Genomic DNA, 139420 nt, shown 5'->3' with positions numbered 1-139420 from the left:
GGCCAGGCCAGGCCCCGCGGACCTGCTCACTCGGAGGAGAGGGCACAGGGGGCTGCCCTCCTGCGTGGGATTGGGCCCCTCGGGGCTGTCAGCGTTTTCTGCCGGTCTCCAAACCGTCCATCCATAACAGTCCCCACCAGCATCGCGGGGAGGTAAACCCCACAGGACCTGAGGCAGTGACATGCCCCCTTCACAGGCCCGTCGGCTAGGCCCGTGGTCGGCAAACTGGGGCTCTCAAGCCACATGTGGCTCTTTGGCCCCTTGAGTGTGGCTCCTCCTCAAAATACCACGGCCTGGGCCAGTCTATTTTGAAGAAGTGGCGTTAGAAGAAGTTTTAAAAATGTGGCTCTCAAAAGAAGCTTCAGTCGTTGTCCTGTTGATATTTGGCTCGGTGGACCGATGAGTTTGCCGACCACTGGGCCAGAGAACTGCCACGCGACCCGAGCAGTCGGGAACACTGTGCGCATCCACAGACACAGAGTCATCGCAGGAAGGCCCGCAGCCTGGCACACCGGGGGCCCCACCGGCCCCGCAGCCGCGCACAGCACAGGCCCTGCCTGGCGCTCACCGGACGGGAACCCAGCACAACGTGGGCGCCTGCGGCCTGGAGCTGGGCCGTGAGCTCCCGGCTCTGCACCCCCCACCAGGAGGCTCCAGCAGCTCACCCCCTCCCGGGTGGGAGTGGGGGACCCTGTTCCTCTGCAAATTCAGGGGCTGGCCTGCACCCCGGCAGCCCTCCCAGCCCCAAAGGTGAGCTCCTCCTGCTGGGACGCGGGCACCGGAAACCTCGGCTGAACCACCACCCTTCTCCTTGCCCCCGTGCCCAGGAAGGCGCCGGGGGACCGAGTTCTGGCTCCAGGGCTGCTTCTCCGCCTCTGGCTCTCATCTGATCCGTGAAAGCAGCGCCCACCAGCCCGCCCCCCTCGACAGGGCTGGGACGGGGACTCTGAACCGATTGGGGGGCTCTGCACACTGAGGAGCTTCGGGCTGTGACGCCTCTTACCCTCTGCCCGCTGCCGTTTCCAGTCGCTGAGATGAGGATGGACCGATGTGAGAGAATGACGGGACAGGCGGGACTGGGCATAGTGGCCCGGCCTCGGGCTCACACAACCACCGCCGGGCCCGGGCCACCCGACCTGACCCGCGGCAGCAGGCCCGCCAGAGGGGGGGGCGGGCCGGAGGGCAGCCTGAGAGTGAATTGCCTTCAGGTGGCAGGTGAGGCGAATGGAAGACACGGGGGAGCCAGCGAGAGTTTTCCTTCTGGGCTGGCCCTGCGCGGGCTCAAAGGGAAGCCTCAGGGAGCTGACCCCAAAATGACAATCCTTCGTTAGACCCTGGACCGGAGCACCCATGTACCAGCCACTGGGACCAGCTGCTGAGTTTCCTCTGTACCCACCCCCTGCCCTTCCAGAGCCCCCAGCATGAAGGACTGTCAGCCTCTCTGGGACAGCACAGGAGAGGGACTCCAGGGCCAGACTGGGAAGCTGGGGAGCCCACGCCCCGGCTGGCACAGGCGGCCTCTGAGCAGGGCCTGGCTCACTCCTCACCAGGAAGAGCAGTGGTCACAGGAGAGCCCAGCAGCCCCACTGGCCGCGGGCACAGCCCGAGTCAGGGCGCCTGGCAGGTGTGGGCCATGGCCCCGCGGTGATGGCCTCCTGCCTCAGCCTCCTCCTCCACAGGCCTCCCCCCGGCCTGACCCCGGTCCTCGGGTGCAGTCTGTCCCCTGGTCCTGCCCAGGTGCCTGCTGGCCGGGGCAGGTCTCCCCTCGCCTTAGCCGCTCCGCGACCTCGCTCACCCCCCGCACTAACATGTCCTTCCCGGGGTGTGTCCCCAGCTCAGGGGGCCAGCGGCTCCGTGACCATGTGTTCCTCAGCCTGCTGCTGGTTTCCCTCATGGCACACGCCATGTCAGCAGCGGCTGGAGTGTTCCAGGGAGTCCTCCGGGCCGGGCCTGCGGGGAAACCCAGAAGTGCGAGGCGAGGCCTGCCCTTGGGAGTACAATCGGTCACTGAAACCGGAGCATCGCGTGCGGGTGCGGGAAGGCGGATACGTGTGATCGCCCGGCAGTGGGGAGAGGCCATGCCCGGGCAGCTCAGGTTCTGGCGAGAGGCAGCACTGAGCCGGCCTGGAAGGGTGATGGGATGTGAGGGAAGAGGGCAGAAGGCATTCCGGGGAGGGCAGCCATATCTGTTTGGGCTCAGTGGACAGAGTGTCAGCCTGCTCATGCCCGGGTTGTGGGCTCGATTCCCATTAGGGGGTGTGCAGGCGGCAGCCAATCAATGATTCTCTCTCATCACTGATGTTCCTATCCCTCTCCCTCTCCTTTCCTCTCTGAAATCAATGGGGGGGGGGGGGGGTAAGAGAGAGAGAGAGAGTAGAAGGCATCCCATGGATGGCATGGCCAAAGTGTCATGCATTTTTTAAAAATATATTTTATTACTTTTTACAGAGAAGAAGGGAGAGGGATAGAGAATTAGAAACATCGATGCAAGAGAAACATCAATCAGCTGCCTCCTGCATACCTCTTACTGGGAATGTGCCCTTGACTAGAATTGAACCTGGGACCTTTCAGTCTGCAGGCCAACGCTCTATCCACTGAGCCAAACCGGTCAGGGCAGTGTCACGCATTTTGTATTGATCACTGTCACTGTGGCCCAGCAGGAGGTGATCGCTTAGTCAGGTGGTGGCCACAGAACTGACAGCACACATTCCTTTGCTGCTCCCTCGGGGAATAAATGCCGTCAGCATCACCTACACAACCGAAGTGTGAAGTGCAATCAGCTCCCACAGGTGATGGGTGAGGCAGGAATCCCCTAAACTAACACATTTCCACTGCCCCAGGGGAAGGGACATAAATCAGGCTTTTATTGGGAAATAATGTGAAGTGTGCTTCCTGCATGCAGTGTGGTCACTCAGACTGGTGACCAGGCACCTATATTTTTATGATCCCCGCAGGCAACTGTCAGAGAGATTAAGTGAGAGACTGCCTGGCCGGAGAGGGAGCTGTTGTGGGGGCTGGGGGGTGAGATGTAGGGGAGTAGGAGGGTCAGAGGGACTCGGGGAGAGATGGAGGTGGCCCTGGCAGGTGAGCGGCTCACTCAGACAGAAACAGAGCTGGGGCTGGGAGGCTGATGTTCAGAAGACAGGGAGGGAGGCACTGCAGGAAAGAAGCCCCTGGCGGGAGTGGCGTGGGTGTGGGGTTCAGCCTATTTTGAGTGAGGGAGGCAGGCTGCCAGCACAGGGCAAGGCTTTGAACTCCAGGCTAAGAGCCAGGACCAGATCCTGAAGCTTCCAAAAGCAGGGAAGCCCTGGCTGGTTTGGCTCAGTGGCTAGAGCGTAGGCCTGCGTGCTGAAGGGTCCCGGGTTCAATTCCAGTCAAGGGCACATTCCCCAGGTTGTGGGCTCGATCCCCAATAGGGGGCGTGCAGGAGGCAGCTGATCAATGATTCTCTCTCATCATTGATGTTTCTATCTTTCTGCTCCCTTCCTCTCTGAAACCAATTTAAAAAAATAGATTAAGAAAACAAACAAACAAACAAAAACAAAAGCAGGGAAGGCTGTGAGCCGAAGAGGGAGACCCTTTCCAGCACCAGGAGCAAACGTAGCTGCTTCTCCATCCACTCAGGGCCCTCGGGTCTCGGAGGTGAGCCAGGCCTGTGGTCAGAGGCAGCCCACGCCACCTTCTGCCTCAGCTCACACTGCCCGCACAGCTCGCCCTGACTTCTATTCCTGACTTCAAGTCCTTGGTATGTACAAAATTCTTACTTCTCTGCCTGCCCTGCCCGCCCCTCTGGCCACAGTCTTGAGTTCTGTACCCTGATTCTACCCTCTGATGTTTGCTTTTCTTAGGCCTTCAGCACAATCTGTCAAGATTAACTTGACACCAAACTGGCTCTCTCTAGAACATGCCTAGAAACCGGCTTCCTCTAGACTAGGGGTGTCGAACTCAATCAGAGAAGGGGCCAAAATCTAAAATCCAGCCTAAATCGCGGGCCGAATGGTTTACTGAACAGTCATAAACTGACAATGTCATAAACTGACAGCGGAGTGCAGTGATGACAGCGCGGTGCGGGCCACATTGCAAGGCCTGGCGGGCTGGATTTGGCCCCCGGGCCTTGTGTTTGACACATGTGCTCTAGACACAAGAGCAAGATTCGCGCAGGGAGAACAGCGCCTTCCTAGGGCAGTCCTGGGGGTAGAGTCCTCTGTCTCCAGGGACAACTCACTGGAGAGAGAAGCCATTCCTTTTATTTAAAAAAAAAAAAAATATATATATATATATATATATATATATATATATATATATATATATATTTTACTGATTTCACAGAGAAGATGGGAGAGGGAGAGCTAGAAACATCAATGATGAGAGCATATCATTGACTGGCTGCCTCCAGTATGCCCTCTAGTGGGATCGAGCCCACAGCCAGGGCATGTGCCTACGGGGATTGAACCTTGATCTCCTGGTTCATAGGTCAACACTCAACCACTGAGCCACACCAGCCAGGCGAAGAAGCCATTTCTTGAAGCTCAGTTGATAGAAGTAACTTGCTGTGATTCTGGCCCATGGAATCCAGCACTCACGTGGTCTTCCCTGCTCTGCTCTGAAAGGGATACCTTCCTATAACCATGATAGGGCCCACACCACCTCCAGAGCTGACCGCGCCATGTGCCTCTGCCTTACTCAGAAAATATCCTTCGCTTACTTCTGGGGCTAGGTGAGAGAGTGGCAATTGAGCCCAATTATCACATGGACTTTTATTCTCTTGTAGGAGCCTCTTTGGGGAGGGAGGATGAGTTTCTGACACCTTCCTCCCTTGGGACAAAATGCACTACTTCCTGCTCTTCATTTACATCTGCAGTTGATCTTGGAATTGGTCACAGTACTCTGTGTGGCCAGTACATTGAGTGCAATTTCAGGCTCAAGAATGAAACAATAGGTTGCTCTGTTTTCCCAAAATTCTTGGAGTCCCCACCACATCCTCCCAGAGCATCTTCTTCCTCAGCAGCTACTAACCCTGTGCCAGCCCACAGCGCCTCACGTTGTTGTTTTTGTTTTGATTTTTATTTATTTTATTCTTCTATGTTTTTATTGATTTTTAGAGAGAGAGGAAGGGAGAGGGAATGGAGAGACAGAAACGTCGATGCGTTTCATGGGCTGCCTCCTATTCGCCCCCTACTGGGGATCTGCAACCTGGGCATGTGTCCTGACCCAAAATCAAACCAGTGACCTCTTGGTTCTTGGGTCAACACTCAACCACTGAGCCACGCCGGCTAGGCTACTTATTGATTTCAGAGAGAAAGAGAAGCTCGTTGCTCGGCTTGTATATGCATTCATTGGTTGATTCTTATATGTCCCCTGACCAGCGATCGAACCCGAAACCTTGGCATACGGGATGTTGCCCCAACTAACTGGCCACCCAGCCAGGGCCAGCACCTCACATTCTGGTCCAGGAGCCCCAAGGCACCAAGAGCCTGCCAAGCCGGGACGACGTTACAGAACTTGGTCCTGCTGGCGTCTCTGCTGCCAGATTTCTTAGTCAGAAAGACAGGTTCTGCCCCAAGAGCAACATCACTTTCCCCCCGCCCCTGGCACCGAGGCCAGGCCTGCTGTGAGAACACACGAACGTACTTGGTCACCGGTGCCTCCCTGCTGAGACTTGCTGGGCTCCGAGAGGGCGTCTGAGACCGCAAAGAATTCTGGGCATCGGACCGGGCGGCTTTCAGTCCTCACACGACGCTGAGTCTTGATTTATGTGGCGTGTGAGCTAAAAATAAATTTGAACAGCATTGTTAATCATAACACTGGCTTATTTTTCTATACGACTCTACATTTTTCACACACATGCTATCATTTTTAGTGTGTGTGTGTGTGTGTGTGTGTGTGTGTGTGTTTTACAATAGCCTAGGAAGTAGATAAGCTGGGTCTGGCTGTCACTTTTTAAGATCCTGAGGATTAGGTTGAGTGGAGGCTTGTGTCAGAGGGACGAGTCCTGGCTGGTTGCTCCTCATTCCCAGGGATGGGTACCATTTTATTAAATCTGTTACATCTGTTATGTCAAGACTATAACAGGAAACATATCGTTAGAGGAATCTTCCTGACATAGCAGACAGTGAATGTACCCAAACATTCCGGATGCCTGATCCAGAAGCTCTCGTTCACGGCCATGTTTTCCAAACCCACACGTAAGAGGCTGTGCACCTGGGTTCAAGCCACTTAACATAGTTGTCAGCGTGCTGAGGATTTGGCAAACTTAATGGCTGCCAAGGTTATGCCCAATCAATTCATTCAATTCCACAAACATTTATTGAGCACTTCCTGTTTTGAGAATGCCAATGGTCAGACGCATGGCTCAGGGCAAAGTCTACCCCCAAGGAACCTAGGACCTGCTGAGAGGCACCAGTAGGTTGACATTTGGAAATTAAGTCAAGAAGAATTCTGGCTTTGGGGGTTTCTGACCAAATGAGATCGGAACATCCCTCCACGTCTTGGTCCTCATCTTGCCAGATGGGTCAGATCCTGTTTTTTCATCATTTCATCAGCCTAGAGCCGGCTCAGCCATGAGGGGGCGAAACAACCACCAGAGCCCTAACTGGTGTGGCTCAGTGGATAGAGCGTCGGCCTGCGGACTGAAGAGTCCCAGGTTTGATTCCGGTCAAGGGCATGTACCTTGGTTGCAGGCACTTCCCCAGTAGGGCGTGTGCAGGAGGCAGTTGATCAATGCTTCTCTCTCATCGAAGTTTCTAACTCTCTATTCCTTTCCCTTCCTCTCTGTAAAAAATCAATTATATATATAGATATATAGATATATAGAAAGAAAGAAAGAAAGAAAGAAAGAAAGAAAGAAAGAAAGAAAGAAAGGAAGAAAGAAAGAACGAACCACCAGAAAGTGCTGGAACGTGGCCAGAGCAGAGGCAGTGCTCACCATTTCTCACTTGTGGGCTAATCCCTCACACTCTTATTAAATGCCTACTATGCGCAAGGTGAGGTGATGAACAGAAGGTAAGCATGGCCAGGTGGTCCCCACCCTCTGGGTTCCCGGTAGAGAACAGATCACAGCAGGCTGCTCTCCTAACTGCTGGAGGGTGAACTCTGGGCCACGGCAACGCCAAATGGCCAGGAGAACCACTCGGGGAAAGAACAGTGTGGAACAATGCGACGGGACACTGGGAATCAGGGGCTGGAGGCCGGCCTGGTGTGTGGCAATTGGGAATAGAGTGGCTCTCCTGGGACAAAGGGGTTGAGCAAACTGTGATTCCAAGAGGCCGGAAGGCAAACACCAGGCTTTCTGAAAATGGTTGCCATGACCACAGACCCAAAACAGACAGTCCTACATCAATTTCTGGCCCCACCTGGACCCACTGGTGTTAGCATCCGTATTTTCTTGGGGTCTGAACAATGCCTGACAGGAAACATTAGTTTACGATGTTATTTAATTCAACACAAATACAACCTCCTTTGTTGTCACTGGCCAACTAGCAGAGAGAAAAGTAAATAAACGAACTCAGCTAAATTTCTCAAAAATTTCACTTGCATACAATCTACACATTAGTAGCTTCTAATTGTGAGATTTGGGGCAGATTACCGAATTTCTCGTTAGGTCTTTGATTCCAGATCTGTTACGATGAGGGCTGTACACAGAGTAAGTGCTGTCCTATGTTAACCATACCTTATTATTGTTGTTAAATCACTCTGCTAAGCTCAAAGTCAGACACATGCTCCGTCTTTTCCTGCTCTTTATCCTTTATCGGTCCTATCCCTAAAGATGCTTTTGGGTGAACATCTACTTCTTACAGAGTCTTTTATGAAGTGCCTTTTTTGATCTTTGAGGCAGTATCCACAAGTTTTCCTGGTACTCCCCAGGTTGCTGAGGCATCGCAAATTCTTTTCTTTATACCGTGTTTTCGGACCACCATGTCAGCAGCGGTGACAGCTGTATTAAGCCTCCTGAGCTCTTTGGTCCGCAGCCACTACTTAATGGAAAGGGCTATTTCTGACCTTCGGTGCGGGGCAGCTACAAATGTCAAAGGCAGGCCTTTCCCATCCTCCCAGGCTCCTCCCGTCCCGCTCCGCTGTCTCCAGCCCACCTTCCTGCCCTCGCCTCCTTGAAGATGAGTGAATGCTGACGGGGTGTGACTGGGGAGCACTGACCTAACATACCTTCCTGGCCCCTGTGGCTGGCCGTTTTCATAGTCTGCTTTGAACTCTGAGGTCTGAGCAAAGGGGCTTCCCGCTCCAAGCCCGAGACTATAAATATGCCTCTGGGGGAGGACTGTCACCAGCAGCCCCAGATAAACCACCCTCCTGGGAGCAGAACGTTAACCTGTTCTTTCCCCGGGCTCTTTAGGACACAGGACCAAAACATCATCATTGGTGTGTCTGTCACTCTCTCTCTTCCTTCCTCTCTGAAATCAATAAAAATATATTTAAAAAAATTTTTTTTTAAGTCAACCAATGAAAGCATACATAGTGGAATAACAAATCTCTCTCTCAAATTAATTAAAAAGAAAATACTTTTTTAGTAGACCCAAGAGGCACAATGGCTCAGGAGTAAGTGGCAAATAAACATTTTTAAGTGATAGTGACGATACTTACCTGGCAGGGGAGATACATTGATCGCCAAGGTGGTTTTCTCAGGGCGAGGCTTATCCATTACTCTCCACATGTGCTGACCCCGAGATTTCCCCAAATGTGGGACACGCCACAGCATAATGTGTGTGTGTGTGTGGGGGGGGGCTGCGCTCATTTGCTCCCCTAAAAATAAATAAATAAATAAATAAATAAATAAATAAATAAATAAATAGTAGTGACCATTTATCACCTATTCTCTATCAGCCATTTTATACATTATTTGTTTAAATAAATAATTTAAAATAAAATATTAAACAAATATATTATTTATTTTTAAATATAACACAGGTAACCCTTGCGGTTAAAAATTCAAAAACATACCGTTTTAAAAGTGAAAACCTGTTGTTTTTTTTTCCCCTCCCCACCCCTGCACCCCATCATCTCATGTGTCGCTGCATTTAGTTCTGACTTTGGGGTGCATTATTCCGGATGTGCATGGCTGCAGTGTGTCCTACACATCAGAGCAGCCCCGTTGCACAGATGGGGACACTGCAGCCCACAGTGACTGGAGTCTCCACCGGAGACCCTAAGCACAGGAGCTGGGATTAACATCCAGATCAAATCAGCGTTCCTCCCGCAGAGCCCGAGAGGAGACTTTTATGGGCGAAGAGACCGCGGCTCACAGAGCCCCTGAGCCCTCGGAACGGGAACGGCGTGGGGCGACCAGCCAGCACGGGGCTGGGGGAGCGGGGCCACCGCCCGGGGTGCACAGCCCACCTGGGCCCACGCTGCTCGGGGACCGGCCGCCCCGCTCCTCGGCGCCGGCTCGCAGCGCCCCCCGGAGCGGCCGGAGGCCGGGGTCCTGCAGCGCCCAGTCCCGGCGCCCCGCGCAGGGCCCCGGGTCAGCGCCGGGGGCCCCCAAACCGGCCGGGACCACCCGCGTTCCAGCCCCGGAGCCGCGGGCGCGCCGCCCCGAGTGGGTGGCCTCGGCGCCGGGGGCCGCCCCACGCGGGGCGCGGAGGGGCGCGTGGCGGGCGGGGCGGGGCGGGGCGGGGCGGGGGCGGGGCCGCGGCGGCGGCGGAGGCCGGAGCGGGGCGCAGGGGCCGCCGTGGCCGCCGCGGAGCCGGGCCGCCTCCAGGGAGCGCCCGGGCGCAGAGGGGCTAACGGGCCGCCGGGGCCGCCAGAGCAGGTACAGAGCTCCCCTGGGACCCCGGCCCGGCGCCCCGGCCCGTCCCCGGCCCCGTTAGGCCGCCTGCCCCGCGCCTCGCGCCCCGCGCCCCGCGGTGCCTTCCCGCCAGGACCCTGACCCCAGCCCTCGCCGCCCCGCCAGCTCCCCCAGTCCCCGAGGTCGGATTCCGGGGGAGGGGGCTCTGACCCCGGGGGCCTCTGTCCGGAGGAGAAGCAGCCAGAATTCCTGCGAAGTCACAGAGTAAATTGGAAAACATGCCCAGGACGTCCTCGCACGCGCCAGCGCCTCCCGCCCTCCCCTGGAGGATGGTGTGCGCCCCATCCAGTCGCGCCTAGATTGGGGGGCAGGGGCGCCGGGAGGGATGCAGGTGGGCTCCTGAGGTCCAGCCCAGCCTGATGCTGGGAGGAGACACCTGCTGGGGCGCTCCTCCGGGACCCAGGAATGGAGGGCACCCTGAGGACCCAGGAGCTCTGCCAGGGTCTGGGCTCCGTGCCAGCCTGACTGTGCTGCCCAGTCTTCTCCTCCAAGCACCCAGAGGTGGGTGCCTCTGGGGGTAAAAGGGTCAGTTGGCCCTGCCCAGGTCTCTCTGCTCTTTGGTCTTCACTGGCCGGTGTGGAGGTGTGGCCAGGAGGAGCCCAGGTTTATCCAGAGCAGTGTCCAGCCTGGCACCGAGTGCCACTTCTGACCTCTCCCTTCCTCACCCCGGGCAGTGAGAGACCCACGGGATGGGGGACACGGAGAGGGATAAAGAGCACATGTGTCCTGTCTGCACTGGAGGGGCCGTGGGCCCCCTGCCCGGCTGTGCAGGGGGGCTGGGTGGGGCTTTTCCAGAGAGGGAGCCAGGCCTGGCGAGGGCCCCAGGAGCTCACGTCACCCCCACCCTCCACCCCTCACTTCTCCAGGGAACTGCCAGAGCCAAGCCCAGCTCAGGACAGGATTGTGTGTGCTGGGCAGATCCACGGGAGAGACGACAAGACGCAGAGCTGGGGTAGCAGAGAGAAGCAGAGTCAGAGGAGGAGAGGAAAGGGGACCCCGAAGCAGAGGAGGGACGGACGGTGACCATCACCCCTCTGCTCTCCTTCCCCGTCAACCTCAAGTCGCTGCGTCAGGCAGCGTGGAAGGTTTGGGTGGAACTTTGGCCCTTCTCTGGAACCGCCACCTCCCGCCCCCTCCATCGGGGTGGAGTCCCTGACCTCAGTGGTCAGCCCAGCCAGCAGCAACCCCCTCCCCAGCCCCAGGCAGCTGGGGTGACCCTGCAGGTCAGGCTCAACCGGGTGATCCTGCCCTCAAATTCCCGAGCCCTGGGGTCTGGGGGAGGGGGAGGGCTGGATGGCACTAACCCCAAGCACATTCCTGCCCTTCCCGCTGTCATCCCCGGGCCCCGAGCTGGCCCACCTCGGCACTGGCTCCTTGGACTCCTTTCCCGGGTGCCTTTCAGATCCAACAGAAACATTTTTTTTTCCTGGAAAGCATAACTAAGGGAGAGATGAAGAGGGGGGGTGGGAAGGGCTGGTACTGAACAGGGAGGGGTTGGAGGGCCATGGGGGAGCCATAGGAAAGTCCGGGGAGGGTTGCAAACGCCACTTTCCGGATTGATCAGAGCTCGACTTCGGGATGTACTCCGGGGCTTCGGAACGGCAGGCCTGTGACTGCGGAGTGACGGCAGCTATGGCTGCATCTTTCCTTCCCAGGTTCCCCCAGCCCATCACTGTCACCCCCACAACAAGCTCTCATTGAACCAGAGCTGGACGCTGGCCCCTGAAGGGAGGTTACATGGAAATGGGAAAATCGCCTGCTTCTCGAGAGATTAAGCCATCAGCCCTCTTAGTTGATCCCACTTAGTTTAAGGCGGGCAGACATGTGCCCGAGTGTTTCAGAAGCAGCTTAGCTGAGAAGGGAAAAGACTGGGAGGCGGGTTGGAAGCAGAAAGCCCAAGGTTTTTTGTGTTTTGTTTTGTTTTGTGCACTCCTCTAGGGGGCATCTGGCAGGTCCTCATCAGAGCCCCTCCCCCACCACAGGGCCTCCAGGAGGCAGGGGTGGGGGCCAAAGGAAGGCCCTCCTAAGAAAGATGCTGGGCCTGAGCTGGCCTGGGCGCAGCTCCTGGCCGGGGCGGGGAGGAGCCAGGACGGTCCTGCGGGGCTGGGGGCGGAGGCTGTGGCTGAGCCCTCCACCCTCTGGCCTCAGCGGCTGGACCCGGGCGCACGCCTTCTCACGCTCACCCTGAGGATCACGCCTCCCCCCACCCACATCCTCACTTCGAGATGACCTTCTGCGGAGTCATCCCTCTCAACCCCAGGCTTTCTGGAGTAACCACCAGGCTTCTGTCCCTGCAGAGAGCACCCCCTCTGCGTCCAGATGACTGAGTAGAGTGTTTACTTCCGGCCCCCTCCTCCTTCGCCCGTCCAGGAGGAGTGATGGAGAAGTGGGCAGGCAGGTAAGAAGGGGTGGGGGGAGGGCTCGGAGGAACGGCTGGGTCCCTGGAAGGGAGGGAAAGGAGAAGACTGGGAGGGGCGGGGATGGGGGGGGGGAAGGGATGAGTAACTTCTGCTTTCTGAGAAATCTGCTTCAGGATGTGGGGAGCCTGCTGGGGGAGAGGGGCAGTGTCGCAAGACCAGCGCTGGCTCCATGTCCCCATGTCCCCATGTCCCCGCTCCGCCTTTGGTTTGCAGGCCCCCGTTTGGTCTGATGCTGCTTCTGAGCCTCCCTCAGCTCTGCCTGGATCAGGAGGTGAGCCAGGGACCGGAGGCTGCGATGCTTGTCTCTGCCCTGACCTCCCACCCCCACTGCTCCAGGTCACGCCTCCATTTTCCAAAGCCTCTGAAGAACCCGGTCCGTTCTCCGCCCCCCAAACCTCCCTCCCCGCCCCCCACCGTCTCCCGAGCTCCCAGCTCCTTTCCAATTAACACCTGCGCTACTGAATGCAACTCTGGGTGGTAACAGCTCCCTGAGCCTGAGCATAGGACTAGCGCCTCTCTGTATGGCTCCCTCTCCCTCTAAAATCATTCTAATTTTGTTCGGCCTTTTTGTCTACACAGGTGTTGTCTGGACACGCTCTTCAAGCACCCCCCGAGGAAGGCCAGGGCCCCGAGGGCGTCTGGGGTCCTTGGCACCAGTGGGCCCCTTGCTCCCAGCCATGTGGGGTCGGGGTGCAACACAGGAGGCGGACCTGTCAGCTCCCTACGGCCCAACTCCACCAGGGCCCCCCCTTCCCATCCCGGCCCCCAAGGAACCCAGAAATCCTGCTCCCCCGAAGCCAGGGCCCCAGACCCCCCACCCCCCAAGAAACTCTCCCCCTGTACAGGCCGCAGCCTCGGGGAAGAGGCGGCCCACGAGGTCCTGCTTCCCAGTCAGGGAGAGAGGAGGCCCAGGAGGTGCCAGGGGCCAGGAGGTGAGGGCGGGGCATTGAGGGAGGGTGGGCCTTCGGGAGGGCTGGGGCTTAGAATAAAGGAACGGGGAGGAAGGACTAAGGGCTGGAGCAGGGCTTATCTCTGGTGCCAGGAAGTAGAGGGGACAGGGGAGGCAGGGTAACCGACGACCAGAGCCGTGACCCTATGTCTGCTACACCTTCTCAGGTCCCGGGTCCGAGACCCCATTAAGCCAGGAATGTTTGGCTACGGCAGAGTGCCCTTTGCTCTGCCACTCCATCGGAACCGCAGGCACCACCGCCAGAGACCTCGCAGATCTGAGCTCTCGCAGGCCTCAGCGCCTCTCCCACCCCTCACTCCAGGAGCAGAGCCGTCCTCCGCAAACCACACCCCCCCCACTCATTCCTCTCCTGGGCAACCCTCTGCCCACACCCCGCCCTCCCCTGCGGACTCCCCAGGCCCCGAGGCCGCCTGGACGGAGGTGCCTTCGAGAGCCAGGCCCCCTCCCAGGGCTCAGGCCTCTGGCCAAGAGCCCCCCTCGCTCACCCCCTCCCCACGAGAAAGTGGCGCCTTCCACGTGTCCCCAAAGCCAAGAATGCCCAGCTCCCGGGGCCGGGCCAGTCCCCAGGTGGCAGAGAGACACCCTAATCCTTTCCTCTCTGTCCCTCGGGGCTGGGGCCGAGGCCAGCAGAGCCGGGAGCACTGGAGAGCTGGGGGGACTCGCCACAGGCCCCCCGCAGAGTCTGCCCCTCGCTACCAGGATGGCTGGTTGCCTCTGCTGAGGGATGGCCCCCCCTCCAGCTCCCAGTGGAGCCTCTTCGCTCCCAGTAGCCCCGACCCAAGATGTGCTGGGGAGAGTGAGCAGCTGAGAGCCTGCAGCAAAGCGGTGAGTTCTTCCTTAGACCCCCCCCCCCCTCCATTTCTGCTTCCCTGACCCTGCGGCTGGGTCCTCAGCTTGTCAGACCTGGACCTGAGGGAGAGGGGCCTTCCATTTGACCTCTCAGGGTAAGGGCCTTGGAGCCCCTCCATAGACCCGTCTTCCTCCCTCCTGCCCCCGTTTTCCTCCCCAGCTTTGACTCCTCTGTATCCCCCCCCCTCAGCCCTGCCCCCCTGAGCATCCAGACCCCCGGGCCCTGCAGTGTGCAGCCTTTGACTCCCAGGAGTTCATGGGCCAGCTGTACCAGTGGGAGCCCTTCATGGAAGGTGAGGTTCCCAGCCCATCCCCGGACAGGGAGGAGGGGGAGAGGGGGGACAGGAGGGGCTTCAGAATGGGGGCTGATGGGGCAAGTGACACCTAACCCCTCTTTTTCTCCTCTCTGGGCCCTCGTGTTTCTACTTTGTCCCGTTTTCTTCCTGTTGCCCAGGGCTGAGGTGAAGGAACAGCTGGGGCCGGGAAAGGGGGAGGGTCTCAGACGGGGTCAGGTTGAGGGGTGGTCGGTAGAGGGGTCAGGCGGGGAGAGGATGTGTCAGGGGGTGCCCGCTGGCTGGTTTCCTCTGGGAGTAGACACAGTGGGCGGGACCCTGTCCGGGAGGGACCGCGGGGTGGCCGTGTGCCAGCATCCTGGGTGGGGCTGTATCACTAGCTCCCAAGTCGCCATCCGCTCGGTGTGGGGGCCTGTCGGCGTGACACCGAGATAGCCCCTCAGGAGCTCTGAGCTCACGCGATCGAGGGTTTCCAGTATCTCTCCCCTTTCCCCACCCTGCTCTCAGTCTCGGTGACCTAAGTTGACCCGACGCAACTTCTAAGCGACCCTCACACGACCTTTCCGGAGCACAGAACTGTCATTGTTCCCTTCATCCACGGTGTCCTAGGCGACCTCCAGATGTCCAGTAGCTAACAGAAGCCAAGCTTCTGTCAGGACCCCTGGCCCTTCCCCAGCCAGCCTCCCGCGGGGGGCGCCAGCCAACCACCCACCCACCCTGTCTCTCAGTCCAGGGATCCCAGCGCTGCGAGCTCAACTGCCGTCCCCGCGGCTTCCGCTTCTATGTCCGTCACACCGAGAAGGTCCAGGACGGGACCCTGTGCCAGCCAGGCGCCCTAGACATGTGTGTGGCGGGGCGCTGCCTGGTGAGGAAGGATGGGGCCCTGTGCACACACACAGGCCTCCTCGTTTATCATCGCCGCCGCCACACGGCAGGCTGGGGTGCAGGAGGGCACTCTCACCTGCCACGCTGGGCCCGCAGAGCCAGGAGGTGGGCCGAGACGGCTCCCCTCAGGCACCCCGGGCTTCCTGAGGCTGGTGGGGCTGAGAGAGAAACATTCTCACTCGGTGCCAAGATCCGGTGCAGGGAGGGCGGGCTGGGCCGGGAGCACCGGGCTGGGGGTGAGGTGGTGGCCGGTGTCTCACTCCCCTTCCCTCAGAGCCCCGGCTGTGACGGGATCCTCGGCTCCGGCAGGCGTCCGGACGGCTGTGGGGTCTGTGGGGGTGACGACTCTACCTGTCACCTCGTCTCGGGGAACCTCACCGACCGCGGGGGCCCTCTGGGTTACCAGAAGATCCTGCGCATTCCGGCCGGAGCCTCCCGGCTCCAGATCGCCCAGCTCCGGCCCAGCTCCAACTACCTGGGTGAGCGCCCCGGCTCCCGGCTCCTGGCTCTGCCCTCCACACCCCCGTGCGGCCTAGCAAGCCAGCCCCGCGGGGAGGAGGGAGGAAGCCGGGGGAGCAGGGGACCGGAGGACAGCGGGCTCACCTCCTGCGTCCTGGCCGCCCCTGCAGCACTTCGAGGCCCTGGCGGCCGGTCCATCATCAACGGGAACTGGGCCGTGGACCCCCCCGGGTCCTACGTGGCCGGGGGAACCGTCTTCCAGTACAACCGTCCTCCCCGGGAGGAGGGCGCAGGCGAGAGCCTGTCCGCCGCGGGCCCCACCACCGAGCCCGTGGACGTCTACGTGAGCGGGGCCTGGGGAGGCAGCGCTGGGGCGGAGGTGGGGGGAAGGCGGGTGGTATGGGACCCTTGCCGCCCCCAACATTCACTGTCCTCTCGTTTTCTCCCAGATGATCTTCCAGGAGGAAAACCCGGGTGTTTTTTATCAGTATGTCATCTCCTCTCCTCCTCCGAGCCTGGAGAGCCCCGCTGCAGAGTCCCGTGTCCCCCAGCTGCAGCCTGGGGAGAGGCTGGTCCCCCAGCTCCAGCCTGGGGAGAGGCTGGTCCCCCAGCTGCAGCCTGGGGAGAGGCTGGTCCCCCAGCTCCAGCCTGGGGAGAGGCTGGTCCCCCAGCTCCAGCCTGAGGAGAGGCTGGTCCCCCAGCTCCAGCCTGGGGAGAGGCTGGTCCCCCAGCTCCAGCCTGGTGAGAGGCTGGTCCCGAGACCTGGAGGGAGGAGGAGGGGAGAGGGAGCTCCCGGCAGTGGGAGCACCTGCTTAGCCTACTCCGCTCTCCCTGCAGAGATTTTAATGATTGAGCCCCCACATGCTTCCGCGCCCCGCCCCACCCGGACCCCCGGCACCCTCCAGCGTCAGGTGCGGATTCCCCAGATGCCTGCCCCGCCCCACCCCAGGACACCCCTGGGGTCTCCAACCGGGTTCTGGAAGCGAGTGGGACACTCCGAGTGCTCAGCATCCTGTGGGAAAGGTGAGGTCACACACCAGCCTGTACTCCTGGCTCCCCCAGCCCAGGTCCCCACCTTGGCGCTCCTGATTGCAGACCCTAGGTCCCTGGCCTGGGGCCACACCTCGCCGACCCCGTGCCAAACCCAGGACCCCACTGACACTGGAGCCGTCCCACCCCCCTGGCTTCCCTCTCACCCCTCCAGGCGTGTGGAGCCCCGTCTTCCTCTGCGTTTCTCGAGAGTCCGGAGAGGAACTGGATGAGCGCAGCTGTGCTGTGGGCACCAGACCCCCAGTCTCCTCGGAGCCCTGCCATGGGCCCCCGTGCCCCCCATAGTGAGTATGACCCACAGGGGGGCTCACATCCGGGGAGCACCACAGCTGCTCCGGGCAGACACATCCTCGCCCCCCAGGCCTTACCTGGACCCTGCGGGCGGAGGAACCTCCCGGCCACAGAGACAGTGTCCGGTTAGCAAGGCTGGCATCCCACAGGCAGCCAGGAGAACCCAGACTCCAACGCTAAGCATGCCCACTCCCCTCTGCGGGCCCCCCCGCTAGCCCCACATGGCAGCCCCCACACCTCTATCTTCTCTTTTGCCACCCGTGGCTCGCCTCTTCCCGCCCCGCGCACGACCACAGCTGGGAGGCCGGAGAGTGGACGTCCTGCAGCCGCTCCTGCGGGCCTGGCACCCAGCACCGCCAGCTGCGCTGCCGGCAGGAGTTTGGGGGGGGTGGCTCCTCGGTGCCTCCCGAGCGCTGTGGGCACCTCCCCCGGCCCAACATCACCCAGCCCTGCCAGCTGCGCCTCTGTGGCCACTGGGAGGTCCGCTCCCCCTGGAGCCAGGTGAGTGGGACCGAGGGGGAGGGTCCTATGGGCGCGGGCCCCCCGTGAGCGGGAGCCGTGGTTTTCCGACTTACTTTTAACCAGCAGAAACGTTTTACAAACAAGGTCTCTCACGGAACCCCAATCTGTTAAGTCAGATGAGAGGCCGAGTCTGGGGTTGGGCCCAGCGTCCCAGGCTCAGCCCATAAAGCCATGTACCGGCTGAGCCAGGAGTCAGAGGCAGAGCCTTGTTCGAAAGCCACAGAGCTGCATATGTAATACTTTCAACAATAAAGAATGTAATTTAAAAAAAAAAAAAAAGCCCCAGAGCGGAGGCCGGTGAGGAAGCCAGGCCCAGCCCTCGGACCCCCTCGCCCCCGCAGTGTTCCGTGCGCTGCGGGCGCGGCCAGAGGAGCCGGCAGGTGCGCTGCGTGGGGAACAACGGCGACGAAGTGAGCGACCGGGAGTGCGCGTCCGGCCCCCCGCGGCCCCCCAGCAGAGAGGCCTGTAACATGGGGCCCTGCACGATGGCCTGGTTCCACAGCTCCTGGAGCTCCAAGGTGGGCCCCACGCCCAGCACAGCCTCTCAGAGACTACCCCGCACAGCTCAACGAGCATTCACTGCCTGGCCAGCGCGGCTCAGCGGTTGAGCTTCCACCTATGCACCAAGGAGGTTATGATTCAGTTCCCAGTCAGGGCGCATGCCTGGGTTGGGGGCTCAGTCCCCAGTAGGGGGTGTGCAGGAGGCAGCCAATCAATGATTATCATCATTGATGCTTCTCTTTCTCCCTCTTCCTTCCTCTCTGGAATCAATTTATATGTAAACATTTACTGAGCAAGCACCTACCTAGCGTGTGCCAGACACTGCTGACGCTGGGAACATGGGGATAAGTGAGAAACATTTCCACTGTGAACAAAACTTCCAGCAAAGGTTCCCCTTTCCTGGCTGGTACCCTTGGGACATTCCCTAACTCCCAGGATCTGGGTCCAGAACACACCAGTCCTCTCAGCCCCTACCTCTTCCCCTCTTCATCCCTAGCACCCCCCTCACACAGCCCCCTCTGCTCTGCTTCTCCAGTGCTCGGCCGAGTGTGGGACTGGCATCCAGCGGCGCTCGGTGGTCTGCCTCGGGAGTGGGGAGGCCCGTGGGGCAGGCCAGGAGGAAGCCGGCGTGGGAACCAGTGAGCAGAGCTGTGCCCCGGGGAGCCGCCCCCCGGACATGCGTGCCTGCAGCCTGGGCCCCTGTGAGAGCACGTGGCGCTGGTACACGGGGCCCTGGGCTGAGGTGAGCTGGAAGCCTGGGGGTGGGGGGTGCCCGTCGGCGGGTTCCCTGTGGGCAGTTGGGAGTGAGTCCTGTTCTCCCTTCCCCTTGTACGCCCAACGCTCCCTCTCCATCAGTGCTCCTCAGACTGTGGCTCGGGCACACAGCGTCGCGATGTCATCTGTGTGTCCAAACTGGGGACCGAGTTCAACGTGACTCCTCCTAGCAACTGCTCCCACCTGCCCAGGCCCCCTGCCCTGCAGCCCTGTCAGGGGCAGGACTGCCAGGACCGGTGGTTCTCTACACCCTGGAGTCCGGTGAGTGCCGGGCTCCCTCCCGTGCCCCGCTCAGCCTGGAAGGGGAGGCTCCTCTCACTGAACCCGGCATCCGGGCCCAGGACAAGGCCCGCTGCAGTTTAACGCTGTCCTACCTCCTGGGCACCTGAAAAGCAGGCGGGCCCTCCCCATGCGGGACGCCATCATGTTCCAGGACAGCCTGGCTCACACCCTCCTTTCCGAGGAAGAGGGGGGCGGGGAGGAGGAGGAGGGGGGGAGGAGGAGGGGGGGAGGAGGGAGGGAGGAGGAGGAGGAGGAGGAGGAGGAGGAGGAGGAGGTTTGGGTTCAGGAGGAGCCTGGGGCAAAGGCTTGACGAGGTAGCTGGGGGCTCCCCAGTGTTCTCGCTCCTGCCAGGGTGGTGTGCAGACAAGGGAGGTCCAGTGCCTGACTGCCAACCAGACGCTCAGCGTGCGCTGCCCGGCTCATCTGCGGCCCTCCCGGAAACGGCCCTGCAACAGCCAGCCCTGCAGCCAGCGCCCTGGTGATTACCCCCCCCCCCCTCAGGAGGATGGAGTGAGCGGAGGTGTGGGTGGGAATGAGGACCAGCGAAGAGGGCAACACTCCTCCAGAGGGATGGACCTTGTGCCCACTGGCCTCCTCTTTCCCCAGATGACCAGTGCAAGGACAGCTCTCCACATTGCCCCCTGGTGGTCCAGGCCCGGCTCTGCGTCTATCCCTACTACACAGCCACCTGCTGCCGCTCTTGTGCCCATGCCCTGGAGCGGTCCCCCCGGAGCGGTCCCCCCCGGAGCCCGCCTGAAACGGGTCCGGGAGAACCGCTCCTCATGGTTTCTCGTGCCACCATCGGTCACCCACCAATCGGCTCGCTTTGCACCCTCTGGCTCCCCACTTTGTCCTAGTCTCACCAGGGAGGCCCCCCCGGGTGGCTGAAGGAGGCAAGAAGACCGACAGTGACTATCAGACGTGTGGTTGGGTCTGTGTGGTGGTGGGGATGGTGTGTGTGCACACATGTCCCCAAATGTGTATCTGGACCTGCATGGGCGTGTGCACACTCACAAGTGTGTGTCACTTCTCACAAAGAAGTTAGACTGTGAAGGAAGGGGGAGAGGATGATGGCAGATTCCCTGAGACTTTTCTAGGCTGAGAGGAAAGCCAAGTGTGCAGCTCCTTAGTAATCGGAGCTGCTTAATGACTGCCCGCCCGCCCACACTCAATTCCAACGCGGTGCCCTAACCTTCAGTTCTCATGGTCAGGCCTCACTCTCCTAAACCACCCTTTTGTGCTCAGACCCCTTCTCCCCTTACCTAGCCTCTCTCCCCCACCCCTCACAATTAATTGTGAGGGGTGGGGGCCAGCCACTGCCAAGCTTGTCTTACCCCAGGAAACGTGACTACCGTCCCAGAACCGGGACCAGCGGGGCAGAGGATGGAAAGAGAAAGGTTAGAAAGAGGCAGCCTAGCCCCTGCTCCTGTTTCCCACCTCCTGAAATGGTCCCCACCCCAGAACTAATTTATTTTTTATTAAAGAAGATTATGACAAGTGAGAAACAGGCTCTTTATTGTCTTCATGGAAACCCAGCCATACTGGCCACCTACACAGGCAGTGTCCGGCCAGAATGGAGGGTGAGAAGAGGAAGCAGCCCTCAGCCGTGTGTGGGGGACCGGAAGAGCCCAGGTGGAGAGAATCTGGGCCCAGAAAGGCTCAGGTGTGAGCCCCAATCACCTGAGATCAGAAGCCCGGGTCCCGGGGCTAAAATCCTGGCCAGCACAGCCCCTGCAGATTGGTCATTGGCCACTAGAGGTCATCACTTCTCCCAGTTTAGGTTTGGAGTTGGGAGCTCGGGTCTGCGGTGAGTTTCTGGGTAGGCTGGGTCTTGCTGTAAAGTCTCTTGGACTCTAATAGCACTCCTTTCAATTTGGGGCTGAGCTGAAATAGCAGCCAGCTTTTCAAGGGTCTTTTTCCTGTTCTGCTCGACCCTGTCTTCCAGCCTCCCCCATCCTTTCTGTTATTACCCATTTCCTATGAAGCCGTTGGTTTATTGCTTTTCATAGGGTGTGTATGTGTGTGTGTGTGTGTGTGGGGGGTGATTTCCGTGGGCCCCTCTCCCCCCTTCCCTCAGCAGAAATAAATGGCTGGAGGAGGTGGAGCCTGGCCTGGCTCTAGGCAGAACTGGATGTCCTGCCAGAGACACATTCTTCAGAGATGTCTCACCCTAGTCTCCGCCCTCCCGCCTCCCCCTCTCTTTTAATCTCTCAAGGTAAATACAATAGCTTGCTGGAGGTGGTGTGAGAGCAGGCAGCCTTACCCCTGACCCCAACCAATCCGAGGGCAGAGTCCAGATCTCCACTTCTGGAAGCATCCATCCCTCCCCACCCAGCCACCCTGCTCTGCAGCTCCGCAGTCTGGCGGAGGACCGCTGATAAAGGCCTGCAGAGACGGCTGAGCTCGGTGCACACCCACACGCACATCACAGTTGCCTTGGGACTTGGGCTCTCCCTGGGCTGGAAGTGGCCGAGAAGGAAGACTCTGGACTCTCCCTGGCGCGTGGGTGAGGAAGGAGGCAAAAGGGCGAGGAGGAAAAGGGAAACAAAACTGAGTGTAGCCCTGGACAAGGGATGAGGGAGGGAAGGGGGTCGGAGGAAACGCCAGCCGGGAAGGCTCTGCTCGGCCTCCACGGGAACACCAAAGGGATTTGTTCCTCTCTGGTGAACCTGTAAGGGGATCAAAGATCTGCGGGACCAGGGAAGCGAGAGAACCGACCCGCCCAGCAGATACGGAAGGTGGAGCCCTTAGATTAGGGAGGGGTGGTGGTGAGCAGCTTGGGGCCCTCCCAGCGATTCCTGGAAGCCAGCTGGGCGGTGGCCCCAGCTCAGCTGACTTCCCCGAAGATCTCCCGCTCTGGTTGGTAGGGCCGCTCAGGCTGTTGCTGGGCAGGATTGGCCTGAGCGAACCAATCACAGGTGGGAAAGCAGCCACATCCCCTCCTCGGCTCCCGCAGCTTCAGTACTCCTCTGAGCAGCTTCCTCTGGGCCTGCTGCCCCTGACTTCTCAGGAGTGGGGCTTTCCTCTGGGGTCGCCCCTTCCCCCCCTCATTTTAAAGCTAGGATTCTTTGAGGTCCCGAAGGATTCTTTCCCTCTGGTGACTGAGGTCAGTACAGGGTCAGTATGGAAGTTTTCAGGAAGGGGAACCTGACCCCAAGCAACTCCTTTTCCTGGCTCCATCGAGGGGAGCAGTGTGGCCAGATACCTTGTTTTTAAAATGTTTTTGTTGATTTGGGAGAGAGAGAGAAGAGGGATAGAGAGAGAAACATGGGCTGCCTCTAGCATGCTCTCTGTTGGGGATTGAGCCCACAACCTGGGCTTGCGACCTTACCAGAATGGAACCTGTAACTTCTGGGTTCATACATCAAAACTCAACCACTGAGCAACACTAGCCAGGCCAGACACGTCGTTGTTGACCTCTGACGCCCTCTGGAAGGACGTGGGGGAGAGGAAGCTGTAACCTAAAGCCAGGAAGGTGTGGAGGGGGCTGATGTCTGGTGTACCGAGGGGAATTTAGGGAAGGACTCAGAGGAAGTGCACCCGTGAGAACTAAGGTGAGGTGGGTGTGTGTGTGTGTGTATGTGTGTGTGTGTGTGTGATAGGAACAACCCCTTGATATGCACGAGAGAGATGAAGCATGGAGAAGGCCAGCAAATGCTGAGGACTGCTCATTTCTGAGGGTTTGCAAGGGAACTGTGGTTCTACGTCAGTGTACTTAGGGGTGAACTTGTGAGGTCTTAGTTCAGCTGGGTCAGTATTCTCCCCTCCCCCTCCCAGCTTCCCCAGGGTAATTACCCACCCAATTAAGCTGTGGCCTTCAGACTAAATTTAGCTCCTAGACTCCCCAACCCCAGTGGGCCTCCCTGCCAGCCTGTGCTCACAGCTGCCCTGCCATCAGGTGCACTCACAGCTGCAAGGCTGGACCTGTGGAGGCTTTTTTGGGGTCCCTGTCACCTCCGCGGTCCAGATCCAACCTCTCTGGGAACTAGAAGTGAAGAAGAGCACAGGAACTCAGTTGCTGACCTAGGCATGAATGTCTCAGCTGGAAGTCACCTCTCTCAGGAGCTTGGTTGGAGCATCTAGAATCTAGATAGACCTTGAGGGGAGTGGGAAGGCAGAGAGAGAACCAAACACAAGCAGAAGCAACCCTTCAGATTCTCTCTAACCAGATCCTCTTTCATTTCTTGCTTTCCTCTTCTCCCCAGTTTTAACAAATAGAGAACTTCATTTTAATTTAACAACCTCCCCCACTGAAGTAAATGAACCAGGAAGCCCTACCCTCTCTTGAACCATGGAGAGTCATGCTAGACTAGAGAGTTGGAGTTTGGGACTGTGTGTGGTGAGGGTGGGGATTCCCACCCCCTCTCCTGAAAACATGCCTCAATCCCACCACCCCTAGCGCTGGGAATCAGTTGGGTGGTGGGGGGCGGGGGTAGTGAAAAAGGGGCTTATCTGTCACAGGTGATAAAGAGGTGTCAGCTTTAAAGGGCCAGAAGCACCTTTACAGGAAGTAAAAGGCCTCAGGAAAGTACCTAAATCTAAGTTTGTCAACAAGAGTAGTTTTGTGTTAACCTTAAACTAGCCAGCACACATCATGATGTGAATTTGGGGCTGCCTGACCCAGGAAACAACTCTAGAGGAGGGTGTTCCAGGGCTGAGGTCTGAAGACAGAAAGGATTTGAGAGAGGAATGTCCAAATAAAGTATGCATGAGCCATGGCCACCAGATTTTAGGGGACCCATCAGCCACAGCTGGAGGGGGAAGTGCAGTGGGCAGAACAGAGCCTTTTCTCAGGGAGCGCTGGAGAACTGTGAGCGGCCTGGGAAAGCACCTCCGAGGGAGGGGTTAGAATACGTGTGTTGTACCCTCCGAGCCATGAGTGAATCTCTTGATGACACAGCGTCACAGAACTTTGAGTGGAGGAAAATAAACTGGGGAAAGGGTGTGGGGGTTACTCATAAAAAAAGAGCAAACTGTCTCTGGGACCCCTAAGCTAAAAGGCAAGGTGGCAAGGGCCCTGCCCTTGACAGGAGGGGAAGTTTATCTGCCCTTGAAACCAGAGTATCTCTTACATCCCCCCCCCCCCCCCCCACACACACACACACTATTGATTCATCACATTGTAAGGCTCTTTTTTAGCTCCCTTAGAGGAGTGGGCAACCATTTTCTTAAAGGACCAGTGAGTAAAGGCCTTTGTAGGCCACAGGATCTGTGCTATTACAGCGCCAAAGCAGCCCAGGACCACATGTAAACAAATGGGCCTGGTGGCCGTGTTCCCATCAACTTTTTGACACTGAAATTTTAGTTTTATATAATTTTAACCAATCACAAAATATTAATTTTTTCAATTATTTTATATGCAAAAAAAAAAAAAAAACCCCAACACCTTTCTTAGCTTTCAGGCTGGACAAAAATGGGTGCTAAGGCCAATGTGGCAGACTGGTAGTATACGGACCCCTGGGACTTTTTTCTATTTGTCTGATCTGCTCTGTCCAGGAAGTCCTGTTTGTGTCCCCTCTGGGCTTCCAAATACAGCTGCAGGACCTTTTGCTCAGCCCACCTACTGATGTCTGCTGCTTAGTGGCTTCTCTCAGGGCAGTGGTCAGCAAACACATTAGTCAACAGAGCCAAATATCAACAGTACAATGATTGAAATTTCTTTTGAGAGCCGAAAACCGACTTCAGGGCATGGGCCTTGAAGTTTCAGTCACACTGTATGTGTGCGCCCGCATGTGGTGTTTTGTGGAAGAGCCACACGCAAGGGGCCAAAGAGCCGCGTGTGGCTTGCAAGCTATGGTTTTCTGACCACTGCCTTAGGTCTTCTGGCTGGTTAATTCAAATGACATACAGCAGATTAACAAGAGAACATCAAATGTTAATAATGTGTTGCATGGGGAATTCACATAAGCATGAATAGTCTAAAGACAGTAAGGCAAAATAAGGTATATATGTCATTTTGGACTAAGGCGGGGGTGACCAGTTTTGCCACCCCAGAATATGGCTTTTGGGATATTGATTTTAAACTGGTTTTTAAGAAATAAGACTGTAAGAAATATCGATGTGAGAGAGACACATCCATAGGTTGCCTCTGCTCCAACCAGGATGAGGATTAAACCCTACAACCCAGATATACATACATATAAGCACGGCCAATGGACCCAAGACACTGGGGGAGTGGGATGAGGGCAGGTGATAGGGGACGCTGGGGGAAGGTCAATGGGGAAAAGAAAGGAGATATATGTACTACTATATGTAATACTTTAAACAATAAAAAATGTAAAAAATAAAATAAAAAAGATATGGCAACAGTGTTACAAAAAATCCTGCCAATAAATTAAAAAAAAAAAAAAAAGACTGTAGAAAAACCTTTGAACTTCCCCCAAATTTTGGGTATTATGTCCATCTGTAATAAAGTTTGGACATTTTCTCCTGCTAATCTGTATCTTGTTAATTGGATTATTAGACTAACCAGAAGAATTTAGAAAGATGGAAGGAAAATCATTTTTCGCTTCCCCACGTAGACAATTCACAGGTAGATGAGAAAAGGGCAAACATTTGGTAAACAAATCCTTGCAGGTCACCCAGAATAACAGGACACAAAGGGGAATCTAAGGAACAGATTTTTGCTGGGATCCTCCCGGTCTGCCACTTAATTCATAATTCATCTGTGCTAAGGCTCCCTTCCGGAAGCGGTTTTTTAATCTGAATCTCTTTAGGCAGGTAAAAACAACAACAACAGAAAACCTCTTCCTGAGTTTGTTAAGGCTTTGTTTTCAGCTCAAAAGAATGCGCATGTGAGTTTGGCATATTCTGGGGAGACTTGCTGCAGACCTTCATAAAATCCTCCCTCATTCCTTTATTCTCCTCCTCAGCTAGAGCAAGCACCCTTTATCAAAACACTCAGTAATTCCGGCCACAGTGATCCAGATCTTGAATGGCTTTAAGCGTTTTTGTTGTTTTCAAATGTCTTTTATGACTTCTCAGCATTTTAGGAAAAATAATACTATCTAAATTTTTATTTTTCAACCCAAAGTTGCAAGGGATTAAAAATCATTTCAAAAGTATTCAGTGTTTGGGTCCAAGGGAGTAATAAAACAAATATACTTGGTCTAGCACAGTTAGTTAGAGCATTGTCCCTGCCCACCAAGTTGTGGGTTAGATCCCCACTCAGGACACATAAAAGAACCAACCAATGAAGGCATAAATAATTGGACTAGATGTTTCTTTCCCCCCCCCCCTAAAATAAATGTAAAAATAACCTATACCAGGGATTGCTTCCAAATCCTTATTGCTATTAGGAGTTTTTCTTTCATTCACTAAAATTTAATTTATCTTTCATGGTTCACAATTGGGAATCCTATCCTGGTTCAGACCTAAAACTTGGAGGTGGGGGAAGGGGCAAGCAAGTAGGTAAACCACCCCTCTTCCCCACCATTACTAAGCTCTGAAAACAAGACCTCATTTCAAAACAAAACTCATTTTCCTCTTTCTGTTTCTTCACTTGCCTCAAGAGGGATTTCTGAGAAATGAGAACTGTTACCTCCCACAACCCCGGTCTAGTTTTTTTTTTTTTTTTTTTAAACACTGAAAAGGAGACGGTTGGTGGAAAGGAACTGCTTAACCAGTTCTTATAGTGCTAATCCAAAACTTAAAGAGAAATGCCCTATCAGTGGATGGTCCCACCTTGCCTTAGATCTGAGCTTTGAGAGGCTAAGGAAATAAACAAGCTATCCTCCCAGGAAATTTCAGTAACAAGCACTGAAACCCAACAGCTGCTCCTTGCAGGAGCCCAGCTGTCTCTCCTCTGCCCAACCCCCTCCCCCTTTGCCACCAAGGACAGGAGATGGGTGGTAACTGCTCCAGGCAACCTCTAGAATGGAGGTGTGAGCTGAGAATGGAATGCATGAGAGAACTGAGTATAGAGATTGCAGAATATAACACGTATGAAAGCAATGTTTCCAAATCCCTATCTCCCCCCGCAAAAAATAAAAAAATTTGGACACCTGAGAGTCATACCAGCCTGGTAAGGGAGACAATGAAATCAATGTCTAGCAAAACTTTCAAGACCATCTCCTTCTACTAGACAATTAACTTTCTTTAGAAGCAGAGTTTAAACATTTCTTAATCAAAATAAAGTGGAAAACTAATCTTTCAATGCCAGGATGAAGCCCAACAGTTAAACATTCTTTCCTTGGCTCCCTTTCCCAGCACACCTTGTCCCCAGGCTAACTTGAATAAACATACACATGTGACCACAGGAGGGCGGGAAGAAAACCAAGTGGGAGTGGTGAAATTCTGAATGGAATGCAGCTCCAGCTAGTTAGGGGCCTCGGCTGAGACCTCTGGCACAGGCTGTGGATTTATACAGGCAGAGAAGCCAAAACAATGAGCTCATAGGCAAGAATGCAGCCGGTGGGAAAGTCTGGGCAGTCAGAGCAAACTGGTTTTTTGAACCAGGATGGCAATCGCTGTAAGTCTCCCACGGGAACAAGATCAGGGAGAGTAGAGCCACCATTCAGTATCTGGAGGATCAGCTAAATAACTATGGGGGAGGGGAAGTGGTTCCTTATTAAAATTCTGTTCTGCAGAGAGCATAGATAGCACTCAGTCCTACATTCCACGGTTATATAAACCCGGGTGGGGGAAGATGACACAAAGCTGGTGAGATGTGTGAGCTTTGAGGACTTTATTCAAAGCAGGCCTGCCAGTGCCAACACCTGCACTCACAATCCTAAAATTGTGCTCAGGGTCACAATTTTAACATGATAGTTAACCATGAAGACTACCTTTACTTCTCAAGTAAATACAATGCACCGTCATTTACACCAAATTCAGACCTCTAAGACAAAAAATACATCTTTTTTTCTACACGTTTCCCAATATCCTATATAATAAAAGCCTAATATGCAAATTGTTCCCTCAACTGGGAACTCGACAGCTTGCTATGACATGGGCTGACCACTGGGGGGTGGCGAGAAACATGGTGGGTGTCGGCAACACGGTGCTGGCAGTGGAGGCACTGCCGGGTGTGACAGGAGCAGGATTGCGGCGAGATGGTGGAGTAGGTGAGCGGGCAGTGCCAGGCCAAGGCAGGTGTGAGCTGGGCCTGATTGTCCCACTGATCGCCCCAGCGGCAGTAGTGGGGGGCGGGGTCACTGCCCAGCTCCCAGGTGCTGAGGGTGACCGCAGGGCCCGATGACTCAGGTGGAAGAGGTCATGCCGGGGTCCAAGTGCTGCCCAGGGCTCAAAGGTCAGCTGGGACCCGCCCTTCCATATCAGACACTCATGCTTCAATCACTGGCCAGGCCCAGGAACCACACCCGTGCATGAATTTCATGCATCAGACCTCTAGTTTTTATATAAGGCCCCAAATAGCAAAAACTGAAGAGATAACACATATTCACTGGTCATGTATGACAAAGGGGAAGGAAGGCAGGGAGGAAAGATGAAATGATAAGAATAATCTATAAAACTCTCCCTCCTGGGTATGTATGGGGGGGCAATGTTAAAATATGTACACAGATAATAATTTAATTAAAAAAACAACAACAAAAAACTCTCCCTCCTACAACTGTAGAAGTTCTTTCTCAACTCTGTGCATGTTGTTTCCACTCATTCTTTAAGGTCCAACCTCAAACGTTTTGAGGTTGACTACCCTCAAGCCTTCTTGACCACCCTCAAGTTGTCCCCTTGCTGTGTCCCACATTATTCTTATACTACTTTACCACAGCAGTTTTATGCAGTGTTCTACTTATTTTTGTCACCCTACTCAATTGTGAGCTTTAATATTCTGCCACATTTGCTTTCTCATTCTAGTTATGCAAATTTTTCAGAATATATCTCCTAAAAAATACATTCTTTTACATCACAATACAATACACTCTTAAAATTTAACGCTGACACAGTATATCTAACAAATTGCCCATATTAAAATTTCCCCAATTGTCTCCATGTCCTTTATACTTGATTCATTCAGGATCCAGAGATTACCTTGCATTTAGTTGTCATTTCTTTTGACTGTTCCCTGTCTTTCCTGACTTTCTTAAAGCATTACTCCCTTTATAATTCACACACCCAATAGTGCATAGTACACAATAAGCAGTCCACTGCAACGTAATGGGATTGAGACTCAACATTTGGTTGCCTACAGCTCATTCAATGTTCCAGCTCATTGCAGTGTTAAAGAATCTATACAAATAAAAGGCCTGCGGCCAAAACGCCTAACACCCAAAGATCGGCATGGGTGGGTGGGGTACATGCTGAGGACTCTAGTTTTTAATAAACTAAGGTAATCCCTGAACAGGGAGTGAGAGAAGGCAAAGTAAGAATACAGAAACCAATGGCAGAAACATGCTATGAAAATGGTTATTTGCAAGGGGTAAAACAACACACTTCGCAACAGCCAGGAACTACTTCTAACCAGGTAAGGAAAGGAACCCTTAAGAGACACCAGGTACAGTGTGGGAACCAAGGTTTGCCACTCATATATGTGTCTATTTTTTACTTCACAAGAATCTTTAGTAAAAAAACACTGAATTCTCAGAAAGGTCATCTACTTCTGCCTGGAGGCAGATTCCCAACCCTCATCTTTCCACATGCTTCACATAACTAAGCGAACACTGTAACTTTAAAACAAAAGAGGGACAAAGTTTTCAAATCTTGAATCCCAGCACCCTTGGAACACTGTGGGACGGTTCAAGAAGACAAAGTTCTGTAATCACTGAACAAGTGGAGCCAACTGAAAACTAGGATAAATTAAGACTCAATGGATCATCTTGAAACCCAGGAATTAATGGCCTATGTTCTGGGAATCTGGCTGGAACCAGTTATTCCACTTTAATTTTTGTAAAATTTCCCACTTGCCAATATCTTTAAAGAAAACTTTCTGAAACAGTGTGAAAGGCAGGCTCTAGTCACAAAACAGGAACTGAAAAGTCTGGTTGTGTCAGATGAAGGGAAGTGATTATTTTGACTTGCTCAGTGACTCATGGTACCTGGTTACCCAAGTTTTTGGGGTGTTCCACTAAGGAATATTGCCACAGACACGGCTTCACGTCAGAACATATAACTGGAAATGTAGTACTTCTTAGACTCAGGCCAAGCAAGATTTGGGCCCTTGTGTCCTAATACCCTCCCCCTCCACCCCGCTCCTTGGGTATGCACTTGTACAAAAACTCCTTTCTTTGCAATAAAATGTGTCAGTTATGGGGGAAAGCAGAATCCTGCTCACACATTAGCATTTTGTGCTCAGGACTTGAAACCAATATGCAAACCTCGTATTTGCACATTTCCATGGTGACTCTAAGCTAGCAGAAAATACAGGACAGCATTTCTAAAACTTACTTGCTTATTCTCACCTCTTTTGGCAGAGGAAAGGGTAAAAGTACTGAAACATTAGCACCAAGAATCTTACTAAAACCCTTAACTTTGGGTGTTAATTCTTCTAGAAATGGGGAGACTGAACCCTCTGACTTCAAAATTATACCAGCAGTTGATGCCTAGAAGAAAATCTGAACAGAAAACTATGATTTTTGCATTAAAATGAACAGGAACTACTCCAAAATACAATAGCAATGCATTTAGTTAAAATTCCAACATCTCTAATTTGAATGAAAGTTAACTATTTTGAAGGGAATTGTCCTTTGCTCTAAGGCAAATTAGCTTTAAAATTAGCTTTATGGGGCTGCTTTTGTTTGTTAATTCACCTTTACTTATTTGCTCAGCTGACTTTCCTGAAATGCTTGCCTAAAACGGGGAAGACAGGCAGATTAGAAAACACCCATACCACACCTTGCATTTGAATAAAGATTTATTATTTTCTTCTCAGGAAAAAAAACAGGAAGTTAGGGAAACACACTAAATTTTACAGCCCACATTTAATTTGTAGTTGGTCCTAACCCCAATGGTACAGCTGTTAACAATAGCAGCTGTTTCACCAGAACCAAGGTGTCCACCCCTACAGAATGTTGTTACACTAGAGGACTGAAGGTTTTTCCCTGAGAGAAGCATAAGACAGAAGTTGCTGAGACAGCCATCTTTCCAAGCATTCCCTCCTTTCCCATTTGGGAGGCTTTGCCTGAAGTATGTAGCTAGTCAGCACTTAGAACAAGTGCCTCCTCTCCCTATAAAACCATCCACCCTTTCCAAAGTACTTGGGCTCCCTAAGCCTTCACAAACAATATAACTAAGATCCTCATTTCAGCATTCATTTCCACAACTGGATATGGGGAGACAGGCCTTTCAGTCACCTTAGCCAGATCTTAAGTTTAATTAAAAACTACATAAAGTGCTTTTAGGTCCTTAGAGACAGACATGATATAAATAAGTGGTTTATGATCAAGAATGATAAATACATAGGTAAAAATAGCTCTAGCTAGATGACTTTATGGCTCGGAGATGGGCAGGCAGGGCATTCTTCCCTATTACATTCTTAGTCATTTTATTCATGCCTATTTTTATCTGGAGTCCAGACTAAAGATCACATTCTGAGGCTGATGTGTTCAAATGACCCTAGTTCCAACATTGCTTTCTTCAGCTTGACTCTAGCCTTTATAGCACTCAGTACCTAGTTCTACAATTTTCAACGATCATATTCAAAGGAATCTAGAGAAAGTCATGTAATATATTCTCTCCTCTAAAAATTTTTAAGGGGACTGCCGAAACCGGTTTGGCTCAATGGATAGAGCGTCGGCTTGGGGACTGAAGGGACCAGGGTTCGATTCCGGTCAAGGGCATGTACCTTGGTTGTGGGCATATCCTCAGTGGGGGGTGTGCAGGAGGCAGCTGATCGATGACTCTCATCCATGTTTCTGGCTCTGTATCTCTCTCCCTTCCTCTCTGTACAAAAATCAATAAAATATATATTTTAAAAAAAGAATTTTTAAGGGGACTTTTGAAATTTCCTCCTCTCCCCCCAAAAAGGTAGGAAAAGGGACTCCTCCCGCCTCACAGAACCATGTACTACTACCAAGGATAAAATTCATGAAGGATAAAGGTCTGTGGCTGCCTACAGGGGTGGTTACTTAGGTTCCTAGTGCCCAAAACTAAATAGGCTAGAGTTCAGGGATGACAGGGTAGAAATTTATGTAGAAATTTATCTAAATATCTGTAGAGGGAGCAGAACAAGCAGCAAGTAATTCAAAGAAAAAATAGGAAACGAATGGTAAGTTCAATAGAACAAGTTCTGAAATCCGAAGGGATGCCAATGCAGAAATTTAAAACTAAGTTTGGGAATCATTAATAGAAATGAAACAATTAAGTATTTGCTTTATTTTTATATTAGGCTTAGACCCGTGTTTAACAAGCCAGCCTAAAATAGCACCATGGTTAGACTATGGCCTGCTTTCAAAGCCATAATTTTACAACTTATGCAAAGGGATCAAACATCTCTCATCCACCTGATGAGATCTTTTTATACACATACTGCTGGTAAATCCCATTTGGAACAGCTGAAAACCTTTTTAAAAGCTTTGCAGATGAACTCATGAACACAAATTTCACCAGTTAAGCTAGGTTGAACAGAAGGAACGCAAAACAAATTGTTGCCCAATCAGAGCTCATTAGTTCACCAGTTAAGCTAGGTTGAAACAGAAAGAACTCAAAAAACAAGTTGTTGCCCAATCAGAGCTCATTATTTGTAAATCAATGGCCTGCTCCCCATCTCCCACCCCCCTTAAAACCACCTGACTCAATCATTGAAAATCTACATGTAATGTATTGAAAGAATTTCCATTACCCAATTTCTCAACCCAGATTAAAAAAAAAAAAAAAAAGCCCTATAAGGAATACTTACCAAAATCTGATAGGAAAATTAAAGCCTGCATAGTTATGAATCAGAATTGTTCCATCACAACCAGGTTGCATACAATTACATCAACTGGTTCTGTATACAATCTAGAATTGACCAGGACAAAGTTTAGGATAGAAAAGCTGTAAGAAATTAGGTTCCTAACTATAGAAATTGTAAATTTCAAAATGGTATGAAAAAACTAATGGAAATTCTACTCTTGTGCCTTTACATTTCAAAGAAATAGACTTTCTGTAAAAATATATACAATTTTTACAGACAAACACATTTACAAGTTGTTATCTTAAAAATTGAGGACAATCCACATTTGTAACTACAATTATTGAGCCTTTAAGTCAAGTATTCGTGGCCATTACAAGGCTAACAAACTAAACCACTCAAACCAAGTCAAAGTAGAACAGGTATAAAGTCCTGAGCACTTGGACTTTGTATTCTTCAAGAAGCATACTTGGGAAAGCCAATTATACAGAGGAAAAAGCTTCCCTTCACACTCTGTTGTACAGTACTGAGGCTTCTAGTCATATTTCTGTTGTAGCTTAAATTCACTTTACAGTTCACTGGCATTGTTAGTGCTTGTCTTTTAACACTATAGAAATTAATGGGCATATGTAATGAACTCTGCATGACTAGCCTGGCTACTGGCCACTCTCCTGTTCTAGGCAAGGATAGCAAGTCTCTCCACCCTACCATCTTCACTAAATCTAAAAGTCCTCCTTCAGGGCCTCCCAAAGTTTGCAGGTTGCTGAAACTTAACTTTGCTTCTTTTAGAGACAGTGACTCTCCAATGGGGACTACTTTTTCCATGACATTTATTCTTGTTAGCCATAATCCTCTTGCCACTCGTTTTTCTCGTTGCGTGGAGGTTACAGCATGGATAGCTTTGAAGTCCAACTTCATAAATACACTGTTTTTCACAGCAGATGGTTGTGGTTGTGGTGCCTGGAGTTGGTTAAGAGTCAGTTCTTTCACTTAAAAGGCTATCTTATTAGATATGCCAAACCAGCTCCTAGTCCAGCAACACCTGCAAAAGCCAGCAGCACATTTCTGATGCCACCTTCTAGGTCTTCTACATGGAAGAATTCCACAAACCCATCCTAGAAAACAAAAAGAAAAGCACATTTTTAAGTATGGGGTTTTCCCACTGACTTACAAATAAAAGGCAAATTGAAACACCTAAACCCCGTCTCCATTACACTATGAACCATTGTTTATCCCCCAGCTTGCAAAAGAGACATTCCCTTAAAACGAGGGTGGGTGTGCAGCAAGGAATGTATTTTACTATCACCAGGTGATTAAGTTGCCAGGTTACACTGCTTCATAATTTGAATCCACTGGTGTTATGAGTATGCAACTGAATTACAACAAAACAACAAAAGCAAGACTCAGGTACCCAGCAAAATAGCCTACAGGAAACCAGGATTTTTGCTGCAAAAATTTAAAGACAGTCACACCACCACCTCTATGGACTCTCTTATTCACATCAAGCACCCGGAGGTCCACCAGTCAAGAGCGTGGAAAATTTGAGTTGTGCATCGGACAAACCCTTTAGCTATATCCCCACCTTCTCTATAAAACCCCTCCCCGTTCCAATTCCACCCCCACCCCAACCCCTTCTAGAACCTTCGAGAACAAACTTACCCAGCCTCTTTGTTTCACTAGCCAGTCTCGTTTCGTCCTCACGAGAAAGTCTGTGATGCTTTCTGCTAAGGGGTCAATGCAGCTTTCTTGGTTGATGCTCTTCAAGTGTTTGGCCACAAAGGCACCAAAAGAAATGAGAGTCACAATCCTGCCCCAGTTTGTTATCCCGTCGCTGAACACGTGGTCCATCACGCGAGACAAAGACTTGACGTCGTCCTGGTTCTTGATGTCCAGCTTGCGGAGCATACCTGGGAGGAGGGAAGCACGCGGGGTCTCACGGCCGCCTTTGTCTGGGCGGCGCGGCCCGCGGCCCACCCACGGAGGAGGAGGGGGGGGAGCCGGCGCCCCCGGGCCCCGCAGCGCCCCGGCGAACACTGACATCCCACCCTTTCCGGCCTTTGAGCGGAGCCGTTCCCAGAGAATCGAGTGGGTGGGCGGAAACAATGACTCATGGCCAGAATATTCTGGTTTCGGAAATAGGATGAGAGCCACCGTCTCCACACTGACTAAAAATAAAATAAAATAAAAAAGAGAGAGCGCAGCCTCCGTGACGATAGCCCTCTTACCTTGGAAGGCCATCTCGTGGTTGCGCTGCACGCCGTCCCCGACCCGCCGGAGGGTCTCTAATGCCTTCCGGCTGGAGGCCGCAGACCTGCCCAGCGGCTTCGTGTCCTTGGCGCCGGTCGCCTGCTCCCTAAGGTACCGAGAGATAATCTCCAGCGACTGCCGGAACAGCTCGTCGTCCTCCTCCTCCTCCGCTGGGGGCGGCGTGGAGGGCAGCGAGCCGCCCGCGCCGGGGCCGCGGCTGGCCTCCCCGACCAGCAAGGGCAGGACGGCCGGCCGCTTCCCGAGAGGCTCCGGCTCGTACCCGTCCAGCTCCTCTTCCGGCGACATGATGGCGGCGGCGGCCGCGGCGGCTTCCATCTTCTCAGGCGGCGCCGCGCGGCCGACGAGCGCGAACAGCCGCCGCGCGGGGGTCGCGGTGACGTCGGGGCCCTCGGCGCCAATGGGCGAGGGCCGCGCGACCCTCCGGGCGTCCGGCGCCAGGGCGGCCGGGGGGCTCGCGCCGGCGCTCCCGCCAATCACCGGCGCCGCCTCCCCTCCCCCGGCCTCTCGCCGCGCCGCGGCGGCCTCCTTCCCGGCCGGCAGGAGCCCTTTTCCCGAAGGCGACGCGGCATCGCCGCCGCCGCCGGCCCCCAGCTTGGCGCCCCCACAGTAGAGGTTGAGTCCGATGACTGCGTTTCTCTTGAAGCCAAACATCTCAAGCCTACGCCGCTGTCGCCTGGCTGAGGAAAAAAAGGGGAAGGCACCGACTCCTTACTTGAAGGAAGCGGAAGTAAGGAGTGAGAGAGCCGTTCCCTTCGACACGGTTCTAGAGCCGGTGTGACGCTGGGGCGTCCAGTAAAGAGGAAAAGAGAAAAAAAAACTTCCCATAAAAGGCGAAGGGGCGGGAGCTTCCGGAGAGCTGCGCCCCAACGAACCGGTCAGGCCGGAGGGGCGGGGCCTTCCGGCTCGCGGAACGCCCCGCCCCTCCCCCACCGGTTACGTAACGGCGGCCCCGGCGCGTCGGTCGGGGGTCTCGTGCTTCCTCTCCGCGTGGACCTGACGTGCTCAAGAGGGCTGCCCTGCCCGCGCCTTTGTGCGGGAGGTTTTTTTTTTTTTTTTCTGCACCAGGATCTTAGCCGGATTGAGGAGAGGACGAGGCAGTTCTGCCTTGGATGGGGCACCACAGCCTTGGATCATATGGGCAAATGAGGGCATGGGGGGCACCTGTAGTTATTTTGCATATCGGCAAATGAGCTCCATTAGTTGTGTGTGTGTTTTTAAAATATATATATTTGTATGTTTCAGAAAGAGAGAGATAGAAACGTCTATAATGAGAGAGTATCATTGATCGATCAGCTGCCTCCTGCCCACCCCTAACTGGGGATGGAGCCTGCAACCCAGGCATGTGTCCTTGACCGGAATCGAACCTGGGACCCTTCAGTCTGCAGGCTGACGCTCTATCCACTGAGCAAAACCAACTAGGGCGCTCCATTAGTTTTTTAAAGAGCAGGTTTTTAAAAAACCATAGTTTGTTGACTTTTAGAGAGAGGAACCGAGAGAGAGAAAAACATTGAAGTGAAAGCATCGCCTCCATCAGCTGCCTCCAGCGCTCCTCCCTCTTACAGGAGTGAGGGCCTCAACCCAGGCAAGTGCTCTGGACCTGGCATCCAAATGGTAATCGCTTGGTGCACAGGATGACGCCCAACCGAGCCACACTGGCCAGGGCTGCCTTCTCACTGTTGAAGGCTGTAAGACTTCTGGGTGTTAATCAAACAAAATTAGATTCCCCAAGATAATCTGGCGACCCTGAGGCTGACTTTACTTGAAAATGCTCTAGCATGGCATTAAAAGATCATGTCGCCCTAGCTCACTTGGCTCAGTGGACAGAGCGTCGGCCTGTGGACTGAAGGGTCCCAGGTTCGATTCTGGCCAAAGGCACATGCCTGGGTTTGGGCTCCATCCCCAGTACAGGATAGTTCTGGAGGCAGCTGATCAATGATTCTCATCATTGATATTTCTCTCTCCTTTCCTCTCAAGTCAATAAAGAAATATATATTTTTTCAAAAAAGGTCATGTCATCTTTTTGCCTTGTTTCTAAAATGTGCATAACTTTTTCTAAACCACTCTCCCTGTGACTACAAATAATCTCTAAATATTATTCGTTTTTTTTTAAAAAAAAGATTATTCTTTTAAAATATATAGTTTATTGATTTCAGAGAGGAAGGGAGAGAGAGAGAAACATCAATGATGAGAGAGAATCTTTAATCCACTGAGCCAAATCAGCTAGGACTTTTAAAGATTATTCTTGATGACACACTGAAAAGGTTGATTTCATGTTTTTGTGTCAAAATCATTAATTGAACTTCTTGCAGTTTCATTTTTTATACTTCTTACTGTCTCCTATATTCTCTCATACTATGTCTCAGTATCAGTATCTTCCTCTTTGGCCCCTAGAGTGTGGCTCTTCCACAAAATACCACGTGCGGGTGTGCACGTACCGTGTGACTGAAACTTCCTGGCCCATGTACAGAGGTCGGTTTTCGGCTCTCAAAAGAAATTTCAATCGTTGTACTGTTGATATTTGGCTCTGTTGACTGATGAGTTTGCCGACCACTGGGCCAGAAGACACAGCAAAGTAATTTTGCTTCATGGTGTCACACCATCACACACTTCAAAACCAGTTAAAGACACATTAAAAGATCTTGCCTGGGTAGTATTAACTTGCTCCTTCAGATTACCACTTGTTCTGATCGATGGCACATGCACTTTCTGAACAGCACTTCAAAACGTATAAAGAAGTGGAAAATTGTGTCTCTGAATACTTTGCGTTAAAACAAGCAAAGTTCTATTGGGAAGGTATCCACAAATCACCTGAAAGATGGGGGAATGTGTAGCTAGCGATGGACATTAGTTTGAATAAAGCACATGATGTTTCTCTTGAAACTATTGTGTTTTCTTTGATTACAAAATCTGCCATTATTAACCAATACACGTAGTATAAATAGAATATTTTGTGACCTCAGGGTATTAAAGAGTTATTAATATATGAAAAGCAACAACCATAGAGGAAAAAAATTGACAAATATGATATTAAAATGAAAAACAACGGATTTGGTGCCAAATTTAGACTAATGAGCAAAACACATAAGCACACAGAGGAGGGAGCAATTGACTTTACCTCAGGAGAAAGCAATTTTGAGGTGGGTGTGAGCTGTGTGTGAGTGTTCACCAGGGCAAAACATTCTAAGCAGAGAGAAGAGCATCTGCAAAGGTACAGAGCCAAAACAGTGTGGTGCAGGGGGCAAAGGGAGAAAATGGGAGACATGTAATACTGTCAACAACAACAAAAAGAAACGAACAAGCAAAACAGTGTGGTATTTATTCAAGGAAGCACCCGTGAGCTGAGTGAACCAATATTTCCCAAGTGACCAATGCATGATCACACTTGGGAAGAGGATCCATTCAAATCGCAAAAGAGACCAATGGGTTTCATTGTAATACAATAGAACAGGAGAGAAGGGCTGCGTGAGGACACAGGCTTTAAAATCGAATCACTCAGCCGTCCCTCTTCCAGTTCTGTGACCTCGGGCATATGATTTGGTTTCTGAGTAGCAGGTATGCTTGCTCACCTGTGAAGAGAGTATTCCTACCTCAGGAAATTGTAAGATCTAAGGATCTAAGACAGCCATTTTCTTTTCTTTTTTTAAAAATATATTTACAGAGAAGGAGAGGGATAGAGAGCTAGAAACATCGATGAAGGAGAATCATTGATCAGCTGCCTCTTGCACACCCCTGGAGATGTGCCTGCAACCCAGGCACATGCTCTTGATCGGAATGGAACCCGGGACCTTTCAGTCCACAGGCCGACGGTCTATCCACTGAGCCAAACCGGTTTCCGCTAAGACAGCCATTTTCTAAGTGGGATACACAGACTCTCAGACCTTTACGGGGTCCGTGAGATCAAAAGTATTTTCACAATACTAGATATTATTTGCCTTTTTCACCAATCATGCAAAAGCAATGGGGGTAAAACTGCTGATACCTTAGCATATATCAAGGCAATGGACTAGTTGTCATTGTATTCTTTACTGCCACACACTTGCAATGAAAAAAAGGGTCAGTTTCACTTCAGAATGCCAGTGAAGAAGCAGCAAAAATGGTTAATTTTATTAATCTTCAATTATTGAGTGCATGGCATTTACTATTCTGTTTGACAACATGAGCCCAGGCCGTGTGGCTCAGTAGTTGAGCGTTGACCTATGAACCAGGAGGTCACAGTTTGATTCCCAGTCAAGGCACATGCCTGGGTTGCAGGCTCGACCCCCAGAAAGGGGTGTGCAGAAGGCAGCTGATCGGTGTTATCCTCTCACATCATGTTTCTCTCTTTCTCTCTCCCTTTTCCTTCCTCATTCTCTAAAAATCAAAACACATTAAAAAAAAAAATGAACAGTGAATCTGAGACTTAAAGGAAAACAACTTATAATATTTGTTGCCAATGATAAAATTTGAGAATTCAAATGAAAATTATACTTTTGGAAAACCTGTATCTATTCAGTGAACTTTGCAATTTCCCAACACTTAAAGATTTTGCTGATGGGACTGGCTGTAATTTGAATGAATGTGATTATTTTTTATATTGAATAATGAAATATATCAACATTTGGAATATCTGCATAACTGAGTGAACCAATATTTTCCAAATGACCAATGCATGATCACGCTTGGGAAGAAGATCCATTCAAATCACAAACTAGACCAGTGGGTTTCATTGTAATACAAAAAGTTCACTGATGTGGTTTCAAATTCCACATTATAATTATCCTCAAAGAAACTACCACTTATGGTTTGGTGTACTATCAAAGGAGAATAGCCAACATAATTTGAAAAGGGTATTAAAATACCTCTCCCTCCTTTTTTCAATTATCTGTATGAGGACAGGTTTTCTCCAAATACTTCAGCCAAAACAGATTAAAATGCATAAACATATAAGAATACCAAGCTATTTTTATGTTAATATATATATATATATATATATATATATATATATATATATTTTATTTAAAAAATTTTTAAATATATATATTTATTTTTTACAGAGAGGAAGAGAGAGGGATAGTTAGAAACATAGTTGACCAGCTGCCTCTTGCACACCCCCCACTGGGGATGTGCCCGCAACCAAGGTACATGCCCTTGATCAGAATCGAACCTGGGACCTTTCAGTCTGCAGGCCGATGCTCTATCCACTGAGCCAAACCGGTCTCAGTATTAAAATATATATATTTTTTATTTTTAGGGGCAAAGGAAGGGAGAGGGAGAAACATCGATGTGAGAGTGAAACATCGATGTGAGAGTGAAACATCGATTGGATGCCCCGTCCTGATGGGGAATCAAACTGTTAAGAGTAAGAAATTAGAAAGCTATAAGCGGGGAGGGGCAGTTGAAGCTTGGAAGAAATGAGTGTGAGACGTGGCAAACTGAAAGTAAATAAAGGAGGTGGCAGGCCCCTATGTGAGCAGGAAGATTCAGAGCTCTCTAGGATGTGGTCTAACCAGTGGAATAACTAACACCTAGATGAGGCAGCCTTATAACTTAAATAGACTTTTTTTTTTTTTTTTGAAACAAGGGAGGGGAGACTTATTGAGACCTACTCCAGCCTATGGATATAAATTTCCCGAATCCTAACGAAGAGGGGCACTTGGTTCGATCCCAGACAGCTGACCTGCCCACTCAGGGCACTCAGTTTGGATTCACCCAGCGGCACCGCCTACTCGGGTCCTTTTTGAGTGTATTGCTTTCCTTCAAATAAACCCCTGCCTCCTTTGCTGTTATTGTCTCGTTTGAATTTATTCCTACAAGACAAGAACTGGGGGCTCAGAGTAGTGTCTCTGGCCAGAGGCTGTCTCCAGCCAGAGACCCTCGTGTCCACTGCTGACAGAATCAGCAACCGCTTGGTACACGGGATGACACCCAGCCAACTGAACCACACCGGCCAGGGCTCAAGTCACTTTTAATTAAGTCAAGTATTAAGAGACTTATAAAAGTGTAAAACAAAACTTTTCTATTTTTTTGAAAATATGTCACTTATATTAACCTGCAATTGGTTTATTATTATTTTTTTAATCCTCACCCAAGGATATGTTTTTTACTTTTTTTCTAGAGAGAGGAATGGGTTGAGAGAGAAACATCTATCAGTTGCTCCACTGATCCCCTACATGCGTCCCGACCAGGAATCGAACCCACAACCCAGATATGTACCCTGACTAGAAATCAAACCCCCAACCTTTTTGGTGTAGGGGATGATGCTCCAACCAACTGAATCACTCGGCCAGGATTTTTTTTTTTTTTTAAAGAAATTTTAAAAAAATATATTTTTATTGATTTCAGAGAGGGAGAGCGAGAGAAACATCAATGATGAGAATTATTGATTGGCTCCCTTCTGCAACCTCCGACTGGGGATCAAGACTGCCACCCGGGCCTGTGCCCTTGTTTGGAATTGAACCCGGGACCCTCAGTCTGCAGGCCTGATGCTCTATCCACTGAGCCAAACCAGATGGCTAAAGAGAATTTTTAAGAGACAAAGGAGAGAATGTTCAAGCATGTCAGTTAACTGCTGAACCTTGTGTTAACATCACAGGAAATTGTACTGTGAAATTTTTGTGTGTGTGGGTTTTTTTGTTTTGTTTTGTTTTTTTTTTTTGCTTTTTGCTTTGGGGTGTGTGTGTGTCTAGAATGCATTAATTCAATTTACACATGATTTCTAATGGAATTAAATGATTTGGTTTTGGAACAAATCACTTCTGGAACAGCCTTCCGGAATGAATTAAGTTCGAGAGCTGAGGTTCCACTGCACAATTATCCAGGTGTGGAGCTTTACCAACAGTCAGAGTGGGTCAGGCCTGTGTCACTGCGTGCTTGGGTGCTAGGGGTGGGGACCTGGTGAGCAGCAGCTCTGCTGACGGCTCTCTCTGCGGCTGGCGGCTGGCGGAAGCGGTGCAGCTCCAGCTGTGGTTTCTCTGCGGGCGGCTGCACTGTGAGAGCCACCGGCGGCAGAGGCAGCGGCAGGAGGGAGGCCGGGGGAAGCGGAGGTGGAGGCCACATCCAGAGACAGTGGCTCACGCAGCCGCAGGGATGGAGGTGGAAGAGGCCAGCCGCTGGGTTGCAAGCTATGCCCTAACACACACACACACACACACCATTAGCAGCAGGTTGCAAGCTATGCCATAAGACACACACACACACACACACACACACACACACACACCCCGTTAGCAGCAGGTTGCAAGCTATGCCATAAGACATACACACACACACACACACACACATACACACCCGTTAGCAGCAGGTTGCAAGCTATGCCATAAGACAGACACACACACACACACACACACACACACACGCACAGCCGTAGGGATGGAGGTGGAAGAGGCCAGCTGCTGGGTTGCGAGCTATGCCCTAAGATACACACACACACACACCCTGTTAGCAGCATGTGACCGCTGGCTGCGCCTTGGACAGAGCAAACTGGGGTAGGGGCGGGGAGGAGCGAAAGGGGGATGGAACCTGTGTGCCCAGGCTCCGGGCAGCTCGGCTGGCACCGCCGCTGAGAAGGCACCCGTTATGTGAGCTGGGCGCGCAGAGCTGTGAGTGGGGACAGGCATCTGGCCTGCGCCCCGGCCCCCTGCAGTGTGCTTCCCTGGCACCATTTACCCTCTGCCCTGCGGGACCTCCAGCGCTGGCGCCCATCTGCGCTCAGGCCAGGGGTACCCAGCCTGGGGTGGGGGGTGAAGGACGCAGAGAAGCTAGGACTGGAGAAGCGCTGGCAGGAGTCGCTGAGGGGCGGGGAGAGAAGAGGAAAGCTAAGATTGAGTAGTCTTCTTCCCACCAGCCACGGCCCCTTCCTCTCCTGCTAACTTGCCAAATGCTGAGCCGAACTGATCTTTACCTTAAGGAAGAATCTCTGGACATGGTCTCCATTTAGGACCCCGATTTCCCCTGATGATATGAACAGAGATGGGACACGGAGGAACTCCCTTAATTTTGCTTCCCAAATAAACCCTCCTCTCCTCTGGATCCTTGGAAATGCTTTTCCTTGCGACACTGCAAGAATCCCACATCCACCGGCAAAGAAAGTGGCGCCCAACATAATTTTATCTCTCTATCCATTTTACAATGAAATGATGAAATGTCTACCTGTAAAAAAAAAAAAAAAAAAAAGCATAGCCTGAGCCGGTCGCTCAGTGGTTAGAGCACCGGCCCAAGGACTGAGGCGTTGCAGGTTCCATTCTCCTCAAGGGCAAGTACCTCTGGGTTGCAGACTCCACCCTGCATGAGGGAGGCAACCAGTCCATGTGTTTCTCACAGCAATGTTTCTCTCTCTGCCTTTCTCCTCTCCCTTCCACTCTCTAAAAATCAATGGAAAAAATATCCTCGGGTGAGGATTATGAACAACAAAAATAGGATAGTAACGTCTACGCTGTGACATAGAGCAGAGGTGGAAGTGCACGGGGCATGTTTTCGCCATGTCCTCAGTGGCTGGGAGGAGTCGAGGCCTCCAGCAGGAACATCGCCTACAGTGAAGCCAGGCTGAGGAAGAGAAATCTCACCTGCCTCCAGGGGTGGAACTACCTGTCCTACTGTCTAGTATTTGAAAAGACCGCGTTTCTAGTTTATTTTTCCCCAAAAAATAATTCAACAGGCGCCATGCACAGAATCTCTAGCAGGAACAAGCCCCAGCCTGTTCCACGGACACAGTCAAAGGCCCAGACAGCATTCCGCCTCCTCTGTACTCTTTCATTTCAGCTGGCTAAGGGTGGCTTTGTCTTGTCCTTTCTTCCTGCGCCTTTCATTTCAGATTGCAGATAGAGAGATCAGATGCTCAGATTTGTTTCTCCGAAACAGCTGAGTACAACAAAGACAAAAAGCAAAACAACCACCCTTCCCCCACAATTCTGCTCTTCGGTCACTCCATTTGTATTATAATTATCCTATGACAGGTGAATGGGCTAAAAGACACTAAGTAATTCTAGTCTTAAAATTGTGACTTCTTGAGGCAAAGGAGCTGTTCAAGAACAGTGGGGCCCTGGCCGGTTTGGCTCAGTGGCTAGAGCCTGCAGACCAAAGGGTCCCAGGGTTCAATACCGGTCAAGGGCACGGATCTAGGTTGCAGGCTTCTCCGCTGCCTAGGCCGTGACATTGATGCTTTTCTCTTTCCTTCTCTATTCCACTCCTTAAAAATCAATGGAAAAATACCCTCGGGTGAGGGGTTAGTGGGAAGTGGCATCTGGTAGCAGAAATGAGAAGCAAAATGTGGAAGGATAGCAGAGGAAAGGTAACAGGAAATTAAGAAAAACACAGGTCCCAGCAAGAACTGCTGTTCACCCCTACCACTCAGCTGGAGCCATGCTCTGGGGCGTGTTTAAACCAATCTCCATAGCAACATCTGGTTTCTGTCTATGACAACACAAGCTTTTGGTTCTAAATATGGGCACTAGAGAGAACTACTGAGGGTTGGGAGGGGGTGGGGAGGTAGACTGTGCAGAAACACAAGATTTCTTTGGAATGCCTTCAATTACCCCTCCCAGTTCACCCTCCAGGTAGGAAAGGGGCTTAAGGTCTTTTCTTGATTCACAACAGTCACAATTAAGAACGGAGCCCCGCATACCTTTGGATTCTTTTAACCAATTATGTAAATTCCTTTCCTGTCAGGGGATCCCCCTGGGGCAGGAGGGGGAGAGAGAAACCTTTGCTTCCCATTTTCACTGCAGATGCCACTTTCGGGCAGAGAGAGAGACCCGAGGATCCCCTCCAATGACGGTGTGGTGGCCCCTGAGGGAAAGAAGCCGGGGACAAGGGAGTGTGAGTGAGGAAAGGCACTGCTGAGCTTACATGGGCCCAGGCCAGAGTAATGAGAGCCCCTTCCTCAAGGCAGCACCGTGACTCTCACCCAGGGGACCCCAAGGGACCTTTGGTAATGTGTGGGGACTTTTTTTTTTTTTTTTAATTTTGTTGTTGTTAATCCTCGCCTGAGGACATCCTTTCGTTGATTTTTTAAAAATATTTTATTGATTTTTTACAGGGAGATAGGGAGAGAGAGCTAAAAACGTCGATGAGAGAGATACATTGACCAGCTGCCTCTTGCACACACCCTACTGGGGATGTGCCCGCAACCAACATACATGCCCCTGACCGGAATCGAACATGGGGCCTTTCAGTCCGCAGACCAATGATCTACCACTGAACCAAACCAGTTTCGGCTGTGTGGGGACTTTTTGATAGTCCTGACTGAGCCTCTGGTGGGTAGAGGAAGGAGATGCTGTTAATATTTATCCTAAAACACGCAGGACCAAAACCAAAACCAAAACCCACACAGTACAGACCTCACAACAAAGAAGTATCTGGTCCAAAATGTCAGCAGCCCCAGGGCTGAAAGCCTGAGCTGGAAGATGCAGGTCCTGCAGGAGTCCTCTCCCTGCTCAGGGCCCAGTGATAGGTCCTTGGGCCCTGAGTTCCTCCCAAACTTTCAACCCAAGTATTTATTTACTTAGTTTACTTCTAACAATAATAAATCTAACCCAAGTCCCACATCTGCTGTGAAATTCGCTTCTCCTAAGGAAGGCGGTGGGTATAGGAAAGGCGCCTGACAGGGGTGGTGGCCTCAGTGTCACCATTTGTAAACGAGAACATTGAACAAAACGATCTCTAATGGCCCTTCAGTCCCAAAACCCTGTACGTGAGGACTTTTCAGTCTTAGCTGTACCCAGTTAGGGTCACTGGAAAAGGAAATGACTCAGAAATGCAATGGGGGGAAGTCTGAGGGGTGACTCAGGCGTTCCTAGTCATAAAAGACGCTTCAGACATGCACCAGAGCAGAACTCATGACCCTGAAAGATGCCAGGACTTTCCTCCGTCTATTCCAGGAGGTGATTTCCATATTAGGTGATTTTAGCAACAGTAAGTGGCCTCTACAAAAAAGAAAAAATAATTTAAAAAATCCCTCCGAGGTCTGAATGTTTGAATTTCTACCATGAGAGGTTTTTTTTTTGTTTGTTTGTTTTTTAAATATATTTTATTGATTTTGTTCAGAGAAGAAGGGAGAGAGATAGTTAGAAACATCGATGAGAGAGTCATCGATCAGCTGCCTCTTGCACACCCCCTACTGGGGATATGCCCGCAACCAAGGTACATGCCCTTGACCGGAATCGAACCTGGGACCCTTCAGTCCCCAAGCCGACGCTCTATCTATTGAGCCAAACCGGTCTCGGCTACCGTGAGAGTTTCATCTCCAAATGAAAAATAGAAATATTCTAGCATAGGTACAAGTTTGGTGTTACTGAGTTTGGGACTCTGAAGTAAGTAGCTGGCACTAAATCAAGAATGATGCTTGTTGGTGCGTATGTAGACCTAGCTAATATAATTTGAGAAAAGTTCGTGTACTGTGTAAATTCTATTCAGTCTTTTAATCGAAATATATATTATTGATGTAGCACTCCTTTTTTGTTATTTTCTAAACTTTAGTTTTCCTTTTATACAAAAAGCACTGTTGGATTTAACAAGCAGTAATAGAACAAAACCCCAAATACATGAGCCACCTACTTTCAAAGCTGGATGTAGGAACTTGCTTAGTTCTTTCCTTAACACTCCAGTGACCTTCACCTTTACCCCACTTCTAAGTGTCTTATCATTAAATGGGAGAGTTCTATCTTATCTCTAACATCATTTTGACTACTACTGTGTCCTGAGCTTCCGGCTTAATCATCTGCTCTTTGACCTTATCAAAATTTCTCTTTTGACCAGAGTTTACCATACTTTAAATATATATATATATATATATATATATATATATATATATATATAGCCGAAACCGGTTTGGCTCAGCGGTAGAGCATTGGTCTGCGGACTGAAAGGTCCCAGGTTCGATTCTGGTCAAGGGCATGTACCTTGGTTGCGGGCACATCCCCAGTAGGGGGTGTGCAAGAGGCAGCTGGTTGATGTTTCTCTCTCATCGACATTTCTAGCTCTCTAGCTCTCTCCCTTCCTCTCTGTAAAAAAATCAATAAAATATATATTAAAAAAAAAAAATATATATATATATATATATATATATATATATATATATACTCTTATTGATTTTTAGAGAGAAAGGGAGAGGGATAGAGAAATAGAAATATCAATGATGAGCATCATTAATTGGCTGCCTCTTGCATGGCTCCCACTGGGGATCAAGCCCACAACCTGGACATGTGCCCTGACCAAGAATCAAACCAATGACCTCTTGGTTCCTGGGTCGATGCTCAACCACTGACCCACACCAGCCAGGCTACCATACTTTTCTTAGCCAGTCTGAACCAGCTGGCATCCTTGAATTGTCTTTTACCAGCACCTTTCGTCTCTTTGCTCCCCTGTCAGTCCACTTCACATCACAAATCATGATCCAGGATCTACACAGTAACAGATCTCCTCTGCTCCTGATTATATAGGGTGCTCCAAAAATGTATACACACTTTTCAGCTGATAGCTCAATTGATGCTTCTTTCTTTTCAGATTTAACCCATTGGAATTAATAATTATTCAAAGTGTGAATACATTTTTGGGGGACACCCTGTATATATATTCTCTAACAATACCCAGTTGCCTGGGTATGGGTGTGTATGTATGTGCATCCAATGTCTCACTCATCTGGCTTCCTGACTAAATAACCCCATGACCTCGCCTTGTACAGTGGCTGGCACTTAAGTGCTCAACAAACGTTTGTTGAACTGTTGTTTTAATTAACCATGTCCAGCTGAGCTCCAGTATCAACCGCTCCTCTGCAGAAGGACCCTTTTCGGTTACTGTCCTTTTCTATGGAGCTTCAGCTTTTACTTGCTCCTTTCACCCAGTCAATAAATGTGCTTAAGTCATTCCTATCCTAAAACAACGACAAAACCTTCTCACACCACTCAGTTCTGTAAGCAAGATTTTACCTCTACCAACCCAATGAAACTTGTCTCAAAAAGGTGACTAATTGCCAAATCATTTGGACACCCTTCAGTCCATTTTAAAAAACAGTGATTTTAATGTTTTTGAAATTTAAATGATCTCTGCCAACATCTTGAAAAGTACAAAAAGTAGATACATACTTGTTAAGTCATAATTCTGACAAATTTTGTGCTGAACATTTTGGGCACTTTTTAACAATACAGGTGAGAGTCTCATTTCTGACTTTATATACCCTCCAATCGCACTTTACATTGTGGACTGATCGCGTTCCTCCATTATACTGTCCTTCACACCATATTTCCTCATTCTCCTACTTTATTGGGTCTTTCTCTCTATTCCTTTCGGATGTTAGCTCTCATCAGGGTGAGCTCTACAATCTTCTGTTCTAAGTGCTTTCACTTTCATGGCTTTACTGATATATCTTGAAGTCCACAGAATCTACTATATTTAAAAAAATATATATATTTTTATTGATTTCAGAGAGGGACATGGAGATAGAAACATCAATGATGCGAGAATCACTGAGTGGCTGCCTCCTGCATGCCCCCTTCTGGGGATCAAGTCTGCATCCCAGACATGTGCCCTTGATTGGAATTGAACCTGGGACCTTTCAAGTCCACAGACTGATGCTCTATCCACTGAGTCAAACCAGCTAGGGCAGAATCTACTATCTTGACTTCTTCTAGACTTAAAGATCCAATAATTTATTGACCATCTAATCCTCGATGTCCTATAGTCACCTCAAATCAACCCTTCTGCAAAAAGGAACTAACTCATTATCTTCCTATCTAACTTGCTCTTCCTGTTGTATTCTTTCTGAAAAACAAACAAAAGTTTTTATTGATTTTAGAGAGAAAGGGAGAGGGAAACATCAATTAGCTGCTTCCTACAAACCCCCACACTGGGGATTGAGCCTGCAACCCAGGCATGTGCCCTGGCTGGGAATCAAACTAGTGACTTATTGGTGCATGGGACAATGCAACCTATCTACAACACAGACTGGACCAGCTCTCCTGTCTGCCTTCCTGACCTGGCCTTCATCTACTCCCCAGGACTCACTCGATCCTGGTCCTGCTGAAACACCAGATTCCACACCGTCTCATTCTTCTCTAAGTATTGGTTCCTCTACCAAAATGTCCATTTTCACTTACCTTTCTGGAGAAACCCTGTTCATCCTTCAGAGCTTACATCATGAAACCTTTCCTGACCACTGTTTTCCCTCCCCCACCCTGCGGGCAACGCAGAGAATCCTGTCTTCACTCTCAGAAGCTGTGTGGCTTGGGCAAGTTACTGTTTTAGTTGTGCCATTTGTATAATAGCAACAGTAACACTACCTACTTTATAGAATCCTTGAGGGTTAAATGAGATGCTGTAAATTAAACCCATAGCATGGGGCTAGACACTTGGTAAGCTCTCAAAACATTTAGCAATTGTCTGTGTAGGCAGGCCTCTACTGCTGCAAGTTTAACACTGCAGTCTGATTTCTTCGTGTAGTTTCTCCACCAGAGTATAATCTCCTTGAAAGAAGCGCCCACATATCACACATCTTATATGTTAGCACAGTGCCTGGCATATTATGGGAGCTTATTCAATGACAATTGGACTAGACTATTTGGGTACTGCCCATCTTTCAAGGCCCAGTTCAATTTCCATTTCCTCCACTAATATTTACCTAATGATACCAGCCTTCTGGATTGTACCTTCTCAGAAATATTTTACCACTGTTTGAATAATCACATGCTATCTTGTGTTATATTTAGAGGCGTTGTCTCTATGAGGCCTCAATTTCCTCCAGGGCATATACCATTTCTTACATTGTTCACCTGCCCAATAACAGCTATGGGAATATCTCCAATGGCACAGTGAGTGTTCAACCTTTGGGGTTTTTTTTTTGTTTTTTTTTTTTAATATATTTTATTGATTTTGTACAGAGAGGAAGGGAAAGAGAGATAGAGAGTTAGAAACATCGATGAGAGAGAGCCATCCATCAGTTGCCTCTTGCACACCCCCTACTGGGGACATGCCCGCAACCAAGGTACATGCCCTTGACCGGAATCGAACCCGGGTCCCTTCAGTCCCCAAGCCGACGCTCCATCCATTGAGCTAAACCGGTTTCGGCTGGTTTTTTTTTTAATTGATTTTTAGAGAGACAGAAAGGGAGAGGGAGAGAGAAATATCAATGTGTGAGAGAGAAACACGGATAGGTTGCCTCCCGTACATACCCCAACCAGAGACTGAACCACAACCTGGGCATATGACCTGTCTGGGAATGGAACCTTTTGGTTCACAGGATGACACTCAACAAACTGCACCAAACTGGCCAGGGCAACAATTATTTTTGAATTAAAATATTTCTGTCCAAGCATGGGAGGCCTCCCCTTATCTATTTTTTATTTTATTTTGAGAGTATATTAAAGCTGGGGACAGAGAAACAAGAGCTTAGCATTGAAGAAGCAACAGGAGAGCCTAGGTGGGGCTGCTGTTGCTTCATGAAAAGTCAGAGAAAAGGGGGCCTCGGAGACAAGTTCAGGGTTTCAGCTTGGGACGAACTGGCGCCGCCCATTGCTTCCCTGGTTGGGGACCCTGAGTGTTCAGGTCAGAAAAGTAAAGCCTGAGAGTGAAGAAAGGCAGGTGTGCCCCTGAGGGAAAGCACACCCCTCCTTATCTTTTATTAGTCATCTGCCTCTAAGAAAATCCAGCTAACAACACATCTGACTCTCCTTCCCTTAGCTTTTTTTTTTTTCTTTTGGGGCGAGGGGGCCGTGACTGGAATTGAATTCGGGACCCTTCGGTCCATAGGCTGATGCTCTATCCACTGAGCCAAACCAGTTAGGGCTCCCTTTGCTCTTGAAATTCTGCTTGAAACTACATTAATTTGCTTTTATTTGTATGCCACTGTCATGTCTCGGCTTCCCAAGGGAGAAATCTTCCCTTTCCTTGCTAACTTCCCTCAAGACCCAGCAGAGGGCACTAGCCACACAGGGCTGTTTGTGTGGGTGGCGCTGGCTCACTGTAGATACCCTCAATGCAACTAGACTTTTCCTTTTGCCTGTATTGTCAATGCTCAGGCCACAGCAGCTTAAAATAAATGCCACCGAACAATAATATCACCCTGCATTTTGGATGGCCAAGATGCTTGTCAGCACAACCATCACTCAACCAAGTTGGAGAAGAACCCTTGATCCACAATTTGCAATGAAGATTTTATTTTATTTTTATTATTTATTTATTATGTAGGATTGTATTTGGGTGCCCATCTTCCTGGTTAGGACTTGAGCTTTTATTTTTTTAAAAATATATTTTATTGATTTACACAGAGAGGAATTGAGAAGGACACAGAGTTAGAAACATCGATGAGAGAGAATCATCGATCAGCTGCCTCTTGCACCCCCCCCACTGAGGATGTGTCCGCAACCAAGATACATGCCCTTGACCGGAATCGAACCTGGGACCTTTCAGTCCGCAGGCCGACGCTCTATTCAACTGAGCCAAACCAGTCCCGGCTGCAATGAAGATTTTAGAAAATACCTAACCAAAACACTGTCAGGAACAGCTACTTGAAGCACTGCAGAATCGGTCTGCCTTGGCTGCCTGCAGTAAGGGAGTGAAAAACCAAGAAATGGCAAGGTTTAAACTGAAATAGAGATAGCCACAAACGAAGGACCAGGGAAGCCAGGAATAATAGAAAAATCCCATAGAAGCTTAGATACTAACTCTCAAGCTCTTTCGTAAACTAGCTTTGCCACCTTATAAGTAACTTATTTCTACACCTCCATTTCCTTACCTGTATTAAAATGAAATCGCACTAGCTGGGGCCGGTTTGGCTCAGTGGATAGAGCGTCGGCCTGCGGATTGAAAGGTCCCGGGTTCGATTCCAGTCAAGGGCATGTACCTTGGTTGTGGGCACATCCCCAGTAGGGGGTGTGCAAGAGGCAGCTGATTGATGATTCTCTCTCATTGATGTTTCTAACTCTCTATCCCTCTCTCTTCCTCTCTGTGAAAAATCAGTAAAATATATTTTAAAAAATAAAATAAAATAAAATAAAAATAAAATGAAATCGCACTAACTGAATGATCCCACTCAGCCTCCCTGACCTCACTGCCCAGCTGTATCTACACAAACCAGGAATATGCTTAAAAAGTAGAGGATTGGTTTAGGACATACAGGGTGAAGCAAAAGTAGGTTTATAGTTGTGAATACTTAAAACAGCTGTATTCTTATATTATTTACTGTTTTATTTTCCATATGAACTATACACCTACTTTTGCTCCACCCTGTGTATACAGTGTATATATCCTAGCTTTTGAAGTATATGAACTTTTTCATACATTTTCTTCCAGATAGACAATGATCCCCACAATGGTAGGGAATGCTTTTTTAAAAAAAATATTTTTTTTATTGTTATCAGAGAGAATGGGAGAGGGAAAGATAGAAACATCGACGAGAGAATCACGGATCAGCTGTCTCCTGCATGCCCCCCACTGGGGATCGAGCCCACAACCCAGGCATATGCCCTGACCGGGAATCGAACCGTGACCTTCTGGTCCGTAGTTCAATGCTCAACCACTGAGCCACGCTGGCCAGGCTAGGGAATGCTTAAAAAAAAAAAAGAAAAAGAAAAAAAAGAAATTCTCCCCTGAGATATGTTTTATTGATTTTAGAGAAAGAGAGAAGCATTGATGTGAGAAACATCGATTGGTTGCCTCTTGTACATGCTCCAACAGAGAATCAAACTTGCAACCTAGGTATGTGCCCTGACTGGGAATCAAATCCTCAACCTTTTGGTATATGGTATGACACTCCAACCAACTGAGCCACCTGGCCAGGGCCTGCCTTTCTTTAACCTAGCGCCATACGACCTGGCTCACTCAGTGTCTAGCATGCTGTTCAGAAAAGCCAGTGGTTAGGATGCATCACAGTCTCCTGGCTAAATTTAGAGCGAGCAAGCCAAGAATACCTCAACTGAAAACTTATTTAGAAAGATGCTCATTAAGGAGAATGAGTTAAACACCAAGAACAACATTTCTTCTCCAGTTTAGAAGTTAGCCCCTTCCCTCAATAAGATGGAGATTTCTCTAAATTATCTGTCTCCCGGGCCCTGTTTATCTGCCTTGATGCACACTTATTTGAAAAGCCATTCACATTTGGGAAAACACCATGATAAACTCTCCTAATCAAACTTGGGCAAAATGGGTGTTTCATTTAACACATGTGAATGTTGGTGGGGCCAGGAGGGACAGGATGGAGTCTGCTTCTACTTTGGTAACGCGTTTCCTTTGTATATTACATTCACGGGTCTTACCGTCTGTCAGTGGCAGGACTTGAGATTGTTTTGGTAACATGAGGAAAGAAGTCACTGTGCCTCCTGCTGGCCACAGCAGAGAGGCTCAAGTTCCTTTTGGCTTATTACTAGAGGTCCCCTTTCTCCTTCACCAGCAGAACTTGTGAAGGAATACATGACTGAAAAGGAAGAGTAGGCTTCCTTTTTTGCTTCATCTGGACTAAGCTTTAGTGTCAATAAATCGTTCAGATCAAACGCTCTCAAATCCCTCATTTTGTGAGCCCAAACCTGAGGTTGATGCATCTGTATTAGGTACAGAAACAAAGGGATGGACAGGGGTCAGGAAAAACCCCGGTCTGTATGCCAACATCCTCGTTCCCTCTCCCTAAGTGATGGAAGTTGTAGAGTCTAAGCACATCCTATATTAAGAGGATCTTTAAAAAACGTAGGGCCACACCCCAGCTACTTCCCTGAATGGTATCTTCCTTTCCTTCCCTTTCCCCAACCCCAATAAAACACACCAACTGCTTCAGAGTATTTATGCGTTGGGTTTTTTTTTTTGGGTTTTTTTTTGTGGGTCTTTTTTTTTTTTTTTTTTAATTTCAAATACTGAAAAAGTCCCCTGGGCTCTGTGGGGCTCCCCATGCTCATGGCCCTCTTTCTCCCATACTCACTGCCCTTCTCCCCACAGTAAATCTGTTTCAAGGACATTTTTTAAAATGAACAATGAACATAATTAACATTAATTGCATTCCCAGCTGGCTCTGCAGAACCAGAGGAGCTGCCTGACACCAGGTCTCCAGCCGTGTCTAAGCAAACATTGCATTTTTCTACAAAGTTAAACTGGAACCCCACATCTTTCGTTGACTCCATTTCCTTCCCCTCACACCAGCCTCACGGTTAAGAAGGATAGTCAGGAATGTCATCAACTCCGAGCCCTAATTCATATTCCCCTAAATCTCCCACCCACCCTCTCAAACACCTCCCCAGCCCCACCCCACTCCCTAGGATTTCTCTGAGATTTCTCCCAACAGTTATTTGGGAAAAAGGGAAAACAAAAAGGTTCAAGGTCTTGGTGCTCGGCCCAAGGGGCTCCATGCGCTGGGACACCGACGGGCAGGGGCTTCTGCCTCGCCAGCCCGTGCCCGAGCCACCTCCTGAGCCCTCTGCAAATGCAGGGAGGGGCAGGAGCCAGCGCAGGACCCGGGGGGGGGGGGGGGGGGGGCAGCGTCTCAGGATCTGGCGGAGCCCCGGGCAGCATCATTCAACTTGGCCGCTGCGGATGAACATAGAAGAAGAAAAAGAAAACACTGTCAAGTAATAAGGGAAAAATACCTAAATTCCATCCCAGTCTCTATTCCATGACTCTTCTATACTTAACAATCACTAGGCTTCCTAGCATATGCCTCAATCCTATCCATAGAAAATTATTGAGAGGGAGAGAGGTAGAGAGGTAGAGATAGATAGATAATGAGTGAATTTGAGTCTTATCCACAAAACAAAACGTTCTCTGCCTTTTTTTAAGATACCCATAAAAACAAAGACAGAAAAGCAATTCGTTAGACAAGATCAAAACGACTGGAAGCTCATAGGGATGCAGCTGCCTCATGGCTTGGAGCAGCTCAGTTTCATACGCAAAGCACAGTCACTGAGAGCAGCAGAGACTGACTGCGGGCACACAGGGATGAGGTGGTGACTGGGTGGAGGCCAGGGCCAGACAACACACAGCTTGTTTGGAGTGGAATTAATAATCTAGGTTTAATCAAAGCAACTGGATTTGGATTTTTCTTTGCCATGGACTTAGGTACTTCATGCTGTGGCAACGTGTGGCAAACACAGAATGTAGCTTGAGTCTTTTCTTAAACTCGAATATGACCAGATGAAGAGAGAGAGAGACCAATAGTTTTCTGATTTCTCTATTCCTTCCTAATGCCAGACGCATTGTGACCTCAGTTTTGAGGATTCAAATTGACTCACAGAGAAAGTGGCTCAGACAGAAACGAAAAAAGTACACAATTGAGAAAATCGGAGATGAAGAAAACGTACAAAATTATATATATATTTATATATATAATAACATGACATATCTATGTACAACATGGCTGGGACAGTTGAGGAAACTATACAAGGATGTTCGGCATTTTCCCCTTCCCACACGGATTTTAGACTAAGGAAGACAGCATGAGGAAATGGAGCAAGAAACACAAAAATTATATACAATTACAAGTGACAGTCGAGGAGTCTGGGGCCAAGGAATTCAGGGATCCTGCTCTCTCCACTCCTTCCTCACCAACTCTTTCCTACCCAATCTGAATGACAGCCTGAAAAGTGAATGGCTGGTCAGGAGAGAAGTATAGAACGCATCCCATCCCCACACATGCATCCCATCAAGTTCATCAGACGTTCTCATTGGGCCAAATTCTGGCCTCTCAGAGTTTGCGAGAGGGCAAGAGAGGATTACAAAATCTTGCTCTCTTGAACAGTTAGTTCTCACCCTGACCCTATCATAACTAGCAGGTTGCATTCAGTAAGACTCAGGCCAACCTGGTGATAACTAGACTGAAGAGGCTGGCCAACTGCAAACCCTTTCCTCCACACATTCATGAATCAGCACTGCTTCTTCTCACCACACGGTGCCAGGTTACCGAGCTCTAGGAAGGCAGAGATTTCTGGGCTCCTTTTCTCGCCTTAACCACCTTCCCCAGCATTCTCCAACTTGAATTATCTCCGAAGAACCTGCTACTCCAGCCGTGCTGTGGTACTAAGCCCTAGAGGCTAGCTTAGTGCATCCCTTTCCTTCTTGTCTCCCTACACAATACACCTGGCATTCGATTACATCAGAAATGTGGGCCTCCATATGTGCAAGATTGAGCGTGTTTCCGCAGGCCCACAGCTAGGCTGCCGGAGCAGGTTTTTTAGCAGCAGGGTTGCAGACTGCAGGCTAGGAAAGTGGGTTGAGCAGAGGCAGAAGCTTCCATGGCTAGCTTCTTAGAATTGTTTTCTTGACCCTATCACCATGATATTTATGAGGCCCTCTTGCCTGAATTCATTCCTCCCTCCCCCTGCCCCAATCTCTACTTCCTCTCTCCCCAGGTAGTCTTCAAATGGTTCCCCTGTGTAGGCAGATAACTGATGGGCCTGCCTCATTAGCTTTACAAACAATAGCAGAGTTTTTCAACTGCCAGTTATAGAAGTCTAAAGTCAGAATCAATTTTATCCATATTCAACTCTATTTTACAGATGACAAAATAAATTCTGAGAGGCTAAATGACTTCCCCAAGGTTACATATCACTTCTACATAGAACTAGACCCAAACCCAGATATCTTGACTCCTAAACCAGTGCTCCTTCCGCTATCCCACAATGCTTTTAAAAGCAACATGCTGGGAGAAAGAGAAAGGAGGAGAGAAAGAGAAAGCGAGCGAGCGAGCGAGCGCCCCTTTCATACAATGTTTTCCAATCTTTACATTAAGAGCCAGGGCAAACTGTAAGAGACACTAAGGGAGGTTAAGTGGGCATTGTAGTTTTAGGCAAGCAAATCAGTTTTTCTTTTTTCAGGATTCTCTAAACCTGCCATAATGGAAACATGAAGCAATAGCAGCCTAAGACGAAACACTTAGAAGCACAGAAAAACGATCTCATTCAATCTACCTTTCCCAATAATGTCAGGTTAGCCTTGGATGTTAAAACCTGCCACATTATTCCCAAGGCTTAGCCTAATCAATTTTGAGATAGTCTCTTCCGGGAAAAAAAAACACACATCACGTCTCCCCAGTTTCTTGTACAGAAGGAAAAAAGTTTGCAGTATTACTCAATCCTAGTCTCCTACTTCTGGGCTATGGTGAGGGTGCGGAATTACCAATTTAACCAAAGAAATGAACTCAGAGCCCCTCTCCCACACACACATTACCTTCTCAGCAGCACCCAGCTGAATCACAGTCATTGCTGGCTAGCAAGCTGGGAAGTTCTCTAGCTAGGTGCCCATTCCAGTCCTGCCTATGACATATAAAGTCCAGTGGGTGAGGAAGGGGAAAAGAGGGGCCAGGTTACCCCGCAAGCTTGCTGGTGACGAGCGACGACTTTCTCTGGGGCAGATCCTGCGGGGTAGGGATGTGGTCGCCAGTCACCAGGTTCTTGTCTGGTCCTGCACTTGGCAGCTGCTTATTCTTCATCTTGGCTTTGGCCATGTTGTAGTCTCCTGAGTCAAAGTACTTTTGCTAGGAGACAAGAGGAAGGTTTAGGTGAGCGGGGAGCCCTGGCCATCCGCAAAAACAAGGAGACCCACATCCACTGCAAATCCGCATCCACTCTCAGATCTTTCAAGTCTCTCATGATTAATCTCATGCACACACAGCTGGGTTAAAGGTAACACCTACATGTACTTGTGTCTTCTCCCCAAATGTAGGTAAGCAGTTTCCCAGCTAGAGTATAGGTTTTTGGAGTTAAGAAATAGCCACATTACATCCTTTGTACCCACATCATTTGTAGCCTCATCAGCACAAAATGGTTCAACAAAATGATTGATTTATACCTAAAGGCTTACTGAGGACCTATTAGTCACCAACAGATTTGGAGCTGGGAAAACAGATATAAAGAAGGATTAATCTGGGGCTACCCTAGCAAATAGCAGACCAACCTCCAGCCAATCTTAGAATTGCAAAGTGTTTTCTCAGAAACCGGGCTTGCTCATGAGGATAATGTACTTTTCCTCTGCCTCCCACTGCCTCCACAGGTTCCATGGCTGTGAAACCTGCCCATGCCTGCCTCGCCTACAGCGAGGTAAACTGCAAATCAGCATCACATCATCATCTGTGGCTAAGACTCAACAACTGGGATCCTTCCCGGGTCTATTTCACTCTCCATTTCACCCGCAGAGGAATACACTCCGGCTTAATGGTTCCCAATCCCTCAGTAGGTTTAGGTACCTCTGGGATGGAGCTAGATGGCTGTGACGGTAGATTCTCCCTTGGTGAGGAGAACCACTCTGGACAGAAAGGAGTAAATGGCGAGTGCTAACTTTAAGGGTCTGAATAAAACTATTCATTTTAAGTTCAGGAAGTCAGTAGGACAGATGGTTTGATCTTTTTCTGAAATGACACATCTATAACATATAGCTCTAATTCTAAAAAACACAGTCTTAAAATTCCCACTATCCAAAAAGGCAAATGCCTAGTGCGACCAGTGTTCCAGTCTCTAACATCCTTCCATTACCCCTCTAATCCCCCATAGCCAAATGCCCCTACATAAAGTCTTACTGTCCTATATGGGGAACCAGAAGATAAACCAGAAGATACCATAGCAGAGACTTATAATAATCTGTTTTGCTCATCATAAGTTTCTAACTCCTTTCCACTGCTGCCCAACAAATAACAAGGCTTCCAGGTCAGCATTCAGTAGCGCCTCTATAGAGCTCATGCCCTTTGGCTCCAAAGAAGAGACTGTGTCCCATACCCCTTTCTGGAGTCTCTTCATGAGGAAGTCGGAGCCTCCAGGCTTCTGTCCGAGGCTTGGATATTTGGCCTTTAGCTTTGCCTCCTCAGCTCTCTCAGGGAGAATACCTTCTTTCTCCTGTGTGTCCTGGAAGGAACAAATAGGCAGATAAAATTAAAGAATAATATTTGATAATCTTTATACTATTTTTTCCTGAAGACCCACTTACTTGTCAACATGCTATTTCCACTCTACTCTCAAATAAAGCCAGACCTTTGTTCAAATCCCTAAAGCTCGAGAACACTGTACTGTGAGAAGAAGAGACAAGGTGCTCTACCCAGGGAACCACCTCGGTGACCTGTACTGGGTTAAAGGTAATACCTAAACACAATACGTTAATCACAGGGCAAGCTATAGCTCACTCAGCACAGAAGCTGGGGAAGACAAAGAGAGGACAGAACCAGCCAAGGCTTTCTGGTGACACATGATGAGTAGGAAAGTACCCTGGCTGCTCCTAACACACAGTACTGGTCAAATGGGAAAGCAAAAGGGATAGATAATGCTGCTGAAATGCTCCCTCCTTATTTAGAATCTAAGATAGTCATCTGAGAAGTCTCTCTGTGGAGGCGGCCACAGCTACCACGCAGCCTTCTCAAAAAATCTCCACCTCAGTAATGAGAGGACATTGCTTCAGCATTTCCATAAACATGTGGCAGGGAGTTGATAGGTAAACAGAGATGAAAATGACCCTATTTTCAATCTGGGGGAAATTAAGATGCAGTAGGTTCACTAGTATTTACCCAGTTTTTGCCAAAACGTAAACACCAACCCTAGCGGGGCAAGTGATGGCAGTTTGGGGAGCATGACAAGAGCGCAAACGGCTTGCAGCGGCTCCCACGGTCTACGCTCCTCGCTTTGTGTGGGCCTCACTGCCCTTTCCTTCCGTAACTTTTTAGAATAATCTAAAGCCACTCTTGGCTCTTCTTGGTGGGATCATATTACCTCTCCTTGGTATTCCGGCACAGATATAACAACAGGTGCATTTCATGCGCGTCTAAACCCAGTACTAAATGCTGTAAGTCAAATACAACCCCCAAGAGGAGGTCTAATTGGCGTGTTTTCATCACAGAATTGCGGGTGAACGAAGTCTCGCTGCCTTGGAAGTATGGGGGAAATAGGGTGATAGAGTGGCGTCTTTCTTGTCACGACTCTCTTGATTGTCTTTTCTAAATTTAACCTCTATTATTCTGTACGGGACTTCATTCCTCTTCAGTCTTGTCCCGTCCTCCCAGAAGATGGACAACAGACCATCCCCAATCGTCACAACAGGTTATCTTGATAAAGTTGCCGCCTTTAACTAACCAGGGTAAGAATTACTCTTCTCCCTTCCCCCAATGCTGGTCCTTTTCCGAAACGTCTTTACCTCAACCTGTATCTTCCGAAGGATTTAGGATGCAGGCCCCAGCCTGGTAGTCGTTATTTTCCCCTAATAACGAATAATACTCATCACATCCAGGGACCACCAGCCCCCTTTCATTCACCCAGTCTTTCCTAACACCCGCCTCCACGCCCAAGCTCGGCCAATTACAGCACAGCTTGAATGAGTTGAGCGGTAGGCTTACTGGCCAATGAGGAAGGGTAAGGCACTGACTGACAACCGACCCAACCAACCAGCGCCAAAGCAGCAAGTCGCGTTGAAGCTCACTCGGCGTGACGCAAGAAATGGCCAACCCCTGCAGAGCCTGAGCTCAGGGCAACCAATCCGCACCGGTGGGAGACCGTCTCCCGCCCCATCACGGTCGCCCCCGGCTCGCTCGCCCGCACCCCCTCCATTTCACCTGCTTCTCCTCGCCGGTCTCCTCCGCAGGGTTCTCCTCTTCTTGTTTCTGAGACATGGCGGGGCCGGGGCTGTGGAGTGTAAGGGGCCCGGGAAGTCAAACGGAGAAGGGAAGGGGGAGGGGAAATGGGGACAGCCTGCGCTGCTGCTCCGGCTCCTGTCACTAGGGTTGCTCGGTTAAAATGGCGGCCCTGGCCTGTGACGTCGCTGCCGCCCCTGCTCATGGGAACCAATAGGAGTGAGGTAGATGGGGCAATGACGTAACGATCTACCAATAGTCGCTGGCTGGAGGTGGGGTTTATGGAGGCGACGGGCAAGCTGGAACACCAATCTGGAGCCAATTGGGAGCCCGTGGGGGACGTAAGGGGGCGGGCCTGCCGCGTTTGGCATATTTATTCCTTCAGTGGGATTCGCCTTCGTTCAGCTCCACAGCCCCTCTCATTTGAACCTTTGCTGAACTGATAGCGGGAGAGCCAAAGGATGTAAACCTTTGTTTTCAGGTGGAGAGGGTTAAGCCTTGCGCAGTGTTGGCAGGAAGTTACCGAGCTCCAGAAGATAATCTGGAGGTCAGCGTGGACTTTAAAGTGGTCTCAACCCGATCCCGATGTGTCCCTGGGTGTGTGGAACCGAGCAACTGAGTTCCCAACCTGTGTCTTTTGCAGAACACAGATGACTTTAGGCTTTGTGATTTAACTTTTATGTATAGGTTTTTTTTTTATACTTGTTTAAGGTCATCCTATGGACTTGGACTAAGCTCCTTGAAACAGAGCACCGTCCTAATGGTAAACATTTAGTAGATACGATTAACACTCCTTAACTTATCCCGAGTCACAGTTCAGTATCTCTCGAGCGTTGGTAGATGGCACTGTATGGGTGTTACAGGGGTTTCATATATAGTAAGGCATTCACTCCCCTTCGGTTAGTGGGCATGTGGGGAGGGTTTTCCCAGTATTCCAGGTGGACCCAAGTCCCTAAAATTAAATAGACCCATCTTCCTGGAATGTTGTTACATCATTTTTATATTGGAAACAAACATTAGTCTAATACTAATAACACTCTAAAATTCATATTAAAATTTAATTTTCCAGGCAGCTTTTGTGACAGGTAGTTTTGGCTATCAGTTCATTTTTCTGTTAACTAGGTGCACTTCTAAAAAATCTGAGGAGCATTGGAATACACAGATTATCATACAAGGCAAAATTTGCTAAGTATTGAAATAAATGTGTGATAGGAGTTCAAAGGAAGGCTCATAGTTTAGGGTGGAAAAAAAAAAAAAGACTGATGGAAGTGGCATTTATTTCAGATACCTGTATTTATTTCAAATAGTTTTAAAGAATTTAGGAGTTTGCCAGGTAAAGATAAAGGAAGGATATTCTGGGTCAGTGATCGGCAAACTCATTAGTCAACAGAGCCAAATATCAACAGTGAAATTTCTTTTGAGAGCCAAATTTTTTAAACTTAAAAACTTCTAACACCACTTCTTCAAAATAGACTTGCCTAGGCTGTGGTATTTTGTGGAAGAGCCACACTCAAGGGGCCAAAGAGCCGCAGTTTGCCAACCACGGTTATGGATGATGGGCCCAGCATAAAGGCTAGAAAGATAGAATTGAGTCCCGAACTTGTGAGTAATTTAGTAATCAATGAGAGACAGTTAAGGTTTTTAGGCCAGAGAGTGGCACGTCAGAACTGCTTTTTAGAAAGATTAATTTGGTAGTAATGAACAAAAATAATTCAGAATTCCAAGTAGAAAATACTAGACTAGAGGGGGATGGTCTGTCCAGGAGTCCACTGCAATACGCTAGGTAATATGTAGTATTTAAACTAGAAATGTGGTAGTTTAGAATAGAAAACGGGATGTAATTGAGAGAGTCTGTGGCAATAGAATCTACTAGATTAGTAGCTGATTGAATACAGGGAATAAGGAGGCTGTGTGCCTCAGGGTGACTGTTGTAGAAATAATTAATTCAAGAAGAGGAATAATTTTGGGAATGGAATTGGAAGCAGACAGAAAATGAGGTGGTCGGTTTTAGAAACACTGCCTTTTTAAAAAGTCAGTGAGTCATTTGGTAGAGATATCTAAGCCAGTGGTCGGCAAACTACGGCTCACAAGCCACATGTGGCTCTTTGGTCCCTTGGGTGTGGCTCTTTCACAAAATACCACGGCCTGGGCGAGTCTATTTTGAAGAAGTGACGTTATAAGAAGTTTGAATTTAAAAAATTTGGCTCTCAAAAGAAATTTCAATCATTGTACTGTTAATATTTGGCTCTGTTGACAAATGAGTTTGCCAACCACTGACCTAGGCAATGAAGACTTAGGATACATGATCTCTGAGAACTCCAAATGTAAAATTTTAGCGTTCTAGAAAATGTAAATTAGGAGTTGGGGAGAAAAGTAGAAGCTAAATATGAATAAAATTTGGACCTTTTCACATAAATATTAGTAAAGTTGTGTAAGTAGATGGGACCATCAAAATAGAAAAAATAAGTTCCAAGACAGAAACTTAGCGGAAATTGGCCAGGGTCACAGAGACAAATGATCAGAGTGGTAAGGATAAGAACCAGGAGAAAAGTGACAGAGAAGTTAAAAAATGGAGGGGACAAAAGCTAATTAGTGGTTGAAAAATGGGGAGTGGTAGCAATATTTAACAGCAAGTAAATTAAGGCAATGAATTGAAGAGGAAGCAGCAAAATATTTTATTTTTTGGAGGGTAGACTCAACCTTGTTTTCAGAAAAGGAGAGGGGCTAATTGAGAGAGAAACTAAAAATATAATTATCCTCTTTAAAGAGAAGATAATGAAATAATTAAAGTCTCAGAGGAGATCCTTAGATCAAGAGGGAGAGAGGCAGACAGGTTGGCTTTGGCAATTATAAAGAGTTGGAGGAGAAATGTACAGAGATTTTGAAGTGGCTAAACATGTAAGGAAGTCACATTAAATGGCCTTGCCAGTCTATCTTTTGAGAATATAAAGGATGATTGGGTGGGTAGGTAGTCTAAGAGAAATAGGAGTAGAAACAGCTCTATAGAAAATAGCAGTAAGCCCTAGCCAGTTTTGCTCAATGGATAGAGCATAGGCCTGCAGACTGAAAGGTCCCAGGTTTGATTCTGGTTAATGGCACATGCCCAGATTTTGGGCTCAATCTCCAGTAGGGGGTGTGTAAGAGGCAGTCAATCAATCACTCATCACTGATGTTTCTATTTCTCCATCTCCCTCTCCCTTCCTCTCTCAAATCAATAAAAATATATATTTTTTAAAAAGAAAATATTGATAGCAATAATTCACACAGGCCAGGTAGCTCACTCAGTTGGTAGGAGTATTGTCCCAATATGCCAAGATTGTGGATTTGATCCCCAGTCAGGGCACAACCAATGAATGAATGCATAAGTAAGTGGAACAACAAATCTCTCTCCCTCCCTCTTCCCCCTCTCTCTCAAATCAATCATTAAAAAAATAAATAGCAATAATTCAAAACAGCAAGAATGATCTAACTGAGATTAGATAAGTATGAGTTTGTGGTAGGTAGTCCCAACCAGTGTGGCTTTGTGACTTGGTCAATAATTCCTGGCTGGTTTAGAGTGGAGAAAACAGACAGCCGAAGTTAACTGGGACAAAAGGATTGGAACAGAGGAGAAAAGATCATGAAGAAGTTTAGATTGGTTTGTTGAAATAGCTGACCATGGCATCTAGGCTCTTTAGGAAAGACGGAATATGAGTGATAAATTGGGAGAATAGAAAGGAGTTGACCAAATTGTCATGAGACATACAATGCTCAGATTTGGTGGGAGTGACTGGGAGAGGCAGAAAGGTAGGAGGCTGCAGTGAGAGGCAAATTTCAATTTGTATCTAGGAAGGTGGAGAAATTATAGGTTATCATGAGCACTAGCCTATGATAATTGTAATTGGTGGCAGATATGGTATGGCTATAAAAGCCAGTGATGTTGATTAAGTAAATGTGAAGTCCCCAATGTTAAAGTCTTAGCATAATGATAGGGAAGATGACTTTGACCTATATATTGAGAATGAGCTGTAGGTCTCTAACACATGCATTTTAGTACATAAGGCAGTGCTTTACATTGTAGAGGAATAACTACAATGTTAGGTAGTGTATGACAACAAATAAATTAAATGTCTGAGTGTTTAAAAAGTCATTTCTGCCGAGACCGGTTTGGCTCAGTGGATAGAGCGTCGGCCTGCAGACTGAAAGGTCCCAGGTTCGATTCTGGTCAAGGGCATGTACCTTGGTTGCGGGCACATCCCCAGTAGGGGGTGTGCAAGAGGCAGCTGATCAATGATTCTCTCTCATCGATGTTTCTCACTCTCTATCCCTCTCTCTTCCTCTCTGTAAAAAAAAAATCAATAAAATATTAAAAAATAAAAAGTCATTTCTGACTGAGCTGGTTGAGTAATGTTTCAGACAAGGTAGTACTTAAGCTGGGACTATGAGGATAAATAGGAAGGTTGGAGATTGGCAGGAGGAGGGAGGAAAGGAAGACAATTTAGAGGACCACAATATCTTATAAAATGTTAGAAGATGACTGATCCATATCTGAGGACAATGGAAAAGGGAAAGAGAAACTGTAGCAAGAGTAACAAGTACCCAGAGGGAGTGAGATCAGGCTAGCCCAGCAAGACTCCTCTTTCATTCAACAAATTTAATTTAGCAGTCATTATGTGCTAGGTATTGTGCTGGGAGCAAAGATAAAAGAGGGTCTCTGTCTTCAAACTGTTCAGAGATGAGAGAGGAGATAAGGGAGAAAGACAATTCACACTGGATCAGGGTATTAAAGGCAGCTTCCAGGAGGGAATGGCATTGGAAGGAACCGTAGTGGTATTCAAGGTAAAAAAAAAAAAAAGTGGAGAATCCCTTTTCAGGCAGAGGGAACATCGTGTAAAAACATGCAGAACTTTAAACTTAGAAGTTCCCAGGGAACTTGATGAAAATACAGATTTCTTTAGCCCTATTTTACCCCAATTGAGTCAGCATCTCTGGATTGTGGCCTGGGTATCTATATTTTTATAAGGAAATGTAAACTCTTTAAAAAATATATTTTTATTGATTTTAGAGAGGAAGAGGGAGAGAAAGATAAAAACATCAATGATGAGGGAGAATCATCAATCGGCTGCCCCTTACCTAGAATGGAGATAGCAACCCAACCCAGGCATGTGCCTTGACTTGGAATTGAACTGTGACCTCCTGGTTCATAGGTTGATACGCAACCATTGAACCACACGAGCTGGGTGGAAATCTGTAGTTTTAAAAAGCTTTCTAAGGAGAGACTGAAAATAAGGCTGGATCTTTTGTGGAGCAGAAAGACATGACTCTGTGTAGGCTGCTGAGGTTCTGAGGAGACTTGTAAGTCATGTTAAAGGGTTGGGGTTTAATGAAGACAAAGGGGAACTTCTGATTTCAAGCAGGAAAATGGTATTGTTAGGGATAGAATTGGGAAAGATTTTCTGTGGTAGCCATATGGAAATGGGACTGGAGTGGAGAGGAAGACCAGCTGGATCTCTATGATTGTGGGAATGTAGGCAAGACCAGAGAGGCTTGGTCAAAGGCAGAGGCCATGCAAAAGGAAAGGAGCGGAAGAGACAAATAATATTGAGGTGGTGACTAAAGTTGAAGGTAGAACCAAGGATGGATACCAAATTCCTGAGTGGTGCTATTTGCAGAAAAGCATGGAAAGAGCAGATTGGGGAGTGGAATAGGGAGGGGTGGAGAAGTAAGGTGGGAAGAGGACCTGAACTTCTTACACATTTATTCCTAGTCTTTTAGTCTTTTCTCTTGCTTATGTCTGAATTTTTCAGAGCAGGATCTAAATCTTTTGAGGATGAGATGAGATATCTGGAATGACAATGTACAGATCATCAGTGCAACATTCTTCTGAAAAAAAATGGCCATAAAAAAAGACTGGAAAAATATCTGGGTTTAAGACACAAGCCATTAGCACCCTCTGATGGCCAGACGGAGAACACCAGGAAATTAACCAAGCTTCCTTTAGAAATTTATGCTATTAGGACTGGCCTTAAGTGTAGCTAGGGAAATAGCTACATGACCAGAAAACATAGTGTTTAAGAGAATTTTCAAAAAAGTAAAATAATAACTCATATAAATGAGGGAATTAGAAGATGTTAAACTGATTCAAAAGAGAATCTGAGGACAGACAAATATATAGGTATTTAAGACTGCTGAAATGAAGTTGCTAATAGAAAGTTGGTCAATATCTGAAGGCCATAAAATATAGTGTTTAGAATTATCTTTTTCACAGGGTGTAAATCAATTGTATCTCACTGGACAAAATTCATTTGTCTTTGTAAAAGAATCATTTGCATTGCCATCAGTTTTCTCAACTTACAAATTGTATAATAGTTCTGAGGGAGGATAGTAAGAAGCTAGGAAAATCCCTGGGCAAGTGAGATGGGGAATCTGAAACAAGATAATGAAACAAGGCCCAGCAATTTGAACAACTCAAAGCCAGCTAGAATCTGAAGACCTTATCTTCCCTAACTAAGGACACTTGAGAGCAAATGTTTCATACTTCTCCTTCCAAACCAGAGAGTACATTACTTTAATCATGCTGGTGGGGGAGATAGGGAACAGAGACCCAACTAATGCCATTTGTGCCAACTAAACCCAATTATGGATGAAGTCAGGGAAACAACAAAAACGTGATCAAATCCAGACAGATTCAAGATAAAAACAAAACAGTAAAGCAGACCAAATAATAATCCCAAACTCCCCTGTATGCTTTTTTTTTTTTTCATGCATCAGCATATTAAAAACATATCTGGAAAGCAGATGAATATTCTGCTGAAACTGTTGCCTAAGATTCTTGCCCACAGAAGAGAAATAAAAACCTCAAGACAAAGAATATCAGTGCAGGCTCACTCTAGAGCACATCCATGCCCTTTCATGGACATGAACTTTTTACTTTCTTCTAAACTCTTAACGGAACTCAAAGACTTGCAACCAGGAGAGCAATGGGCGGCTGCAGCTTGTCCTGGGCTTACCCCCTGATCTTGTCTCCAAGACTCTAGTTCCTCTGACTTTCTAGTGAGCCAAAAGTAGCCTGCCTTGGCTCACTTCTTTTCTATATCTTTCCAGAGAGCCAAAGCAGAGCACTACCTAGGCTCTCTCCTATTGCTGCTTCTAACCTAAGTTCTTCCCTTGTTCGGTTGTTCCCAGTTTTAGTGAGCACACTCTCAAAGCACCTGGACTTGTGTTGTGAAATCTTTCCTGCACAAACCCACACTACCAGCCTGCAGAGGCAGTCCAGCTCCAGGCATGTCCCCAGCTGGTGACAGTTCAAAGACAAAGGAAGGCATAGGTCAGATAATTTCAAAGATTCCTCTAAGACAATACCCATTCATGTTTTTCCTATTATCAAGTCTAATAATTTCCCCCTAGAACAGAAAAGCCTCTTTTCATAAATATCTCACTTCTGCCTTTCATTGCATTCAAATATCAACTAAAGTGCAAACATATTACCCAGAAATACCAAATCAACATCAGTTGCCATTTTAAACTTGGATTAAGTAAACAGGTCAATTTTAACAGCTATACATGAAACTTTGGCTCGGAAGGCCTTAAAGAATATCACAGAAAGAAAATTTACATAGCATCTATTGTGTGGCAGCTTACTTCTTGGTTTAGTATCTGTATTTTAATATTTACATTTAAAAAGTATTCAGCCAAAAAGGAGCTATTGTAACCCAAAAGAATGGATCACTAGTGAAATTTAATGTGCCACCTAAAGACCTGAGAGATGTTTGAGCAGAGGGTTGTCAGTGGGGCACGGGGGTTGGGGGTGGGGGTTTGGGGGATGGGGAGGAAGAGGTGGAAGGCTGGAGCACGGAGAAAAGGAGAAGACAAGTTTGGGAGTATCACTGGTGGGTTTCTCTGGGAGCCAACCAAGTAGAATGATTCTCTCCAAATTCCTACTTTCTCTCCCTCATTCCCTCATCCTCCTTTCTCCTCGTCCTTTTTCTTTTTAGATCGTCTAGACCTCTCCTTCCCAACTTCTTTTTCCTTTTGTTTCAAGCTTCTAAGAAGTGCTTTTCCTCAAATAATCCCCCATCTAAGCTTTTTCCTACTTATCTGAAAAACCTTGTTAAGGTAACACTGGTCAGTGTTGACAGAAGTCAGGAAAGCGTTTACCCTTGGGACTAAAGACTGGAAGGGAGTACAAAGGATTCTGAAGTGCCAGGAATGTTGTGTTTCTTAATCCTGCTGTTGGTTACACGGTGTGCTCAGTTTGTGAAAACTGAGCTATGCACTTCTCTGCATGTACATTTCAAAGAAAGGCTTAAATTAAAACAAACAAAAGCAAAACAAACAAAAGCAAAACAAATGAACCTCCCCTGTTTAAGTTTCATCTGCTTCAGGGAAGTGAGTGGATAATAAAAGGGGCCATAAAGAAGCATAGGAAATGATCTTCATATTTTTGCCCAGAATCATCGACCACTGCTAATTTTCCAGTCTCATGACTCCAGTTTTGGCTGATGGACAAGGGGTAGTGGCAAGAGGCAGTGGGAATGTAAGTTTGCAGAATGAAACAAATTAAAAACTTAGCTGGAGAGAACTTGGTAACCAGTTGAAGGTATGGCCCAGTTGGATAGAGGAAAGGGATAAAAGAAGGCAGGCTAAATTTAAGCGGTCATGTGGGGAAAGAAAATCAGGATTGGGCAATTATGGTGGCAATATATTATGAATGTATTTAAGAGATTAGCTTAAATATCTAAAAAATGTAAAGTTCTCTTGATAAGTACTTTTGATACCAGCTAAGATTATTCTAACCCCAAGTTCTGCTTAAGAGTAATGTATTAAAACTATGATTGCTAAGGAAATGATTTAAATTACACTTTCATCCTTGGCATAGCTAAATTGTTGAGCATTAGGAAGGGTGGAACTTAGAATAAAAGTAAAGCCAGAGAATAAAAAGCGGCATTTCACTAAAACTAGCAATGTCTAGCAGTAGTTCTATTTGTGACTGGGTGGGAGAAGGTGATACATTAGATTGATTAGGAAAGACCTGAGATATGTGAGCAGAGATCTGAATGAGGTGGGGAGTAGTCAAGCAGATAGCTGGAGGAAAACTGGTAGAAGCAGAGGGAGGAACAAATGCAAAGCTTCTGAAGCAGGGACATATTTCTAGTGTATCTGAGAAACAGCAATGCCCTGATTGAGAATTGAACTGTGACCTCCTGGTTCATAAGTCAGTGCTCAACCACTGACCATGCTGGTCAGACACAGCATTATTTCTAACTGTTCAAAACTAGAACCTAAAGGTTCAAAGTAAAATGGATAAATGATCACAAAAAATACTTATATAATGTTCAAAAGCAAAATCAATCTATTGTATTAAAAGTCAGGATTATGGCCCTAACGGGTGGCTCAGTTGGTTGTAGCATTGTCCTGTTCACCAAAAGATTGGGGGTTCAATCCCAGGGCCCCATGGGGCACTTTCATGCTGGAGGACAACCGATTGATATATCTCTCTCACACGGATGCTTCTCTCTCTCCATCCCTTCCTCCCTTCTACTCTGTAAAAATCAATGGGAAAAAAAATCCTAAAGTGAGGATTAACAAAAACAAGAATTATGGGAACAATGCTTTGTCTAAAGTCAAAATAACAGGAAAGTATAAACAATCCTAGTGACTACATTTCTTATTGTTCCTTGTCCTGTAATCATTAAGAAGGGAGAGTGAGCTAATTATAAGCACAGTTATCCTTTCACATGTTAACTCTGTTGTAGTTACCTGTTATCTACATTTGGAACTTAAGACTTCCAGTTCGTAGATAAATTCAGGTGTCATGAGCAAGTAGATATTAATAGGAAAGAACATACACATTCTCTTCATGGTAATAATGGTATATAATTGGGTAAGTTATTTTTATTAGGATGGAGACATTATTTGGACTGTACAACATTGGTTAGTGTTCAGATTAGCCTTGATGTGCCCTGCCCCCCAGTTTATATATAATATGTTACAATTATATTTGTGTATTCTAATTTTCTACACAGGATGAAACAGAGGTTGGTATCCTAGTGTAAAGGCCTTGTGTGGAAAGTTCTTCTTCTTCTTTTTTTTTTAAAAAAATATATATTTTATTGATTTTTTACAGAGATGAAGAGAAATAGAGAGCTAGAAACATCGATGGAAAGTTCTTATTTCCAGCTGAATTAACTGAAGTTGTAAAACTGCACAGAGAGACTAAAGAGCCAATATTTTTATTATATAGAAATGTGAAGGCCATATATTTTAAATGAGAAGGTTTGCAGTGGACATTCTGCAGATTCAAGATATCCTCATTTTATTGTGATACAATATAAAAATAAACACGACCAAGAGTTGTGAGAAAGAACTCAACTTCCATGCCCCCTCTCCCCCCCCAATTAAGCTGAAACTTTCCACAGGAAAACCTGGTTTCAATTCATGCCAAATTGTTCAAATGGAAAGAAAAACTAAGGCAGATAGAGACAACACATAGACTGTTTTTTGAATTTTTAAAGAGCCAGATGAAAGCTCTACTCCACCTCACATTGAGAATTTGTTTCATGTTAAAATTTCTCTAGTTACCTAAGTGATAACTGAAGTGAAAAAAAGAAAGTTGAGTTGGCCAATTTTGGGGGTGTTAAACAGGTTTAGAAAGGAGATGTAAATTATTTCTGGTCAGTAAGATTTAATATCAGCTCTAAGTCACCTGTATTAGCCCTTTGGCAGCCTAGTTCTCTGTAATGGTCAAGAGGAAGGACCCATTACAAGTACCAGCATAATAAATGCTTGATATTAGCACAACGTGGTCCTCTATTCCCAAATACTGTACTTTATATCAGTGTGCTTTTGGGGGAAAAAAGGAGGTATGCTTTTGACATCAAACTGACCCTCCAAATGGGATTTTTCTTTTCTTTAAATATATTTTATTGATTTTAGAGAGAAAGGGAGAGGGAGAGATAGCAACATCAATTATGATAGAGAATTATTGACTGGCTGCCTCCTGCATGACCCCTACCGGGGATCGAGCATGCAACTCAGCATGTGCCCTTGGCCAGAATCAAACCTGGGACCCTTCAGTCTGCAGGCTGATGCCCTATCCATTGAGCCAAACCAGCCAGGGCACCAAATAGGATTTTTCTTAATAAGCTTCTCTTTGTACTCACTACTAAATTGAAAAACATTTTAGAGATGTGACTAGAAAGATGGTTGTGTTGAAACAAGACTAATGACTAGGAAGGTATCTGTGGATTAAATATAAACAAAATTACATCCAGAATGTTTAAATATAGATAGAATTTATTAATTTATGCAGAAAGCAAAAAATAGAAAACAAAGAAGACTTGAAGTTTAGATATATTATCTAGATTCAGGATGTTGCTATTCAGCAATTGAAATTTACAGCTTTCTCAGTTCAATCAGAGCAGAAAGATTTAAAATTGTCTGGAGGAATCAGGATAGTCATGTGCTAAAGGATGGAAATTCTGATACCACTTGCTTCCTTTAGAAATTGTAATGCTAATTGGATGAAGGAAGAAGTGAGAGATATATATTTTTTCACTTAGATTTCTGTCCAATGATGGAGTAGGATAATGCTAAGAAATAGGTTAGAATATATTTCTGGTTATAAGGCTATGAAAATCAGGTAATCAAATTTGGAATATTCTCATTAGGATAGAACAAGAAAGTGAGAAAATTACTAACAGGAAATAAAATCCCAGAGACCACCTACTCCAAAAACTAGTTTGTTTCCATTGACCCTTATACAGAGAGGCAGTTATTTCTTCTTCTTCTTCTTCTTCTTCTTCTTCTTCTTCTTCTTCTTTTTTTTTTTTTTTAATATATTTTATTGATTTTTTACAGAGAGGAAGGGAGAGAGAGAGAGAGAGCTAGAAACGTCGATGAGAGAGAAACACCGACCAGCTGCCTCTTGCACACCCCCTACCGGGGATGTACCCGCAACCAACATACATGCCCCTGACTGGAATCGAACCTGGGATCTTTCAGTCCGCAGACCAACGCTCTACCACTGAGCCAAACCGGTCTTGGTGAGAGGCAGTTATTTCAATAAGCTACATTACCTAGCAGAACCTGAGAGACAAAGACTGAAAACATGTATTTTAGATAGAAAACAGACTTAAAAAATGTAATAAATGGTTTCGCTCTACATTTCATTCACAATGTGTGGCTGGAAAATAGCAAACACCACTTAGATAATCTTGCTTATCCAAAAGCACACTAGGTTGAAGTAAACTAAGAAAAGAGAGAAAATGTTTATTGGGGATGTGTGGGCTCAACCCCAGTTTATTCACCTCTGGAGTGGAAGTATAGGGAGAAAAAGTCTGCTTATAAAGGTCAAGGTCTATGGAGAAGCCCTGAAGTTGCTTGCCCCAAATCACAAGTCTGATTCAAGAGAAGAAAATGATGAAAAACATCTCATCAATCACACAAACTCAGTGATAGTGTCTCTGATAGTCACCAGCCCAGCAGGGGAGAAAGGAGAAACCCACCTGCTGGCTTTAGGATTTATTGAAGGCTGCCAACACAGCCCAGATCATCTCTGTGGCACTGGGTTTTGTCCCTTCCACTTCAGGGTCCAGTTCTACTAGGTCCTTGGCTCGATTCATTGCCACATCATACTTGTCATCTGTCAGAGAGGAGAAGACATTTTCTAGTACATCGGAGGAGTGGGCTAGCACCAGGAGTGCTAGTGTTCGCTTGTCCATGCGCTGAGGGTCATTTACCCACCGCTCTAGGACACTATCTTGAAGTTTTTTCACTAGTCGCTGTTTCTCTGTTGTGTTGGTCACTGGATGAGTAGTCATATCAAATAGGAGGAAATTCTGCTTCTCCGTGGTTAAAATGCCTTTCTCTACTAGGTTCTTTGCAATTCGCTCTCTTACATTTCTTAGCTGGTATTGTAATTTGAAGGGGTTCCAGGTCTCGCCTATGGGAAAAGAAACGAAAACTTGGAACAACACTATAAATGAACCAGACCAAACAAGACATCTTTTAAAACATTCCACCCTTTAACAGCAGAATATATATTCTTCTCATGTGCACATGAAGCATTCTCCAGGAGAAACCATATGCTAGGCCTTAATAAACTTAAAACAGCTGTAATAATTTTAAAAGGACTAAAAATAGACAAAGTATGCTATTCAACCACAATGGAATTAAATAAAAAATTATTAAAAGAAGGAAATTAGGAAAATTAAAAAATATATGGAAATTAAACCACATGATCTGAAATAATCAATGGGTCAAAGAAGAAATCACAAGGGAAATTTAAAAAATACTCTTGAGTTGAATGAAAATGAAAACATAACATATCAAAACTTATGGGATGCACTTTAAAGCAGCATCAAAAGAAAAATTTACAACTCCAAATGCTATTCTAGGAATGATGTCAAATCAATAATCTACTTTAAGAAACTATTTAAAAAAGAGCACTAAACCCAAAGCAAGCAGAAGAAAGGAAATGGTAAAGATTACAATGGAAATAAACATACAAAACAAAAACAATAGAGAAAATATATCAAGAGTTGGTTTCTTTTTTTATTATTTTTAAAATTTCTTTATTAAGGTGTTACATAATGCGTCTTTAAGGAGTTGGTTTCTTAAAAAGAGAAAACTGACAAGCCTAGACTGACCCAGGAAAAAAGAGAGGAGACTCAGATTACTACAATTAGGAATGAAAGAGGAGATATCACTATTGGCCTTAAATAAAGAGGGTAATGAAGGCATACTATAAATAGAGAAAATTTATATCTTCTGACTAGATCAACAAGTAAACAGAGTGAATAAGTAACTTTAAAACTTTCCACAAAGAAAAGTGTGGAAATATGGCTTTACTGGTAATTCTACCAAATATTTAAAAAATAATGCTAATCCTTCACAAATCTTTCCAAGAATCAGAAAAGGAGGAAATACTTACTTAATCTATATGGTATTACTCTGATACCAAAACCAGACAAGGACATCACTAGAAAATTACACACCAATATCCCAGGTACAAAATACTCAACAAAATACTAGCAAAGCAAATTCAGCAACATATGACAAAGACAGTATAACATGACCAGTGAATCATCTGTATCTTATTGGGCCCCTTTAATTTCTGCACTTCTTTTCCTGACCTTAAGAGTAGGATAAAGATAACAAAGTGTGGGACTTCTGAATCATTTTGAGCCATCTTACCGGTGAGTAGCTCTATCCACGTCTGGACAGTTTCTGTGGGTTCAGTGGCTTTGATGTGTTTGAGAGTTTCATCCAGTAAAACGTCACCTGTTGGGCTGTCTGACTTCAGTAGTACCTTTTAGGAAAGAAGAAACCAGGATGCCTGGTTCATTCAATTCATTCAAATTAAAATCTTTCAATATACCATATGTACATTATTGGTTAAATATTATAGAAAATGCAAAGCAGTATAATATACTGTCTCTGTTCTCAAGAAGTTGAAACATTGCCCTAGCCAGTTTTGCTCAGTGGATAGAGTGTCTATCTGCAGACCAAAGGGTCCCTGGTTTGATTTCAGTTCCTTGGTTGCAGACTCCTCCCAGGCCAGGGCCCAGGCCCTATTCAGGGCTTGTGTAAGAAGCAACCAATTGATGTGTCTCTCTCACATCGACATTTCTCTCTGTCTTTCCTTCTCTCTAAAAATCAATGGAAAAATATCCTCAAGTGAGGATTAAAAAAAAAGTTGAAAAATCTAGTATGGGGAGATAGTGAGGAGACAAACATAACATTTGATGAGGACCCTAGTGACAAACCCAATATAATTAATAATGGAGAAAAGATTCAATAATGATTCTTTGAGTCTGGAAAACCTACTTGCAAAAACAATCCATAAAGGTAGAAAATCAGGAAAAGGAGCCAGTTTTGGGGAAAGTAAAGTTTGGTTTTAACTGATATGAGAGAGCCAGTTGAAATGCCTAGCCAATAGATAAACATTTTCCGGGGGCTGACAAAAGAAGATAGGCCTGCCTGGCCAGTGTTGCTCAGTGATGAAAGTCAACCATGAACCAGGAGGTAGCAGTTCAATTCCCAGTCAGAGTACATGCCAGGATTGTGGACTCTATCTCCAGTAGGGGGCCTGTAGGAGGTATCTAGTTTTGCTCAGTGGATAGAGCTTTGGCCCTTGGACCAAAGGATCCCAGGTTTGATTCTGGTCATGGACATGTATCTTGATTGCAGTCCCCCGGCCCTGGTTGGGGTGTGTGCAGGAAGCAATCAATTCATGTGTCTCTCTCACATTGATGTTTCTCTCTTTCTTCCCCTCTCCCTTCAACTTTCTCAATGAAAAATATCCTTAGGTGAGGATTAACAATAAAAAAAGAGACATCAATGATGAGAATCATTGACTGACTGCCTCCTGCACGCCCCACACTGGGGATAGAGCCCATAACCCGAGCATGTGCCCTTGACCAGAATAAACCAGGGACCCTTCAGTCTGCAGGCTGAAGCTCTATCCACTGAACCAAACTGGCTAGGACTAAAAACATATTTAAAAAAAATTTTTTTTAAAAAGATTAGCCTAGAATTTAATAGTTAGTATATGGAGGTAATAAATGAAGCTGTAAAAGTAAATGATACCTTTAAAGGATAGAAATTACACAAAGGGTTACAAGCTGAGACTTAGATATTCAGGAATGGAGAAGTAAAGGAAATAGGGTACAGCTAGAGAAGCAAGAGAATCTATATATATAAAAGCCTAATATGCAAAGTGTCCCTTCAGGAGTTCGATCACTTACTATGATGTGTGCTGACCACTAGGAGGCAGTGCAGAATGAAGGAAGGCCCTGGCTGGCAGCCAGGAAAGGGAGGCCCTGGCCAGCAGCCAGCAGCCACGAGGGACCCTACCAGTGCAGAATTTCGTACACTGGGCCTTTAGTGTAATATAACAGAGACCAAGAATAAATAAAGTTTCAAGTAGGAGAAGGTGGTCAAAGTGTCAAATGCCACATCAAGGTTAAAAGAGAAAAACTGAAAAGTAGCTGGTGATACATAAGAATGTGGTTTCAGTGCTAAATGCTAAGTATGAAAATGAAAGTGTGAGTAGAAAAAAAGAAGAAAAAAAAAGAAAATGGAAACAGTTGTATGACTAACATGCTGCATAGGACTTGTAGTAAATGGAAGGAGAGAAATTGAACGACTATCTGAGGATGACCAGACTTTAGCAAAGACTGGACCTGACCGACATGTTTACATAGTCTTATATAATACTCTCTTCCATGTTAGAGCTATAGCTATAGAGGGAGGAATAATCAACAGTACCTTAAATGTGATTTTCTGCATAAAAAAGAAAGACAAAAGTATGAACTTCTTGAAACTCTTTAGACTATGGGTTCTTGGATTTCTCCCTCTGATATAGAATAATTAAACATATTAGACAATGGGACAGCTGAGTCCCCTTGTCTCACTACTCAAATCTTTCTATGCCTCCTAAATGAACCATTGGCACCTGCCCTTTCATAAACTCAGAGAACGTTCACAGAGGATGCTGTACCTTTCTGTCTAGAAGTCGCTTCTTACGCATGGTGGGGGGTTCCAGATAGATACGACCCCGCATGGCCAGCTCTATCAGGATGCCCCCTCGCAGGCCAGATGATATGCAGTCATTCCAGAAAGATGTGTAACCCTAGGAAAAGAGAAGAGAAAGAATGTTCTGAAAGAGATATGGACTTGCAGCAAGCACCCTAAAGGATGGTATACTCTGTTGTGATTTGTTTCAGGTCATATTACATGAACTCAAAGCAAAGTATACAAATAAAGGAATCTCTTTAATTTCCTTAACCTACCCTCTACCCAATTATGATTTTCTGTCTGACTTTTAAGTTCTTTGTGTATTTGGCTATTAGTTAATAATTGGCAGGTCAAACTTTAATTTCTGAGAATTTTTAAAATCTGTTTCCATGACACTCCCAATTCAGAGTAGGATACAAGTGAATTAAACAGAAAAACTTACAAACCATTTGAGTATTTTACTCCTCCAAGATATGTATTAAGAATACAAGCTATTTTGATGGGTGATATAGTTGAAATCCAGCTCTAACACTGACTAGTTAAGTTCCTTGGGTACATGACTCAACCTTTCTCAAGTGATTATTTTTATGTCCTCATCTGTAGAATGGGGACACTAATATCTCTATGTTTGCTATGAGGAATAAATGAAATGTTATATACAGAAAGAATTTATTACAGGGCCTGGCATATAGTAGGCACTTAAATGTTACTTCCCTTCCCTAGGTGCTATAGAGGATACAAAGACATGTACGAAATAGCCACTTATCTTAACGAACTGAAAATCTAGCTGCAAAGACCATGCAAATTTCAGCAAAGTTCTGTGTTAATATAAAATTTAAATAAAAGCTCATTGTAAAAGCAGAAGAGATAGGCATAAATGACTGTTGTAAGTTTGGTTTAGATGATAGTTTTTCAAACTATAAGTCACTTTTAGGCTAGAGTAGCCAGGAACTCTCATAGGACCTGAGCAGTGGTTTGAAGAAAAGATTGAAGAATTTGGCAGAGAGAGAGGGCTTTCCTCCAAATTTCACCTATTCTTCAAGAGGGCATTTTAACTAAAGTGTCAAGGAAGGAGGCCTCAAATATGTTTAGAGATCTAACTCAAGGATTTAAAGAGAAATAACAAGATCAAGTTGGTTGGGGCAGGGGTGGTTGATGCTTTAAACTTTTTATTGAAAGGCAGTATTGAATCTTAAAGATTCTGAGCAAGGAATTATGATTAATGCAAGGAACACCTATCAGAGCTGTCCAACACTCTTTAGCTATCTTTGGTTATAGCATTACCTCTCACTGGAGAGAAGCTGGGTGAGATATTGGCAGGGACAGTCTATCATGGCTTTAAAGCAGTGTTTTTCAACCTTTTTTGGGCAAAGGCACACTTGTTTCATGAAAAAAATCACGAGGCACACCACCATTAGAAAATGTTAAAAAATTTAACTCTGTCCCTATATTGACTATATATAAAGTAATTCTCTTGAATAGGAATCAAATAAACACAAAGAAAGTATTTTATAATTACTTTATTATGAAATATTAAGTAAACAAAATAGTGAAAAATTATAAAATTCTTGTCTTGTCTGCACCTACGGCACACCAGGCAACATCTCGCGGCACACTAAAAATGCTGCTTTAAAGCAACCCCAAAACTAATTACTGTAATAGCAGTAAATATTTTTTTATTAAACTTTAAAATTTTTCCTTATTATTGATTTGGAAATTAAATACTCCACTTTTCTTTTCTTTTTTTCTTTCTTTTTTTTTTTTATAAATATATTTTATTGATTTTTTTACAGAGAGGAAGGGAGAGAAATAGAGAGTTAGAAACATAGATGAGAGAGAGTCATCGATCAGCTGCCTCCTGCACACACCCCACTGGGGATATGCCCGCAACTAAGGTACATGCCCTTGACTGGAATTGAACCCGGGACCCTTCAGTCCCCAAGCCAACGCTCTATCCATTGAGCCAAACCGGTTCCGGCTACTCCACTTTTCTTTAGGAACATTATTCTTGACATTTTAACATGCAGCATAACAACTTAAAATTACTACAAGATCAGATTTATTTTTTAATTGAGTCAATATAGTAACCACTGTCCTAGTTGAGCAATATTTTATCTTTTTTTAACCTCACAAGTTAGATATTATTAGCAGCATCATTACTTTATACAAGTAGCACTTGTTTAGATTTACTCAGATGCTTACCAATTTCCTTGCTCACCATTCCTTCTTGCATCCCAGACCTCCTTTCTGGTACCATTTTCCTTCTTCCTAAAGTAGAATTTCCTTAAGTGAAAGTCTGTTGGAGGCAAACTCTATTTTGTTTATCTGAAATGTCTGAATTTTATCATTATTCTTGAAAGACAGTTTCTCTGGACATAAAATTCTAACTTGATAGTTTTCTCTATCACATTAAAGATATGTCTTCCTCTTCTAGCTTCTATTGTGCAAGTGAGAGATTTATCATTGTTCTTTGCGCCATGTTCTTTGCGGGGGATTTGCCTTTTTCTTTGGTCCTTTCATTCTCTCTTGATGTTTTCCAGTTTGATTACAACATGACTGTGTGTGCATTTACTTATTTGGGATATGCTTCTTATATCTGTAGGTTCATTTCTTAGTTCTTAAAAATTCTCAGTTTTTATCTCTAAGAATTTTGGCTTTCCTCTATTTTCTTTATACTTTCCTTCTGGGACTTTCATCTTTCTTATCCTAGCTCCCCATGTCTTTTAACCTCTCTCTTTAAAAAAAAATATATTTTTATTGATTTCACAGAGGAAGACAAGAGGGAGAGATAGAAACATGAATGCTGAGAAAGAATCGTTAATCAGCCACCTCCTGCACACCCGCTACTAGGGATGGAGTCCACAACCTGGGCATGTGCTCTTCACCTGAATCGAACCCAGGACCTTTCAGTCCACAGGCCGATGCTCTATCCACTGAGCCAAACCAGCTAGGGTTTAACCTCTCTTTTTATATTTTCCATTTTCTCTGTCTCCATACTACTTTCTGAAGAGTCATTTCATATCTAGCTTGCCATTCATATTTAATATGTTAAATTACCCCTGAGATTTTGGTTTCAACTACTCTTCGTTTCTAAAATTCTATGTAGTTATTTTTTACATTTGCCTGATCATTTGTGATCGTTTCTTTTTGTTGTACCTTTAATTCTTTTATTTCTTTAATAAATGTCATATATTTTATTATCTGATCTGAAGTCCTTGAATGACCTATTATTTGTTATTTCTATTTTCATTCTCATGGGTATTTGATTATTTGTATGAATGATGGTAGTTGATTAAGACGTCCATATTTATTTTTTTGTGAAACTGCAAGATTGTAGAGACCCAAATTGAGGATGTCAGAGGAAGATCTGCATTTGCTTCTGCTGAGAGTTGGGCATGGGAGGTTTGAGGGAATGCCCCACAACTGGGACTTCATTTATATTTAGCTTCCTGCTTATATCTTAACCCCAAGATTTATTTCTGACCACCAAATTCCTGAATCTTTGAACTGATTTGGCAAGTTGCCCCAGAACAAATTAGTTTATTGCTTACATCTAGGATTTAAAAATTCTTTTTTTGGGGGGGAGGGGTTGAAGATTTCCTTTACTTTCTATTACGCATTTGACATTAAGTTTACTCAAGACTTAGTATCTGACCCTATACTGACAGAGGTAGGGGTTTTCCAATTCCATCATTTCCCTAGCCAGGATGATGTTTAAGCTCAAATCTAATTTATAGCTCCCTTCCCCTCTGCTTAAAAATCTTTAAATACTCCTCTCAGTCAAGTCCAAACTCCTTGGTTTAGTAAAACCTCATTGTAATGGAATAATTCAGGCAAGGGTGTGTCCCTTATAGTTGAAAGTCCATTATTAATAAAATAGGTTTTCTGAACGCCTATGTTAAAAAATTGACAAATTAGCTTTTCACATATGTACACACATTTGGGTAATTAAGTATGTATGAAAGTTTAGTTTCACACAGAAGTTTTCTATATGTATTACAGTAATTTTAAATTTATACTGAATAGGTCTAGCAAATAAGTGCATTTGCCAGACACCGTGGCTAAATAAATGCACAGGGCTGGGAGGAGGCTCAGCGCACATGGGAACATTGATGGCTCCTTAAATCTCCTGCAGAAAGTACTTCACAAGATCACAGAACCAATTAGCCTTTCGATGTAGTGTGATCACATGTGCCTGAAACCGATCATTGTCTCACTAATAGCTAGTCATTCAACATACACTGTTTGCGAGCAGTGACTCTTGGATTTAAATATGTAGACTGTAATTGTAGATATATAGTATTTATTTATGTCAGCAAAATTATTACAGTGTTTTCCCCAACATATGGCTTATTCACTGAAGTTTGTTAAAAGTAACAGCGAATTAATAACAAAAAATAACCTGTAATGACAAGCAAATCTTGGTTAAAAGCATTTTAAAATTAACAGGGTGGCATTTTTCACAAGACATACAGATCGAAGTCTTCTCCATTAAATCTGAAGTCTGCTAAATCAAGGTCCACAAAATCTGTTTGAGTACTGTATAGCACTCAAATCAGGAGGCTACTATTCTCTATCTGGCCTCTTTCCCCTAGAACAGTGGTCAACAAACTGTGGCTCGAGAGCTACATGCGGCTCTTTGGCCCCTTTGAGTGTGGCTCTTCCACAAAATACTACGTGTGGGCGCGCACATACAGTGCAATTGAAACTTCGTGGCCCATGCGCAGAAGTCGGTTTTCGGCTCTCAAAGAAAATTTAAATCATTGTATTATTGATATTTGGCTCTGTTGACTAATGAGTTTGCTGACCACTGCCCTAGAACACTAAGCTCTAGCTTTCCAAAACTATTTTAAATACTCTTAATTCATCATTTTTTGCCTACTGGCCTTTGCATACAGAAAGCTGTTATTTTTCATTTATTTATTTATTTATTTCTAAATATATTTTGATTTATTACAGAGAGGAAGGGCGAGGAATAGAGTTAGAAACATCGATGAGAGAGAAACATTGATCAGCTGCCTCCTGCACACTTCCTACTGGAGATGTGACCGCAACCAAGGTACATGCTCTTGACCGGAATCAAACCTGCGACCCTTGAGTCCATAGACTGATGTTCTATGCACTGAGCCAAACTGGTTAGGGCAATTGTTGTTTTTTTAGAAATATATTTTTATTGATTTTAGAGAGGAGGGAGAGGGAAAGAGAGACAGAAACATCAATGATACAGAATCACTGATCAGCTGCCTCCTGCAGCCCCCTACTAAGGATAGAACGGCAACCTGGGCATGTGTCTTTGACCAGAATTGAACCTAGGACCCTTTAATCCGCAGGCTGATGCTCTATCAACTGAACCAAACCAACTAGGGCATAAATTTTTTAAAATTTTTTAATGATTTCAGAGAGAGAGAGAGGGGAATATCAATGATGAAAGAGAATCATTGATTGGCTGCTTCCTGCACGCTCCACAGTGAGGATTGAGCCCACAATCTGGGCATGTGTAATGTGAGCATGTGCCTTGACTGGGAATTGAACCATGATCTCTTGGTTCATAGGTTAACGCCCAACCACTGAGCCACACTGGCTAGGCCACACACAAAGTTGTATAGAAAAAGCAATACTTTTCTTTCTTCTCCTTGTTCTTAAGGATTGAGTACAGAATTCACATCTTCCTTGTAATCTTTTCTCACATTGTCTTTCCCTCTACTCCACCATCTGGGTAGGTATCTCACTTGGGTGTGCCTAAGTATATATACTTCTTCCCTATCATTTATTATTTTTAAAAATATATATTTTATTGATTTTTTATAGAGAGGAAGAGAGAGGAATAGAGTGTTAGAAACATGGATGAGAGAGAATCATAGATCAGCTGCCTCTTGCACACCCCCTACTGGGGATGTGCCCACAACCAAGGTACATGCCCTTGACCAGAATCGAACCCGGGACTCTTCAGTCTGCAGGCTGACGCTCTATCCACTGAGCCAAACTGGTTTTGGCTCCCCATCATTGGCTCTATATCACATTGCAATAAACAGTTTGCCCTTAGAAGACTATAAATTCCTTAAGGAGAGAGTATCTGATTGATACATAGTATTTCTCTATAAATGTTTCTTGAAATAAGTTTCAAAAATTTTATGATTGAAGTATTTTAACCTGGTAAAAGTTCAGCTTGAACCATAAACATCCCTAGATATATTCAAATTTCCTGAGACTCAAAGCTGGGATCACTTCCCTCCACTGCCTGCCTCCTGGCTACTTCAAGTGTTATATTTGTAACTTCTCTTTAAGGATAAAGTACGTGTTTTTTTTTTTAAGGTTAATAGTTGGTTTTATACAATTTAGTAGCCTAATTAAGGTTAAACTATAACTTATGTCAGAATAAGTAATTTACTTAAGTCATAACTTTACCAGTATATCCTGTTGACTATAAATTTCAACAGGTGTGCAAACATTTCAGCTGGTATTAAAGTAATTAGAGGAAAGTTTTCTTATTTCTTCTTAACTATATACCTTCTGTTTCAGTGACAGTGATGTCAGATTGTCAACAGAACTGTGAGAAGCATGATAAAGAAACAGAGAAACCAGGATGCAGAAACTGTTTTTGAATACTACTCTTTCTCATCCTAGTAGCTCATAACATGCAAAACTCTTAAAATTAGTTTTTTAAACCTTCTTTTTAATAAGTCATATACCATAATGGAAAAAGTATAAAAGTACACATATAGAGTTTTAAAAAATAATTTTAATTCTAAGGTTCATTTTCCTCTAAATATATGTAGCTGCTTTAGTGAATTCTCAATTTACAATAAAGAATCTGTGTTAAAGTGCCACTGCTTTAGTATGTAGGATGATCTAGCACATACATGCTAAAGTTTACCATTTAATCATTAAATTTAATTATCTCAAATACATGTGGGAAAAGAGAAAAATTCTCTTCCTCTCTCTAGAATAAAAAAAGAAAAAAAGAAGAAATATTCATTTATGTATTGAACAAATTCCTAGAAGAAATTTTTGAATCAAAGATTATACATATTTAAAATTATGATAATGTCATTTTGCTCTTGTAAAAGGCTGGGCAACGAGTTTTCAATAAATTCTGTCAATATCTTATGACGAATTTCCACCTAGTCAAGTATTCCTTATTCAAACTTCCTTGGAGATATTCCTTAAAACAACTCTAGCTCTAGTCGGTTTGGCTCAGTAGAGCATCAGCATGCAGACTGTTAGATTCCAGTTAAGGGCATGTACCAGGTCACAAGTTAGATTCCAGTTAAGGGCATGTACCTTGCCAACCAACCAATGTATCTCTCTCATGTTGATGTTTTTATCTGGGTCTCTCCCCTCCTTTCCATTCTCTCTGAAAATAAAAAGGGTGAATTTAAAAACAAACAAACAAAAAAAGCACAATAACTCTGAAGGTTAAAAAATTTAAAGTTGCCTGCTTGATTTAAAATGCAAAGGAACTTAAAGCATCGTTTTTAATGCTTATAAAGAGTTTTTAAAAATAATGTTAGAAAATTCTTATGATAAAGTTAAGTGAAAAATAGCCAAATAAATAATTGTGTATTCAAGGTTACTGCAATTATGTAAAATACTTTTAAAAATGGTTTTCTAGCCCTAATCAGTTTGGCTCAGTGGATAGAGCGTCAGCCTGTGGACTGAAAGGTCCCACATTCAATTCCGGTCAAGGGCATGTACCTTGGTTGCAGGCACTTCCCCAGTAGGAGTTGTGCAGGAGGCTCTTTCGACTTTTCTAGCTCTCTATCCCTCTCCCTTCCTCTCTGTAAAAAAATAAATAAAATATATATAAAAAATAGTTTTCTGCTCTAGCTGGTTTGGCTCAATGGAAACAGCGTCAGTCTGCGAACTGAAGGATCCCAGGTTTGATTCCAGCCAAAGGCATATGCCTGGGTTGTGGCTTGATCCCCAGTAGGGTCAATGCAGGAGGCAGCCAATCAATGATTCTCTCTCATTATTGATGTTTCTATCTCTCCCTCTCCCTTCATCTCTAAAATCAATAAAAATAGCTGGGACCGGTTTGGCTCAGTGGATAGAGCATCGGCCTGCGGACTGAAAGGTCCTGGGTTCGATTCCGGGCAAGGGCATGTACCTTGGTTGCGGGCACATCTCAAGTAGGGGATGTGCAAGAGGCAGCTGATCGATGATTCTCTCTCATCGATGTTTCTAACTATCCCTCTCTCTGCCTCTCTGTGAAAAATCAATAAAATATATTAAAAAAATAAAAATAAAATAAAATCAATAAAAATATATTTCTAAAAAAACAACAATTGCCCTAACCGGTTTGGCTCAGTGGATAGAGCATCGGCCTGCGGACTGAAAGGTCCCAGGTTCGATTCCGGTCAAGGGCATGTACATTGGTTGCAAGCACATCCCCAGTGGGGGTATGCAGGAGGCAGCTGATCGATGATTCTCTCTCATCGATGTTTCTAGCTCTCTATCCCTCTCCCTTCCTCTCTGTGAAAAATCAATAAAATATTTTTAAAAAGAAAAAAAAATGGTTTTCTAATTTTTAAAATGGTTTTTAATTCTGCCCCAAATTATCTACATTAAGAAAATATCACTTTATTAGAAAAAAAAATCTCAGAAAAAAAAAATCCTTTCCTCCCCCAAATCTGAAGTTTCCACATTAAATTGCTTAATTTTCCATGAGAGAAGGAATCTTATGTGTCTTCTAGAAGCTTTTTCTATATGGTATGTTCACACCTCAGAAGAGCAATAACACTAGGTAAATGCAAGTACATTTTTTATTTCAAATAGCTTTCTCCCCTCCCTGATTAAATAGTACACATATATTTTAGAAATTTGAAAAGAAAAAAGAATAAAAAATAAAATAAAAATTACTCATAAATTCCATCATTCTCTTATCATTTGGGTGTATATAAAATCATATTTTTCTTTATACATATAATATACACATCTTCTCTCCTAGCCACTAATTTTCCCATCTGTTTCTTCTTCCCCAACATCAATTCTGGGGCTTTTCTTCATAGAACAGCAGTGTGTGGAAATTATGGAATGGAATGTATGCATACATTATAAACTTTCATGGTGGAGAATAGACGTAGAAGGAGCACACCAGCACATGGCAATATAATTTCGTTTTAAATCCTCACCCAAGGATAATTTTCCCATTGATTTTTGGAGAGTAGAAAGGAGGGGAGGAGGGAAAATGGGAAATATGGCTGTGAGAGAGACACATTGATTGGTTGCCTCTGGCATGTGCCCCAGCCGAGGAGGGGAGCAAACCTGACTTCCAGAGCTACCATATTCAACCAAAAAGCCCCAGTAATCATAAGACATATAGAAAAACAGTTTTCAACACTCTTAAGTTATACAAAAAACATATAAAGGAGACATAATCTCAATTCCAGGTGTTTCAGAAGAGAACAGTGTACATTAGGGGGTTGGGGGATAAAGGGTAAGGCAGGCTCTCAATGAAATAGTTTAAACCACATGTGTCAAACACAAGGCCCGCGGGCCAAATCCAGCCCGCCAGGCCTTGCAATGTGGCCCGCAACGCGCTGTCATCACTGCACTCCGCTGTCAGTTTATGACATTGTCAGTTTATGACTGTTCAGTAAACCATTCGGCCCGCGATTTAGGCTGGATTTTAGATTTTGGCCCCTTCTCTGATTGAGTTCGACACCCCTAGTTAAACTATATTTTCCTATTGTTAGAATAGGGCTTTGGCCTTTCAGTTTACTTCCTTTTGTACCAAGAGTAAATAATTCTTTGGGGTTATGACTGGATAGAATACAAACACAATGAAAGTTATTTTTTAACAGTCTGTTAATAAAAACCACAAAACCTGGCAAACGAGTCCTGATACACTTCCTTATTCACACTTGTCAGCAATAGCTACTAACAAGAGATTTATTGTTCATTTTATTCAGTCAGGAAACTAAAAAAAAAAAGGTCAGGTACTGGTCTAAATTAAAGTTTTAATCTTAAGAAAATGTTTTGGGACTGAGCAACTTTCGAAGAGTAGCATTTTTTCCATCTATAGCCATTCACTGACAGTTATGTACTGACTTACTGATTTTTAAAAAAATTTCTTGACTAGTTCACTGAAACATTTTTTCACCAACTTAGAAAAGCTTGAATTTCTAGTCTCCCATTGCTAATAAATTACAATGAGTGAGTTATAAACAATGGAAAATAATTTGTAGTTTGAAAAAGCTTAGCATTAATATGTTTTATAATTTAAGATAAAAGTGTTATCCAGTCTACTTTAATCATTTTTCTATATGTATGAATAGTGGCATTGTTTGAAAGAATATAACTGATCAGTACTAGAATATTCTTGGCATTGTTGATAATGATAACTCCTGAATGTCCATTAGCCAGTAGAAGGAGTATATGCTGGTATATTCAGATAATGAAATAGTATATTGCAGTGAACTGAACTGAATTAAATTACATGCAGCAACATGGATAAATCTCAGACATCACACTGAACAAAGAGATATATAACAGTATTTACCCAATAACATGAATTTTAAAAGGAGGGATATATACTGTATATATATACAACCTTTGTTCAAGGATGTATACTGTATACTTGTACAACTAGGGAGGAAGGGCAGCAGGTGATTAGATAAGTGCAAAAGAGGATGCTTCTAGGATGCTGATTATACTCTACTGGTGGTGTTTACATGAATATTTGCTTTAAAATTACTTGTTTAGCCCAGCCAATGTGGCTCAGTGGTTGAGCACTGACCCATGAACCAAAAAGTCACTGGTCTGACTCGTGGTCAGGGCATATTCCCAGGCTGTGGTCTAGATCCCTGGTGGGAGAAGTGCAGAAGGCAGCTAATTGATTCTTCTCTCTCACTGATCTTCCCGCTCTCTTCTTTTCTCTTCAAAAATCAATAAAAACATAAAAAAATTACTTGTCAAATTGTACGTAAGTGCTAAACACTTTTCTAGATACACTATATTTCACAATTTTAGAAAAGTTAAATAATAAAACACAGAGCTGCATGTCTAATTCTGTTTGCCACTTAAATTTCAAAACATCTGAATTTATTTAAGAGATAGGATGCTTTTAAATATGGGCAATTATTCTAGTTGCAAATCACTGAAATTATCATAAACATCCCACTTATGTACTTTTTTCCTACAACCTGTCTCTCTCCATAGACTCTATTTTAAAATATATTTTTACTAGTGACCTGGTGCAGATTCGTGCACATTGAAAGGAAATTAATTAGAAGGTGGCTGGCAGGCCAGGACTGGGTGAGATGGGCCAGACACATCTTGGAGCCAATCTCCCACAGTTCCTCCCGGACATCTGCAGAGTAAGTGGGTCCCTCCAGCAGGTGGGGTCCCTCGGCCTGGCCTGCAAGGATCAGGCTGAAACCGGCTCTCCAACATCCCCCGAGGGGGCCCAGAGTATGAGAGGAAACTCTGCAAAGTTGGTGTTGTACAGGGTGTGGAATGCAAAAGCAAGTGTGCAGTGAACCAGATTTGGGGCTGACAGTGCCCTAGCAACAACATAACCCACGGCTGACGGTGGAATTGCACGGTCCCACAAGGAATCGGGCTCCCTCCTCTCTGGTTTCAGGTGCATCACCTGTGAACCACTGCTGCCAAGTCACTGCCGCTCGGCAGCTCTGTGTTGAGTGTCTGCTTCCTTGTGGTCAGTGCATGTCATAGTGACCAGTCGGATAGTGAACACATATTAGCCATATATATATATATATATATCAATGATAGAAACATCAATGATGAGAGAATCATTGATCAGCTGCCTTCTGCACATCCCCTACTGGGGATTGAGCCCGCATGATGAAAAGCTTTTATGTCCCAGTGCATAGTAAGTATTCAATACATGGCAATACTAGGAGAAAGCTTTGCAAAACAGGGAAAAAGGTTAAAAAGATATTATCCAGCCGAAACCGGTTTGGCTCAGTGGTTGAGCGTCGGTCTGCGGACTGAAAGGTCCCAGGTTCGATTCCGGTCAGGGGCATGTACGTTGGTTGCGGGCACATCCCCAGTAGGGGGTGTGCAAGAGGCAGCTGATCGATGATTCTCATCGATGTTTCTAACTCTCTATTCCTCTCTCTTCCTCTCTGTAAAAAATCAATAAAATATATTAAAAAAAAAAAAGCATTAATAGGCTCACTCCTCTTTCAGGTAATTTAATAATAAAGATTCTCATAAAGGGAAGTTTTGAAAATACTAGCCATTTAATTAAAACATTATTTGTCCATCAATCAATAATATCTATAGCAAAATTCTTATCACAGGCTATAACAGGAAATCTATTTTGTTTTAGTCAGGCTGGGACTCAAATTTAATTTTCTCAGTTGAGGTCAGCGTTATGGAACTGAGATATCATTTAATTTTAAGTGTACTTGAAAGGTTAAATTCTTCAACATATATTTAAATTTGCTGATTATTTTCAAAGACAATGAAGCTTAATATTTTAAAACAAGTCTGTGGCCACTACTCAGAAGAATCTGAAGAAAGGAATGACAGTAATATTTGAAAAGCAATTTGACTATATGGCCTACTCTCATTCCTTTCTAGGCCTATAATTCTTGAAGTATTAATCTTTTTGTATTATCTTCCACTTACATGCTTTTGAGAGAGATGTAATTTTTTAAAATTATAGTATTGATTTAGAAACAGAGTCTAATGGAAATCTTCAGCAAAAGTTAATTTTCGGACTTTGGAATACAAAGTTTAACATTTACCGGTAGGGTTTTTCTTTGACATGTCACAAATTCAAACCATGTAAAACAAGAAAAAATACATAGTAAAACATAAACTCAGAAACAAAATAGAGCAACAATATCACTAAGTCCTCAATTTGGATACAACAATGAAATGAACTTTGCTCTTTTGCTTAAAGGAAAGAGCCTAAATGTCTCTGCTTAGAACTCAAAATCCTCCATACTCTGAATCTAGTATATCAGTTTTGATTTTCATTGTTCTTCAAGAACAGAGCCCACTTCAGTCATACTGGTTACTCAGTAAACTCCAAACTCATCAAGTTCATGATACCTTTGCTTAGATTCCCCTCATCCACAATGTATTCCCTTCTCACCATTTCTATTAATCTTTTTTTTTTTAAATATATATTTTATTGATTTTTTACAGAGAGGAAGGGAGAGGGATAGAGAGTTAGAAACATCAATGAGAGAGAATCATCGATCAGCCACCTCCTGCGCACCCCCTACTGGGGATGTGCCCGAAACCCAGATACATGTCCTTGACCCGAATCGAACCTAGGACCCTTCAGTCTGCAGGCCAATGCTCTATCCACTGAGCCCAACTGGTTTTGGCCATTTCTATTAATCTTACCCATTCTTAAAGACCCAGCTTGTTTTACTCCCTTCTATTATTCCCCAGATTATTCCAACACATGATGATCTCTCTTCCCTTCAACTCCCTCGGCTTTTATTGTTCTAACATGGAAAGACTTGTTTTTCTTTAAAAATCTTTTGAATTGTGAAATGTAATGCACACACAGGAGTACACAAAAGATAACAATGAATTATCCCTAAGTCAATATCCATGAAATATCCCACAAGTACAGACACGGAAAACTACTAGTACCCAGAAAACCCCCTCATTCGCTTTTCTAATGACTAAAACCTCCTCTCCCCTCTCACAAAAATGTAACCATTCTCCTAACAACTATGGTAACCCCTTCCTGCTGTTCTTTATAGTTTTACCATCTCTAACATGCAACCCCCAATACTAGTTATTTTTATATATAGATTCATATAGTATGTGATATTTTGTATTTATATTCCTTTACTGAACATTATATGAGAATTATACATATTTTGTAAAAATGTTCATTTTCATTCTAAAAATAAACTCATTCATTTAATATATATATATATATATATATATATATTTTTTTTTTTAATATACAGAGAGGAAGGGAGAGAGACAGAGAGCCAGAAACATCGACCAGCTGCCTCTTGCACACCCCCCACTGGGGATGTGCCCGCAACTAACATACATGCCCCTGACCGGAATCGAACCTGGGACCTTTCAGTCCGCAGACCGACGCTCTACCACTGAGCCAAACCGGTTTCAGCTCATTTAATATATTTTTATTGATTTTAGAGAGGAAGGAAGAGGAAGAGAGAGATAGAAACATTAATGATGAAAGAGAACCATTGATCGGCTGCCTCCTGCATGCCCCACACTGGGGATTGAACCTGCAAACAGACATGTGCCCTTGACTGGGATTGAAACTGGGACCCTTCAGTCTACAGGTTGAGGCTCTATCCACTGAACCAAACTAGTTAGAGCTATACTTACACTTAATTAAACTAGAGGCCTGGTGCACGAAGATTTGTGCAAAAACGGGCCTTCCCTCCACTGGCTGCTGGCACCGCCTTTGCTCCGGCCCAGAGCCGCCTTTCCGCCTTCCCATGCTGCCCAGAGGCCCAGAGCGGCTGGGGCTGTGCAGAACACCTGCATCCCATCCCACGCCAAAGCCCCCTCCATCTTAGTTGGGTTAATTTGCATGCCAACTCCTGATTGGCTGGTGGGCATTGTGAAGGTACAGTCAATTTGCATCTTTCTCTTTTATTGGTAGTGTAGATATACAATTTTTATCCATTTTACTGTTGATGATCCTTTGGGTTAACTTTTATCTCCAGTTAGAATATAAATTTCTTGGAGGCAGGGAACATTTAGACTATTTTATTTATTTATTTATTTTTTTCATTTATACTATTATATTTTATATTCACTTTAGTATTTGCATAACACTAAGCACATAATTGGTGTCCCCAATCACACTAAATATTGATTAAATAAATCTACTTTGGGAAATGAGAAGAAAATGAGAACTGGAAATCAATGTAATATTTTTAGAGACAGTTATGCAACTGGCATTTTGGAAAACTACTACTACTACTTTAACATATCCAAAGGTTTGACCTCTTCTGTTTATTTGCACTTAAGGATTTATTCTTTTTTAGTCTTCCTGAGACAACTGAAAGCTAAAAACTTAATTTAGCATATTAAAAAATGAAATTAGAACAATTAGAAAGGTAATTTTTATTTGCCCATCTTTGTACAGTATCTCACCAATATGTTGAGTACCCACTATGATTATAGCTCTAAATGAGCTCCTTTATTTTTTAATTCTACTTCCCTAAGCTTATATCAACTATTATAAATTTAGACAAACGAAGACAAGTCCAAAGGCAGTTTCTCTACAGGAAAAAAGCAAAAATCCAGTATTTAGGGTCAGCAGGAAATTAATAATTTCTATTCAAAACTAAAACTAGTTCTAATATGCTATGCTTCTACAGTCAGTGAATGTTTCCTCTTTCAGAACAGTATTTATACCATCTAATCTTCAGACCTATTCTGACATTCTTTTAGCGAATCAGTTTTGCTTTTTCATTTATTTGACCATTTTTAATTTTTATTTTTAAAATATATATATTTTATTGATTGTTTACAGAGAGGAAGAAAAAGGGATAGATTGTTAGAAACATCGATGAGAGAGAATCATTGATCAGCTGCTTCCTGTACAACCAAGGTACATGCCATTGACCGGAATTGAACCTGGGACCTTTCAGTCCACAGGCTGATGCTCTATCCATTGAGCCAAACCGGTTTCAGGCAATTTGACCTTTTTTTTTAAATCCTCACCTGAGGGGATGGAGAGAGGAAGGGAGAGAGAAAGACAAAGGTAGAAAGAGAGAGAGAAAAACATCAAAGTGAGAGAGAAACATCAGTAGCCACCTCCTGCAGGAACCCTGACTGGGGATCAAACCCAAAACTTAGCTATGTGCCTTGATAGGAATCGAACCTGCAACCTTTTGGTGCAGGGAACAGTGCTCCAACTGAGCCACTTGGCTACGGCTGGGCCTTCTTTCTTAATTTAATAAGAGGATATTTCAGTATCACTATCACTTGGGAAACTGTAAGTACAAAAACTTTATACTGTGTTATATCTTCTCTTGTATCCTCTAAAATTTTGGAATAATTTTGATATTAAATTACATTTCAAGTAAGTGCACTTCTGGATTTTACCCTCCAAAATTTCTCATTCCCCACTAAATGTCCACAGCGTAATTCTAAGGCCAACTTAACATTAATACAAATATTCTATTCCATTAATTCCTAAAAACATTTCAGTATTTAAGCCTTGGGAATGACCCAGCTGACCCAACTACATTACCTCTTTATCTTTTAGTCCCAGGAGCAATACTTCTTCCATAAGAGTGAGGCGAATATCCTTAGAGTCTCCAGAGTCTTCATTGTCTGAACTCCTGTCTTGATTAGTATCTTCCTCACTTTCTGCCTTCTTTTCAAAGTTCTTGCCTACTTCCATACGACGGGCACGGTGAGTTAAAGTGGTCATTCTGAACTGTTTCTGGAAGGGTGATGAAAAATACTTATAGTGTGCTTATGTAAATAAATACATATAAATACTCATACATGCATACCAAAATGTATATAAGAAATATTTATAACTTAGAGAAAGAAAGAGTAATGACCAGAAAAATTAAGTGGGTAACATAATTCAATATCTTCCAAAGTACCTAACTTAAATACACAGAAGGCACTGGCAAGAAATCAAAATCAGTAATTTTAAAGACCAGTAGGAATAATCACCTTTTAAACCTGTTGATTTCTTGTGCATAATATATAACCTAGGAGTGACTGTCTATCATTGTGACTCCTCTTTCACGAAATGGATCCTCCCCAAGTTAAATAATATGGGACAGCAAAAAATTGTGAGCATTCAGTCCAAATATGCATATAATTTATATAAAACTTCTATAATCATCCAGTGGCATGTTATATAACATACACAAAAATGATAAAGTAAAAAATTAAAGAAAACTAAATAGAAATAGATGTTCTTATATTTTCTTCCCAAACAGTAATGACTCAGTTCATGAACTCACTTAGGAGATCACTACTTTAGAGAATAACACTCAGAAGATCATGTGTGGTCATTCCAGAAAACTTTCATCTCTATCCATCTCGCAAACGAAACAGCTACAAACAAACAAACAAAAATACTGGCAAGAGAATGTTAAAAGATTAGCAAATTCCTTAAAAAAAAAAAAAAACAATCAAAACATGTACCCTTTTATACCAAGCACTATATTTGTTTTAAAATCCAGTCAAGAGAAATTGCACTGTCATCTGTAATCAAGTTTAAGTTAGCTCACTTTGAGATAAACCTAAATGCCAGTTATTAAGATGATAAACAATAATTTTTTTTTATCAGCAATTGTTTAAAAGAATATATTTTGCAACATCAAAAGAATGCATTCAAGCCCTGGCCAGTGAGGCTTAAGTTGGTTGGAGTGTCCTTCTATGCACAGAAAGGTTGCAGGTTCCATCCCCAGTGGGAGCACTTAAAGGAGACCATTGATGTTTCTCTCTCTCTCTCTCTTCCTTTCCCCTCTCTCTGAAATCAGTAAAACATATCCTTGAGAGAGGATTAAAAAAGAAAAAAAGAAAAAAGAGTGCATCAGGAACCTCTGTGACTGAATCCCATTCTATCATTTCTCAATTATTTCCCATTACTTCCAATTCCATACTATGAACAATTTCTCAAACACATGCCATGTCTTTCACCTCTTATCCTCTGCACATTCCTTTCCCCCCTACTCTTTAATTCTACTCATTCTTAAAAGGTCTACTGAGGCTTAAGTGAGTCTCCTCCATTACCCATGTCCCATGGTCAGAATTGGTCTCTCCCTCAGCTGTACTTTCAAAACTTTATTTATACTTACTTACTTTAAAGTATTTATAATAGTCTGGCTGTCTCTCAACTGTAAACTTCTTGAGGGCAGAGATATTGTCTTCTTAGTTTTTTTTTTATTCTCCATAGCAACTAGCACAAGGTCTTTAACGTTGTAACTGCTCAATAAATATATACTGATTAAAATGAATACTCAGAAATGCATGTGAACATTTAAAATAGAAATACAAATTTTAAGTGACTTACAAAAGACTCTGTACAGAACCATATCTCAAATATAATTCTTGGTAGGAGGTGAAAAGAAGAGTGAAGGACGAAGAGAACCATGAAATAAATAAATTGCTTAAGGGCATTAAACTTATCTGCCACTGTGAATAGGGCTTATTTCCTAACCCAGTCCAAGAAACTTTAAATCTTGGGGGGGTTGGGGGAGAGAAGGGGAGGGGTTTTCTTTGAGAAATGAATCTCCCCTCCCCCTGGACATTTACTAGTTAAAAATCCTATTTTTTTTTTAAGGCAAAAAAAATTAAATAAGTCAAAACCACCCTTTCCCCATAAAATAAAAAATTTGGAGGTTTTTTGGTTATTTTTTTTTTTTTTTTACGTTACGAAATGCATTTCCCCGGTTGCTTACCTGACGTTTCTCCTGGGTTACGGCCCGAGGGAGGCTGCAGCTTGCACTCTACTTTAGGAAAACACCTGTCCTCCACCCCAATTCCCTACCCTTGTCCTAGTAGGTGAAAAACTTCCCAGCCAAGGAAAGAGCACAAACTTCCTGATCCTTCGCTGCAGAAAAGGAATAACACATCAGCTTCCTCAGGATCACTAGGCAACCTACCTTGGTGTTTCTTCATTGGACCAATCAGAAACCACCCTGGTAAAGTCCAGCCAATCGGAGTTTACAAGGGGAGGCTCTCACCCCTACCCCGCCACCCCGCTATTGTGTTGCGATCCAGACAAACACCACTAAAAGGAGGCAGGTTTGGGTTCAACCTGACAGCTGGTCAATCCAATGAAGGAACCTCGGTGGAATAGAGGAGAGGCCTGCACTCCCAAACCCCATCGAACCGGCCAATCCAAATGTGAAGTAAGCCAGCACCAGCTGCCGAGGGACAGAGGTTCCTGTTGGTCAGTCTCAGTGTAACAGTGTATACTAGTATAATGACGTGAAATGTGTTGGGATACAATAAAGCTAATAATAAATAAACATTTAAAAATTGGTTGCGTTTGACAATTAGCTTATTCTTAATTATCCTGTTCCAAAAAAGCCTGATGTGACTCAGTTTGTGGACCTTTATTTGGTTTACATTAAACAGGATGGGTACACTTCTAAATTCTCTATTTAATGCTTGTTACTGTAAACCTTGAATAATGTAAGTTTTTAGAATATGTCTGCTGAAACTGCAAGAGGCAAGCAGACCAAGTTTTAAGTCTTCTGTTCCTAAAGCAAAGGAAATGGTCAAGGCTGGAACCATGCCCAGGGTTTCTCACTGAGGGCACAGTGTCTCTCACACCACCACTCAAAAATTCTAGAAAGTGTGCTCAACTCTTGCAAAGTAATATCTACCAAAATGATCTCGAAATTGGTGCCTAAACATGCTAATTATATAAAAATTGGAAGCCATGAAAGAATATAGATGCTTAACAATATTTTATTTATGCTCTGCAAAATGCCAAACTTTTAAAATCAGTTATTTTGTCTTATAGTAAAATTTTTTTTAAAAAAGATAAAGTACCAATATTCAATTATACATTATATATTATCATGTTAATACACTATATCCAAGTACTGAAGAGCATTGTTTTAATAACAAAACCAGTTGCAAACAAAACCAGTTAAATGGTATAGTTTTAACATAAGTAAAAAGTTAATTTCTTCCAAAATATAACAGCAAAATAAACATTATTTGTTTCAAAATGGCTTTAGAGGACCTTAAAAAATTAATGTTTGTTTAAAGAAAGTGTTCACCAAAATGGAAGATAGATCAATATTGAGTAGATAATAAACAGAATCAATTATGACAATGGTTCTTTTGGTTTTATTAAAAAGTTCTACTGGATTTGTCTTAGGTAAGTTTAAGGATCACAATATGATAGCTAAGAATTCATTTTAGTGTACTAACTGCTTAAGACTACATATAAATTTCCAGAGATAGGGTAAACACACCTTAAAATAGTAATATAGTGTCCTTTAAATGTAGAGATGAACTTTACAATCATGCAGAAGAAAAATAATTTTATATATCTTCCTTTGGTTCACTAAACTTTCTTTTTTTTGGCACTGACTCTTGACTAGCAGAGTCAATGTGATGAAGAACCTGTCAAAAGAAAGCAACTAGTAAGAACCGGTATTTTACAGTTTAAATGTCTTTAATTTTATATATTTGTATGTTTCTGAGTTTCTTTTTTCTTCTTTTTAAAAAATTATACCTATCTCTGTCCTCCTAAAGTAGGTTACCTGGGTTCTTTAAAAGTAAGGTAAATTTTGTTATTGACATATTTAAATCTTCTGATGGCTGCTGAAAAGTACATATTTGCAAATTATAAGGGTTGTTGGAGTAGGTAAATAGAGTTAAGATTATGCTTTCAAAATAGTAAAATATTTTGGGGGATAGAGAGGGAAAATGGATTATAAAATGAGCTGCAGATAAACATTCTATCTAGGCACAATGTAAGATTTAAATCATGTTTTGTTTTTATATCCCTGGTACTTAGCAGTGCCTAATAATAGTAGACATTCAATGCACACTTTTGAATGACTTGGATGACAAACTAGAAAAATTCCTAACTAGATTCCCTGAATTACTGAACTTCAATTTTTTCTGGAAGAAACGTACAAATGATACAAATTGAATTATGATTTTGCAGGGAGAGAAATCAAGGCTTAATACATTGGGAAAAACGAAAGAATCTAATATATTAGTGAAATGTCAAGTTATTCCATTCCCTTCTTAAGATATGTAAACTTTTTAAAAATATATTTTTGATTTTTTACAGAGAGTAAGAGAGAGGAATAGAGTTAGAAACATCAATGAGAGAGAAACACTGATCAGCTGCCTCTTCCACACTGCCTACTGAGGATGTGCCCGCAACCAAGGTAAATGCCCTTGACCGGAATCGAACCTGGGACCTTTCAGTCTGCAGGCTGATGCTCTAACCACTGAGCAAAACCGGTTTTGGCAGAAATAACATATTTTTAAGGAACACGTGGATTTGGAAATTTATATTTCTGCTTTAGTTTTGATCTTAGAAAGTTCAAATTTGTGACCCAATTTTAGCTTTATATAAATAAAACTAGAGGCCTGGTGCATGAAAATTCATGCACTGGAGTGGGGGGGGGGGGCGGTCCCTCAGCCCAGTCTGCCCCCTTTCACAGTCCAGGAGCCCTCGGGGGCTGGAAGTGACCGGGCGATCAGGGGAAGGTGATGCCCCATCACACCTCTGCTGCTGCCACCGCTGACAGCGCAAGGCTCAGCCTGTCCTGGTTACCTGCACCTCGGGCCCGCCCTGGAAGGCTTGGGGGATGAGGGGTCTGCGGGACTCTGGAGACAGGCCCGGCCTTGCTGCACACCTGCCACCCAGGCGGGGCTGAAAGGACTAGGTGCTGCCATCTTTGAGGGTGGACAATTAGCATATTCCCTTCTTATTGGCTGTGGATGCCGCCATCTCTGAGGGCGGGAACATCAATTAGCACATTCCCTCCTTATTGGCTGTGGGTGCCACTATTTTTGAGGGTGGGACAGTCAATTAGCACATTTCCTCCTTATTGGCTAGGGGCACTGCCATCTTTTTTTTTTTTTTTTTTTTTATGATAGTCACTTTATTTATTTATTTATTTATTTTTAATAAATTTTTATTGTTCATATTATTACAAATGTTCCTTTCCCCCCTTCTCACCCCACCCTCTGTCCTTTCCCCACCCCCCATTGTTCTCATCCATAGGTGCACAATTTATGTTCAGTCTCTTCCCACATCTCCCTCTCCCCTTTTCCCCAAGAATCATCAGTTCACTCCCCTTCCATACCTCTGATTCTATTATATTCAACAGTTAATATTGTTCCTTAGATTTTTTTTTTTTTAGTTTCCTTGGTTTTTAGATTCACTTGTTGATAGTTACGTATTTGTTGTTCATAATTTTTATCTTTATTTACTTTCTCTTCTGAAAGAACCCCCTTCAGCAATTCATATAATTCTGGTTTGGTGGTGGTGAACTCCTTTAGCTTTTTTTTATTAGTGAAGCTCTTTATCTGACCTTCGAATCTGAGTGATAGCTTTGCTGGATAGATTATCTTTGGCTGTAGGTTCTTACTGTTCATCACCTTGAATATTTCTTGCCATTCCCGTCTGGCATGCATGGTTTCTGTTGAGAAATCAGCTGATAATCGTATAGGTGTTCCTTTATAGGTAACTACCTGCTTAGCTCTTGCTGCTTTTAATATTCTCTCTTTGTCTTTTGCTCTTGGAATCTTAATTATGATTTGTCTTGGGGTGGTCCTCTTTGGATTCCTTTTATTTGGAGTTCTGTGTGCTTCCTGGACTTGTAAGTCCAATTCTTTCACCAGGTGGGGGAAGTTTTCTGTCACTATTTCTTTCAGTATGTTTTCGATATCTTGCTCTCTTTCATCTTCTGGGACCCCCATAATTCTGATGTTGGATCGTTTGAAGTTGTCCCAGAGGTTTCTTACATCATCTTCAACTTTCTGGATTCTCTGGCCTTCTAGCTTCTGCAGAGGAGTGTCTTCTGGCTCTTTATGTTCCAAATCTTTGACTTGATTCTTGCGATCTTCTATTCTGTTTTTAGGACTCTGTAAAATATTTTTTATTTCAGACAATGTATTATTTATTTCTTGTTGATCCCTTATCATTTCTTGTTGATCCCTTTTCATACCCTCATAGGTCTCATTTATTTTATCGGCCTTTTCTAGGAGACTCTTGAAAAACCTTATAAGTGTGGTTTTGAACTCTATATCCAGTCGCTTTTTGTCCTCCATTTCTTTCGTTTGTGATCTATTTGGTTTAGGCATTTTCGCAGGCAGCTTTCCTGATGGGGCGGGGTTTCAGGGTGGAGCCTACAGCCTTGGCTTCCGTCCGCCCTGCCCTATGCGACTCCTGAGACTCAGGGTCCTTCAGTACTTGTTGCAAGCGCCTCTGAGAGAAAGGTGCCCTCGATTTTCGCCTGCTGCCAAACTGTCTATGCTCTCCCCCAATGAGTCCGGTATTGGGGTTCAGTTCAGTTGGAAGTGGAGTTGGAGGTGGCGTTCAGAGCAGTCTGGAGCCCCTGTCTCCTTCCCGTCAGGGCAATCCCGCGGCACAGCCGGCCGGCCCTTCTCTGCGAGCACTGTGCGCGCCTCCGGGACCTCCTCTCGCCGTTCCCTGGAGTTCCGCCTCACAGCCCAGCTCCCTATGGGTGAGCCTGGGTCCCCAGGGTCTGGCCTAGAATTGGGGTTCAGAGAAGTTGGAGCTGGGCCCAGCACAATTGGAGCTTTTCTCTGCTTCCCGCTTGGGAACGCCAGCCAGGCACTCGGCCTCCCTCCTCTCCGGCTCCGTCCTCTCCGTGCGCCGCGTGTCTCCGTACCTTAGGCTTTTACAGCTCCTCCGCGCTTCCTTCTGGTTTTCTCCTTGCTTCTTGTTGTAGGATTTCCAGTCAGTCGACTTTCCTGTAGTTCTGGGTAATGTCCATTTTATATTTTAATTGTATTTTTTGAAATTGTTGTGTGCGGCTGCGGCTAGTTGCCTACCCGAGCAGCCATCTTGGATTCTCCTCCGGCACTGCCATCTTTGTGACCGTGTGAGGGCCAACTAGCATATTCCCTCTTTATTAGATAGAACAGCTTGAATATTTTTGTACTCTCATTTTCTCATTCTCATGTTTTCCTGATACTGATTTTATTTTATAAATTCCTCCAGCTACTTCAAATCATTCATGGAATCATACATTATATATTTACATGGAGAAAATTAATATACCAACATACTGTATCTTATTTTAAACTTATTCCATTTTCAGAACCAAATATATTTTTAAATGATTTTGATATCAGAGCTCTGAGGTATATCAAGGGATATTATAGTTGTCATCTTCAATTTAATCCATAATAATGATATTCTGATACTTTTATTCAACCTATGTATTATCATAAGACTTACTGTTTTTTCAGATTCTAGTTGACATCTCTTCCGATTTGCTTTAGAAGATTTTACTGGTTTATTTCCATTAGCCTCCAAAAAAAGAGAATAATTACTAATGGGTTACTTCTCAGCGAACAACTAACACTCAATTTTTAACCATAGGTACTATATGAAGTTTTTTAAAAACAAAACAGCTTTACTGAGATGTAATCCAGACACCATGCAATTCACCTCTATAATAGCTCACAGAGCTATACTATCATCACCATTGTCAATTTTAGAACATTTTTATCACTCTAAAAAGAAGCCCTCTTCCCTTATAGTTATCACTCATCTATCCCCCCACTTTTCCACCAATTCTATGACTTTATGAATCTATAGAAATCCCTATTCTGGACTTTCATGTAAATGTAATTATATAATATGTGGACTTTTGTGACTGACTTCTTTCACTTAGCATAATGTTTTCAAGGTCCATCCAAGTTGTAGCATGTACTGATACACCATTTTTTATAGCTGAATAATATTCTATTGTATGTATATGCCACATTTTGTTTATCTACTCATCCTTGGATAGACAATTATGTTTTTTTCTACCTTTTGACTACTGTGAATAATGTCAGATATTCAGTTTTTAAAATGAATACTGAATGACAAATTATTATCTATCCTACTATTATTCTCTAATAGGACATAATTTCCTGATGCTTGAAATGTACTCTTCAATAATAACTTCCTTAGTATATATACTATTAAATATTTTTATTTATTGCCCTTTCCTAATCATAATTCAGTCATGATTCTCAAAATGAGGAGTATTTTTGGCAGACTTTATATCCAAAAACATGGGCAATTTCAAAAGTGAATTTATGTTCCAAAACATCCTAATGTTACATTATAAGGAAATCTTTGAACCATGACCTCTTGATTCATAGATTAATGCCCAACCACTGAGCCACACTGGCCAGGCTACCTAATAATTGTTTTTAATGCTGGCTTTTCTTCCTAAATCCTAAAAAAAGGATACTCATCCTAAATAGAAACTTCCTATGAAGAACATTTTGCTGTTAGAAATAATAATTTTTGAAATTCTTTTATCTTTTGCTTTCATCAGCAGACTAGTTTGAATGCTGTTTTATGCCAGTTCTAACTTCCCATTGAGAATGTTGTGGGAAAAGGAGACCTAAAAATGGCACTGTAATCAGTGATGTGCTGGTAAATGTTTAATAACTGGTTCCCTGGGGACAAATCTTGGGTTGAGGCATTTGCTGATATCCATGCTGTAAATACTCTATCAGCATGGGGTGGGGTGGGATGGGGAATCAGGTGGAGGGGAGCTATGGGTGGTGGTGGGGAAAGAGGAACACCTGTAATAATCTGAACAATAAAGATTTATTTTTTTAAAATATATTTTATTGATTTTTTACAGAGAGGAAGGGAGAGAGATAGAGAGCTAGAAACATTGATGAGAGAAACATTGACCAGCTGTACATGCCCCTTACCAAAATCGAACCCGGGACCTTTCAGTCCGCAGACCGACGCTCTACCACTGAGCCAAATCGGTTTCGGCAATAAAGATTTATTATTAAAAAAATAAAAAATAAATAAATAAATACTCTATCATGTCCAATTTCAAGCTGCCAACATGATGTCACTGAATGAGGAGTTGGGAGAAATATTCCAGCATACCACTGTTAGAGTGCACTGTTTTATATTTTTGGACATAATATTTTGCATATTTTACAGAATGCTTTTTTTTCTCACCTCTGAACCTTTAAGAGTAACTTAAAGGTTTAAAATAAAATACAAGTTTCTATTTAATACAACTCATACCAAAAAGTAAAACAAAGCAGTGTTTGCCTTTTTGTTTAAGAACATGAGATTCATTTTATACAAGATGTATATAAAACATTCATTTTTAATGTCTTATTAACAAGATAATGCATTTATAAGATGGAACATGGAACATGGCATTTACTTGGGAGTCTACTGGTATATAATGGTGGCACTTCTCAAAGCCTTTTCTGGATGTCCCTCTCTAATGTATCTTCAATGAAATTAACCATTCTTTCCTTTGTGGCTCTATGTAGCTTATTCAGACAGCTATAAAGGCCCTATACCACTGCTTGTTGACTTCCAATTACTAAACTTTTAGCTAAGAACAGAAACTATGTGTTATTTTTAACACCTAGTAAAGAATTTGACACATAGTAGGTGCTTACTAAATATAGGTCCAATAAATGAAGTGTTCATAAGCAAAATAAACTCACATATGGGGGGAAATCATAAGGTTAGAATGGAAAACAATCTAAAGAGACACTTACTATTTTATTCTGAAAAATTTTTCCACTTCTTGTTTTGCTTTCAGACATAACAAGTTCAGATGTTTTACTGACTAACTGCTCAACCTAGAGAAGAAAATAATTACACATAACATAACATAATATAATCCTATTGAATCATGTGTTCTCATAACACAATAATGGGTTTTTAAAATTCAATTATAGCCGAGACCGGTTTGGCTCAATGGATAGAGCGTTGGCTTGGGGACTGAAGGACCTGGGTTCGATTCTGGTCAAAGGCATGTACCTTGGTTGCGGGCATATCCCCAGTAGGGGGTGTGCAAGAGGCAGCTGATCGATGACTCTCTGTCATCGATGTTTCTAGCTTTCTATCTCTCTCCCTTCCTCTCTGTACAAAATCAATAAAATATATTTTTAAAAAATCCGGACAGTATGCTCAATGGTTAAGTATCGACCTATGAACCAAGTGGTCAGATTCTCTGTCAGGGGGTCAGAGGGTCAGGCAGTCAGGGCACATAGTTGGGTTTTAGGCTTGATCCCTGGTGAGGGGATGCAGGAGGCACCTAGTCAACGATTCACTATTATCACTGATGTTTCTCTCTCTCTCTCTCTCTCTCTCTCTCTCTCTCTCTCTCTCTCTCTCTCTCTTTCCTTTCCTCCCTGAAATCAATAAATATATATTTAAAAATAATTCAATCGTGCCCTGATTGGTTTGGCTCAGTGGATAGAGTGTTGGCCTGTGGACCCAGAGGTCCCAGGTTCGATTCTGGTTAGGGGCATGTGCCTTGGTTGCAGGCACATCCCCAGTAGGGGGTGTGCAGGAGGCGGCTGATGGATGTTTCTCTCTCATCGATGTTTCTGACTCTTTGTCCCTCTCTCTTCCTCTCTGTAAAAAAATCAGTAAAATATATTAATAATAATAATAATTCAATCATATAAAATTTAGGGTCTTGTTTGTTGAGGCAATGAAACCAATAATTTTGAGTTGGTCTTTACTGTCATAAAAAGTACAAATATAAAGATATGAAACTGACACTGTTCACAGTTGACCATTCACTGATTTGAGACAGTCCCAAATGATCATCACCAGGCACTACTCTTCTGGAAAAAAAACTTTAGCTCACTGCCAATGGAAAAAGGGACTGTGTAAAAGGGGACAATCATCAATAACATTTTCAAGTTCATTTTATCTAAATATTACTTCTAGATTTTATTGTAAATGGAAAACAAAACTAAACATGTTCTGCTCCAAGGCAACCAAAATGTATTATATATTCCATTTGTAAATACAAAGGGTGATATATAATAATTGCTTAAGATTCTACCTAGCTCTGAAATATTGAGATTCTATGAACAGTATGTAGATTACTAAACAAATCTACCTGTAATATACTTAAAACTTTCAACACATAATTCCCAAATTTTGTTAATGAGTATTCTTAATGCCTAATTTTCTTCTAAAAGACCTGGATTAAGAAAATCAGAGAAATAACTAAATAAACACATAAGCAACAAGTCTCAAAAAAAAAAAAAAAAAAAAAAAGTTAGGCCCTAATGGGTTTGGCTCAGTAGATAGAGTGTCGGCCTGTGGACTGAAGGGTCCCAGAGTCATTTCTGGTCAAGGCATGTACCTCAGTTGCAGGCTTGATCCCCAAGCGGAAGGAAACCAATAGATGTGACTCTCTCACATAAATGTTTCTCTCTCTGAGCTCTAAGAATCAATGAAAAAATATCATTGGGTGAGGATCAATAAAAAATAAAAATATGAAAAACAAAATAAATTAAAAGTAAGATGGAACTATCAAGTTTATACCTGAGAATGAGAAACTGAAAGCTCTGGACCTTCTTTAGATCTCATAAATTCATCTTCCTCACAAACTAAACTTGGTTCTGGAAAGAAAAAAAAAGTTAAAAGCATAAAATTGAGTTAGAAGTGAATTAATCTATATTTACATTAACTTCGTACCTCCAAGTTCAGAAGATCTAGGATTTTTTTTCTGCTCTTCTATTTTTGTTTCAATGTCAAAATCATCCTATATGTGGGGGGGAAAATGACACATTTCAAAAAGAAACTAAAACAACTTGGTAGACCTATTTAAACAAAATTTTTTTTCCTGTGAAGTTTAAATCCTATATAATAAAAGGCTAATATGCAAATTCACCCTCCATTGGGAGTTCAACCAGGGGGCGGGGTGGGCCCACCAACTGCTCTCGGCCCCTCCCCCCAGGCTGGCCCGATCAGCCAATCGGGGCAGGTGGGCTGGACCCCACCTATGCATGAATTCATGCACCTGGCCTCTAGTATAACAGACTACAACTTCCTTGCTAGAAATAAAGTGGTCGTATAATTACTATAACAAAGCAACTTATTTATCCAAAGTATAAAATATTTTACAGAGTTGATTTGAGGACAAGTGATAAAAATACATAATTTTCTCAAAATGTATAATGGTTCTAAGAACCCTTAGATCTTACTGTTTGAGGGCACTGAATTAGACATATTCACACAACAAGCTGCCACTTCTATAGCTCTGGAATTTCCACACAGATGTTAGCATATACTCTGAACAGGTTTAATGTCTACTTTATAAGTATTATTCCCTATGTGACATATGTCAAAGAACTTTAAGTATTTTTTTAAAATATGTTTTTATTCATTTTAGAGGTAAAGGAGAGGGAGAGAAACAGATAGGCTGCCTCCTGCATGGGGTGGAGTGGGGAAGGGTGGGGAATGGAGCTTGCAATCCAGGCATGTGTCCTGACTGGGAATTGAACCAGTGACCTCCTGGTGCATGGAAGAACACTAAACCAACTGAGCCACAGGGCCAGGGCCAAGCTTTAAATATTTTAAAGAATGCTACATTAATCCCAGACATATTTGTTTATAAAGTAAGACTGCGGTTTAGTTTTTAGGAGAAATATTTCTTCTTTAACTGTATTGGTTGAAAATGAAATTTTTCTATTTGTAAGGATGTGGGCACAAAGCCTAAATCAGAATAATCAGAACTGAGGTACCAATTTAGAATAAAATGAGACAAGAGAAAACAACAAAGATGAGATTAAAGAAAATTATGTTAATGATGAAAGATTTTCTTGGAGTGAGGCAAAACAACATAAGCTTTTTTATACTTATATTCATCCATTCATTCAACCAATACTACTGAGAATGCACACTTGTAAATCTAAGTGCTAGGTATAAGAGGACAACAATAAGACTTTTTCTTTCCTCTAGGAACTCCAGGCTGCTTCAGGACTGACTCTCCAGGCCCTAAAGAAATTCAAGCAGAGCTTATAATATTGTAAAAAGGGTTCCAGCATTAGTTGGGGAAGTGGACTAGATCAGTGGTTTTCAGACTATGCTTCAGAGACCAAACTATGCTCCCCACTATTAGGGAAGGTCAGGTGGTTGGCTGGTTCTCTAGGACCATTCCAGGCTTCATTCTAACTTGTTGCACTTTTAAATAAGCAACCTGTCTACCGTTTGACTGGCCAACCGTTTGGTTGCTTTGATGCACACTGACCATCATGGGGCAGACACTCAACGCAGGAGCACACCCTGTGGTCAGTGTGCTCCCACAGCGAGAGCACTGCTCAATGAGTTTATCAAGCGGCAGCGATGGCAGGGGCAGCGGAACTGGGATGAGCGGGAGCGGGAGGTGCTTGGTACCCAGCCTGGACTGGGGCTCCTCCCTGGCCGCTTGCCACTTCAAGCACTGCTACATCGCTGGGGATGTCAGACTGCCGAGGATCAGGAAACCGGCAGTCCGACATCCCCCAAGGGGTCCTGGGTTGTGAGAGGGCACAAGCCAGGCTGAGGGAACCCACTAGTACATGAATCTGTGTACCGGGCCTCTATTGTTTGTATAAAGATAAAAAGCATTAAAACATTTTGAATTTTCAAAATGGGTTGAGGCATATTCAGAGTGTATGCTAATATCTGTGTGGAAATTCCGGAGCTATAAAAGTGGCAGCTTATTGTGTGAACATTTCTAATTTAGTGCCCTCAAACAACAAGATCTAGGGTTTCTTAGAACCAGAATATATTTTGAGAAAGTTGTATATTTTTATAATTTGTCCTTTAAAACAAGCCTATACCTTCTTTAAGGTGCCTTCCAACCTTGAGTTTATGTTTATGATACAGTATTTATACAAATATTAACAAGAGCTATTAAAGTCCTCATTGAGACAAACATTTATTACTACTGTACTTTATATTTCTTTAAATACACCTACAGATGTATACTGCTCCTGTTCATCTTCTGGACCATCTCCGTCCATGAGAATTTTTTGAAATGGCGTTTTTAACTGGTTTGGAAATAATACAGTTGAATCAATATTTTCCATTCGTTCTTTCTCGGTGGTCACCTTTACTTTGAAGGTGTGAAAGGGTGTTGGGACTTCTCCCACATTTAAGTACATAGGCTCCCCTTCAAATATCACTCCTTCACAATCACCATCCTTAAAACCAGGAGGCTGGTAATCTGGGGGTGTAACTGCAAAAAAGTAAGTATAAACTGTGCTGTTCATGAAATTGAAGAAAATATTATTGTATTAAAAATAGATGCAGATTGAAGAAATTTTAAATACAATAAAAGGTAAAAATCACCCTCCTATTGCCTCCAAGTTCTTATTTTATTCCCTAAAATTAACCTTTTTTTTTTCACTTCACTGACTGTGATCTTGAGAAAATTATTTATCATCCTTGATTTGATTTACTTATCTGTCAAATGGGGAAAATAACAGGACCTACCTCATAGGGTAATTGTGGGTATTAAATGAATTAAAGTGTGTAAAATGCTCAGAACAGGACTGGCACATAGTAAGTATTTAATAAATGCCAGTAGTTTTTATGTTGTTGCTTTATGTTCTTTTAGAAAATATAGATTTTGCATATAAAATTTATAATATCCCATATATATTCATATATATATGTATACTTAAAACACAAATAAGATCATACTTGTGCCAACCTGTTTTTACCATCCTTTAAATGTTTTAATATTTCTTGACTAACTTATCAGCACATTTTTAAAAGTAATTTTTTCATGTTTTTACTGATTTGTAAAGAGAAGAGGGAGAGGGAGAGGGAGAAAGAAATAGAAACATTGATAATAGAGAAACATCCAATGATTGGCTTCCTCCTGCACCCCCCCCCCCCGCCCCCACTGGGAATTGAGCCTGCAACCCAGGCTTATGCCTTGACTCTGAATCAAACTATGACCTCTTGATTCCTGGATTGATGCTCAGCTGCTGAGCCACACTGGATGGGCTATCAGTGCATTCTTTTAATTAATTAATTTATTTTTTTTTAAAAAATATATTTTATTGATTTTTTACAGAGAGGAAGAGAGAGGGATAGAAAGCTAGAAACATCGATGAGAGAGAGACATCGATCAGCTGCCTCTTGCACACCGCCTATTGGGGATATGCCTGCAACCAAGGTACATGCCCTTGACCGGAATCGAACCCGGGACCCTTCAGTCCCCAAGCCGATGCTCTATCCATTGAGCCAAACCGGTCTCGGCCAGTGCATTCTTTTTAATAGCTTGCACAGTATTTTATTATATAGATGCACCATAATTTATTTACATAATCCTCCAATGAAGGACACTCAAAGTTGTTTTCAGTTTGCTCCTGTTTTAATCAATAGTATAATGAAAATTCTTAATATATATAACTTACATATTTGTGTAAGTATAGTCCTAAGATATTTTCCTAGCTATAGAACTTTTGGATTAAAGGCAATGTGCATTTAAAATTGTAATACTGCCAAATTGTTATTGAAAAATGTTGTACCTATGCATATTCTCTTAAGAGTGTATAAAAATGTCTGCTTCCCCCCCACCCTTGCCAATAATGTTTACAAATTTTGCTGATCTAATAAGTGAAAAATGGTATCTGTTTCATTTCTTTAATTATGAGTAAGACTGTAATTCGCAGATATGTTATGTTATTATCAGTGGAGAAGTCTGTGTATTATTTAATGCCCATTTTTTCAATTTTTTTCCAAATGTTGATATTAAATGTAAATTTTGTGATTTCAAAAAAGTATATAACAATTTAGATCCTTAAAAACATATGGGATGAAAACCAATCATTTCAACAATACTAAAACAGTATGTATTGCAGCCCAGACAGAGTGGCTCAGTGTTTGAGTATTGACCTATGAACCAGGAGGTCACAGCTTGATTCTCTGTCCGAGTATAGGCCCAGGTTTCAGGCTCAATCCCCAGTGTAAAGCGTGCAGGAGGCAGATGAGTGATGGTTCTGTCTCATCATTGATGTTTCTCTCTCTCTCTCCTCCCCATTTCTCTCTGAGATCAATTAAAATATATATTTAAAAAATAAAACAGTATGTATTACAAATAGTACCTTCATCATAGTAAAAAAGTTTCATGGTCAAGCAAACATCATTAGGTAAAGGTTCCAGATTTTGCATTAGAACATACATCTTGCGAATGAGGAGAATACTTGCTTTCTTGGTGTCAGCATATGACATACTAGATTCAGTGCTTTGACTGTTAATAGGAGAGAATCACACATTATTTTATGACACCTGTAGCTTCTAATAACATAGCTTCACATTTATTTGAGATTCTTATTTCTATTATAGCATTGTGAAGTTGAAAGAAACCATAAAATGTCATTATTATTAAAAAATTATTATTATAAACTAGTATCTTAATTTTACATAAATAAACATTTATTTTATATAAGATGTTTGAAGAAAACCAACCTTGGATTTTAATTATATTTATAATCACTCAAGCATACAATAGCTTTCATACTCTTTGGCTCTGTTTCACCATTAAAATAACATAATTAGCCACAGAATCCTGGTTTACAGCAACTCCAAGGATATTTGGTACAGCTACACCTTGATGGTTAATTGGGAATGTCTGAAAAGTTCCAAATTAATCCTGAAGTTTAGTTATATAGTATTAATATGAATAAATGGTAATCTGTCATAAGAAAAGAAAACTATAGAATAATACCTTATGAAGTCCATGACTGGTCCATTCCCGCTGTACTTGAATTTAAATTGGTAACATTCTGAAATTGTCTTAAGTAGAAAACACTGCAGTTATGTATCTGATATACAGTACTGGAAGCCAAGTAGCTATATACTGCTTTTGTATGACTTAATATCCTATCTAATAAAGAGGGAATATTGGCTTTCATGCCATTGCAAAGATGGTGGCACCCACAGCTAATAAGGGGATATGCTAATTGCTGCCCCACCCTCAAAGATGGTGGTGCCTAAAGCCAATAAGGAGGTAATATGCTAATTGACTGCCCTGCCCTGAAAGATGGCTACACTCACAGCTAATAAGGAGGGAATATGCTAATTAACTGCCACACCCTCAAATATGGCAGCACCCACAGCCACAAGATGGCGGTGCCCAGTCCCCTCAGCCCTGCAGGGGTGGCAGGCGCACAGCAAGGCCAGGGCCATCCCCAGGCAGGCCCAGCCACTCCAAGTGCCTGCCTCCAGAGTCCCCCAGTCTCCTCAGCCTCCCAGGGCTGGCCTGAGGCACAGGCAAGCCTTAGATGTTGGCTGCCCAGCCACCCAGGGCCGCCTGAAACTCAGTTAACCAGGGCCGGCTGAGGCTTGCACCGCCGGCAATGGCAGCAGCAGAGGTGTGATGGGGCATTGCCTTCTCCTGATCGAGGCCAGGTTGCCTCCCACCCCTGAGGGCTCCCGGACTGTGAAAGGGAGCAGGCCGGGCTGTGGGACCCCCACTCCAGTGCATGAATTTTCATGCACCAGGCCTCAAGTTTACCTAATAATTTTTTCTGCCATATTAATCCCTATTGGTTCACTGAAACTTTAAAGTCCCAATAGTTGATTACCATGGTTTGGGGTTTAGGGCTTCAATCTTGGAGAAAAATTTATTCTATTCATTGCAATGTATGTTAGATATATCAGAGAGAAGGAATTCCTTGGCAGACAGATAAGGGAGGGAGGCAGCATATCTCTTACTTTAGCAGAACAATAAAGTACAGGCCTTCAATTCTTGCTATACTGTAACCACAAGCAAATCATTTATGCTTTCTAAAAATATATGTATTTTTATTGCTTTCAGAGAGGAAGAGATAGGAACATTAATGATGAAAGAGAATCAATGATTGGCTGCCTTCTGCACATTCCCTACTGGGGACTGAGCCCACAACCTGAGCATGTGTCTTGACAGGGAATTGAGCCATGAGCTCCTGGTTCATAGGTCAATGCTCAAGCACTGAACCATGCAGGCTGGGCCATTTAAGCTTTCTAAGTCTCAGTTTCCCCACCTAATGAAAGGGGTTGAAAATAGTACCTATCTCATTGATAGTTGTCAATATTTATCAAGTGGGATAATTTATACAGAGCCCTTAATGAAGTGCCTAGCACAACAAGCATTAGATATTAGTTTATCAGCAAGGTATCTCTTTTATTGAAAGAAAAAACGTGTAACTATAAAACATCTAAAAATAAAAAGCAGCCATGTAGGTTGCTTGATTAAAAAAGAAATCTGAAAATAAATGAACATATTTCTGAACAGTTAGTTTCTGAACAATCAACTAATCATAGCCTTTGACCATATGATTTTGTCTCCATGGACATATATATTAAGGCATGAATATTAACGAAAAGACACGCTCCCAGCCCTCTCGAAACTCTAGTACTTTTATTGCATTCTTTACATTTCAGTGCTCCAGAGGGAAGGGAATCAGTTCTTAAAAAAAAAAAAAAAGAAAGAAAAATCTGCTTCTCCATGACTGAGTAAAACACTGTGTTATAACAAGTATAATGTAATGGTTAAGCACCCAGATCAGGAACTGAACTTCTTTGGTCCAAACTCTGGTTCAGTCACTGTGAACATAGGCAAGAAACCTTTTATCTAGGTTTTCTTATTTATAAAGTAGAGATGATAATGGTAGTTACCTCACAAAGGTTGTGATGAATTAATGAGATATCACATAGAAAGCCCCAAAGAACAGAGTCTAATAAGAGTAGGCAATCAGCCCTAGCTGGTTTGGCTCCATGGATAGAGCTGCGGCCTGTGCACTGAAAGGTCCCAGGTTCGATTCCTGTCAAGGGTACATGCCAGTGTTCTGGGCTTGGTTCCCAGTAGGGGGAGTGCAGGAAGCTGCTGATCAATGATTCTCTCTTATCATTGATGTTTCTCTCTCCCTCTCCTTTCCTTTCTAAAATCAATAAAAAAAAAAATAGATAAAAAAAGAGTAGGCAATCAAGAGGTCCCTCCACCCCCAGTTTCTTATCTTCTGGTTTTTCTTTTCATTTCTTGTAATCCCTACTTGAATTATTAGATGAACTGGTGGATGTGACTGAATTGGGATGAATATCAAAGTTTAAGAAGGAGTTTTGTTTTTCTCAAACTCAACCCCTTTCATCCTATATAATAAAAGGCTAATATGCAAATTGACTGAACAGCAGAACCACCTATTGCTATGACTCGCACTGACCACCAAAGGGCAGATGCTCAACGCAGGAGCTGCCCCCTGGTAGTCAGTGCACTCCCATGAAACCAGGCTCATGGCTGGTGAGCATAGTGATGGTGGCTGGAGCCTCTCCCATCTCCGTGGCAGTGTTAAGGATACCCAGCTGCCGGCCTGGGGAGCGGGCCTAAGCCATCAATGGAACATCCCCTGAGGGCTCTTGGACTGCAAGAGGGCGCAGGCCAGGCTGGGGGACACCCTCACCCCCACCCAAGTGCAAGAATTTGGTGTACCAGTTCTCTAGTAATTCTATAAAAGGAATACTGTAAAGAAACAGTAGTCAGGATATTTAAGTTATTTCAAATGGTCTGTGGCTTTGTGACCTAGGATCAGTCACATAATCTCTCTTGTAGTAAGTGTATTAATTTGTTTGAAAATGATAATACAAATCCTGTTTTACCTCAAAAGTCTTTATGAAGTTTAAACTTGAAAATATATGTGAAAGTGCATTGATTAAAACACAATTAAAAGCATAAGATATTATATAATTTTAAGTTATTTTTTAAATATTAGAAGCATTATGCTTCTTTAGTAACTTAAGCAGAGTTACCTGAGGGTCTTCTGGATTGGTGTATACCTATTTTAAAGTAATTTACAATTGAGTGAGACAAAGCTAAGTATTCAAGGAGAACTAAATTAGTTGTTTAGACTAAACTATTACATGAACTCAGTAAGATAAAATACAAAACAACCCCCTAAAATATTAATTTGATACTTTTCCCCCATGGAATAGATCAGTTAGTTACTTGAATAAAATGACATAATTAATTGATGGTTTTAGTATTACTTAATTAAGCAAGGTAGAATTTGACAGTCTTTAAAAAATAACAATTTAAAAATACTTACAGCTAGAACAACAATCCTTAGCTGAAATACAACAAAGAACAAAAATCTTACTCTTATTGTATAAAATGTTTTTTCATGATGGATCATAAGAATTCTGTCTATTTCAACATTTATTCCTAATAAGAAATAATTTAGCAGAAAATAGGCTTTCTATGATGCATATAGAGCAACATATACGTTACATATCTTTCTCTATTCCCTAAAATAGTTAACTTACTGAAGGATGAAATTCATGTTATTTGCTTAAGCAAACAGGAGCATTACTGCCAGTTACAAGGAAAATAAACATTGTGAAAGAACACATTAAAGCTTTCCAATGTGAAAACAAACTTTGAAAGGAGAAAAAATACAGGATTCAGGGTTCTGTTCATTTAATAAAGGAAAGAGGCTTTTGAGACCACAGAACAGAGAATCATAGGAAATCATTCACTCAGGTAACCTGCCAAAATCTAAGAGTCATCCTTGATTTAGATCTTTTGCTAATACTCCAGAACCAATCTACCACTAAGTCCAATCAATTCTACTATGAAACATATCCTAAATCTTTTTTTTTTTTTTTTTTTTTTTTTTACTTTTCTTCTGCTATCCTGGTCTAAGCCACTAGTTCTTCTCCTTTCCCCCCCACCCCAGTATTGTAATAATAGATTAAAGTGTTATTCTCCTTAATTTCAATCTTATTCTACTTCTACAGTATATTCTCTAAATAGCAGCCAGAGTGATTTCTAGTTTAACATATAAATCAAATAATGTTACACTTCTACTCAATATCTTCAAATGAATTTTATTTGAACCTAAAGTAAAATTCCAACTCTTTACCTACATAGCTGTGAATGCTCTTGCCCTCTCTCTTTCTCCAAGCTCATCTCCTGCCACTCTACACTGTTCATTGCACTCCAATCATACTGGCCTTTTTGTTCCTTGAACTCTCCAAACTCCTCTCCAGCTCTGAATTTGCTGCTCTGCTAGGAATACTCTCTCCCTAACATCATTGCCTGCTTGGTTTATTCTCATTTAAGTATCAGCTTAAATCCCACCTCCTCACAACAGCTCCTCTGACCACCCCATCTAAAGTTACCTCACCTTTCATTTGTCACATATTTTTTCCTAAAAATTTTAATTACATTTATCTGACTTATTTGACTGTTTTCCTTCTACAGAAGGGACCCTCTTTATCTTTTTGACCACTGTTAGCTTACCTAGCTCCTATGTGTCTAGCACACAATAGGCACTCAATATTTAATAAACATTAAATATTTAATGCCTTAATGAGGGAGATTAGTGACCATAGATAAAATTCTACATTTCTCACAATTTTATTTCACTTCTTTGTATATGTTGATATAAAAATATTCTAACTATAAGGCTCATGGTCTATATTAAAACTTTATTAATTGAAATTTCACTAATTCAGAATTTGTGACAATATAACTTAGACTAATGGAAATTTATTTTGAATGAAGAAATTATTAAGTTATTAGTATAAATAAGAGCATAGAAGGCATGTGCAACTAATGAATAAACTATTTTATTTATTTATTAAAAAATATTTTTATTGATTTCAGAGAGGAAGAACGAGAGAATTATTGATGGGCTGCCTCCTGCACAACCCCTCCTGGGGATTGAGTCTACAACCCCCCGGCATGTGCCCTGACTGGAAAGCGAACCATGACCTCCTGGTTCATAGATCTATGCTCAATCACTGAGCCACACTGGCTGGGCATTAGTAAACTATTTAAAGACCTTTTAATTCATTGTTTTTGTAAATTAATGTGTGTTAACAACCACAACTGTCTTGGCAAAATCTGTGATATAGTAATTCTATTAGTTTTAAATGAGGGGAATATTGATCTTTAAAATATTCAAATGTTTAGGCTTTTCAGTAATTTGAACTGTCCTATGCTCAAGTTAGTTTAAATTAATGTTTTACTACATGGTAATTAATGTTACATTTGTAGAATAAATTATGGGAAAAAAGGATAAAGAGAGATTGACTTACATATTTTTTCTGTAAAGCATCATAGCATCCTCGCATCCTAAAAAAATAATTAAGGATTCATTTTTAGATTGAATGCATTTCCAGAAAATAATTCTTTTAACAAATCTCATTATCTCATAACTAAATAATATAAAATTTTCTTATTAAAGCTCCTGTCTTAGTAAAATAATAAAAACAAACAATGGCAGAAATATAAAATACTGATATGGATGGAAGGGAAGATATAAAATATCTGGCCTCAGCCTGGCCAGCGTGGCTCAGTGGTTGAGCATTGATCTGTGAACCAGGAGGTCATGATTCCATTCCCAGTCAGGGCACATTCCTGGGCTTCAGGCTCCATCCCCAGTGTGGGGTGTGCAGGAGGCAGCCGATCAATGGTTCTCTCTTATCATTGATATTTCTATATCTCCCTTCCTCTCCCTTCCTCTTTGAAATCAATAAAAAATATATTAAAAAAAATAAAAAGTAAAATATCTGACCTACTATTTGTGGGGAACAATAATGGGAAAATGAAGCTCACATGGAGCATAAAATTAAGAAAAAATTTAATGCAAAAATCCAAAGACCTGCAAAAATAGTATCCAAGGTTAAAGGGGAATTGCTAAAATTGGGTTAAACACTGAAATGTATCCAAAGTACAAAAAATGTGATTTAATTTTTAAAAATCCTATTATTAGGTATTATTTTACTTACCACTTCACTAACTGTGTAGCTCCTGGACAAGTTTTATCGTCTCTCAGAATTTTGACACAAAGATCTAAACATAAAAATTATAATATATATTTAGAGCTACTTAAGATTAGTAAACAACTAGAAATTTAAAGCGGAGATTATGTTCTTTAGCTGTGTATTATCTATAATAATCCTATATAATAAAAGGGTAATACACAAAGCAACCAAACGGTGGAACTACCAGTGCTATGATGCTAAATGACCACCAGTGGGCAGACGCTCAATGTAGGAGCTGCCCCCTGGTGGTCAGTGTGCTCCCACAGGGGGAGCGCCACTCAGCCACAGTTGGGCTGAGGGCTGGCAAGTACAGTGGCAGTGACGGGAACCTTTCCCACCTTTACTGTGTGCTAAGGATTAGGCCCTGAGGGCTCCCGTACTGCGATAGGACACAAGCTGGGTTGAGGGACCTCCCCCACCCCACCAGTGCACAAATGTCGTGCACCGGGCCTCTAGTTTAATATTAAAAGTGTAATATGCTAATTAGACTGGATAGCCGAATGACTTTCCAGACATCTTTGCGGATGACCTTCCAGATGAAGCCAGAGCTGTGAGGGCCAAGGCAAGGAGGCAAGCTGCCCTGGCTATGCCCCCTGCACAAATTTCATGCACAGGGCCTCTAGTTCTATATAATAAAAGGCTAATAAGCAAATAGACTGAAAGGCAGAACAACCGGTCCATGTGACTTGTGCTGACCACCAGAGGGTGAGTGCAGAACATGGCAGGAGTTGGCCACAGTAGTATGGTGGAGCAGGTGAGCAGGGGTACCAGACCATGGCAGGGCGCTGGTTGCAGTCATTGGGGTGAGCCTCTGGTGGTTACTGAAAATTCTTTGCTCCTGCGAGCTGCAGTCCCACCCAGTGCTCTCACCTGCTCCCACCCACAGCTGGCGCCCAGATCGCTTACCGCATCAGTGGGTGCAAGTGGCAGCTGCCACTCCAATTGCCCCTTAGGGCTTCTCCACCTCCCTCTGCTCTTGAGGGGCAATCGAGGTAGCAGCCACCTCTTGTACCTGCTCATGGTACCAGCTCCACTCACACTCGCTGCTGGTGCTGGCCCCAATAGCTCCATGCGTTCAGCAGGTGGGAGTGGGGCTGGTGCCATCAGCCTGTGGAAGCGGCAGAAGTGGGAGCGGAGCTGCTGACAGACAGGGGACTGGGGGCCTCACCAGGAGGGACTGGGCGGGAGCACAGAGGATGGGCCAAGACCTGCTCCTGTGCCCACGAGAGCCCTACCACCCACAGTTCCTTTCAAGGTACACAAATCCATGCACTGGGCCCCTAGTCAGTATATTATTAATGTCAATGAACTCTCAGATGATTAGTATTAATATAATTAAAGGAAGAAAGATTATATGGAAATAAACTTTTTATCCTTATTATAAAATGATAACATAAGGATTAAGGGTGCATGTTGATAGGTAGAAATTTTTCATTTTTAAAAGCTATAGAATACTTAAAGTTACACTTAATGCTTTCACGGCATTGCTATCCAAGAGTCTTAAAATATTTGCTATGATGCTTATCCTAATAGAATACTTGTAAAAGGCCAAGAAGTTAACTGATTAGAGCCCTGCAAAGAAGGAACATGTAATACAGTGGAAAGAACTGAAAAGATCTCTCAGTCTCAGGCTCTTTATCTGAAAAACAGGGATAATATCTAACTCATAGGCCTTTAATGTGAATTGCAAAATATCATACATAACATAGTGCTTAATATATCACGCACACATAGCTGATACACAACATTAGCCACAATATTGCATACATATATGTGCTGGGCAATATATAAATTGGCTGTATTAGGCATTTTTACAATAGAACAATCACTACCACTGTATAAAGCTATAAATAATACAATATTTTTATCTATTTACTTCATCATTGTAAGAGTAATGTCAGGTAAAATTATACTTGAGAAACTGAGAAAAAAATTTATATTAATCAAAGGTATTGAATATTTAAAAAACAACAACACTTAGATGTCCACACAAAAACTTGTACACAAATGTGACATTATTTATAATAGCCAAAACGTGGAAACAACCCAAATATTCATCAATTGATGAATGGATAAATAAACTGTGACAGGACCATTTAATGGAGTATCATTCATCAATAAAAAAGAATAAAGTACTAATCCATGATACAATATGGATGAGCTTTGAAAACATTATGCTAAGAGAAATAAACCAGTCACAAAGGGCCACATATTATATGGTTGCAATTATATGAAATGTCCAGAATAGAAAAACCCATAGAGACAGGAAACAGATTGGTGGTTGCTTAGGAGGGGAAGCTGAGGGAAGTGAGAGTGACTTAATGGGCATGGAGTTTCTTTGGGAGTAATGAAAATTTACTAAAAATGACAGTGGTGATAGTTGCATATCCCTTTGAACATCTAAAAATCACTCAATTGTGCAATTTAAATGAGTGAATTGTCAGGTGTGTGAATTATATCTCAATAAAACTTATTAAAAAAGCAAAATCTCTAAGTAAAAAAATAGTTTTAGAGCAAGCCATTGTAAAAATAACTATGCTTAAAGGAAGTTTTAAAATAAACGTGATATTACCATCTAGATATCTTGAACCATAAGCACATTCTGGAAATATTCCTCTCAAATACGTGATGCAGGACACAGAAACCGCTAGGAGCCTCTTCACCAGCATCAAGGACTGCTGCTCAGTCGGAATCTTGCTGGGAAATACCAATTCACTCTAAATTCAAAGAAAACGAGACATTTCATTTACTAAAGGGAAGTCTTTCTGAAATTGTAGACCTAATCTTGCAAAAGCTCCGTGCTTTCCCCAAGAATTTCTAACCTAGTAAATAGTCCGCAGGAAGCAGTGTGGCTTCTGTGATAGGAAGGTGCCTCCAGGCAGCAGCCTCAAGGCCATATAAAAAGCACTCACTGGCCCTAACCAGTTTGGCTCAGTGGGTAGAGCGTTGGCCTGTGGACTCAAGGGTCCCGGGTTCGATTGTGGCAGAGGCATGTGCCTTGGTTGCGGGCACATCCCCAGTAGGAGGTGTGCAGGAGGCAGATGATCGATGTTTCTCTCTCATCGACGTTTCTAATTCTCTATCCTCCCCCTTCCTCTCTGTAAAAAAATCAATAAAAAAATATTAAAAAATAAAATAAAAAAAGCACTCATTGCACAGACAGAAAACACTGTGCAAGGCGAGGGCTGTGCAAAGATGGCAATCTTACCTTTGTGGGGCCATGAACATTTTTAGGAGTGGACCCTATGAATGATAATTTCATCAGAGCAACAGAACCTAATGTGAACTGACCTTGAACTGGCCATTGACCACGAGGCATCCACCATCCAATAGGATTTTCCATTCATTCAAAATAGTTTAGCAAAAAAAATCTTCATTTCTTAAAACATGGATTTTTCTGATTTCATTAAACCCTCACTCAAACAGTTGGCTCTAATTTTCAAATATAAAAATAGCTGAGACTTAAAGACACAATAAAATTAGATAAATTAATATGTATTAAAATACAAATAAACAAAAAAATTCATACCATGGGTGTTCCCTGCAGTTGTGCAGTGGCCATCTTCTGAGAAGTATTTTCTCTAATTCACCCTTGAGATACAAATACAAGCTTTAACTTCAGACCTTATTTTTTTACCCTATTCTAGTTTACTACCTACAAAGGCAGGAAGAATGATAGGTGGCTAAATGAGGGGATTCCTTTACTTAAAATGGAATCTTCAAAAACATTCCTTTTGCCCTATTTTGTAAGGTCCTAATTTTAAGCCATTTTACTAGCAAGCCTCACATAAAATGGGTTAAGAAAGCTCTTTAAAAGAGCTTTTTTTTTTGGGGGGGGGGTGCGGCGGGGAGTTCCACAGGTTTTAAGTAGAATTGAGGAGAGGAAGAGAGGAAGAGAGGAAGAGAGAGAGGGAGGGAGGGAGGGAGGGAGGGAGGGAGAGAGAGAGAGAGAGAGAGAGAGAGAGAGAGAGAGAGAGAGAGAGAGAGAGAGAGAGAGAGAGACGTGGATTGGTTGCCTCCCCCAGGGACGCGCCTTTGGCCGGGATCCCTGCGGTGCATGGGTAGACGCTCTAACCACTGAGCAACCGACCTGGGCTCAAAGACCTTTTAAGAAAAGCATAATCTCCTATTTTTTTCTTCACTTAATAGTATTCAAGCATTAACAACGTTGTACAGGTAGGTACTAGGGATTGAAAAACTGCCCCTGCCAAACCCTGTACAACAATCTTTTAATTTTTTGTTTTAAATTTGTAGTTTCAAAATAAGCGAGTCCGGTAACGTTCCTTCACTGAGCTTGTAGTCCGGCTCCGGAGAGAAGCCTACTCTGTGGAACAACCATAAAAGGCAAACAGAAAATACCCTAGATTTTTTTTTATTTTTTTTTTACGGAGTCTGGTTTCTCAATGATAACTTTGTCATTTTGCTGTTTCCATTCTTTTTCGGCCCCAACTTCATTTTTCCTCAGCAGACAATTCAACTAGAAAAGTTCACAGAAGAGTCTATTTACTGTAAACATTTAAATTTCTCCTGAGGAAGCCGTGAGGTAACCTATTTTCAAAGACCTCTAAGTATACATTTTCCCCCGAATGTTTCGCCTTTAAGACTCTAAGAAACTTAAAAGTAAGCAGCCGGTGACAGAAAAAGAGATTTAAAAGCAAATATTACTACTACTAATAAAATTAATAAAGGAAAATAGACACAAACATATATATTACAAAACGTCTGAGGGACCAGTGACCAGGAGAGCGCCGCGCGAAGCGCGAAGCACGCTCTTTGCCCAACGCGCATGCGCTTCCCTTCAACGGTTACCGGAAGAAGCGCCCGGAAGAAGCCTTTGACCCCCAGCGAGGTCAGCTTTCCCGCCAAGAGTAGCGCAAGGCAGGCTGGGAACCCCAAGAACCTGGTGCCGCATCTCCATGAGCAAAGCCAGGTGCCCGAGGAGGGGAAGGTTAAGTACGTGCATGGGCAAAACATTGCCGGTCTGCACAGGTTTCCTGCAGTGACCAAAGTGTCCTCAACCTCCATTTAATTAGTCACAGTAATCTCTGGTCGTTTTTTTTTTTTTTTTTTTGTTATTGAATCTACCCTATAGTGTGTTACCACCTTACAGTCTCATGTGACTTCCGGGAAGCCAGTTTGCTCTAGCAGTCTCTGACTTAAGATGTTTCTCCTGTGCCATCTACCTGGCGACAGCAGATAGCTTAGAATATCATTAATGTCTCATTTAGAAACAAAATAATAAAATCGGAGCCAGTAGGCAATTTGAGATTATCTAGCAGTACAAACTTCTTAGATTACCGATTGTTATATGTCGAATAAATTGGTTTAGAGGTGTAAACATATCGTAATTATTCATAATTTTGATATGTCTGTATTACCAGTTAGAAAACAGTGACTCCATATATGGAAAGATTTGCCCAGAGTCAAATAGGAGAGGAATGGAGACTAGAACCCTGTTTTCAGGGTCAAAAATAGTGAAAATCCCCTGGCATAAAAATTATTGTGGTTGCCGAAACCGGTTTGGCTCAGTGGATAGAGCGTCGGTCTGTGGACTGAAAGGTCCCGGGTTCGAATCCTGTCAAGGGCATGTACATTGGTTGTGGGTACATCCCCAGTAGGGGGTGTGCAGAAGGCAGCTGGTCGATGTTTCTCTGTTATGGACGTTTCTGGCTCTCTATCCCTCTCCCTTCCTCTCTGTGGAAGCCTAACCTCTAACTGAAAGTTTGCATTTATTTTATGTAATTATTAATATTACCACAATATTAGCAATACTTGTAATTTTACAACCAAAAGAAAACTCAGATATTTTTATATAACCTTACAGTTTTTGCAGATATTTTCAAATATGCTCATTACTACTTCAAATTTAAGATAATTATTGACTCTTGTTATTTAATGCATTTATAAAGAAGCATGTACAGTATGTTACTATAGCACAAATTTATATTTTAACATTTTAATAATCAGCTTCATTTGCAATCCTATATGTTTTATTTTATGCACTTAAGAACATTATTCTGAGAAGGTGTCCATAGGCTTCATTAGACTGACAAAGGTAAAGAACCCATATTTTTATTCCATTTACAGTGCTTGAAAAATTGTGGGAAAAATAAAAACAAAAGAGTACTCAGGAGACTTATGTTATACTTTAAACAATAAAGAACTTAAAATTTTAAAAAAGAATACTCAACTGAATACCTTTTTAAAAAATACATTTTTATTGATTTTAGAGAGAGGGAGAAAAAGAGAAACATCGATCAGCTGCCCTTTGCATGTCTCAGTGGGGGACAGAGCCTGAACCCAGACATGTGCCTGACCCTGAATTGAACCTGCGACCTCTTGGTGCATGGGGTAACACTCAACCAACTGAGCCACACTGGCCAGAGCTTAACTAAATACTTTTTAATCATAATGTTTCTCTATACGTACATTTGATGTTAGTTATATAGTATAACCATGCTTTTATAGTTAGCAATTCTTGTTCTTTAAAATGTGCTTTATGGGGGAAAATGTACTTTATGGAGAGGGATTAAGAGATAGCAGAATTAGTTTAAGTTCAGTTTAAGATATACTAATGACATCATCCTGCACACATTTTATGTTGTAGGCATGAGCTTATAAAATTTAAAGTTCTTGCTGCCTTTTCAGAACCAATCTACATATCTATAGCAGTTGTGAGGAAAGGTCAATCTGAATTAGATAAATATGAGTAATGGAATATTAAATATTAAAACAAATGCAGTTTGGTTATTTTATTCAGGTTGACATCATTATTTGCTCCAAAAAGGTCCTGGCCAATTTGCTAATAGTTTAATTAGTATATTAATTATTAATCACTAAATAATTCTTACAAAGTGTGTAAAAACAGTCTCTTAAGCATTTGTCTACTTTAACTTCATTTAAAACATTTATTGAAACTTTTATGTGCAAAGATACAATTTGAGCCACATTAATAGATTAATAGTTTCTTCCATTGAAGTTGCCATAGCCCATCACCAGCAAACCACAATTTACATTTTCATGATAGATTATAATATTATCTAAGAATAAGAAAAGAGTGTTATGAGGTAATGATACTAAGTTGAAAAGACAAATAATTATAAAGCATATTCCATCAAGTTACAAAAGGATATCAAGGGACATAAAAAGACAAAGAGGTAAAATAAGAAATGACAAATTGGATTAGGTTGACTAATTCTCATACAGTTATATTTACAATATATTATTAATTTTTACTTTGCAATTTTTTTCAAGAACTGCAAAGTTAAAAAAGTAGAAGAGTCAAACCATATATTTACATTGATAATGACACACGTATTTCTACTGGTTATAACAGGTAAAACTGAAGAGAAAGTGTTTCATCTTTCTTGACTTGTTATATAATGAAGAGATCCTCTAGATTTCTGGGTAAGAGGGATAACTAGCAATCCCACAATGATTTCCGCTATTTCTTGCCATCCGAATATATCCTTGTTCACCAAAGTGGAGGCCCCAGCTTTAGAAAAACAAATAACACAAAATTACAAATGAATGCCACATTATCAATTTTTTATCTTTTAGATTGTGTTTCTCATAAAGCAACTCTATATAAAAAGCTGTAGGCCCTGGCTAGGTAGCTCAGTTGGTTAGAGCATTGTCCCAATATACCAAGGTTGTGGGTTTGATCCGTGGCCAGGGCACATACACGAATTAACTAATGAATGCATAAATAAGTAGAACTGATGTTTCTTTCTCTCCCTTTCCTACCCCCTCTCTTTCTCAAATCAATAAATAAAACTTTTAAAAAATAAAAATCTATAAACAAAATTAGCTTTAGAATATAATAATTTCCCAAGGACTTTTAGGCAATTTTCAACAGAATTTTATTTATTTATTTATTTTTTTAAAATATATATTTTATTGATTTTTCACAGAGAGGAAGGGAGAGGGATAGAGAGCTAGAAACATCGATGAGAGAGAAACATCGACCAGCTGCCTCCTGCACACCCCGTACTGGGGACGTGCCCACAACCAAGGTACATGCCCTTGACCGGAATCGAACCTGGGACCACTGAGCTAAACCGGTTCCGGCTTCAAAGGAATTTTAGAAGTCTTTAGTCCTAAACAGGATGGGGCAAAAGTAAGATTCTAGTTGTGAGTATGTGAAACAAAGTTTATTCTTGTATTATTACTTATTATTTATTATATTACTTTCCATGTGAACAATTGTAAACCTACTTTTGCCTCACCCTATTTTGATGAATACTTAATACATAAATAAAACAATGAAAGATCCATTCCAAACCTTTAATTCTCCTTCTTTGTGAATATGCCTTATGCAGGGAATGAGTATTATTATTCTTTCCAAGGCCCCACCTCGAAATGTTTTTGCATAATAGGATCATAGGTAATCATTTGCTATTAAACTTAAATTCCTTTAAAGAATGTCAATTAAATATTTTTGAGAGACTACTATAGAAAAGGCATAGGGCAGGGAATTTCATGCTTTGGGCCTCTAGTATATATATATAGCTAATATCCTAAGAATGGAAGGATGTTACCCCCAAAAAAATGTAGAATAAGAAGAGTAATGGGCAAAGGATGGGGCCCTGGAGGAAAGACCAACACTGGCGAGCTGAACAGAGGAGTACCGGTAGGTATTCTTAAAGGAGATCAAGAAGGAATGATCAGAAAAGTATTGTAGAAGAGCAGCCATGAAAACAAAGAGCTGAAGGCACAATAGGAAATGAAGACAGTACATATTTAGAAATCACTTTATAAGATGTTATCATTGTCAATATCATGATCATCATCATAATCACAAGAAAGCATCTGTTGAGGCTCCCTCCAAATCCTGATTTTAATTAAATATCCATTAAAGTATAAATATATTACCTGTTTTTCACTAGCCAGTAGTCTTTCCCATTATAGTTACCGTAGCCAACCGCTAATACAGCATGATTCACTTTGAGAGTACAGGCTTGGTCATAGTAGACACCTGAGAATAAAATGGGTAGAGATAGAAAAAGAGTGAATGGTATGTGACAATGAGGACATTTGAAAATGCTATTATTTTTGTTAGACTGTTTTGCATATGTTAATTAAAAGTTTTAAGAACATATACTCTAATTTTTTAACTATTTATATTTAATAATTTTTTGCCATCAATGCTGTGTTTGTCAGGTTTTTTTTTTTTTTTTTTGCCAAGTTTCCTAAAAAGTTTTCTTTGCTAAAACTGTTACCCTTTTCTAATTATTTTTAACTTATAAACAGTTATTGTATTTTTTTTAATTTATGAGAGAGAGAGAGAGAGAGAGAGAGAGAGAGAGAGAGAGAGAGAGAGAGAGAAAGAGATCGCTTTGTTGTTCCAGCTACCTATGCATTCATTGGTTGTTTCTTAAATGTGCCCTGATCAGGAAGTGGGACCCTCCAGCTTGGCCTGTCCAGCTGAGCTAGCCAGCCAGGGTCTACTGAATTTCTTTGTAGATATTCCTAAATTGTTTCTTCCACACATTTTCATTCTTTATTAGATTAAATTTTTTTGTTAAATTTTTCTGTCAATCTTCCCCTGAGGATATTTTTTCTATTGCTTTTCAGAGAGAATAGAAGGGAGGGAGGAAGGGGGAGAGAAAGAAACATTGATGTGAGAGAGACTCCTAGACTGGGGGTGGAGAGTGAATCTGCAACCCTTGACTGGGAAGCGAACCAACGACCCTGAGGTATGTGGGGCCAACACTCTAACCGCTGAGCATACCAGCCAGGGCTAGATTAAATTATTTTTAAGGTGAGGTTTAGAAAAAATATTATGATCTTCTACCCATCAGTGGGTGCCTTCCTTTATACTGCTATGTGCAGCTGTAGTACACAGTGGCTACAGTGGTTAGCAGCACAGGTGCTGGAGTCAAGTAGCACAGTTTCTAGTTCCAGCTAACCGTTTTTCATACTGTGTGGCTTTAAGCAAGTTAACCCAAGACTTAATTTTTTCATTTGTAAAATAGGGCTATTGTGAGGATTAAATGAGATAATACATAAGAAGAATTCATCATGGTACTTGGCATATAGTCTTAGTAAACTTCGGCAAGTATTATTTTACTAATTAGAACTGGGTATAAAAATGTGTACATGAAATGGAGGGTTCTATTTATCCTACTCAAAACATGCAGAGGTGGATAACATAATAGTGCAAGGGCAGAATATAACAAGAGGATATTATGTCTGAGTTTTTACCACTTTTGTAGAGGAAGAAAGAAGAATGGCTTGCATCTATAGCAACAGACACAGGTCCTTTATTGGCCACAGCTTCTTTCAAGGCCTCTTCACTACCGTAAGGAAGTTCAACATACTTTGAACATGTGGCAGCTCGATATTTTGAGTCATAGTGGCACTTTCCATCCTGAAAAAAAGAAAAAGTATAAGTTAGATAAAGAAGTATACTTCACTTTCTTTCACAAATCACCAATATCCTAAGTTTGGACTTCAAATATCTTTTCTTTCCTCATTAGCCTTTTCAAGTATCTAAGGTGTCTTCCTGTGTTTGAAGAAAGAAAAATTAAATCTTCCAAAGCCCAGTCCCATGTTTCATCAATAGCAGAGAATGTACATATTATTCTATTGTTTTACATTGTGCACATTTCGTATATGCATAAGTTGTCCGGATAATGTCCTCAGACTCTAAGGTGGATTGTAGGGGTGTACAACATAAAGATCTTAAACTCTAGACTAGAGCTTTAAAATCTTTTTGGTAATATAATGCCTGCAAGATGATCTGCAGTTTAAATAATGGTTTATAACAACCATGTAGTATGGAAAACAGTATATTTCATGTGGGAAAAGGGAGGTTATCAATTCATGTTTGTTTCTACAACTATGCTTTAGAAGTACTTAGTAGAAAGAGAACTTGAAAGAAATAAACTAAAATAATAGTGGATAAGGTAGGAGGTTTTGGAGTGACTTTATCTTTTCTAAATTTTCTGCAATATGGATGGATATATTACATTATTTAATAAAATATATCATGAACTCGCAAGGAGGATGAAGAGAGCATTACTTAGTTTTTTTTAGTAGCTAGAAGAATGATGTGGTTGATGATTTGAGATAAGAGTAATCATGGGAGGCTACTGGACAGAATTTAAATTCCAGGCAGATATACAGAAAGAGTTTTAAGGAAGGTTTGCTGAAATTCCATTTTAAGCATGAATTGTATTTGCTTGTCTAAAACTAATATGCCAGTGATAAATTAAGAAGCCTCCTGCATAAGAAAAAGAACTCTTGAGAATTTAGGATTCCTAGTCAGGATTTTTACACACACAACACTGCTTCTCAAGTATTGGCTTGGTGGTGAGTTTAGTTCAGTCGGTCAAGGGATATAAGATCATGGGGCAGCCCAAAATATTTGCTTGTGACATACCATGGCTTTATAGGGATAGGAAGCTTCTGAATCGATGCCATTGTTGTCAATGATATACTGGAAAGCCTCTGTCATGAATCCACCATTGCAGCCTTTATTGCTGTACTTTCCATTTGAGCAATCCACCAGGTTCTGGGCGCTCAGAGACACCAGCTTTCCTGTCTTCAGCTTCAGCTGTCCTTCCAGGGCCCCCACAGCACTGAAAGCCCAACAGGAACCACAGGAACCCTAAAACAGACACAAAGCCATAGGAGAAATTACAGAAAGTCAGTAACACCCAAACTGGGCAACACCCAACATATCAGCCCTGTCAACAGTTATCGGAAAAGCTCCCCCACTTATAATTTCCTCTTCTCTTAGACCAGTGATTTTCAACTGGTATGCCACAACACACTGGTGTACTGCAAGAATTTTTAAAACATACAATACCTGACTAGTCAGGGGCATTGACCTCTTTTCCCTTAGATTGTCAAATAAAAAGGTGACAACAGCTGCCCTGGCCGATGTGGCTCAGTTGGTTGAGCGCTGTCCCAGGCACCTAGAGGTCACAGGTTCCATTCCCTGTCAGGGCACATGCCTGGGTTTCAGGGTTTCAGTGGGAGGGGGGGGCGTTTGGTAGGCAGCCAACTGATGTTTCTCTCATCATGTTTCTTTGTCTGTCTGTCTCTATCTCTTCCTCCCTTTCCTCTCTAAAATCAATAAAAACATACAATATTTTTCAAAAATGACAACTAACACAATAGCTATCCAGTATGAATGAATAAAAAAATATACCTATTTTCTGTTCAGATAGGCAAAAAATACATTTTTTGTTGTGCCACAGATTTTAGTAATTTGTTTATTTGTGCCATGAGATGAGAAAGGTTGACAATCATTGTCTTAGACAACGGGAATGAAGACTAAACCCTTGCTCACTCTGGGTAAGGTTCAACCTGGATAAAGATTTGCAAATGGCTGAGCTCAGAGCTTAATTACCATATTCAAGCATATTAAGAAACAGTACTTATTGCCGAGATCGGTTTGGCTCAGTGGATAGAGCGTCGGCCTGCGGACTGAAGGGTCCCAGGTTCGATTCCGGTCAAAGGCATGTACCTTGGTTGTGGGCACATCTCCAGTGGGGGTGATGCAAGAGGCAGCTGATCGATGATTCTCTCTCATCGATGTTTCTAACTCTCTATCCCTCTCTCTTCCTCTCTGTAAAAAATCAATAAAATATATTTTAAAAAAAGAAGAAAAGAAACAGTACTTATTAAGCATGTTCTAAATCCAAGCTATTTTCACCCATAAAGGAAATGGTTGCCTACAATAAAATGATTTTGAAAGGAGCTGGGGTGATTCCCTTGATCTAAATTACCCTTTCTCCTGCCAAATGATGCCATACCTAAAACATAAGGTAAAAAATTTCTTTGAGCTTCTGAATTTTTAAATCCAAAGATATTTTACAAACAGAAAGCAAAAGGTACAGAGAGGACAGAGCCCTTTTATAATTGCTCTCACTCTCTTCTCTTCTCATCCCACCTTGCTCTCTGCCCAAAGAAAGCACACTGAAATTGCTTTTTGTTAAAGCAAAATCATCTATTGAAATGCAAGCACCCAGGGAAAGAAGTTCATTACATTATTTATAGTCAACACCTAAATAAGCAGTTTATCAGATCTTCCCAAACTTTTATTTTAGAGAATCTCCAGTAAGAAACCCAAAAATAGTTGAAAGAAAAATAACCAGATGGAAAAAGAGATTAATAGTAGCATTCACTTATTAATTTTTACCTTTATGGGTCACAAGCTGGAGCAGGTGCTTAGAATATTCTGATTCTTCCTTACCTAGATCTCTAAATAATACATATGTTTTACTCTTATTTATCCCTAATTTAGGATTTTTGTAGCTTTTTTTTTTTTTACAAGCAAAATAAAGGAAATATAAAAACATAGAAACAAAAATTTAAAAGCCTGTATTTCTTATTCTAAAAATGCAAGCCTACACTGTGGAGAACAGTGTGGAGTTTCCTCAAAAAACTGAAAATGGAACTCCCATTTGACCCAGTAATCCCACTTCTAGGAATATATCCCAAGAAACTAGAAACACCAATCAGAAAGGATATATGCACCCCTATGTTCATAGCAGCACAATCTACAATAGCCAGAATTTGGAAACAGCCTAGGTACCCGTCAGCAGATGATTGGGTCCAAAAACTATGGTACATCTGCACAATGGAATACTATGCTGCCATAAAAAAGAAGGAATTCTCATCATTTGCAGCAACCTGGATGGAATTGGAGAACATTATGCTGAGTGAAATAAGCCAATCAATGAAAGAGAAACACCACATGACCTCACTCATTTGTGGATGATAAAGAACATTATAAATTGATGAACCAAGAGACAGATATAGAGACAGTAAAGCAACAGGCAGACTGTCAAATTACAGTGGGGAGGGGAGGAAGATCTGGGGGAGATAATAGATCAACCGAAGGACTTGTGTACATGCATATAAGTACAACCCATGGACATAAAACTCTGGGGAGGGAGGGTATGTATAGGAGGGAGGGAGGGGGCAAAAAAAAAATCAATAAAATATATTAAAATAAATAAATAAATAAATAAAAATGCAAGCCTAATCAAATTATTTGACTGTGTAATTTATAGACAACACTGAGCTCTCTTTTCTCTCCTTCCAACCTGAAATTCACAAGTGAGATGGAGGGAGCTATTTTCTCACACACAATACTATTCCTCAAGTAGTTATATAGCATGGTGGAGGGTCCAGTGCAGGCGATGGATAGCATGAGCACTGAAGTCTGTCTTGACCTATTTGCTTAGTTTACAGTTTTTGAATAATGTGGCTCTAACCATTAGTGAGGAAAACAAATAAATTATGATATGAGGTCCTTGCTCTCAGTAGCTCACAAAATAGTTGAGAAGACAGAATAATAAAAATAATTAGAAAGTACATAAGGGTGATTCACTGCCAGATTATGTAGCTAGATTAAGTATTTACAGAAGAGAGAACTCTACCTAGGGTGCAGAGGCCTGGCGTGATGATACTCACCTGGTTTTTCACTTCGGTAACACACCCCTTGTCTCTCCAGTCCATAGAATCAGGTAATTTTTGGTTAGGGTTTGACTTGTAAGTGACATTTCTCTGCCATGGGCTGGGGACTCTTAGGGAACTCATCAATAACATTACTTCTTCACTGGTCTACAAGGCAAAATAAATAAAATAAATATATATCCTTTCACTTATATCCTGCTTTTCAATATCCTAGTAACTATAACTCTGAATATATTTGACAACTGGGAAAAAACAAGTGGTAGTTGTGACCATCATAAATACTGTTAACTACCTCGTGGGTGAATTATCTGGGTCTCTTTTTTACTCTCACATTTTGCAATATTATCCCAGTTAGACAGTGGGAAGGAGGAAAAAAAAATTACAAAAACTAGAAGTTACAGGGAGACAGAGTTTTGGTTCAAAGTAAGGCATAATTCTATAAAAGAGCTGTCTAGAAAGTGGATTGAACTGATTTTCCTTGTGAGAAAGAATTATAAAGTAGAGTCCAACATTTAAGTGGGAATTTAATCTACTAGGGTGTTCCCTTCCAAGGGGTACTGTGATTCCAGTGAGCAAGATCTCAAATGAGCCTATGATTCTTAATTTTGGCACAGTGGTGCAGTTTTGCAGAGTAGTACAGAATATAAAATGGAAGATTTTCTTGTGATATTAAGAAATTAATTCTCCAATTAAGAAAGCAGGTGGACCATATTAAATTGTCAATTTAGACTTACATAAGTACGATAACTACAAGATTGTGAGCAGTCTTACCAGGCTTAAAAAAAAATTGGGCAATGTTTTATAAAATTAATAAAAACAGAAGACTAAAGTCTATGAGTTTAAAATAAAGAAGGGATTTGGTAAGTAAAGTGGTAACATTAGGACTAAAGGAATCTGTGCAAATTCTTGTTTTTAAAGTCTGCCTTTTCTCACTTTTACATGTAGATAATTTGCCTTTGTCATTTACTTTCAATTTGCTTTTGGAAAGACAAAAATCATGCTTACCAAGAGATAAGAGCAGGATTATTTGTGGTTTACCTACCATGTCTGCCAGATGGTTCATGCCTAGATCATATGAATGCATTCCCATTGAATGCTCCAGGTTGTGAAGCATCACAAATTTTAGATTCTTTTCCCAGATGGAACGTCGTGTTACTTCCTCATTCTAATAAGTAAGGAAAAAAGAACATAGTTGTACTGAATCCTGCACAAATAAGTGTTCAGTAATGAAAATAAACATATTATGAAGCATTCCCCCATGTAAATAAATGAATATATTCAATATAACTGGTAAAACTATATATCAATCTTAATTCTTACGCTTAATTGCTTGATGTGATTAATATTATTTTATGATATATAATGAACTTCTTCCATCTGCTAAAATGTTTTTGTTTTACAAAGTGCTATTGGTTGAAGTATATCCTTTGTAGGTAGTAAATTCACAACATCTTTACAGGCTTAAAAAATGTTTTTTGCCCTCACTCTTGAAAGATAGTTTAACTGATTATACATTTCTAGCTTTTTTTGTTTGTTTGTTTTTTAGCGATTTGAAGCTATTTCTCCATTTTATTCTAGAATTTATTATTCTAAACCACTAGAATAGAAAAATGGAATAAAGAAAAATAAATTTAATGAAGTATAGGAAAGCAAATTATTGCTTTTAACTTTGGTAACTTTTTTTAAAAAATATATATTTTTTTATTGATTTTTTACAGAGAGGAAGGGAGATAGAGAGCTAGAAACGTCAATGAGAGAGAAACATTGACCAGCTGCCTCTTGCACACCCCTACCGGGGATGTGCCAGCAACCAACGTACATGCCCTTGACCGGAATCGAACCTGGGACCTTTCAATCCGCAGACCGACGCTCTACCACTGAGCCAAACCCGTTTTGGCTAACTTTGGTAACTTTTATGATTCCCTTTCTCTTTGATATTTCGAAGCTTCATTACATGTGTCTGGGTGTGGGTTTCTTTATTTCCTCTCTTGGGTACTTTTGATTGAAAGATGCAGGATTTTTTTTCATATCTAGAAAATTCTAACCAGTATCTCCTCAATATTGCTTCTCTACCATCCCATCTAACTGTCTTTTTCAGAAATTTCTATCGGATATATTTTGTAGCCTCAAACTCTTTTTCATCTCTTTTACCTGCATTTTCACAGTTTTTCTTTTCCTTTTCATATGCTTCCTTGGGGGTTGAATGCTTCAGTACTATCTCCTAGATTGCCGTTTCTATCCAACTCTTTCTAGTCTGGAGTTTATATACCTTTTATTGAGTCCTTATTTCAATTACTACAGTTTTAATTTTTAAGATTCCTAATTGAATTTCTAATTTCTTTTATACTTTCTTGTTCATTTGTGTGGATGTTATTATTTATGTTATATATATATGTGTGTGTGTGTTTGTATGTATACATATAAATATATAATTTTAATTTTATCCAGAGTGAATCCATATTTTGACTTGAATTTGTTGCCCCCGGGGAGTTTCATTTACATAGGATCAATGTACATGGAATACAAAGTATACGGTGCCTCCTAAAATTCCAAACACTCATCTCTACCCCAAGGCTATAGTTTCCAATAAGTGATAACCTGATGAGCAACCAGCAACAACTATTTTCTGCCTCATCTCATTAAGTGTTAGAGCCCAAGCCCAGACCGTGGTTCCAGGTAGCAAGTCTAGATGCAGCCCCCTCTTCTTGGAGCAAGATTTTATTGTTACCTCAGTAGTGGTCATGTACAGATATATTGCCAAACCAATGGAGCAGAAAAAATGGAATAAAAAAATAAACATAATGAAATATAGGAAAGGAAATAAGAAATGAACTTTGAGATAACTAAAGTAGGATAAATTAAATAAATTAAGGTAAGATACCAATGAAAAGTCATTTTTATTTCCCTTTAGGGAGTGAAATCATTAAAAAGAAAGGTAGCTTTAATCAGACAGTGGTACCATCTAACTCTAGTGGTCTCTGAAATTAGAGTGAAGGTGAAGTCCATCATCCCAAGAAAACAACTTAGAGTTCACGTACTACTCAAAGTATCTTTTTATACAAAAATGATACATCAAATAAGTGACTGCATGTTGGCCTACAAAGTCAGTATTATATACCGAGTGTCCCACAAAGTGTGTATGTGTGTGTGTGTGTGTGTGTGTGTGTGTGTATTGTCTATAGATTCTATTACATTTTAAAAATGAAATGTATTTTAATAAATACTGCCTTTATAATTATTCCAAGTACGTATAGCTTTTGGGGGACACCCTGTAGTTACAGGACTTAGTTATTTGGAGCACTAGGGCTAAGGACTTAAAATCAAAATCAGTAAGTATGTTTTGAAATAAAAATAAGAGCACAAAGTGGGAAGTGAGAGTCAAGAAACAACATCTGGCATTCCATCTGCCCGGGGCGGAAATAAGGGCTTTTATTTTCCAAACATGTCCTCTTTCCCCTTGGCCTGGCACCTTCATTCTAGTGATCTACTTTGCTCGCTCCCTGGCTTCTGTCCATTCTCTGCTCAAATGTCGCCTTATAGGTGAGGCCTTCCCTGACTGTTCCATAGAATCATCATTCCCAGCCTCTCCCCACCTTCACCCAGGGCACTTCCTACCCTCCATGCCTTACCTTGTTTTTCTCTACTTCACTTATCACCATTTAACATACTATATACCTGATTATTTATTAACTTATTTCTTGTCTGCTCTACTGGGGTGTAAGCTCTATAAAAACAGGAACTTTTGTTTTGTTTTGTTTCCGGCTGTACCAAGAGCAGAATCTGGCAAGAAATGTGAACGAACATTTATTGAAAACACTGCTTGTAAGAATCTAATCTGAGAGGGAGAAAGCACAGAGTACTAGAGTAAAAGCAAGTCACTCAGTGGCAATGCCGTCTACCTGTTCCGTGTATTGCTTGCCATAGGTTTTCTTCCAGAGGTCCCAGTGGTGATCCAACGTGGGGTCTTTGTGCAGCTGTGCCATGGCAGAGGAGCACCCCAGGAGAAGCCAGAGCAGCCATTTCATTCTGTGAAAGGAAAGGTCAGGTAGGAAGAGTAGCTGTTAGCTGCATCTATTGTGACCATATCTCTCGTAACAAAAAAAAAGCAATGCAAAGGCAGTCAAAGGGTCAGAATACTACAAATCAGAATTATACAGAAGAAGTGTAGGAGGATATACAGTGTGGAGCAAAGTAGGTTTACAGTTGTTCGTATGAACATAACACAATAATTAATAAGTAATAGGTTAAGCATCTTGTTTCATGTACAAAATTTATTCTTGTGCTATTTTTATGAATTATTGTATTATTTTCCATACAAACAACTGTAAACTTACTTTGGCCCCACCCCATATAGTCACAGTTATACTGTGGTCTGCAGATTCATGTCAGAAATACTACTACTAATGCTTATGAGCTCTTTAAAAAGTGATTTTCAGAAATTTTCAGAAATTTCCTGGTGCTTAGTAAACCAAACTCACATTCAGGGTTGGCTTTGTTGCAGGAAGTAGGGACTTTCCAGGATTTGCCAACAAATCTAATCAAGGGACATCCTCTTTCCTCATTAACGGGAAGGCAAACCTTGGAAAAATCATTTATCTTCAGAATTTTTGCACGTGTAAGTTCTTCTTAACTGGCCTACTTAAATATTCACAACATTTAGAGGTGGTTAAAAGACAACTCCCAAATATTCTTTTCACATCCAAAGGTCATTTTATTGAGTTAATTTTTTAAATTCCCCCCACTTCCAGCAATCAAAATACTGATTTCAAAGGAAGCAAAATTAACTTCTTTTGAAAACACTACTTATCTATTTAATACAAAAACATTTTAACAGAAATTCAGTGACTAGCCATTTCTCAAACTGGATTCTCCTTTTAATTCCGTTTTTTTAATTGAAAATAACTGTGATTGTAACCATATAAATTTTCAAATTATACACCAAAGAAAACTACATTTCAGCCTCAGGCTTAGATGTCCAAGCACACATTTAACTTTTCAAAAATAAATTCCTTTTAGTCCAAACGCAAAGAGGCAAATTGAGCCATTTGATTTTTTAGTTTACTTCCTGAAACCAAAGATTTGAAACCTGGCAGGCAGAGCAAGCTGAAAACACAAAGGGTTTAAGACCAAATGCGAGAAAACAAAACCCGGACAGTACCTATACATATTGGAACCAGCAGATGCTCCCATATTAAGAATGCTTGAAGGTGGTCTCTCTCCAAAGATTCAAAGGCAGCAAAGAGACTTCAGCTAAATTTGACTTTAAAAAGAAGTTGGAACTTGTCACATGAATCATCCTGAAGAGGAAGTGAACTTTCATTTCAGTTTCATTTAAAATCTTCTAGGTCAGCTGACTCCAGCCCTCTCTCTATGATTTTAGAAACAAAGTGGGTACAACCAGGATCAAAAGAGCCCCAGTACGGGAGATCAGTAGAACCTGCTCAGTAAAATAAGAGCACTGCAAGTTCGCCCTTCAATCCTTCATCATTTTGATAATTCACCTTACCTAAAATCACCAATTTTCAGATTGGTTTCTCTCACACATTGATTTTTTTTTCCTCTCTCCCTTTCCCTTCCTCTCTCTAAAAAATAAAATTTTAAAAAATGGAGAGAGAGAGAGAGGAAGAAAGAGAGAGAGAGAAAGAGAGAGAGAAAGGGAGAGAGAGAGAGAGAGAGAGAGAGAGAGAGAGAGAGAGAGAGAGAGAGAGAGAGAGAGAGAGAGAGAGAATGGTAGAGCTGAGCAGCAGCAGCAGCAGATTTTCTGGCCACCTGGTCCCCAGTATTACCGGTATGAATTGTAGCATTCATGTCAACTGTGTTTTGTTCAGTAGCATCCTAGGTTGAGCATCTCTCTCTGTGTGGTTTAAGAAATGTTCCTGGTTACTTAATCTCCAAGCCTGACTGGCTTCCTGACTTTCCCAGAGATTTTGTGAGCTCCCTACTATTTTTAAAATATATATATATTTTTTTATTTCAGAGAGTAAAGGAAAGGGAGAGAGAGATAGAAACATCAGTGATGAGAGAAAAATCATCAATCATCTTCTGTTCCTTAGTATTTGTCCAAAAGGTAAAAACGTTATGTCCAGGTTAGACATGCGCCTGTGCTATGTGACCGGGCAGTGAGGCGAGCTGTCTGGCCTTTAGCCCTTCATCCTTGGCTAAGGAAATGACCAGCCAGTACAATATTCTCTTCAAACAAGAGCAAGCCCATAATGATGTCACTTAGTGGCCTGGGGGACAAACAAGAAGGAAAACTGAGACAGTGGTCATGGGGTCCCTGGACGACCTGGTGAAAGTCTGGAAATGGAGTGATGAGAGGCTGGACCTGCAGCGCAGTCTGGAGGGACATCAGCTGGGCATGGTGTCTGTGGGCATCAGCCACGTGCCGCCCATCACTGCATCCAGTTCTCTCGATGCCCACATTTGTCTCTGGGACTTGGAGTGTGGCAAACAGATGAAGTCCATAGATGCAGGATGGGTGGATGCCTAGACTTTGGCCTTTTCTCCTGATTCCCAGTATCTGGCCACAGGAACTCATGTGTGGAAAGTGAACATTTTTTATGTGGAAAGTGGGAAAAAGGGATATTCTTTGGACCATTCATTATTAGCATTGCCTATAATCCTGATGGGAAGTATCATCAATATTTTTGATATTGCAACGGGAAACTGCTGCACATGCTGGAAGACCATGACATGCCCATTCGCTCCTTGACCTTTTCCCCAGATTCCAAGCTCCTCATCACTGCTTCAGATGATGGCTACATCAGGATCTACAATGTACAACACACCAACGGAGCTGGTGCTCTGAGTGGCCTCGCATCCTGGGTGCTGAATGTGGCATTCTATCCTGACAACACTCACTTTGTTTCCAGTTCGTCTGACAGGAGTGCAAAAGTCTGTGACATCGGAACGAAGACTTGTGTTCACACCTTCTTCGACTACCAGGATCAGGTCTGGGGAGTAAAAAACAATGGAAATGGCTCAAAAATTGTGTCCATTGGAGATGATCAGTAAATTCACATCTATGATTGCTCAATTTAAAGGTCAGTTTTTCATGCTAATGCTGCAGAGAGAATGTACAGATTGAACATATTTCTCATCCTTCTATCTTGTTTAAAAGATACATTTATTATAGCCAAAACTTAAATTATGTAGATATGACATAAATATTTTCATGTTTTATTGGGGAAAGGACTTATGTCCACACAAAAATCGCACTCAGATGTTTATAGCAGATTTATTCATATTTGCCAAAACTTGGAAGCACTGAAGATGTTCTTCAGTGGGTGAATGAATAAACTGTGGTACATCCAGATAATGGAATATTATTTGTCACTAAAAAAAAAATGAGTTGTCAAACCAGGAAAAGACCTGGAGGAACCTTAAATTCACATTACTAAGTGAAAGAAGCTAATCTAAAAAGGCTACATACTATACAAGTCCAAAACAAGGCAAGAAGTTAGGGGAAGGAGGGATGAATAGGCAGAGCACAAAAGATTTTAGGGCAGTGAAACTACTTCGTATGATACCATAATGGTAGATATATCTTTATATATCTGTCCAAACACTTGGAATGTACAACACAAAGAGTGAATCCTTGCTGAAACCGGTTTAGCTCAGTGGTAGAGCGTCGGTCTGCGGACTGAAAGGTCCCAGGTTCGATTCCGGTCAGGGGCATGTATTATACATTGGTTGCGGGCACATCTTGGGTTGGGGTTGTGCAGGAGGCAGCTGGTCAATGTTTCTCTCTCATTGACGTTTCTAGCTCTCTATCTCTCTCCCTTCCTCTCTGTGAAAAATCAATAAAATATATTTAAAAAAAAAAAAGTGAATCCTAATGTCAACTATGGTCTTTGGGTGATTATGATGTGTCAGTGTCGGTTCATCATTTGTTAACAAATGTGCCCCTCTGATGGGGAATGTTGATAATGGGGGAGGCTATGCTTGTGTGGGGGCAGATGGTATATGGGAAATCTCTGAACCTTCTCAATTTTGCTATGAACCTAAAAGTGTTCTAAAAAAAATAAAATCAATTTTTTAAAAAACATACCACCCTATACTTTACAGCTTCATCTTCACTATTGCTATAACCTAAGGGTTTGACTTTCCACCCTCTCCTATTCAGATTTCGAAACCTAATCTCCAATGTGAAGGTTATTTGGATGTGGTGGCTTTATTAGGACATTAGGTTCCCAGGGTGGAGCCTTCATGAATGGTTTTTTTTTCCCTACAAATGCCCTTATAAAAGAGGCCCCCTTGGCCCTTCTACAGAAAGATAGCCATCTGTGAACCAGGAAGGGGTTCACACCAGGAACTGAATCTGCCAGAGTCATGATTTTGGACTTCCCAACCTCCAGAACTGTGAAAAACAAAATCTGTTGTTTATAAACCACCCGTTTGTGTTATTTTGTTACAGCAGCTCAAACAGACTAAGCCATCTATACTCACACATAAACCTTATACTCAAAGCAACTAGTTTTCATGTTCCCAGAAAATCCACCCTTATCCTCTGCACTTTTTTACTCATTTTATAATTTTAACAGTCCCAGCTAACAAATCTTGGACACCGATTATATGCCAATGAATGTGTATTATTATTAAAATTTTACAACACTATAAGGTA

At 43.1% G+C, this 139420-nt stretch overlaps 6 protein-coding genes, 2 long non-coding RNA genes and 1 pseudogene across 22 annotated transcripts; 3 read left to right on the top strand and 6 right to left on the bottom strand.

Annotated features, from left to right (window-relative positions):
* Positions 1-1408: 1408 nt before the first annotated feature.
* LOC311612622 lies at positions 1409-4239 on the top strand. The gene is made up of 3 exons (XR_014793319.1): positions 1409-3745; positions 3849-3938; positions 4162-4239. It is a non-coding gene; the product is annotated as an uncharacterized lncRNA (long non-coding RNA).
* Positions 4240-4337: 98 nt separating this feature from the next.
* Positions 4338-9573, bottom strand: LOC311612623. The gene is made up of 3 exons (XR_014793320.1): positions 9349-9573; positions 8596-8754; positions 4338-5767 (listed from the first exon to the last, which is right to left on the bottom strand). It is a non-coding gene; the product is annotated as an uncharacterized lncRNA (long non-coding RNA).
* Positions 9574-9635: 62 nt separating this feature from the next.
* On the top strand, positions 9636-20597 carry ADAMTSL4 (ADAMTS like 4). 6 transcript variants are annotated; one of them, XM_084866108.1, is made up of 19 exons: positions 9636-9760; positions 12094-12194; positions 12430-12487; positions 12796-13148; positions 13333-14011; positions 14226-14328; positions 15057-15193; positions 15488-15692; positions 15843-16015; positions 16122-16240; positions 16271-16413; positions 16510-16695; positions 16877-17006; positions 17310-17514; positions 17877-18053; positions 18572-18778; positions 18892-19071; positions 19426-19570; positions 19699-20597. In XM_084866108.1, the coding sequence occupies exons 2-19, from the start codon at positions 12175-12177 to the stop codon at positions 19947-19949; spliced, it is 3471 nt and encodes a 1156-aa protein (XP_084722234.1). In that variant the 5' UTR covers positions 9636-9760; positions 12094-12174; the 3' UTR covers positions 19950-20597. The 6 variants fall into 6 exon arrangements, with proteins under 6 accessions (XP_084722234.1, XP_084722230.1, XP_084722235.1 ...); XM_084866105.1 differs by adding an exon at positions 10663-10881 and having other exon boundaries at positions 9642-9760; positions 16122-16413; XM_084866104.1 differs by having other exon boundaries at positions 16122-16413.
* Positions 20598-30883: 10286 nt separating this feature from the next.
* MCL1 (MCL1 apoptosis regulator, BCL2 family member) lies at positions 30884-35953 on the bottom strand. 2 transcript variants are annotated; one of them, XM_084866111.1, is made up of 3 exons: positions 35104-35940; positions 34538-34785; positions 30884-33993 (listed from the first exon to the last, which is right to left on the bottom strand). In XM_084866111.1, the coding sequence occupies exons 1-3, from the start codon at positions 35795-35797 to the stop codon at positions 33877-33879; spliced, it is 1059 nt and encodes a 352-aa protein (XP_084722237.1). In that variant the 5' UTR covers positions 35798-35940; the 3' UTR covers positions 30884-33876. The 2 variants fall into 2 exon arrangements, with proteins under 2 accessions (XP_084722237.1, XP_084722238.1); XM_084866112.1 differs by lacking the exon at positions 34538-34785 and having other exon boundaries at positions 35104-35953.
* A 641-nt stretch (positions 35954-36594) lies between these two features.
* Positions 36595-60818, bottom strand: ENSA (endosulfine alpha). Of its 4 annotated transcripts, XR_014793361.1 has the most exons (5): positions 60612-60817; positions 58795-58920; positions 57394-57560; positions 51556-54619; positions 48260-51238 (listed from the first exon to the last, which is right to left on the bottom strand). XR_014793361.1 is itself a non-coding variant. In XM_084866115.1 (4 exons), the coding sequence occupies exons 1-4, from the start codon at positions 60666-60668 to the stop codon at positions 38709-38711; spliced, it is 354 nt and encodes a 117-aa protein (XP_084722241.1). In that variant the 5' UTR covers positions 60669-60818; the 3' UTR covers positions 36595-38708. The 4 variants fall into 4 exon arrangements, 3 of the variants coding, with proteins under 3 accessions (XP_084722241.1, XP_084722239.1, XP_084722240.1); XM_084866115.1 differs by lacking the exons at positions 48260-51238; positions 51556-54619 and adding an exon at positions 36595-38712 and having other exon boundaries at positions 60612-60818; XM_084866113.1 differs by having other exon boundaries at positions 48260-54619.
* Positions 60819-71881: 11063 nt separating this feature from the next.
* GOLPH3L (golgi phosphoprotein 3 like) lies at positions 71882-95702 on the bottom strand. 5 transcript variants are annotated; one of them, XM_084865691.1, is made up of 6 exons: positions 95492-95702; positions 94893-95015; positions 93316-93510; positions 77113-77244; positions 74805-74919; positions 71882-73551 (listed from the first exon to the last, which is right to left on the bottom strand). In XM_084865691.1, exons 3-6 carry the CDS (start codon positions 93496-93498, stop codon positions 73124-73126), a joined length of 858 nt encoding a protein of 285 aa, XP_084721817.1. In that variant the 5' UTR covers positions 93499-93510; positions 94893-95015; positions 95492-95702; the 3' UTR covers positions 71882-73123. The 5 variants fall into 5 exon arrangements, with proteins under 5 accessions (XP_084721817.1, XP_084721816.1, XP_084721818.1 ...); XM_084865690.1 differs by lacking the exon at positions 94893-95015 and having other exon boundaries at positions 95492-95688; XM_084865692.1 differs by lacking the exons at positions 94893-95015; positions 95492-95702 and adding an exon at positions 94049-94145.
* Positions 95703-95775: 73 nt separating this feature from the next.
* HORMAD1 (HORMA domain containing 1) lies at positions 95776-120094 on the bottom strand. The gene is made up of 13 exons (XM_084865686.1): positions 119891-120094; positions 118934-119078; positions 116326-116389; positions 115633-115669; positions 113637-113657; positions 110285-110352; positions 109662-109807; positions 107523-107782; positions 105256-105322; positions 105103-105179; positions 103311-103394; positions 101005-101076; positions 95776-97175 (listed from the first exon to the last, which is right to left on the bottom strand). Exons 1-13 carry the CDS (start codon positions 119921-119923, stop codon positions 97095-97097), a joined length of 1155 nt encoding a protein of 384 aa, XP_084721812.1. The 5' UTR covers positions 119924-120094; the 3' UTR covers positions 95776-97094.
* A 2462-nt stretch (positions 120095-122556) lies between these two features.
* On the bottom strand, positions 122557-136095 carry CTSS (cathepsin S). The gene is made up of 8 exons (XM_084865687.1): positions 135956-136095; positions 134697-134823; positions 131840-131962; positions 130795-130944; positions 127748-127975; positions 126568-126733; positions 125236-125338; positions 122557-123856 (listed from the first exon to the last, which is right to left on the bottom strand). The coding sequence occupies exons 1-8, from the start codon at positions 135985-135987 to the stop codon at positions 123757-123759; spliced, it is 1029 nt and encodes a 342-aa protein (XP_084721813.1). The 5' UTR covers positions 135988-136095; the 3' UTR covers positions 122557-123756.
* A 66-nt stretch (positions 136096-136161) lies between these two features.
* On the top strand, positions 136162-137838 carry LOC311612619 (WD repeat-containing protein SL1-17-like; annotated as a pseudogene). Its single transcript has one exon. The product of its transcript is annotated as a WD repeat-containing protein SL1-17-like (transcript).
* The last annotated feature ends 1582 nt before the right edge of the window (positions 137839-139420 follow it).

This window comes from Pipistrellus hanaki (assembly GCF_964339955.1).
Source record: "Pipistrellus hanaki genome assembly, chromosome: 18".
In the NCBI taxonomy this organism is placed as follows: Eukaryota; Metazoa; Chordata; class Mammalia; order Chiroptera; family Vespertilionidae; genus Pipistrellus; species Pipistrellus hanaki.
The sequence above is the reverse complement of the archived record's forward strand: the minus strand, read 5'-3'. Positions and strand labels throughout refer to the sequence as shown.

Coding starts and splice junctions, on each gene's coding strand:
- ADAMTSL4 (XM_084866104.1), top strand. CDS start 12,175: ATGGAGAAGTGGGCAGGCAG. Junction 14,012..14,225: donor TGAGAGCCTGCAGCAAAGCG/GTGAGTTCTTCC, acceptor CCCCCCCCTCAG/CCCTGCCCCCCTGAGCATCC. Junction 14,329..15,056: donor GTGGGAGCCCTTCATGGAAG/GTGAGGTTCCCA, acceptor CCTGTCTCTCAG/TCCAGGGATCCCAGCGCTGC.
- MCL1 (XM_084866111.1), bottom strand. CDS start 35,797: ATGTTTGGCTTCAAGAGAAACGCAGTCATCGGACTCAACCTCTACTGT. Junction 34,786..35,103: donor CCACGAGATGGCCTTCCAAG/GTAAGAGGGCTA, acceptor CCCTCCTCCCAG/GTATGCTCCGCAAGCTGGAC. Junction 33,994..34,537: donor TAGTGAAACAAAGAGGCTGG/GTAAGTTTGTTC, acceptor TTTGTTTTCTAG/GATGGGTTTGTGGAATTCTT.
- ENSA (XM_084866113.1), bottom strand. CDS start 60,668: ATGTCTCAGAAACAAGAAGAGGAGAACCCTGCGGAGGAGACCGGCGAG. Junction 58,921..60,611: donor AGACCGGCGAGGAGAAGCAG/GTGAAATGGAGG, acceptor TGTTCCTTCCAG/GACACACAGGAGAAAGAAGG. Junction 57,561..58,794: donor TGAAGAGACTCCAGAAAGGG/GTATGGGACACA, acceptor CTTGTCTCCTAG/CAAAAGTACTTTGACTCAGG.
- GOLPH3L (XM_084865691.1), bottom strand. CDS start 93,498: ATGACCACTTTAACTCACCGTGCCCGTCGTATGGAAGTAGGCAAGAAC. Junction 77,245..93,315: donor TGGGACTAAAAGATAAAGAG/GTAATGTAGTTG, acceptor CTCTTTTCCTAG/GGTTACACATCTTTCTGGAA. Junction 73,552..74,804: donor GTGGATAGAGCTACTCACCG/GTAAGATGGCTC, acceptor CTTTTCCCATAG/GCGAGACCTGGAACCCCTTC.
- HORMAD1 (XM_084865686.1), bottom strand. CDS start 119,923: ATGGCCACTGCACAACTGCAGGGAACACCCATG. Junction 119,079..119,890: donor AACTGCAGGGAACACCCATG/GTATGAATTTTT, acceptor CTTTGAATTTAG/AGTGAATTGGTATTTCCCAG. Junction 109,808..110,284: donor CCAGTCATGGACTTCATAAG/GTATTATTCTAT, acceptor TCCTATTAACAG/TCAAAGCACTGAATCTAGTA.
- CTSS (XM_084865687.1), bottom strand. CDS start 135,987: ATGGGAGCATCTGCTGGTTCCAATATGTATAG. Junction 134,824..135,955: donor GCTGGTTCCAATATGTATAG/GTACTGTCCGGG, acceptor TTCCTTTCACAG/AATGAAATGGCTGCTCTGGC. Junction 123,857..125,235: donor TACTGGCTAGTGAAAAACAG/GTAATATATTTA, acceptor GTTTTTCTAAAG/CTGGGGCCTCCACTTTGGTG.